Here is a 144,179-nt window from a genome sequence, read left to right as displayed (position 1 = left end):
TATATATATATATATATATATATATATATATATTAAACACACACATATATATATATATATATATATATATATATATATATATATATTAAACACACATACATATATATATACACACATATATGTATCTCTGTTTGTGTGTATCATATCGTTCAATTTTGAAAAAACTATTTTAAAAAAAACTAAAAACAGTGGAAGTCATTATTTAAATGAAAATCACCTAAATGGTCTTTCACAAACTATATCTAAAGGAAACATGTGAGCCTCAGCTGGTGTTGTGGCAGCTAGATGTCATTTACACTTAAGGGGATGGAAAGTGGATTCTTCTCAATAGAACTGTCTGCTTGGCATGGCTTTTTCAGGTGTCAAGTTATTTGGAGAAGAACTTGAGGAAGTATTCATAAGTCCTTCAAGAATCAAAACTTACTCAGCCCTTCAAGTGCAGGCAGAAGGATTTTGATAAGAGGGAAAATGGTTTTGGCAAGTACAAGAACAAAAGTCCCAATCTGCCTTTTCATAGATGCAGGTTTCAAAGTAGGTCTCAGAGTAATAATTTTGCAATACAATTAAATGGAGTAAAGGGTAATCCCACCCAAGGTTCCTGCCTATGCCGGGAGGCTATGCCCGGTTGGGGGGGGGGGGTGTTGCCCTTTCTTTTTTTCAGAATCATTGGGTTCCCAGAATAGCAAATAGATGGGTTCTGCAGATTGTAGCTCTGGGATGCAAACTAACCCTTTCTACTGTCCCTCTGAGTTTTTGATTTGTTCTTACTCCCCTTCCTATGTGCAGTACAAAGAGGGAGCTATTAATGGACAGTGTTTTGACTTTGGCTTGGAGTTTATGGAGACATGGCAGTGACGGTGTTTATCATCGCCTGGGCTCAATTTCACCTGGGTCAGATGGTCTATCACATCCTTCAGTTTGGTGCCCTTCAGATGACTATGAGATTGCCATTCCTGTCACTCCTCTTATCAGGACTCATCTGAGGAGGTGGATGGAGACATCTGCGCTGGATCAAGAAACCCCCTTTGCTCCCTCAGATTCACTGGTGCTGACCGCGTATTCTAGCAATTGGGGTTGAAGAGCTGTTTTTGGGGCTTTGCCAGCTATGGGCCTTTGTCATGTTCAGGAGACAAGTCAGTCTTGCAACTGGAGGGAGTTGATGCTGTCACAAAGAGCCTTTCATACCTTCTTTCCACACGTCATGGGTTCAGCCTTAGTGATCAGGATAGATAATCTGATTGCAAAAGAGTATACCAATTGGCATGAAATGAAATGTCAATCATTAAAGCAGATAGCCTTAGCCATCATATCTTTAACGGAGGTGAGTCTTTCAAGAGAGGGTCACATTCAGGGATGTCAGATCATTCCTGCATGCAGAATAAGTCAAAATTATACAAGTTCTGAGGATCCTGTTCTTAATATTTGGTCTTTCGGAAACTTTGCAACAATTGGGGGATCCCTGTAAGAGACCTGTCTCTGGATCAGTTAAATACACAGGGTCCTCTGTTCTTCTCCAGATCAATAGGTACTCAGTCTCTGGAAGTAGATCCTTTCCTTCATTCTTTGCCAAAATGTCCCCAGTTTGTCTTTCCCCCATTCCCCTGATTAAGAGGGTCCTGTTCAAAACTTAGAGGGAGAAGGAGGGTGTCATTCTGGTTCTCCCGTTCTGGTTAAGAACTTGGTTTCCCCTACTTCGCTTGATGGTGATCGACAAAGAATGGACTCTCCCCTTCTTTCCTATTCCTCTTAATTCATCCGACCCTGATGTATATGTCCCTGAGCCATATTCGGGTATGGGCAAGCAGGTTCAAATGGAAGGAATTTCAAGTAAGGGTCTTTCCTTGCCAGTTATATTTTTTAATTCAGGCCACCAGAAGAGAGTCCACTAGAAAGTCATACAATCACCAAGTGGGGTTTGTGAAGCGGTTTTCCCTTTTAACTTGTTTACCTGAAAGTATTCTAGATTTTCTTCAGGAAGACTTTGATAAGACTTTATCTGTCTAAACCTTAACACGTCAATGGTCAGCTATTAGAGCTTTTATACTATTACAAACTTTAAAAGAGTTTCTTTATTAGACTAAATAGGCCAAAGGTAAAGAATTTTGTTCTCCTCCTTGGGGTCTTTCTCTGGTTTTATCCTTTTTATATGAGCCTTAATAGGAGCCATTGGAAGAATCTTCTGAAAATGTTGCTAGCTTGAATCCAGTGGCAAAGTGAGCGAGGGAATGTTTCAGCTCTCCGTCCATCATCATTTTGCTCACCCTAAGTTGGCAGGGCCTGCACAAACGTTGGTCCCTTGCTCACTTTGTCACTGGATTCAAGCAAGCGTGGCTGATGAGGGGTGTTACCCCAACACCGGTACCAGGATGCTTGTTTACGGTCCAGGGAAAACCTGGCATGGCAGTTCGGACTGGACCATTCCCAAGAGGAATAGCGTCAAGACTGATTTGCATATGGCTGGGTCTGAACTGGGGTGGCGAAGTGAAAGTGAACTAAAGAACGATGATGGGTTCAACCTAGATCTGTGACTGGGGGTGAGTGTCTGTAAAGTTTCAGTGCTCCGTCCATCATCTCTTTGTGTTTGCTTTGTTCGCCCTAAGTTGGCAGAGTATGCCCAGACATGGGTCCCTTGCTCACTTTGCTATTGGATTCGAGCTTGCCTGGCTGATTAGGGGTGTTACCCTGAAAGCGGTCCCACAATGCTTGTTTCCGGTCCATGGAAGACCTGGTTTGGCAGTTTGAGCTGGATTATTCCCATGGGGAACAGGGTCAAGATTGATGTGCATATGGCTGTGTCTGAACTGGGTTGGCGAAGTGAGCTAAAGAACAATGATGGATTCAACCCAGATCTGTGACTGTGGGTGAGTGTCTGGAAAGTTTCAGCGCTCCGTCCATCATCTCCTTGTGTTTGCTTGGATCTATAAGTAACCTGCCTGGAAGGAGGGCTTGAAGCACTGTGTGAGGAATGCTGCCCCTGCTGTATAAGGGGTGGGACCACCTGCAGTTGCTGCTCCTATCCTCAGGGTGTGGAGAGTGCTTGCCGCTGCCCCCAAGCTTTGCAAAAACAAGAGCACATAGTGAGCACTAGACTGGGCAAAATCCACTGCTTTTTAAAACTAAAGCGTGGTGAGTGATTCCATTCCTGTGTATTTTCCTTGCATCATGATCTAGAAGCTGCCGAGATCCAATGCCAGGAAGAGCCGAGGATCTCTGTGTGCCAACCTGTGGGTGAGGCCCCGCGAAGGAACCTTTTCCCGCTCGTCTCTGCCTGCAACGGCTATAGCCCGTGCAATGGAGGTCACGTTGAAGGCACCACAACACTGTTTAGCTCCCCTAAAGGCAGGGCGGCACTGAGGGCCGTGATAAGAAGCTGTTGAGGGAGCTAAAGGAAGAAGAAAACCCCGGGATGGAGCCCCGCATTGCTAAGCAACATTGATGCCTCCAGTGGGCGGGGCCCAGCCACAGGGGGAGACCAAGGAAAAAGAGCACGGCCCCTGAGGCCCGAAGGTTAGCTTGAACAAGGAAGACTGCACAGAGGGAGGTGAGCAGCAACGCCGCACAGTGGCAGGTAGCTGCCTTTCACTGTTACTGGGAACCGGAGGGGGACCAACCGAATTCTTTTCCCCCACTTCAGCCTGAAGTCACCTGCCACAATGCCGGGCGATCAAGGGCAGCTGCTTTTACCTTGGGGGCATTGATTGAAATTACCACACTACTGGTAGTAGGTGTGCATGTGTTCCTGCTGAAAATTGAGCAATTTATGTGTGAGGCCTCAAACCTAAACTGCTGCATTTTTTTTTATTTCCTGATATATGGATGTGTATTGTTTTTATGGTAAGAGGAATGCAGAAGCTGCTATACCCTGCACCTAGTGCCTAAGTACCGTGTAACGGGAAACATCCTTTACAACGCAACTTTTACCACGCAGTGCTGTTACAATGCAGGTTTTACAACGAAAACCATTACAACGCATTGCACTGGGGGGCGCTATAGGATAGGGAATAGTTTTAATTTACTATCCAACACCTTCCCTAGTGTCCACGGGGACTGGAGTTGGAATAGTAAATTAAACTATTCACTATCCAGCACCCCTAAGCGCTATGCGTTGTAAAGGTTTGCGTTGTAATACTTGCGTTGTAACAGCATGCGTGGTAAAAGCATGCGTTGTAAAGTCATACATCCCTGTGTAACCTATAAGAAGAGCACAGGTGTGTTGATAGTTGATTAATGGAGGTTACCGTTAGACTTATGCCTGATATTATGATTTATGTGTAACCCAAAAAGCCTACATTTTTTTGCCTTGGGACAGTATAATAAGTATTATGTTCAAGAACTGTATGATATGCACAGTAATGGTGTCTTTCATGATGATTCTATGACGTTTGCAACCTTTAAGTAATTACCTTATGGCACTGCATGTACTGGAATGACAATTGCCTAGTTGGCAAAGTAATTTATGTGATTGTGGACTATGTGTTTTATATACAATATATGAGATATTTTTTATATAGCCTGGTGTGGAGTTTCTTTTGTGGTGCATTTGTAGTGTCACTGGTGTGTGCGTGTGTTGCGCAAACGCTTTACACATTGCCTCTGGAATAAGCCTGACTGCTCTGCCAAGCTACCAAAGGGTTAAGCAGGGGTTAACTTTGGAGTGTAACTCCCTTACCCTGACTAGAGTGGTGGGCTCTGCCTGACTTAGGTGCATCGCCTAACCAACCACAAACCACATTTCTAACACTTGTTAACTGCGCTTTTATCTGTGTGGTTTCCAATTTCTAAAAGGATTGCTTGGGGAGTCTCAGGTTGTCTATGAAGCATTCTATACATTGCAACAGTTTGACCCTTAAAACACTCTTTCAAAACTATATATCAGCTATCTGCTTGTTGAGATAGGTTAACTACACTACCCTTCTCTATGAGTTGTATTTTGTAGTATATGACTGTTATTCTCTTGACACATAACTATCACTTGAGGTCTGAGAGAACAAGATGGGCATGTTTTGTTTACTGTTGGCCTCAAAGTGCCCTGGTTGTCCTAATCACAGCATACCAGATGCGAGGTCTCACAAAGGCCTCACTACTTTGCCTCTGGAGAAATGTGTTTACGCAGCCAGCACTCTGCAAACCCATACAACTAGTAATGCAAAATATGCTTTGCTTAAAGTAGAAGTTTGACAAAGATTACTAAAGCTCTGTTTCAAATTAATTAAATGACGTATTTCAGGTTAATACATTTGGAAAATGCTGGGTTTTCAAGATAAGCCCACCACTCAAGTGACTACTATTAAAGTGCTGTGTTTCTTTGGGGAGTGTATTTGGTGGTAGCGATGGGGAGTTTTGATGTCGCCTAGACTATTGTAATGCGCTGCTGTTTGAATCTCCTGCGACACTATTGGACAGACTCCAACGAGTTCAGTCGGCAGCAGCCAAACTGGCCCTTGGCTGGACCAGGAGATCCTCGGCCACTGCAGCACTGGCCGAGCTGCACTGGCTGCCGCTGAAGCAACGCATTGCCTTTAAAGCCCTCTGCCTGGTCTTTAAGGCACTACACGGTGCCGGACCCAGGCCTCTCCAACGTCTGTTCTCGTGGTATACTCCCACCAGAACACTTAGGTCGACAACTGCCTGCCTTGTGAAAGTGCCCAGATGTAAGAAGACCAGGACTGGGGGAAGATCGTTCAGAGTAGCTGCTGCCAAGTTGTGGAACAGTCTGCCTGTCGATATTCGCCAAATCCCCCATCTCCTTCCCTTCAGAAAACGAATTAAAACCTGGCTCTTTCCCCCGTCCCTTTAAATCCCTAACCATTGTTTAACTCCCGTCTAAGAACCTTTAGGAGTAGCCAACAGCGCCAGGATACCTGCCAGGTGACAGTCGCGCTTTATAAATATTTTAAATAAATTAAATAAATAAAATAATAACTTACTAATGACTAATTAGAAATAAATGATAAATTATTAAATATTCACATACAATTATAATATGATTCATAAATATTGTGATTTAATATTGAAATCTTATGAACATGATCAAATTATGTAACGTGCGTGTGAATATAATTCACATTCTGCTCTGACGTGACTTTCATTTATAGGTTGATGCTGACCAGTTTTTCTTCTGCAGGGATGGTCTTTGTCTACTATCCATCATTCATTAACGGGTCTGTGTCAGCCACGGCCGGTGGTAGGTGTAACTGAAGGCCGGTGACGTGGGGAGGGGGAGGGGCAGGGTGGGGGTTGTAATGTATGGATTACGGACTTTAACAGGTAAGTAAACATATAAATAAATAAAACGAATTTCGTTGTGTGCACTGCACCACCAAATGTGATGCAGTGCGCACGACGAAATTCGTTTTATTTATTTATATGTTTACTTACCTGTTAAAGTCCGTAATCCATACATTACAACCCCCACCCTGCCCCTCCCCCTCCCTACATCACCGCCCTTCACTTACACCTACCACCGGCCGTGGCTGGTCTGTGTAATCATGTGCGTAGCTGCACATTTCTCATAAAGTTGCTTCTCATGTAAATTCTTTGTCATGCATTTTTTGTATGTTCTTTGGTCATGATTTGCCTCATTTTCTATTCTGTAACATTAATGATCCCAGGCTCGGCAGCAAAACCGCAAACCTTCAGCAGGGTCAGAGGAGCGAGGACGCCAGCCTCATGCTCGCACGCCAGGCACAATCCACCATTGCTGGGGGCGGGGCTCAGATCACCTGTGGCTATGCGGCGTGGAACTCCGCAGCCATCCCTGATTGGACCGTGCAGTGACCAAGCGGAGCATTCCTTATTCACGCGGCGGTATTTGTTTCCCGTCTGAGACCCATCTGTGCAAGGGCGGCTCTAGGCTCATGGTGGCCCTGGGCAGGGAGTGTAGGTAGGGGGCCCCGTAAGAGGGGGTCCGGGGGGGACGGAGCGCGGAGGCCAGTGAAGAGGGGGGGTCAGGGTGTTTGGAAGTGGAACAGAGCCGGAGGCCGCCAAATCCCTGCCAGGGGCCACCACGCAAATATGTATCCATCCTCAGAGGATTATTATATTAAGGATATATATTGGCGTGGTGGCCCCTGGGGTTTGGTGGCCCTGTGCAGATGCACAGCTTGCACATGCCTAAAGCCGCCCCTGATCTGTGATTCAGAAGCGCTCGATTGACAACAGCATTACGCTTTCCCCACCAGGTGTGGACGGAGCCTGCTGGAGGTAAGGAGAGGGAGGCATGAGAGAGGCATAAGAGGCCTCAGCGGTGGCCGCTTGGAAGTTCGAGTGCTGCTTTCCTTCTAACTGCAGCTGTGTAATGCCGAGGTCTGGGTATAGGCGGTTAACCTTTCTTTACGTCCTGTATGCCCTGCCATAACCGGCAAGAGGTCACAGGATAGATTCTGGCTCTTGTCCCTTTTCCTCGCAAGGTGCTTCCCCCTTCGCACCTTTTCAATTGGCAACACGCTGGCTTCAGGTTGCCTGCAGGGAAAAAAAATATGAGCCCCTGCAAACTGTTAACAGTAATAAACACCTCTGTATTCTGCAAGCCAGTTTAACCAGCAATAGGATCCTCGCAGTCTGCAACTCGCTGGATTCATGCTGGGCTCAACGTCACGCTGCACCCTGGGAGAAGCTGTATGTGGAGGCTTTTTTTTTCTTTCTTTTTTTGGAGCTTCATGCCTCATTGGAAGAAACTGTATAAATAAAAAAGGCGTATTTTATAAGCACGTTCTACACTATCTCGAGGAGTTGTAAAGGAGCGGCAAGGAGTGGCAGAACTGTGGTCAGAATGGGAAAACTGGTCAATGCACGCCTCAAGGTTAAAACTCGCTGAGTCCAGGCTAAGGAGGTGAAAGAGGCAGCCTGGTTGGCCTGTAAAGAAAATCCCCCAAATCTGCTTGACCTTGATTCAACTCTTGAGAGTTCAGAGGAAGAGGAACCATCCTCTGTTGCATGTGAGGTTCAGGCGAGCTCAGTGGATGTGGCTGATAAGAACATAGCTACAGTCATGCCTGGAATAACTCCACAGGAGGTCTCAGGGTCCGAAGGTCTGAAAAAGGCGAAAGTGACAAAAGAAGCAAAACAATTTGCACTATTCTTGAAAAAAGCAACACTGCAGTCCCCCTCTCCTGGCTCTAGCTCTGCCCTCAAGCTTTCTTAGGAATTTTCTGATGTTATATCTCCATCAGCTCTAATTCCATCAGCTCTAATACAAGCAGTAGTAGACTTGACTCCTTCAAGGCTGGTAATCCCGCAAGCAAATCTGGAATCTGGTCTCATTGCAATCACCGAGACATCCCTGGGCCAAACACCCAATCAGGACGTGACAACATCTCTAACATTGCTGACCACTCAGAAAGGGAGACAAGTGGGACATCCAGGAACCTCGGAATCCTTGGAAATTCCTGATGTACCAGGACAGGCCGTTATTACATCCAGTGTCCTCACCACAACATCAATTCCTCAAGATAGGTTACCAACTCAGCTTCAGGCTCAGGCCCGCTTACAAGAGCTTGCTCCCTCAACTTGCCTGATGTCTCCTGCGGGGATTTTGGAAAAGAGCTCTACTTCTGCTGCAGACACTCCCCATGTTATCGCTAGCCCTAATATGGAACCAGTGGACGAATTTCAGATGAGTGTCAAAGACATGCTAAACTTAATTCTGGAGGAAGTCCGTGAGCTGAAAAGAACGCAGCAAGCTGAACTTGCCTCTCTTCATCAACATTTAGAGAAAATCGAAGGCACAATGTCAACCCTTCCAGATAAACTGCAGGAGGCAGAAGCCAGGATCTCAGCCTTAGAGGATCAGATGACCATCGTAATGGGTGAGGCTAAAGCGGCAGTTAAAAGCAAGCATGCCCTTGAGAACAAACTGGAGGAGTTGGAAAACCATTCTCGGAGGGCCAATCTCCGGATAGTGGGAGTTCCGGAAGGAATCATGGGCTCCCAAACCCTGCAGTGGGTCAACTCATTTCAAACAAAAGCTCATCCCAGAGTTTGAAGGCCATCTCACCATCACCAGGGCTCATCGTGTTCCTGCCCGCCCGTTCCTGAATTACACTTTGCCACGTACAATACTGTTAAATTTTGCAGACTATCGCATAAAAGAGAGCATATTGTCTAAGGCCATTCAGCAGAGACAATTGGCAGTGAACGAGACTGTTAAATGTCGCATTTTTTCTGATATGACAGCTGTGTCGGCGCGCAGGAGGAAAGAATTTGTGAAGATCCTCCATCTTTTTAAAGCTATTGGGGCACAAGCATCTATTTCCCAGCAGTCTAAACTGAGGGTCTTGGTTAAGGGCAAACTTTTAATGTTTTCCAATCTGGATGAAGCCCTGGAATCATTAAAATAGATCTCGCAGGGGTCTGGGGCTTAGAGGGAGGTGCTGGTTTTTATTATAACCCCACTGACAGGGAAATTGGGGGGTTAGGTGCGTTAAGCAATGCTTACCTGTTGCTTCTGTCATTGGAAGGCCCAGTCAAGGTCATGTTGTGTGTTTAGTTGCTAATTGATTATAGCAAGGGATGTGTCTTTACTGTGCATGCTCGCTTGTGTTTTTGTTTTGTTAGTAATTTTTAGCTTTGCTGGGGGGCCAGGGTGAGATCACTCGGGTGTATTTACATGACCCCCAGCTTAAAGGGGGGGGGAAATGTGGTTTGTGTGGTCGGGGGGGTTTCCAAATTTTGGGGGGAGGGGTCACAAGGGGTGGGTTGGGAGCATGAGGGGGAAAAAATGAAGTCCTTTTTCTTTTTTTCTTTTCCTTTGAATCCAATCAGGTCTTATACGTCCATTTGTTAGCTTAACTCTGGGTAAGACTCTGGGTAAGATGCCTAAGCGGCCTAAGCCTTGGTTGGGCTTTAACTATGGCTAGTAAAGAAATGCTGAAAGTGGTGTCTTTTAATGTTAACGAAGAAAAACCAAAGGTGGTGATGGACGGAGCGTTGACAATACAAACACTCACCCCCCAGTCAACTGATCTGGGTTTAATCCATCACCGTTCTTTAGCTCACTCCGCCACCCCAGTTCAGACATGGCCATATGCAAATCAGTCTGACCCTGTGCCTCATGGGAACAGTCCAGCCCGAACTGCCAAGCCAAGTCTTCCCTGGACCGGAATCAAGCTTCCCAGGACTGGTTTCTGGCATTACAGCCGTCTTCAGCCGGGCTTGCTTGACTCCAGTGGCAAAGTGAGCAAGGGACTCACGTCTGAGCATACCCGGCAAACTTAGGGCGAACCAGGAGAAACCAAAGGTGGTGATGGACGGAGCGTTGACAATACAAACACTCACCCCCAGTCAACTGATCTGGGTTTAATCCATCACCGTTCTTTAGCTCACTCCGCCACCCCAGTTCAGACATGGCCATATGCAAATCAGTCTGACCCTGTGCCTCATGGGAACAGTCCAGCCCGAACTGCCAAGCCATGTCTTCTCTGTTCGCCCTAAGTTAGCAGGGTTTCCCCGGCCGTGAGTCCCTTGCTCACTTTGCCACTGGAGTCAAGCAAGACGGCTGTAATGCCAGAAACCGGTCCTGGGAAGCTTGATTCCGGTCCAGGTAAGACATGGCTTGGCAGTTCGGGCTGGACTGTTCCCATGAGGCACAGGGTCAGACTGATTTGCATATGGCCATGTCTGAACTGGGGTGGCGAAGTGAGCTAAAGAACGGTGATGGATTAAACCCAGATCAGTTGACGGGGGGTGAGTGTTTGTATTGTCAACGCTCCGTCCATCATCACCTTTGGTTTTTCTTTGTTCGCCCTAAGTTGGCAGGGTATGCTCAGACGTGAGTCCCTTGCTCACTTTGCCACTGGAGTCAAGCAAGCCCGGCTGAAGATGGCTGTAATGCCAGAAACCGGTCCTGGGAAGCTTGATTCCGGTCCAGGGAAGACATGGCTTGGCAGTTCGGACTGGACTGTTCCCATGAGGCACAGGGTCAGACTGATTTGCATATGGCCATGTCTGAACTGGGGTGGCGGAGTGAGCTAAAGAACGGTTCTGGATTAAACCCATATCAGTTGACTGGGGGTGAGTGTTTGTATTGTCAACGCTCCGTCCATCATCACCTTTGGTTTTTCTTTTTAATGTTAACGGTCACAATAATAAAAAGAAAATGCGGGCAATCGAATCATGGATTAAAACAGAAAACCCGGCAGTGATTTTGTTACAAGAGCCCCATATACCAGCTGCAAAGCTGTCCGACTTTTCAATGTTCAGGTCATGGGCAGCTTATAGGGGATTTTCATCGTCTTCCGCTTCCCATAGAGGGACAGCAATATTTTTAAGTAAAAAAACTTCAGGCGTAGGTCGTCAATTTTGATAAAGATCTGCATGGTCATTGGTGCTGGGTTACCTGCTCTCTTAGACAAAGACAGAGACCGATAAATTTTGTCAGTATATATGCCCCGGTTGAGAACAACTTTAAGGTTTATGAGGATCTGTTTCAGTCCCTAATTCAGATACCTGGGGAGCTGATTTTGGGGGCGATTTTAATGCTCTAATGAATCCTAAACTAGATTCGTCAGTTCAGGATAAAAAGCAGTTGAAACCTAAATCCTTAAGAACTTTGCTACACTATGGAGTAACCTTGGATCTACAGGATCCATGGCGTGCGGCCTTTCCAACCAAAATAGCGTATACTTGTTGGTCAGGTAGATTTAGTTCTTCATCACAAATTGATTTCTTTTTGGTTTCACGGAAGTTGAGTTTTAGCCAGCAAAGTTTTCTATATAACTGATTCTCCGATCATGCCTTGTTGGTGCTTGAGTTATTCTTAGCAAACTGCGCTAGGTCCCCTAAACGGTGGTCGCTGAACAGACAATATTTTATTGAAGAGGACTGGGTAGGCTTTATTCAGTTAGGGATTAAGGAGTTTTTATCACGAAATAGTGAGTCTGCACCTCTGAGTGTGGTCTGGGACACACTTAGGACCTTTGTCCAGGGATTAATTATTGGAAAAGACGCTGAAATTGCTAATAAAGTTATTGAAGATGAGAGAATTTTGGAGCAGAAGATCCAAGCGTCTTACTCGGCTTATCTTAGTAACCCCTCTGTGATTAATCAGTATAAACTGGAGCAGGCTAAGCGCGCACTCAGCTTCAATTATTACACTTAGAGTGAAGCATTCTATCAACAATATCGCCAGAAAACATATGAGGAAAGCAACTTTACGGGCAGGTTTTTAGCTTGGAAGGCCAGGGAGCAAGCTGCTGCAAATCAGATCGATGTGTTGAAATGCCCTTCAACTGCCTCACGTATAGAGGACCCAGTTAAAATTGGGCAAATAATGCTACAGCATTATGAGTCCATTCATGGCCAGCATCAGACTCTGGATATGACCTTGCTAGAAGGATTTTTGCAGGACAATAGCCGGTCGATGCTCTCGGAGGTAGAGAAACACTCTATGGCAAGTCCCTTCACTATGGAAGAGCTGGAGGGGGTCATTAAGAATCTGCCAAACGGCAAGGCCTGTGGCCCGGATGGGTTTCCGGCTGAATTTTCTAAAGTCTTTTTCAGTTCAGTGGCAGACTTTTTCCTTCGTTTAGCAAACTCTATGCTCGAGGGCGGGGAAATACCAGAGTCCTTCAGACAAGGTAACATAGTCAGCTTTCTGAAAAAAAGCAAGAACAGTGAGGATTCAAACTCTTATCGCCCGATAACTCTGACTATAAAATCATCACTAAATTGTTGTCATTTCGGTTTAACCATCACGCGGCGCAAGTGATACATTCGGACCAGAACGGTTTTATCGCTGGTAGGCAGCTTGCCTCCAACACTCCTTATTTATCTGAGGCGTTGGTTTATTTTGACACCCAGGGGATACCCGCGTTAAGTCCTTTTTCTAGACCCCGAGAAGGCTTTTGACCTTGTTGTGTGGATAACATTGTTCATGATTTTGGATCACTTTGGCATTTCCTCAAAGATCACGGCCCTGATTTATAATTTATACAAGAACGCTGAAGCCAATGTAATTGTTAACAACTCGGTGGACGGACAGGTCAAAGTAAAAAGGAGCACAAGGCAAGGGTGCCCTTTATCACCGGTCTTGTTTGCTTTTTTTATCGAACCACTGGCGATAGCTTTAAGGAACTGTGCTGATATCTGTCCCCCTATTCCATCAATGGTGAAATTGAAATGATACACGGACGATATCATGCACATTATGAAACCTGAGATGGAGTTTCAGGCTAAGGTCTTCCAGGTCTTTGAGGACTTTGAGGCCCTAGGTGGGTATCGCATTAATAAAAGGAAATGGAAATTTTACAATGCGGTGGGGCAAGCCTGGATCTGCACCCCGATATCCTTGCTTGTGCCAACACCCAACCTAAAAGATATCTTGGGGTATATTTTACTGAAAAAGTTTCGGATGTATATCATCTGAACTTTGTACCGCTCCTTCGAAAAACTCAGGCCTTGTTTTCACGCTGGAACTCTCTTCCGCTATCCATTTTGGGCCGGGCTGCACTGATTAAAATGTCTTTTCTTCCTCTGTTTAATTTTTTGTTTTCAACTACCCCTTGTATCTTATCAGGTTCCTTTGTCACCCAAGTAGAGTCTATGTTCACAGCTTTTCTTTAGGCAAAAAAATCATCACGTATTGCACTTAGCACCTTATATGAAGAACGGATCAAGGAGGTCTAGCCCTTCCGAATCTCAGGGATTATTACTTTGCTTATTTTTAACAGTTTTTGTCTAGAACTCACCTTAAAGTGGGATGCGGTAGGGTTTTGTAAGGTCTCAGATTTTCTGAGGAATGGAAGATTGCTGACTCTGACCGAAATGTCGCATTTGGATGTATGACATTACAACGCATGCTTTTACATCGCATGCCTTTACAACGCGGTTTTTACAATGCATGCCTTTACAACGCATAGTGCTTTGGGGCGCTGGATAGTGAATTGTTTAATTTACTATTCCAACTCCAGTCCCCGTGGATAGTAGGGAAGGGGTTGGATAGTACAATAAACCTATTCCCTGTCCTAGAGCGCCCCCCAGCGCAATGCGTTGTAATGGTTTGCGTTGTAAAAGTTGCGTCGTAAAGGCACTGCATGGTAAAAGTTGCGTTGTAAAAGATGTTCCCCGTCGCATTTGATTGTTAATGATTTTATTCTCCTGGGGTCATACAACATCTTCCAAAAATTCCTGGCTGAGCTAGAAGTTTTCCAAATTAGCGAAGAACATCAGCTAGCCAATGAACTCATAGAAGATGCATCTGGCAGAAAACCTGGGGCTTGGAAAAAGCGCTTAGCCTCAGTTAGGGCCCTAGATCTTGTGCAGAAGGCTATTAAAAAATGGATGGATTGTGAAGACCTAGACATCTCTGCCAACTTGTGGTCAACTATTAATAATCTTAATTTTAGCACGCTGAGAGGTGCAAATTGGCGTAGGATGCTTTTTTTCAGTAAATGGAAACTTTTTCAAACACCACTCTCTCTTTCGAAAATGTATGCCAATCATTCCCCGCACTGCTTTCGCTGTATTAACCATCCTTCAACCAATTGGTCGCATATTATGTTACAATGACCCAGGATTCAGAAGTTCTGGAAGGATATCTTTTGCTATTTGGAAATCGAATGTGGTATTCAATTAGCAGTGAGTGATCTGTTAATTGTTATTGGTTTTGATCCAGACCTTTCCCTTCCTGACTATCTGGTTAAATTTTTATACATTGCGATGGCAGTAGCTAGATCACTTTTATTGCAAAGGTGGCGCACCGATTTGAATCCTTCTGTCATGGAATGAGCCGATAAAATGAAAGCAGTTAGAAGAAGTGAACGCACTTATGCATTACGTGTGGGGGGTCATAGGAAGTTAGGAAAAATATGGGCTACGTATTTTGACTGAGACTATGAGAGGTTAATACCGTATGTATCTGGTTAAAAATCTACCTTCTGTATGTATTGGGTCTATTTGTCCCTGAAAGCTTAGTGCTTTGTGTATTATATATATAAAAAAATTTAAATGTTGTATGCCTAAAGGTAATTCTTTTTATGGATGTATTTGTTTTAATAGATTTAATGTATTGCAATTTTTGGACTTCAATAAAAAAAATTAAAAAAGATAATGATGTGTGGCTATTTCCGATTAAAAGAGGTGTAATACTTTAGTGAGCTAAATTCTCGCTGCGGGCATCTACTGCAATCTGCAGATTGTGACTTCAGATTGCAGCAGATCCTTCCCTCCTACCTAGATCTGTAAACTTAGTAATACTAAATTGTGTAACACTGATCTATAGCATGTAGAAAAAATAGAAATGGAGTATGAAACTCTACATTTGTCACTTCTACTTTGTGTTATATAAATTGTTTGATGGTGTCAGAAGTTAATAGTATTTGATGATGGTGCTTTCGTATTCTACATTTTGTAACTTTTTATGCCACTGATGATAATGTGTATTTAATTTATATTATTGCACAATTACATTATGTGTATTTTGTAACCTGTGGTGACCAAGATGGGGTGTTCTTTGCTGATTTTTCGTTCTACATCTGCAAGTTGAGTTCTGTGATGGATGGATGTGCAATTAATCTATATTGTCCAGGACCCACATAGTTTAGCATCTCTGAAAAGTATGCGAGCAATGTATGTTCTCTATTTTGTGAAATCTTTCTGTTTTGTGAAGACTATGGACCTCATTATAAGATCTCCAGTGCCAACTTCATTAAGTTCACACCTCTCGGAGTTACCAATACGGAAAATACCAGTAAATGTAGGAGGTAAACTTAACTGGGGTTGCAAGCGAAACACTGACATTCCCCTGAAAAATTAGGAATTATCTGCGAATCTGTAATTCAGGATTGGTCCCATGGTATTCCTCAAATTTTAGCACAGTCAGACCCAGATATTCCAACTGCTTTAAGATGCTGGAGTCCTCTGGTGAAACACTTAGAACCTTTTTTACGTCTGATAGGGTGGTAACACTGTTACCCGCTCCATTTAGAATTCAAAGGACTCTGTGTTCAGACGTATAGATTTATTTAAGTCTTCTCAGTACATTGTGTGCTGTAAATTTACTTTGACTCCAGCTTGTGTTGTTTATATTCTTTGACGGTGACAGTACCTGTATTTTTTAGTATTTAATGCCGAAGAAATTGGAGTATCATTTGAGGGGGGTGAGTAACCACCTCAAATAATAATCACAATCCTGAAAGTGTGAACCACAAAAGTTATTAAATAAACCTATGGACACAAAGTGATCAGGCTTAACTTAAAGGCAATGTGTAAAGTATTTATTTAGTACTCGAACAGTAAGAAAGTGAAAACTCAACACAAGAAAAACCCCAAACCAATTTAGAAAAATAGTCAAGAAGAGTAGAGTTTCTAAATTAATGCCACCAGAAGGAAAAACCCAATAAGTAGAACTTGAGACATGAATTTGTAATGTTTGTTTTTAAAAATAGTGCCAAAAAGTACAAAGAGGCAACTGCGGTTATCTGGTCATATTATAAAAGGTCATAGTCAAATGTTAAGGCCGACCGCAAAGGAGTGTGTGCCGGATATAGGAGTCAGGTTCGTGAAAAGTTTACCTTCTGACTTTTATGGAGAAAAACTGGTCATCGGCGAGTTGTCAGTAGGGCACGATGAAAGCTTGATCCAAAGAGGGGCTTGACAACGCCGGGTTTGCTAAAGGTAGGGATCTGGTGTGGTCGTCAAAAAAGGTCTGTAGGTGAAGTCTGACGTCTGTGCCCAGGAAGGCCTCAATGTTGAGCGGTTGCTGCTTGGCGTCGGTCCTGATGAAGCAATCTGCATTTGGATTTAGAAATAATTTGGGAAGTCAGATCTCCTTCAGTGGGTAAAAACAGGAAGCTGAGGTCAACCTGTGAGGATTTGGGTGTATTATATAATATGACTCCTTATTGTGGAATACACTCTCAGAAACTGTCATGGGTTCAGCCAGGCTCTTTTGCAAACCTTAAGCTCAACCCTGGGTAGTGTTGTGTCTCGAGCTTTGCCGTGTGGTGTCTCGAGCCAGTATTATGCTCTTCCTGGCTCGAGCACTACACGGTTATGTTCCTGTACTCGTGAATTGTTGTGAATTGAAATGGGGTTGAACATTCCTTACGAATGTGGGTGGTTGTGGGGAGAATGAGTGGCGAGAGCTGACCGGCGGCTACGTCCGCTATTCTTCTGTCATGAGGGGTTATGTTCGTGAATAAAGGTTTATCTACCATTTGAAGACTACGAGTATTCTTCGTAACAGGTAGCAATGGCGACGATGACTAAATAACCCCGGATGAACCTGCGCAAGAAATAAATTCAATTCGGATTTATGCTTTTGGATTACAATTTAACCTGTTTAAAGGAGGACTTACGTGATATTTTAATGACAGATTTAAAGGAAAGTGGAATACAGCTCTGTTCTCTTACTCAACTGATGTAAGTTACCAAAAGAGTTTGATTTCTTCTTCTTATTTTTATTTTTTTTTTGTTTTGTTGTTGTGAAGGGGTAAGAAGTGTTGTGTCTCGAGCTTTGCCGTGTGGTGTCTCGAGCCAGTATTATGCTCTTCCTGGCTCGAGCACTACACAGTTATGTTCCTTTACTCGTGAATTGTTGTGAATTGAAATGGGGTTGAACATTCATTATGAATGTGGGTGATTGTGGGGAGAATGAGTGGCGAGAGCTGACCGGTGGCTGCGTCCGCTATTCTTCTGTCATGAGGGGTTATGTTCGTGAATAAAGGTTTATCTACCATTTGAAGACTACGAGTATTCTTCGTAACAGGTAGCAATGGCTTCAAGCGACAAGGTTTAACAAAGGAACTTAGTGTAATGCACTCAACAGCACCAAACAATGGAATACGTAAGTCACGCAGCAAGAAAAGAGGAATGACAACAATTTATGAAAATAGAGAATATTTTTATGAATTTTTGTCCTTGATCATCATAAGCCACCGGATGGGTTCCGGAGATATATTAAATATCACTTAATCCAACTGCAAAAAAGCATTGGTCAACAAAAACTTTGGAAACTTTTGGAAAGTTTTAAACAGTTCGGCAGCTCCAGCCCGACTTGGGTGACCAAAACCAACAGGGCAGAGGTCTAGGAGTCTAGTAAGGTTACTTTGGACAGTTACCTAGCCATCCGAGCCTTTTCCAGTCCAGTTCCAGCCTTTACGAAACAATCGCCATAGACGGCAACGGAGTGGTCCTGATGCTGGAGATGCAGGCAGAAAAGATGCTCAATGATGCTCCTGGAGCTATTTGGCCGACGGGGGTGAGGTGCTAGCGATTCCTCGGTCCACGGGTATGGTGGATAAACTTTGACCACTGCACTCAGGTCTCACAACATCCTCTTTGGAACAGTAGAAGACAAGCTGCGGCTGGGCTACTGATCCCGGGACACAGCAGTAAAAGCGAATATCCTTGATCAGGGCCTAGTCCCTCTTGTGCTATGAATCTGGACTTTGATAGCACTCCAGGGTCCAGCAGCCTCTGGTGTAACTTTTGGCTATCTCAGAATTGTCTCTAGGTGAACCTGGCAGCAGTCAGCTGAGATTCCTCAGAAGTGGCTACTGCTTTTTGGGTTTAGACTTCCTCAGCTTTGATGTCCTTAGTGCCGTTCGAAGGGGCCAGCCAATAGACCCTTCAAGTCACTCCTTCGAATTGGGGCTGAGTTTCAAGGGATGTCCTCTTTCGGTCCTCTCTCCAAATCCAATATGCATTTAGGTTCAGGGAGCCAGGGGTGCCCATTATATCCCGGGAAAGTGCCCCGACAGGACAACACAGTCACTAGACAATAGGCTTATAGGTCCCCTTCCTCTTTAATGAGAAACTTCTGGTGAGGTGTGGCATTTGGCCATTCCAGAATTCAATATTCTTTCCACTCTCAAGATGTCTGAACCTTCTTTCAACTTTGAGGAGCTTGGTAGCCCACCTCAGAGGTGTGGCTACGAACCCACCGGAAAACTGCTTTGGGGATGGCTTTTCGATCTCTGTCCCTGTCTCCAGGAACAAAAGGCATCCTGCCCAGGACTGTTGTAACTGATGGTCCTTCAAAGGGGGCTTCCCCTTGATAGCAAGCATTTTGGACTAATAACCAGAGTGGGCTTACTAGGAAAGGAGGTCACACCTCACTCTGTGGCAACTGCCTTTGTTCCTAAGCCTGAGAGTCGTTCACATGTCTCCCAGGCAAGTAGAAAGCTCTCTGTTGACCAGGGCCTGTGCAATGCCACTGAACCAGCTGGGCCAGAGAGTTGCAACTTTCTAAATGCTGCTTAACCATGATTAAATTGATACCTCACAGTATCCAGTTAGATAGTCCCATTCAGGGGTTAGCCAGGCTGGGATGTCAGCTTGTAATCCTGTGTTAGCGAATGGGGCTACTAACGTCTCCTCAGCAAAACAACTGTAATTGGTTTGCTTCTAATACATATATAACTCTATATGTCCAGCATAACAATATACAGTTCCCTGTCATAGGGCTCTACAGGCCTTCTGTTGGACCTGTCATCCTTAGGGTGGTCTTCCCATAACTTCGTGCTTGCATCCCTCCATTTTTTGCTGTGCATTTGCTTCTCTCCTAAACATGTTGACATTAGTGTACATCTCATAGGCATATTTGGTGTACCTGTAAGTCCGTTGTAAAGTGGTATACCATGAACCCACGGCCTATAATCTAAATGCAACTAGTAGTCCTGCAACACTGGTTGTGCCGCCCACACAAATAGTCTTTCAAACCTGTCTCAGGCCTGCTATTGCAGGGCCTGTAGGTGCAGTTTACTGCCACTCACTTCACATTTAAAATGACTTGCCAAGCATAAAGTCTCCTTTTATTACACGTAAATCAATCCTAAGGTATGCCCTAAGTGACTCTAAGGGCAGGGTGCTGTGTAATAAAGAGGCAGGACATGCACTTTTAAGTTTTACATCTCCTGACTGTGACAAACAGCTAAATAGTTTTTTTCACTACAATGAGGCCTACTCCTTCAGTAGGCTAGCATTGGGGATTCCTTACAACACCTTTTAAGCAGTAATTCTCGATTGGAAAGGAGTAGCTACTTCATGTTTAATATCTTCAGAATGGTGGTGATAAATCATCTGTCATGGTAAAGTCGGATTTAACACTACCATTTTAGAAATGTGACTTTTAGAAAGTGGAAATTTCTCTTCTCTTAACTTTGTTCTGTGTGCCTGCAGCCTGTCTCCAAAATACGTCTGGGCTGGATGACAGCTACACTTTGAGCTTTCCCTCTAGACAGCCACAAACACATGATGGGCTGGCTGTGACAGAGGACTCATCTGCATTCTGATAGCCTTCCTTGGCAGGAAGAGGGAAAGGTACTCGAACTTACATCTGAATAGGCTGTGCCCTGTCCTCACACAAAGAATTGATCACTCCCCACAGATAAATTGGCAGACAGAGCTGGGTCAGAAGAAATCTTTGTGCACTTCAGAGAACTCTTTTCAACTCACCCCCTACATCAAATACACTTTTGGGTACAAGTACCAGGGCTCTGGCCCTACCACATCGATACACTACCTGGGAAGAACTTTGATAGAGTAAAGATTGCTGTGAAAGTTGACCTAAAATATTTAAGTCCCACTTCTTTCAGGTTTAGAACAGGAGGAGTAAACCCAATGAGGAGTACAACCAAGGGACCAGGACGTGGGGTCACTACCCGGGGGTTAGGACTCACAGAAGGCAGCAGCTAAGTCCAGGGCAGCTGGGCTATTGCAGGGAGTGAGGCCTCTGAAAACCTGTGCTTGTTGTGTCCCTGTAATGCAAACAAGAGGTCAGCAAAGTGACCCTTGAGTCACTTTTGGGGTCCTGGGTTCATGGCAAGCAGATACAGTCTTCCTTCAGGATTCAGGTAGCAGGGCAGTCTGTCTTTTGATTCTTCACAGGTCCAGGAGTGTTCTGAGGAGAGGTTTGTGGGTCCACTTTTATGCCGAGTGCCACCCTGTGGGTAAAGGATAGGCCTTCGGCAATCCTCTAAACCTGTTATTGACAATTCCTCTACTTTTATTAAGTTTGGTGCCAGCCTGGCTAGAGAGACAAAGGAAAGGAAGGCCTAGGTGTGAGCTTCATCTGCCAGTGACAAGGTATGCATTCTATGAAGCTCAGTTAAAGGTCGACCACAGCCCCTGATGCCATCCTGACATGGGAGGAGTCCCCCAACCCACGCCCAGACCCCTTGGTCAACTGTCTGGCAGCAATACACACCTCACCACAGGAGAGCCATCAAGGTTCAAGTGACAAGTGCACACTGGCAGAAAAGCCTTTTAGTTTTAGGCAGAAAAATGACACTTTTCTAAAACTGTTGCAAAGGCAAATTGTAATAGTAATTTAAAATTCACTTTAAAAATTACTATTGAAATGAGACTTTGAAACATTTTTCCAGTTGCTCCTAAATTGAATTTATCACCTATTAAATGTGATAGTGTAAACCAGTGCTAATCTATGGAGCAGCAACCTTGCCAGTGTGAAAAACGACTTTGGGAGTTTTTCACTGCCAGGATATGTACAATATTGAATATACATGTCCCACTTTTTAAGTACCATGTACCCTGGCATATGGGCATTTAGGTCCTACACTAGGGGTGACATGTAAGCTTTGAAAAGAAAGGTTTAGGCCTGGCAAAACTTTTATTTTGATTTTCGTAGTAAAAAAAATCAGTCTAAACTGTACACCTAGACTGCAGGAACCGGCCTGGAGCCATGTTTATAGTGTTATTTTAGCGGGTGAGTGCTGCAGACTACCACTAATATTTAATTTATGGTACCTTGATACATGTACTACCATAAACTAACATTAAAAGTGCATTAAATGTGCCAGTTAGAAGTATACCAAGTTTAACAGGTTTGAAGAGGAGAGCACAAGTACTTTACAACTGTTTAGCAGGAGTAAAGTGCACAGGGTCCTATGGCTGGCACAAATGTGCTCAGCTAAAGAAGGCAGAAACTCTGGGGAATACCACGCAAAAGATAGTCTTTTCCAACAATGCTGATCTTATGTTTCCTACCTATTTTAAGAAACAATGTGCATGTAATTTATTATATTTAGCGATTACACTTGTTCATAGTTTTTCTTCTATGTCAACAATGGTGTGGTCAACTTTTTGATGTGAGTAGGTTTGTGATGAAGTTAACTTTATGTTGTTTTATTCCTGTTAGTGATGAGTGTAGATCATGTGTAGTGTAGTTTTTCTCTGATTATTTCTGTTCAGTGAATATTATGTAATAATGATGCATGTGTGTTGCATGCACTGCAACTAGGAGTGTGTTTGTATTTTATATTTTGAATGGTGATTTGTATTTTGTTTATTGGGACAGAAGGTGCAGTTTTCATTCCGTGAGGTGTGTCTGTGTGTGCAGTTGTGTAACAATATTTTAGATGGGTTTATGATCTGTCTTTAGGTATGTAAGTGTGCATGGGTGCCTACATCAAGTGTTTTTGAGTGCATAGCCAATAAAAGGGCCAAATCTATTAGCATTGCCAATGTTTGTATGTTTTCTGTATACACTTTTTAAGTATCAGTCGAAATTTTAGACATCATTGGAGTACCGTTTGAGACAGACATTTAGCTGAAAGGCACGATAAACACTACATATGTTGCACTTAAAGGTATACGAATTATACTATAGTTTTACTTTTCTGTTGCACACAGTACCCCTACCGGCTCCCAGGTCGCTGAAATCAAGTTGGCTCTATTCTAAACGATGTCATTGAAAATAAATAAACACATAGTAATTGCCTGCAGTGCGTTTGCTTTACTGAAGTCTCCTGGCTCCAACTAGTTTCCAAGAAGAGTCTCCTTTGAGAACTGGCTTAAAATAGGCAACGCCACTAAACTTAAACAACGTTCAATGTTTCATTTTTAACACTTCAATGTGTAACACGTCCGCAGTTCAATTGTAATTCCTTCTTATTTTATTATCTATGGTGGTTTTCCTTCAAAGTGATGATCTAAAACAGATTTTTGATTGGAAGTTTTACTCAAGAGTTATTCACATTGTTTTACGATATACGTGGAAACTTACAAGTCTCAGCTGCTCTAGAGATACTTAAAGGAAAAGCACGTTACATTAAATATCTTCGATACCAATTTTTTAAAATATATAAAAAGTGGGCTTAGGATCAGCGAGAGGACTATTACTCTTACACCAAAATATGTTGGCATTTTGGTGTCATTCCTGCTCCTATGGAGCGCGTGCATTACAATTTACAATAAAGGAAGGACTATTTTACTGCTGAAGAAGGCACTCAACCATCACAAATGTAATTACCTATGTCAGTGAGTGTATAAAGAATGCAATATTTTCTTAGGTCTGGCTTCAGACAACCTGTCATCAGTTCTTCAAAAAGGTATAAGGAGGAGAGAGAGAGAGAGAGAGATTTTTCATTCACAAAGTAAAGACGAGCACACACATAGGCTGAGGCATGAGACTGAGGCTTCCACAAATACCCCTAACCCTTGAAACATTTACTTTCCTTGTTCCCCTTCCCCCGCCCTTAACAAATCCATTGTTTTTGGCTTTTGCACAGGTATTCAACACGCCCAGTACAGGACTACTAGGTCCCCACACCAGGCTACCTTTAGAATTCTTGGAGCCTGTCATTAGTTGTGCACCACAACCCACATAGGTCTTGAAGAAGTGCCACCCGATTCCTTAGGAACAACTAGGCATGAAACATGTCGACCCCACCTAAGAGACTGCCCGCTAGGAACATTACTTTCCCACAGGGCGTCCATTTCATTTTTACTTAGGCAGGATCTACCTTAACCATTACATTCATTGAGAATAGGACTGACCCTGACCTATTTTAGATCACACCTCATGTGCACATAACCCCTCCACTGACCACTCACCCACACGTACCCAACGGCTTCTTCTAAAAAGATCTCCGAAAAATAGCCCCGGTAGCGGTGACCCCTTCGAGCATTGCAGCGCTGGCCCGACGAGGAGCAAGGCCCAATGATGAAGCATGACACCTCTCGGGGTGTGTGAGGGCAACATGACAAAAGATTTGTCTATTCCCCTTCCCCTTCCACCCCCCATCTAGGAACTGCACTCCACTTGTTTACACACACATATAGGCTTCCATAAGATGCAACAAAAATACTGGACATTTGCCAAGGGTATCTGGGTATGCTGCTTACCCTACTATTATAGAACATTTCACCCAAACAAAAAGCCAGACCTGTTGCCTTTATCAGTTCATCCTCAACTAGACAAAAGTGGTTGCGAGAGATCCAGTGAGCTTCTGGGTCATCTTTCAGGGCTGGCCTGGAGGTCGGAAGAAGCCTTGAAGTTTGCAATAGCTGTTTCATATTGAAACATATTGAAACATATGCAAATCTAGAAGTTACAGGGTTGGATTGCTATCCAGGGCAATCTGGCAGTGCAAGATGGACCTGTCTGACAGGTCAATGCATGGGCCAGTTTTGCAACTGCGTGTGGGCTGGTTTTGTGGTGCAGTGGGCACGTTTTGTGAATGTGTGTGGGCTGGTGTTAACGTCTTTATATAATGAATACGAGGAAGCAGCAGGTAGCCACAGGATGTTGCTCTGGGCGCACAAACAGCACAGGGTGGTATCTCACATAGTATCCAAGAAGCTACATCATGCTGTATCTTGTGTGCCATGGCAGAAAGTGAAGTTCTAAATTAAAAATAAATCACCTGCCACCTCAGCGACCATGCATACTGCACAGATACCTTTCCCAAATTCCCCTCTCTCCAACTATATCTTGACTCAGAGGGAAACAGTCAAAACAACGCAGGCAGAGACAGAAGTTTTCCAACAAAGCAATCGCTACCATGCTTGCCTTAACCATGATTATGCCTTAACCACACATATGCGTGGTTAAGGCAGTGCGCGGTCTAGCTGATGCTGGTCAGAAGTAGGAAGGATCAGGTGAAGATGCAATGAGGTGAGTGGGGCTGGGTCTTGGGGAGTAGTTTGTGTGGGTTTGGGGTAGTTTTCAGGGCTGGGGTTCAGGGTAGTTTTTAGGACTCAGGTAGGGGTCGAGGTATTTTTTAGGGCTTAGGTAAGGGCGGGATACTTTTTAGGGCTCTAGGGGAATCGGGTCATTTTTTTTGTATTAGGTGTTAGATTTTTAGGTATGAGGGCCCTGGAAGGGGTTGGGGTTGTGTTAGGGACAGCGCGGAGGTAGAGGGGTCGGGGGAGTGTGTGTTAAGGGGCAGGGTTTTAGGCCTCAGGGCAGGGGAGGGGGATGGGTAGTTTTTAGGGCTTACGGGAGGGCAGTGTAATTTTTAGGGCTCAGGGAGTCGCGGTAGTTTTTTTTATTAAGGGTTAGGGTTTTGGGCCTGAGGGCAGGGGAAGGGGTTGGGATAGCTTTAGGGACAGCGCAAGGGGTGGGGTGTGTCGGGTAGTGTATGTTAAGGGGTATTCCTAGGAGAAGCCTAGCGGCCGTGTTTTGCTCCATCTGAAGCATACATAAGCTGCTAGCAGTAGACTATTTTTGATACGACTAAGGCGGTGATGACTTTTTTGATATTTGTTAGGATAAAAGGGAGATTATTTTTGATCCTCCTAAGTGCGTAGAAGGAGGAGGAGCCCGCGGCATTACCCTGGCTTCCACAGTTCAGCTTGTTGTCGATTTGAACTCCTAGGTTCTTGGCCTACGACATGGGACTGGGAAGGGGGCTAGTTCTTCCGGCCACCTAGAAGGGAGTCATGCAGGAGAGAGGTTACCAAACAGTAGCGGCTCCATTTTTCTTGAGTTGAGCTTCAGGCAGTGTTTGCTCATCCACAAACTGATTACACGCATACAGTCATGGAAGCAGGTGGAGACTTTAGCATCATTGTTAAAAGCTGACACAACTATCTGCGTTTCGTCAGCATAGGATGCTAGGGAGAATTTCAAAAGTTTTATTCAGGGTAGCCAGTACAGAAACCTATACAATAAATATTGTTGGACTGAGCAATGATTCCTGTGGGACCCTGCATGGGAGGGTGAAAGTATCACAATCTTTTTCGCTGTAGTGAAATGGGAGGTCACGAAGAATACTTCCAACCTCCGGGTCAAGCGGAAAGTCCCAACTGTGTCAAAGCCTATCCTGCCCGCCCCGGAAAAGGGGATGGAAAGGGAAATGAGTTCTAATTCTGTGTTGCCTTGAATTCCCTCTCTCTCCTTCTGTAATCAAACAATTAAGGGCCTAATTACAATGTCGGCCGGAAAGCTTCCGACCAATGATCGGAGGCTTTCCGACCGACATTGTAGGTTTAAAGCCCGACTGCCGTATTATGACGATGGCGGTCGGAGTTTAAACTGGCCGGGGAATCCGACACGGACCCGATGGGCTCAAGGAGCCTGTCAGCCAGTGAGAACGGCCTCATAACCCCTTAAGGATGGCGTTTCTGTCATCGGGATTATAATGTTGGTTTCCGACAGCCAATCCATGTCGGCCTTTCCCCCCTGGCCTTCGACATTTGGCCCTGGTGGTCACCTATGGTGCCCCCTAAACATCCTTGCACCATGTGGCAGGCACCGCCAACCACACAAGCTCCCATAAAAAAATTGATGTTTTCAACCACACTGTGTGCAGTTGCATCCCAATGCATTTGGAACCGCCGACCTGAGGTGAGTCAGTTCCCATTCCGCAACATAATCAAGGCCTTATTGTTTTGAGTTCGGGAGAAATATCGCTTTTACCTACACTCAACTCAAAGTGGGTACATCTAAAGTAAATACCTGGCGATTCCCCCTTCTGTTGGAATGTTGATATAGATAGGCACACGTCTGGGTTGTCCTCGCTCACCTTTGCTTTTGACGGATGCTCACGGACCACTAGCATGTGCATTCAAATAATTCCTCTCTTCCAGGGGCCTGAAGTTTCAGAGGTGGAGAATTCTCCTTTAATTGTATGCCAGTGATATTATATATATTCTGGTTGCAGATGTAAACTTTTTCCCTGTCATTAATGGTATTCACTTTTAAAACTACTCTGGGCTATGAGCAAATGGGAATAAATCTGTGATATTCCCACTGATAGCTGGCACAATTGAGGAATATCTTGGTACTCCCTTTCAGAGGAGTTGCAAAACAGTCTGTTATTTGTGTATTAATATACACCAGGATGGGGCTGCGATCATCAAGGATAATTATGGTACACCGCTCAATTATCTCAATATGTAAACAGGATGCCTATCCCATTTTGCTTCAAGACAGGATAGTATTACTGAAGGTGATGGTACTCCCAAAGTTGTTATAGTTATTCTTTACTATCCTGAAAGTGCTCACTTGGTCATTTTGCAAAACATTGTGGTCCTTCAGGCTTAGATTGCTGTGGGCGGATATACATTTATCTGCAGGTATACATTGATTTTACCCTCCATTAAATGGCACAACTCAGTGTCTGATTTTGAAATCTGTGCCTAAGAAGCTCAGGCTCGGAACCCCACATGCTGGTCTCACCTGGACCCTTGTTTGCCACACTGTTTGGTAGAAAGTGGCATGGCATCTTGCTATGCTGCCGTTGAATACAGTACTTGCCTCTTCATTCCCCAAATATACTACTCAAATTAAGTCTGTCACATGTATTAACTCAACCTAGCACCATCTGGGTTTTCATACTAGAGTAGACTCCTTGTGTTCATCAATATTCCACTTACTTGAGAACCCCCTCATATACTTAACATCTAGGCCGACTGCAAAATCGCAGTTAGGCATACAACAGTTGTGTGACCTCTTCCCAGAAATTACATTTATATCACTGGCTTTTTTCAAGTCCAAAAGTGCGCCACTCTATATTTATTCTTATGAGGAATGGTCAACTTGTGGGAGTCCTCAATCTAACGGAATGCTCACCCACAGGCATTTGAGGGGATCACACAGGTAGTCAGAATCGATGGGAATTAGTATCATATATACAGCGCTTCTCTGAGGTTAATGGAAGGGAAGAGACATAAGGCTAAGCAGAGTAGGATGGTGTTGGAACTGGCACTTTCTGGTTGGCTGATGTGATGCCCTACCCAGGCAAAACCTACCACTCCCATCGGGGTTGGGTCATTACCCTCTCTGTATAACCTGCGCTCATGCTTGAGTAGCGTGGCACTGTGTAAAGCATTGGCACAGTGTTCCCACACAATAAATACCCTGAGCGTCTCAAAAGATATTATTTAACACCACATGAACATCATGTATCGCTGGGAACAAATCACACTTGGAAATATTACTAGCAGGGACAGGCCCAATTGTGTTAAAATGACATCAGTAGTATGCACACTTGGGGAAGATCCGATCTACTTTACCCACCACCGCCCTTATGCAGTTCAAAACGTTGTCAAACCCAGATCCACCCTGGAAATCATTAGGATTCAGTACCACACAGTTATAGGATGCATCCCAGATCACAATGGTATCAGAATTATGTACATACAAAGTATTACAACACTTTTAAGCATCACCATGCCCAGTTGTGCGAAGCACAAGTGAGGGTCATGCAGTCTCTAAACTCTCTTCCGATCGATCTGGGAAGCGTTTCTTCAGCCCAGTCAATCTCTCTCACTAGACAGACATGTTCCGGGCAATACTACCTGGCAACACAATATAGTCGGGCTGGGTGAGGAGAGGTCAGTTGGTCCGCAGCACTGAGGGCCCCAAAGGAACAATCAATGCAGGGGGAATGAAGCAGAGGGGGGCCTCTCAGAAGAGAGAGGCACCCCATTAGGCACATGCCCATCAGAGTCGCACCCAGGAAATCTGTGCATGATGTCCGGTACACAATGATACGAGTCGCACCAGATAATTCCGGTCTCACACAAGGAAGAGTTGCAAATGCCATGGCTCCCTGGAAATGAGGCACAACATCTGGTGCGCTATGATAGAAGTCCAACCAGACAACTCCTGTCACACATAATGAAGAGTTGCAAATACCGTATCTCCCTAGAAATGAGGCACAAGGTCTGGTGTGCGATGATACGAGTGGCACCAGACAATTCCGGTCACATACACAGGCATGAGTTAAGCCATGCCACATGACGTAGAATGAGGGAATCTACGACGGGAACGCCCTCACCTCAGAGGGTCGCATAATCAGACACCTCACAATCGTGAGCATGCAGTCGGCATATTGCACAACAGAGATGTGGCACGATCGACAAAGCGGGCCATGTTTGATCCCACAGCCGGTAAATCCACCAACCTCCAACAGGATGCTTAGGTGTGTTGAGGTACCCACGCTGCAGGGGCACCACTCCTTTGATGCGAGCAGGGGGTCTTTCGTTCCAGTTGCATGCCCAAGGTTTATAGATGTTGCTGGGGAATTTACAGATGTGCTTCCCCAACCTCCAGTGTGGACTGGAGTTAAGCTAAAAGTCACACCAAGAAATTTAGAGCAGAGAAATGCCCACTTTCTAGTGGTAACATTTCTAAGCTCTTAATGACAAAACCATATTTACCACACGAGAGGGTTTGCCATTGTGAATCCAATGATAGAAAACATGATGAGGCTCCTCCACTGCAATCTAATATTGCAGCTTGAAGTAATTTCATTCATTCCCCCCATGTTAACCTTTGTCAGACCTGACATATAAGAGCATCATGGGTGCATGGGTGCACACACCGACCAGCAATGGTAGGTGGACACATATTTAAAACACCATAGGTGCAAGTGAACGCACATCTAGGTCTGTAATGGCAGACCTAACCTATGTTTAAGAACACCATGTCAGCACTGCTTCCTAACATGTACAGGAAGGGCACAAACACTTTCACGCTGCATTTACAGTGGGAATGTTCCCATGGTCTTCGTGCCACAACGAGAGAATCAGCAAAACCAAGGAGGTGTCCCAGGGGAAGAGCCAACCCCTCTAGGTATGGAAAGCCCACATGGGGGTTCTTACCTACCCGGGCATGGAACACCCATGTGTACCTGCCCTGCCTTTCACCTACCAATGGCTCAAGTGATGGTGGAAGGCCCGCTCAGAGTTGGCTAATGAGTTAGCAATGCCAACCTAAGCACAGGTGACAACACAGCCCTACAATGGTAGGCCTTGGTAAATTAGTCTGTATTTGAACTAATGGCTGTGTATCTTGTACCCTTTATGTTCCTGTCTCTTATTCTATAGAGTATGTCACAATGCATTGTCTCATTGAGATGTCACTTTGTTTTTGCTCCTCATAATTGAAAATCTAACTAATAAAGGAATAAAGTGTGTAAAGGATTTTCAACACGTATTGAAGGACAGGAGAAGAGAACTCGTAAATACATAAGTCCGGCTCTCCATCGGCCCTTTGCCTCCCAAGTATGCTGGCATTAGGGACAAGTATCATCAATCCACTGGCCAATAAACATATAAATGCATCTCTGTCATCAGCAACAGTGCCTCACACCTGAAAGCAGGCGAAAATCCAGTCTTTACTGAAAAAACTCCAGGAAAACCTAAGCAATTTATCCACCTATAAACCCATTTAGTTGCTTCCAGCTCTCTCTAGAGTACTAGCGAAGCATTTAACCATCTGTTCCCCCAGTACCCGGAAAGCAATAATCTATTACATCCGAGCCAGTTTGTTTTTTGCCCCAGTTCTAGTACATAGACGACGCTAGTGGAGGTAGCACACTACATCAGGGGTACATTAGATGTTGAGTAGCGTGGTGTTGATTATGTTAGACCTCGCAGCGACCTTCGACACAGTACCCCATAATACACTTTTGGCCTTGCTTCAATCCAGCAGAATTGGGAATCATGTGCTGAGCTGGCTGGCTTCATTCCTTGAGGGTCAAGGTCAAGAAGTTTGGATTTCTCCCTTCTCGTCTGGGTTGTGTGAGTTGCAAAAGGGAGAGCCACAAGGCTCGGTCTTGAGCCCTTCTCAATTCAATATCTATCTTACACCACTTGCTCTACTCACTGAGGCTCTGGGAGAAAAAATTATTTCCTATGCTGATGACACCCAGTTATTGTTTTCCTGAGGTAGGGACGAAATGTTCCTGGGTGAAAAGATCAGAGCCTGCCTGTCAGTAGTGTTTCAGTGGCTAGCAGACCACCAGCTCAAATGCAATGCAGCATGACTGAGCTACCTTTCTTTGGTGTTAAGGCCTTTGAGCCTTGGCAATCCTTTTGGCCGGCTGATGCCCCTCCTCCAGGACACCAAGCTAGCTCAGTAAAGAATCTAGGCATTACATTTGATGACAGTCTTCCTCTCGTACCTCAGGTTAATGCGATGATAGGGACTTGTTTTGGATTACAGTGTGTGCTACGAAAATATCTTCACTTTCTTTCTTTCGAGCCAAGGAAACGGGTAGTCATGCCCTAATAACATCAAAGCTTGACTGCGGCAATGCAGTGTAACTGGGTCTGCCTGAGTACCTCATCAATAAATTGTGGGTGGTCCGAAACTCAGCAGCACGTACCCTGTTGGGCCTGCCACTGAGAACATGTGTCTTTTCATTTGAGGGCATTGCACTGGCTTCCTATTAAGAAGATGATTATTTTTAAGACCCTGGTACTGGTTCAGAAGGCCCTCCATCAGTCTGGTGCAAGGTACCTCAGAGCAAGGATTATTCCGTATGCTCCACCGAGGACTTCGTTCAGCCAAAACTTGTTTGCCCCAAATTCCTCGGATCTAACGCTCCAAAGCTGCAGGGAGGTCCTTATCCTTTTCAGGACCATCAGCATGGAACAAACTACTCCGCTAGTTGCGAGCGATTTCAGCCAATGCCAAGTTTTGGGAGAAATTGAAAACTTGGCTCTTCAATCAGGAGTAATAGTTTGGGTCTTCTCGTCAGTCAACCTCTGGGATGCAGAGCACCAGGAAACTCTTTGGAGTAACAGAACGCTATGCAAGAGCCCTTTACATTACAATACCTGGATTTGTTAACATGAAATCTGGCACACATTTAGAGGATAAATTAAACACCAAAAGCTATACGAATAAATATTCCAAATCGCCCAGCAGCACATTCTGAACCAGTGGTCTATGTTATTGAAGATCGGTGAAGACCTTTGTAATACATAAAAGCCAAAACGGCTCACACTTCGGGGAGTGCAAGGTTCACACAGGAGTGCAGGATAAATAATGATATTTTCCAATCCTTAGCCCTTAAATATTGAAGGAGGGACACTACTTTAAGAAGGTTAGTTAATGTACTTTAGCCAATCAAAGGGAGATAAAACCAATTAGCATTTAAGACTATTAAAGTGACATGTTTAGATCGATATGTAACGCGTTTTCTTAAATGCATGTGAAACACGTAAATCTTCTAGCTCGCAAGTAGCTCCATTACGTGCAACGCATTTTATAACATCACTTTGTATACTGCTTTTTTGGAGCACATACTTGCAGCGTTAAAAGCAGAAATAACTATTATAGGATGCAGGGTACTCTTGACTAAAAAATACAGCACTAGTGGATGTACTCATGTGACCTTAGGGAACTTCGAATCTATTTGGCATTTAACTGCAGCGAGGCTGACCGAGCTTGCTTCAGCAGATCTACATGACCACAGTCCATACTCAGAGGCACAAACAATCCATATCTGTCAGAACAACTTTTACTTACAGAGCATCAGCTTACTCAGGCAAACAAGCAGAGGCAGTCACCTACCAAAGAGCCAGCATACCTGTCCTTGAACAAGGAGCAACGGTCTGGTGTTTCCCAATCCAATAACATGACTAGTCCCTTTACCGTAGCCGAGGTAACCACACTCTCTTACTACTTGCAGAATTTGTCAGCTGTTTGTGATCAAGTGGAGACTAAAAAAAAATATTCTCCTTGCTTTAATTACTTTACAGAGGGCGTTCATTAAAGAAATTATTGTCACCTTAACACGTTAATATCTCTCAAACGTTTTATAGCTTTCTTAATATAATAATACCTAATTTTGTAACAACATGATAACTATTTTTGGGCAAACAATATTATATCATCATACAAAGAGACTGCATTTTATACATATAATGAAAACCAAGAATATTTTACAATATTCTTGCAAGACAGTGGCGCTTTCTTTCTTGTGACTGGCTGCTAACATAATATTTAAGGAAAGACCACTTCGAAGTGACTATGTAAATCACAGGAATACATTCTGAGGGTGATAACCACTTGGATACAAAAGTATCAATGTGCCATGTTGAAACCCAGATGTGAGGCAGCTTGATGTTCTTTTGGGGCATAGCGAGAAAGTAAAACTGATCCAGCAACCACATTTGCCATTGCCAGGTCTCAAACCATTGCAACACGTTCTAAACTAGTGTCCCTAAAACACCTCTATAGCAAAACATACTATGATGAAAGGCTCATGAAGTAAAAGGCCACAATCTCTCTCACACTTCTAGCAGAGGTATTGGGACAAAAAAAGGCATCTCCCAATCCAAATGATATAAATTAAACTATGAATTGGCTCAAGGGGAACCACGTCAAGAAGATAGGAGGAGGCTCTGATGTGCTGTGGGAGGCTGTTCCTTGTTTTAGAAGCAATGTAAGAGAACACCTCCTGATCTGGTTTGGTGTATGCTTTGGATGTTTGTGAATAGCAGTTCTGCAGGGTAGGGTGTTGCTTAAAGAAGTTGGGGGTCCTCTGGGGCGGGGCAATAGCCCTGTTCACACAAGCCCCTGTGTTGGGCTTGGACCAAGTCCCAAGCAGGACATCAATAAAAGCGTAATTGAACAGGAGAACATGTTCAGAAAGGGACACTCCTGGTTGAAGCACTTCTGTTAAGACGTTAGTCTTGACTGCCACCGAGGGCAAGCTAAGATTCAAGACTTGTACCGCCCTCCTCGCCACCATTGCAAATGACAATCACTCCTCCATTGCCACAGTAAGTAAGAAAGCATGCCAGTATCAGGAAAAGTATCCAGTCCACAAGCGTCCACAAAATTCTCACACCAGTCCATATTAGGGTCATAATGCCAGTATTCTTCAGGGCCAAGCAACCCCTCCATCTCCTCCCTGATTCCTGACCAGTAAAATAGGGGTCAGGCTTTGTCTAGAAGGCATGGCTGTATTCTGCGCCGGCAGTCAGTATTAGACAATGCCCATCCAGCTCCATGTTGGAGTCAGGGATCAGAATGGGGATGGCGCTCCCGGTTGGTGCTGCCAGCACCTGGAGCATCAGGATCGGCATCAGGGAAGGTCGAGGTGGTATGACCGGTGCCGGTCCAAATCCATGGGCCCGACTAGTGCAGGAGCCGGAGCCGCAGGAGTGGGGACTCCTCCCAAACACACAGGGACTGAAGGCACACCAGAGGGAACAGGCCATCCAAATATGAGATGCACAGTCTTGTAAAATTCTCTTAATCTTAATTGCATAGGGGTCTCTTTGGCTACCTGAAACTCGGGGAGGCGCAGAGACAGTCCAGGCATTGACTCAACCGCAGAGACATGCTTCAAATTTTGACGCTTTTCCATCTGGTTGGCCGATGGACAAGGAGAAGTGGAAGACCTCTTCGACTTCGGTTTCACACTCAAAGTCGTCAGGACATTCAGGTAAGTCCCTCACCTAAATGACTCAATGGCTTTGAGTGCGACAAAGACATTGGACTCCGCAACCGCTCCCTTCCTCTCGAATGGGACCTGGATCATGGTGGTGTCGCACCTTGAGCGGCCAGGAGCTTCAGGGATTGCTCCCCAAAAGCCTTTGGGTTCATGGGCGTGGCAATCTGATCAGGCCTTCGGATTGTGGTTTTGCTCAAGGCACCAAAGACATAAAAGATGCAGGTCTGTCAACAACATTGAGCGGTGACAGGTACCACAGAGCTTGAAGCCAGACGTTGGAAAGACATCCTTGCCACACCAGGAGGAACAACCTCAAAAGAGTGTGACAAAATGTAAAAAAAAAGTTAGTTAAACATTTACTAAAGGGTAGCTCTCTCGGGATCCGCACTGACTAGTGGGAAAAGAAATGCCAGCGCGTTGGGGTGGCGCCTATATAGGCACCAAGCACATCACTTCTGGAAGGGATGACGCGCAGAGCCAATCAACACAACCTACTGGCGCACAAGGGCGCTGCTCATGAAAAGTTTCCAGATCCAGTCTGACATGTGGGGATAATTCTAAGGTATTCTTACTCATTTTAAAGTGACTTATACTTTTCTGTCATGGAGCAGCAATGAAAAGAGGAATATTGCTGCTTTCCTGGGGTTTATTTAGAGATCGTAATGTTCTGATTCTAGAATGTTTATTGTGACTAATGTGCTTGCTTTAAAATGACTGCCATGGAGTAGCAATAAAGAGATAATGTGCAGTGCAAGCCCCAGGTCTTGACATGAACTCTCCAGATCTCATTGCAAGGCATCAGATCCCATGCTGATAAGCTACCAAAGATTCATTGTAATGAGGAACTATAGGACTGTTAGATAGCCTATGCAAGGGTACCAGTATTTGTAGTAAGACTGTGTTCCAACATAAACATAATTGCACAAGATCCACCAGAATGGGGGTGGCCTCAATAAGTTAGCCTATTGATTGAGATGGCATATGCTTGAAACCTTGATTCTGGGACCTGCATCCACAGCATCAAAGTTATAGTTTGGTGCAAAACCTCAATTTAATATCTCAAAATATCTTCTAAATTAAATTAGATTGAACTAGTTCCATTCCAATAGCATTATGCTGAGACTGGTAAATCTACTGCAGCTTTGAGAATCTGAAGCATGATTTCTTTACTATTCCAGGGCCAAAGCATTTGAGCTTCTCTGGACAATTTCTGACTTTATGACAGTTACATTTTTAAGGTATTACTATATAAATTTACTGTTAATATGTCTTTTATTTAAAAAACTGTCTATTCATTTATTTTTTAGGATACATAAAGCACACCATAGACACAAACTGGGTTTCGTGGCACTAACAGGCAACAGGGACAGATAATTAGAAAGACAACATAGGAGTTTTGCTAGGAAATAACTAGGTTTTCAAAAGTTTCTGAAACTTCAAAAGGTTAGGTTCCACTCACAGGTAGGACAACTGTTTGACAATGAATCTTCGGCCGTTTTTTAATTTTAAGTTTGCCAGTCTAGGATGGCGGTCTGCGGAGAACCAACTGAATCTAGACTGTTGAGGGATGGGGAGTGTAAACCCATTGCACACCAGGCTCACAGGCTTGAAAACAATGCAGGTTTCACTAGCAGTCAATGCAAAGAAGAGGGAGAGGCTAAGCTGTGGTTTCTGGCACAAAAGCCTATCACAGTGCTAGAAGCATGTTTTTAGATTGATTGTAACCTACGAACTTGATACAACGGAAGTTTGAGAAAGGAGTAATACGTTAATCTAAAAAGGTTGATATGAAAGTATTTAGTATCTTTGTAGAGTAAAAAAGTAGAACATGCCCTTCAGAAAATGGAGCCAAAAGAAGCAGAATGTCACTGCCATAGAGATGTGTTCTTAAACAGTTAGTTGTTAATTCTACTACCGAAATTCTATCCTTTCAGCCGAAACAAACGAGGGCATAGGACGTCATTAATTTGGCCAGAAGTGGAGTTCTCAAAAGGGCGAAGGAATAATGAGGCACAACATTTCTGTCTTGTTGACATTTCATTTGAGGTGGTTGGAACGCATTCAAAGATGAAGTTGGTTTGCATTTCATTGAGAACGTGGATATAATTTATGTTATGTTATCTTATGTTAAAAGATGTTTTGGACAGAGTTTCTCTTGGTGCTAGGAGAGTAGAGCTAACAAAATACGGTGTGGCATAGACTACTAAACAAAATGAGACTTTAAAAGTTTTACCTACATGGAAGATGCAGAGGTGTTTTACCGAGCTGAGGAGGAAGAGAGAGTTTCATCGAGTTGGGATGAAGACTGAAAAAGAATAACTTTGTACCCTGGCCTTCTGAGAAATAGGATTCTTAGAAATAGAGAATGCGTAGAGAGTAGAGTTCAAGAGGGAAACTTTCATTTGATAGCAATGTGCTCATATTTTCAGAAACTGACAAAGTTATATGCTGACGAAAATTATCACCAATTATGCTGAGCTCAAGACTCTTATTGCTAATACTGCAATGGTTTTTGTTTCCTTACTGGTTGGTCAATTTTATCATCCGTATATTTGTTACAATAGGACCTGCTACTTTAGGTCTGAGTCTGTGAGATTATTAGTGGTATCTTCGCTGTATAAGTCTCTATGGTCTGTGCACCTCTGCTTTCTAAGGCCCGAGATTTTGAGCTCTGTGTAACTTTTTCCCACCATGTTCCTTCCAATTTTATTATAAAACATAAAGTAGGTTGCCAATGTACTTGAAAAACAAAATGGAAAATGAAAATGCAAAAGCGAAAGATGATGCAATATACATTAAAAATGAATAGGCTAGCTGAAATTACATGGACATATCTTTTGAACGGTCTCAATACCTGTGGTTTTCTGAGCATCTTTTAGTTAATCCAATTATTGCATCCCATTTACTATCAGGTTTATTTCAAGCTGGGTGCAGGTGGCATTATTCATTGTAGTAGTCTGCCATTTGCTGGAGTAAAACCAAGGTGTTAAAGTGTCGAAACAGAGGCAAAAGAGGGAAACGTGTTTTTTACCTAATATTCTTAAATGGTATTTGTGATCTTATGGGGTTGGAGCCAGATGAAAAAGTACAATTGGTCACTAGTAGAAATGGGGTTCTTTCGATGGCAGTGGTATACCAACTACCCAAGTAGGGACCCTTCCCTCCAGTCAGGGTGAGGGGATAACACATCCAAGGTAACCCCTACTCATCCCCTTGGTAGCTTTCCATGAGCAGTCAGACCTATCTCAGAGGAAATGGGTAAAGTATTTGTAGATATCACATACAATAACACAGTGAAACACTACAAATGGACACAACACCACACCAGTTTAGCAAAAGTAAGTATCTTTATCTAAAACAAACGATACTAAAACAACAAAAATCCAACATACAGAATCCAAAATATGACTTTTAAAACGTTTCAAGCAATTCTGTCCATTGAACTCTATGGATGCGGTGATTTTACACAAAGTACCTGAGATGCATCAAAATTCATAAAGAAAAACAGCCGCAGAGGAGGGAATCATCAGAAAATAAAGTGATGCGTCAATTTTTAAATCCCTGGGGAGAAGATGCGTCAGTTCTGCTGCACATAGGAGAATCGTTGCATTGATTTCCGACTGTTAGGGGAAACGATGCATCAAAATCCAAGATGGTTCTGGTCTGTGGGTAATGCGGTGGAAAACATGGCGCACAGGTGTGATGCGTGGAAATTCAGACGTGCTGGAGGTAGATGGGGCGGCGGCAAATAGACACTGCATCGATTTCTTCAGCCACGGTGCCACGATGCGTACATTCTTTCAGCAGCACAGCAGGGGCTGCATCATAGTCAGTGCGAAGGTCTCGTACTTCGGAGACACATTGCGCTTAATTCAGGTTACTCCGGTCTCTTCGGCCGCGGGCAGGCACGCCATCCATTTCTTAGGCCTCATGATGGCGGTGTGTGGAAACGTTCCCTGCATGGTGGTGCTGTGTGGGAAAAACAGGCGCTGGAGGGCCAAATGTCGATTTTAAAGTCTTTTGTAACTTTTTGCAGCAAAAACAACCTCCAGGGACCCAGAACTCGAATTGGCAAACTGGCCCCACTTGGCCGGTCAGAACTCCCAGCAGTGGAGTTCAGGGATGCTGCAGGGGAAGTCTTTGATGGTCCTGAGACTTCTTAACAAGAGACAAGCACACACACGCCCTTAGAAGAACTTCATGACAGGATACACAGCAAAGTTTAGTCCTTTTCATCTCCAAAGCAGAAGCAGCCAGTGCAGGCCAACCCAACAAAGCAACACACAGCAAAGGGGTAGTATTCCTCCTACAGCTCTTCAGCTCTTCTCCTTGGCAGAGTCTCCTCTTGATCCGGAAGTGTTCTAAAAGTCTGGAGTTTTGGGTCCAATACATACACCCCTTTTGGCCTTTGAATTAGGCATTCTGAAAAGCATTGTCTTTGTAGTTCACAAGTTCTTGCTGTGCCTGGTCTTGGTTCCAGACACACTCCAGAGGGTGGAGACAGCATCGTGAGAGGCCAAACCCAGCCCTATGCAGGTGTTATTGACAACTCCTCCCACCACTCTAGCTCAGGAAAGCCCATCAACCTGGTGATGGGCCATCAGGATATGCAGGGCACACCTCAACTCCCTTTGTGTGGTTTAGACTGTCAGTCTAAACAAGACGTTGGTTCCACAGGCAGGCAGAGGCACAGGGTGGTTCAACAAGAAAATGCCTACTTTCTAAAAGTGTTACAGCACTGTACTGGGGTGAATGTATGACATTGTTCTGCCTTCTGTCCATCAGTTGTTCTTTTTGCATTTATCACCATGAGCGGGACGCGCATGCCCAGACATGGGTCCCGTGCTCTCTATGCCACTGGAGTCAAGCTATCCTGGCTGATGAGGGCTGAAAGCCCGAAACCGGTCCTAGGATGCTTGTTTCCAGTCCAGGGAGGACCAGGCCTGGCAGTTTGGGCTGGACTGTTCCCATTGAGTGCAGGGTCAAGACTGATTTGCATATGGCTGGGCTCAAACTGGAATGGCATGGTGAGCAAAATAACAATGGCTTTAGGTGTAGATCACTGTACTGGGGTGAATGTATGACATTGTTCTGCATTCTGTCCATCAATTGTACTTTTTACTTTCTAAAAGTGCCATTTTCAAACACACAATTTAAATACCGCCTTCACTAAAATATGTGTTTTTATATTTTAACCTCAGGGAGCCAAAACTCCAAATCTCTAGGTGTTCCCAATTGGAAGTTACACTTATAAAATGTTACAAGGAACCTCCAATTGATAGCCTATGGGAGAGCTAGTCCTACTAACAGTGAAAAACACAATTGGCAGTATTTCACTATCAGGACATGCAAAAAAACACCAGTATATGTCCTACCCTTCACATATACTGCACCCTGCCCATGGGGGTACCTTGTGCCTACCTTAGGGGTGACTTACATGTAGTAAAAGGGAAGTTTAGGGCCTGGCAAGTGGGTGAACAGGTCCTGAGCACACATAGTGTACTTTACTAGGGTCTTACCAGTAAATCAGATATGCCAATCATGGAGAACCAATCAGAAGTATGATGTGCACAGGGAGCACTTGCACTTTAGCACTGATCAACGGAGGCAAAGTGCCAAGAGTACAAAAAACAGCAAAACCGAAGTCCAAAATGGCATGAAGAATACCAGAGGTAGGGGCAAAAAGACAGGGGAAACCATGTCATGGATGCCAGGTCAAATAGTTGCAAAATACTGGTTGACATTTTCGACCAGCATGGTCATTTGCGAAGTATCCTCCGTACAACTAGGTTGGTTTGTAAATAACTGATTTGTAATATATCACAATTGGACCTGCTTCATGAATATTAAACAAGGTAGGTCACAAACCATGACCCACTAGGAATCACCGCTGTCACAGGGATGGTGGCCTGCTGAGGTCAACAGACACCATGTCTGTGCATGCTTTAAAAAAACAAAAACAAAATTCGTTAAATGCAATTCTATTTCCTTAAAAGAAAACAGGATGCGTTTAAACGAAAAAAATGAAGTGTCATTTTTATTTTTTAATAATAGACAATGGCCCATTTTACCACTGTCTACTCTTAAAAAATAATTTTTGTTAGCATTCACAAATGTAGAGGGGTCCCTTGGGGACCACTTCCCATTTGCGAATGGCTTCCCACCTACTTTGAAGTGATGGTAAATTATTCATGTTTTGCAACCTTAATTCAGTAGCAAAAACTTTAATACATACCCTTCCAATTCGATATTTGAAAGGAACACCCTAAATATGCCTTTTTCCAACTACCAAATAGGTATTTGGTTGCAAATCTAAATTGAGATTCGGTAATGTGTTACAGAATCTCAGTTTGGATTTGATACATCAGAAAAAGCCTTTTTGCGGTCACAAGCGAGTTTGAGACTGTCAAAAGGCTTTGTGCCTATGGACACTACTTCTCAATTTAGCCCATAACCATAAAAGATGCAATTAGTATTAATTGTAACAACATATGGCAATAACAATGGAAGGACCTTGAATTGCTAATTTGGGTTCCTGCTGCAGATAATATTGCTTGTGTGTTCGACTCACTGGATGGTGAATGTAAGGGTTATTTCGATCTTAACGGTTAAATCATACAGAAAAACTCCCTAGCACACAAACATTTGCATCACTTAACATGCAAGCTACCAGAGACAGGTGTATATGATTTTAGCACCCATTTTCTATTCATATTTTCTATTGTCTCCAACAGTGTTCTCTCATTGAGGTCCTAGTAGGGTCTGCTCCTTATGCTAAGGCCAAAGTTATGCTTACAGAAGCTTGCCAATCAGCTTTCCATTTCCCCTCACTGGTCACCAACAGTAAATTCTTCTAATTAGCAGGGTCTGGGAGAGAATCTTGGGATGTTTCTGCCCATATACGCTCACCGTCATGCTCATGTCCTGTTCAGCCTGGCAGCTTGCTGGGTCAACCCTGTGGAAATAGTACCTTCTGGAAGTTCCACTGGGTACGGGGACCCACGTGAAAATGCCAATCCTTAGGATTACCTTCCCTGGTGTAAATAGGCACCCTGTTCGTGTCAAAAGGGGACTAGTTTGAATTTCCAAGCCAAAAAGCTCAGCTTTAAAGAAAATACTTTTTCAATGAGGCATTCATTTTAATACATACTATCACCTCACCATTTATCTGTGATCGCTGTCAATGCTAATTGATTACAGTAGCAGACTAGCTGGGTATTAGAACTGGCGGTCTCTAGTTTGCTGAGGTAGGTACCTTAGTCCTAAGAGCGACCCTTGCTTCTAAGTCAGGGAAAGGAAGGACACCGTCTCAGATAGCCCTGCTCACTCCCTTGGTAGCTTGGCACGAGCAGCCAGGCTTATTTCCAAGGCAAATGTGTAAAGTATTTGCAACCACGCTCTCAGCAACCCAATGATGACACCACAAATGGACTCCACATGAGTTTCATAAAAAACAAGTATATGTTTATATAAAAAGATATACGATGAGACCACACTATAAAGAATCCAACATATGCGTATATGTAATATTTAATCCGGCCGGTTATTAGGCCAACCAGCCCTTGTAGGTTCTTTCAGTATTAATGAGCAATTCTCTATGATCCAATGCAGTTCTGATTGAATGCTTTGCAGTTCATAATGTAAGAATCAGGCACTTGGTAATGTCAAAATAATGCAGTACGTTATGCAACAATCAGGCAGTTCGTAATACCCAAAATAATGTACTCCGGCACCGATCACGGTGTCAGGGACAGTCTCAATGCCACTCCTGCTGACTCGCGGTAAGCTACTGCCAAAATATGCCCACAACACAGGTATGGTATAAAACAAAGTGTAGCTCCACACTCTGGCCCCAGTACTGCCACTCCTCGGCAAGTACCGGCCGCAATATGAGCTTGAGCGGAGGCTCGCGCTGCGAGAATGGGAAAGGTCGAGAGCGTTTCTCTCCAAGCCCGCACCCCGCCCCAGGCGGCGACACACGCACGCTCACTTAGCGTTACCTGGGGGGGTGACCTCGCTCTCCTCTCCTCTCCTCGCGACTTGGGCCTCTGATGCAACTTTGTTGATTTGGGCAGTGGAACTTGGGCCCCCACCCCCTGATGACGGAGATGGTTTGAGGTCCCTCCTTGGCAAAGGCAGGTTGGGCCGGCAGCACAGCTCCTCTGGGGATTCCAGTCCAGGCTGATGGCAATCACGAAGATCTCAGGCTGCAACAGGGCACAAGAACACAGCGTCGTTGGGACTCAACTTGAGCTCTGGGTGTGCATGGTCACGGGGAAATCCTCATGAAAGTCTCAGGCTGCACGCAGCACACGCACCCAGCATCGCTGAGATTCCCTTGAGTTCTGGGTGCACACGATCACAGGGCAATCCTCACAAAGGTCTCAGGGTGCACAAAGCACACAGCATTACTGAGACTCACTTAGACACTGGGTGCACACGATCACAGGACGGTTATCACAGAGGTCTCAGGCTGTCCAAAGCACACGCACACAGCGTCGCTGAGACTCACTTGGACTCCTGATGCCCACGAGCATGGGCAATTTTTACGAGGGTCTCAGGCTACAAAAATCACACGCACACAGCGTCGCTGAGACACACTTGAGTTCCAGGTGCACACGATCACAGGGCAATCCTCACGAAGGTCTTAGGCTGCACCAAGCACACGCACACAGTGTCTCTGAGACTCATTTGGATTCCGGGTGCACACGATCACAGGACGATCCTCACGAAGGTCTCAGGCTGCACAAAGCACACGTACACAGCGTTGCTGAGACTCACTTGGACTCCTGGTGCCCACGATCACAGGGCAAAGTCCCTTTAGCCTCTCCTTGGTTAAATCAGCAAACTGCAGGCCAGCCCCAGAACACACAGCAAGGATCAGTCCTTTTCCTTCAGTCTCTTTGGCTGTTTCTTCCATGGCAGACGTTCCTCTTGACCATGAAGATGTTTCAATCCTTTAGTCTTGAACAGTTCCATTCTATAGTACAGGGGTTTCAGCTCTCATAGTTATACCCCTAAATGTCTTTGAAGTCTTTGTGTTCAGGGGGACACTGCCCACTGTCTAAACCAGTTATGGGTGTCTCCCTGCCAGTGGCACCTTGATAGTGAGGTTCTGGATCCTTAATCACTCAGCAGGAGATGGAGCCATTGTTTATGGCAGCAGCCCAGGCCTCTTCACCTCCAGGGGCTACTCCTCCCCCCCTACACTCCAGATGCAGGTCAGCCTGTTGCTGTCTCACCTACTCCCCTGGGTCAAGACATTCCCCAGAGCCTATCACTTCATATCCAGACAGTCAATCCACAACCAGACAGAGCCACACGGAAATGTTAAAACACAAAAACCCAGCCACTTCTAAAAGAGTGATTTCTAAACACACAAAGCAAAAACCACATTCACAAAAAGATGTATTATTAAACTGTGAGTTCAGGCACACTAAACTCCACCTCTCCATTAAGCCTATGGGAAGGTAGGCTGGAAACATATTAAACCGCCTCCCCCATTCTGTCCTATGGGCCAGATGGCCTTGCAACAGTGATAAATGAAATGGAGAGTATTTCACTGTCAGGACATTGTACACACCTTAGTACATGTCCGTCCCTTCACATACCCTGCACCCTGCCCAGGGGGGTACCTTGGACCTACCATAGGGGTGTCTGATGTGCATAGAAAGGGAAGGGTAAGGCCTGGCAAGTGGGTGCACTTGTCAGGACAACAAGGCAGTTTAATAAACTGTGCACAGGCACTGCAGTGGCAGGCCTGAGGTCTCTCTTTAAGGCTACCAGTGTGGGTGGCACAATTAGTGCTGCAGACCCACTAGTAGCATTTGTGTTAACAGCCCTGGAACACATATTGCACTTTACTAGGGGCTTTACTAGTAAAACAAATATACTAATTATGGACAACCAATTACCATAACACTTTATACAGGGAGCACTTGCACTTTGACACTGATCAGCAGTGGCAAAGTGCCCAATGCATCTAAGCCAGTGAAACTAAATCCATCACAGCATCAAAAATAGAGGAGGTAGAGGCAAAAAGTCAGGGGTAATCATGCCAAGAAATGCCAGGTCTAACACTGGGGGTGGTGAATAATGTTACGCTTGTGTTCCTATTCTGCCTGACAGCCCTGCAAGATCACCTTGTGAAAACAGCACCTGAAGTAGGAGGGCCTTGGGTGCTAGGCCAAAGTGGGGGGGGATATTGGGGATTCCCCTTGACCAAGACAACTCTAGGCTCCAAGATAATCCATAAAATTACATTCTCCTAGGTGCAAAACCACATCCAACAAAAGAGGAATGCCATGGAATCATTGCTGTTATCTTGTGGCATAGGCAAGGGAATCCTTGCGATTCACCATGCTTCAGTGGGTGCTCGTGTGGTCCGCTGAATGTAGCCCTATGAATTATCATTATGCATTGAGTGTCGGTTGATGGAACCTGCTCCCCTGCACCCACCACTTACGGAATTATAGGATACTTTGAGCATCTAAGAGGAGAATGGAAAAGAGACCACCTCCATTCTTCCCCCTCCCAAGACCCTGTAAAAATCAGGCAGCAAATAGCACCACCTGATTCGTACATTGAGACGGTCTGACATGCCTCTGGTGGATGCCAAGTTAGACATAGTAGACACAAGGACATAGTGCTGATTTGTTTGCTACTATTTCCACCTCAGATTTATCACCGAAATACCTGGCACAAGAAATATGATACACTGGGGCTCCTACTATATTCAGGGAACTGACGCCAGAAAAGGAAACCTAAAAAACACAGTGTCCTTCCTGAAAAGCACAGAGACCCTCACTCACTGAAGTGTGACACCCAGTTACACATGGCATGTTCCCCCTTGAGCTATTTAGGGGCAGGCAATTATTTTCTTTTTTTATGCCTTATGTCGAGATGGGGGACCAGCAACAAAATGTGTCCGAGAGTCAAGAAGGATAAGGTCAGTGTTTTAATTAAAACGTTCTTACTATCAGACAGGCGCAGTGCGTCCATTGGGGCGTGGGGGCATAGCCCCCCCGCCCGGCCGCAGCGCTGGCGTCTTTGAACTTAAGTAAACTGAATCAGTTTACTTAAGTTCAAAGACGCCGGCCCAGGGAGAACAAACTGACAATCATGTCAGTCAGCATGACGTCGGACCGCCCACCAGTCCGACGTCATGTTGACTGACATGATGGTCAAACCAGGAGCAACAAGCAGCAGCACAAGTGTGCATGAGTGGGGATGGAGGGTACCCTGCCCACTCATGCGCACTACTGTCTGCTCTGCTGGTGCATGCCCATTAGGCGAGCGAGGGTTGAGCAAAGGCTCAAACCTCGGTCTCCTAATGGGCAGGCGGGCGAGTAGTAACCGTGCCCTTAGCCATTGCCAGAGAGGGGTTGCCACCCAAAAGTGCCGCGGTTGGAATTGTGAAGGCGCAATTGTTGGTTCGGGGTTCCTGCAGCAGGACAGCATGACCGGCCAGGAACAGAGGCGGTGCGGCACTCAGGTAGGTTTTTATTTGTGTTTGTTGTTTTATTCCCCCTCCCTCCCTCGAGCATGCAGGCTGCCACTGGTCTTCAGAAAATGTGTTTTGTTTTTCCTTCAAAGCTTAGTATTTCAGTTTTGTGCAAGTAAACTTCAAAGGCGCTTCTAGCTATGGGAATTAAGATTTGAAGTTTCCCGTGGGATGTGTAGCACAGTATATGCCTAGCAATTTTACATACAATGCCTTCTGGGAAACGTATTCTTTCATGACAGCTACCATTTCCACATTGAACGAGGGGGTGTATTGTATAGTTGAATGAATGTCCTGCACGTGGGGCTTCGGTTCAGGAAGCAGCGACCGCCAGTTTAGTACCGGAGAGGAGACACAGGTGAGGCAGCAGAGCCCGAGGGGTGGGAAGAGTTTCCAGAGAGCAATGTTTATAGATTATTTAATGCAATATAGACACACTCGTGTGATGTACAAACATGTCAATATTCTGATTCGCACACAAGAGGAAGTTCATCAGAAGCCAGGAAATATATATTTTAGGTAATTAATAGGGACCGTAAAGGGGCAGGGGGAAACAGCAGTAGTTATGTTAAAAATATGTTGCTTAAGAAAACAAACTAGGGAGCGCTGGCATCCAGTCATGTTTGAGTTCCTGTCAGTGAAAATTGTAGATAAAATCATACCAAGTGACGTATTTAAAACGTATAAAACATTTGCACTGGTTGAATCTCTTTGCGAGCTAAGTGGAAGAAAAACACGTGTTCACTATAGGTTCCGAGTGTGCATTCTGGGCGCTTACATAAAGGGGCGCTGGAAATATGCTAGGCATTTTGAATAGGATCTGAGAAATACGCTTGCCCTTAAGAAACCTATGTATTTGAATAACATTGCGATCCCTTTTGTGTTATAATAATAATAATAATAATCCACATTTGTAAAGCGCACAATCACCCGTTAGGGTCTCTAGGCGCTGGGGGCCTGTAAAGTTAGACGTGGAGGGCCCTAGGCCCGCATGTTAGGAGCAGAAATGACGGACGCAGACCCCAGATGAGGGTATTGGGAATGGCCTCGAGCACGTGCGCTCGGCCCCTTTTATTGCCAGCGTCATGTGACACCATGACGTCTGTGGTGGGTGGGTGTAAAGTGTAATACAGACACTCTGAACACTAGACCGTGTTCAGGCTAGGACACTACATCCCTCCCATTTTTTAATTGCAAAGACCCACATTCAGAAATCAACCTGTGGGGAAAATAACATGTATCAGGATGCAGTAAAGTGTTCAGCTTCCGCAGTGTCTTTCTATCCGCCGCTGCTTGGAATCACAGAGGATGTTCAATCTGTTGCGGGGAACAGTCAGTTCACAGGGGCACCGGTGTGGGGGTGCTCGATGGAACCAGTCTATTGACGACTCTGCTACAAGATTGTCCTCACAGTCCTTCTTTTGCTCACTTCCATGGCGACGGGTGCAGTTAGAGTTCTTGTGGTTCGCCGGGGAATGATGCACGATTTCCGGTCTTGGCCTTAGCTTTATTTGTAGTCTGTGTCCTACTTGGCAAAAGGCAGATCCGTTGCAAGGCATCCCTCTCACTAGGATGACCCCTCTCGTCGGTGTTCCCCTGCCACGGGATATCCTTGAGGTCCTCTTTCTCGGATTCGCGCTGGGCTGGATGTGTCCACATCAGTTGTTCCTGCGCCGCCGTCAGTGGGGGTATGGAAGAGACGATGTGTCTCACCTCAGATTCCGCAGCCTCGTCCCAAGGTAGCTGTTGGTTTCTGTCTTTGCTTGCGATGTCTTCGCCCTCCCCGGACCTTTCGGATGGGCGTCGGAGGACCGTCTCTCGTCGCGGGGACTGCGTCCCGGAGGCCTCTGCCCCTGGGTCACCACGGCTGGCATGTGTCCAGTGTCCGTGTGACCCCAAAGGTGGATGTCACTAACGGTCTCGCTTGCTCCTCTCCGCAGATCCAGGGTGTGCGGAAACATCGTCTGTCAGCTGGTCTTCTTTGCCACTGGTGTTCTTCCGGCCTCGTGTTCCTCGCACCGTTGTCCTGGCACTTGTCGCCTTACTTCTCTTCGGGAGTGAGTGGTCTTCGTCTTCCTGCACTCCTTTCTCTTTCCTTAGTTGTTTCCCTGTGGGGACGTTGCTTCGCACTGACTTCTCCTTCTACTCTTAATTGTGGCAACAGGCCACATGGATATGCTTCCTTCCTTTTCACGGTGGCAAACGTGCCACTCAGATCTCTCCTTTTCTTCCTTCCTTTTCACGGTGGCAAACGTGCCACTCAGATCTCTCCTTTTCTTCCTTCCTTTTCGCAGTGGCAGACGTGCCACTCAGATCTCTTCTTTTCTTCCTTCTGCATCGCGACATCACTTGGACCGATCTTGTGTCTTCTCTTCTGACCTGGGTCCTCCATGCAGTGCGCGCACCCTGCATGTGTACCCCTGGTCTTGTCCCCGTCGGGGACACTTTCTCCTTCTTCCTCAGCAGCCAGAGTTGGTGTCGCGAACCTTCTTTTCTTGATGGTTTCTTATCTTGATGCTTGTTGGTGACGTTCGGGGGTCCATGTTTGTAGACCTGTTCATGGTTGAACGTCTTGGACCGGTTGGTGGTCCACTTCTGCCGATGCCTGGCAGGTTGCCTTCAGTCGTCCTGTCGGACTTTGTGCTACAACAGTTCCTGGGGGACCCGTTGTGGGTCAGCACTTGATGGGCGATCATTCTGCGGATCGGCTCCTGGGAGGCGCCATGGATCTGTCGCGGGTCGGCACTTGATGGGCGATCGTTCGCGAAGATTGTTCTGCGCGATGGCGCTGCATGCATTCTTCTTTCTGCTTGCGGTGGCTGTGCGTCGCCACGTGGCGCGTTGTTTGCGCACTTACTGTTCAGGGTTCTGGGACGCCTGTTGCAGGACGTTGGGTACTTGCTGCTTTGGCTGTCGTCAGGTGCTTGATGCCTTGGACCGTTGGCGGGAGTAGTTGATGCTGCGGTGAGCGCCTGTGGCCACAAGGCGTCGCTGCTCTCTCCGTCCTTTGATCGCGGCAGTCGTTTCCCTGGACGTTCTTTTAGTGGTTGGCAGTCGTTTCCTCCAGACGTCAGTGCTTGGATGCTTTGTGAGGCATTGGTGCCTTTTTCCCACGTCGCGTTGGAAGTGGCAGCCGCCGACTCCTTGCTGGTGTGTGTGGGTGTCACTTGCGCTGTTGCGCAGTTACTTGCTGCGGGAGTTTAGATGCTTTCGCTGTTACTTGCGCTGTTGAGAACTTACTTGCTGCGTGAGTTTTCTGGCGTTGTGCAATGCTTGTTTTAGTTCTTTTTTTTTTTTTTTGAAATGCAGGTGCGCTTTGACTTTTGGCCACTGGGTGGCAGTGTTCACTGTGTCAGCAGCCTGCCTTGCTTGATACCTTCTTCGCTGATTGAGCACTCTATTGTCTGTGCTCTCTCGGTGCACAGGGGGGCTAGAGCTGCTGGTAGCAGGGAGCTGGGTGAGTCTCTTTTATTTGCATATCTGTGTTTGCTCACAGGGTGGGGGCACATAGGAGTGCCTGTACGTGAGGCACTGCTTCTGCGTGGCACAGTTTATGGTTGGCGGCGCTGGCCGCTCACAGGCACTTCATTTTTTTTTTCTATGGAGCCCACGAGGTGGAGGCTCATCTGATCAGCGGCGGCGCTGGCCGCGTGTATGCGTTTCCTTCTTTCCCCTCCCCGCCCGCTGCAGCCTCGGCAGTCCTCGCGGGGGGGGGGGTTTGATGCTTCCTCAGGCGGGGAGCGCGTCGCTCCGGTCACTCTTCCCTGGGCGGGGCAGGCCGCGGGTAGGCTCCGCCGGCTCTGCCTATTCGAAATGCTGATGAGGCTCCGGTCACTTTTCTCCCAAGGCTGGGGGTGCTCGAGGCAGGCCGCGGGTAGGCTCCGCCGGTTCTGCCCTTTTGAAATGCTGAAGCGGCTCCGGTCTCCCGCCGCAGCAGCTCCACATCGCACACGCTGCGCGGCGGAGACCTGTCACGGACGTCGCAGGCCGCGGGTAGGCTCCGTTGGCTCTGCAGTTCTTCTCCGTCTCGGGGGTGCCGTCGGCAGGCCGCGGGTGGGCTCCGCTGGCGCTGCAGAGTCTTTCTTCGGTGGGGATGCCACCGGCAGGCCGCGGGTGGGCTCCGCTGGCTCTGCTGAGTCTTCCTTCGGGGTGTCGCTACCGGCGGGCCACGGGTGGGCTCCGCTGGCCCGCTAACTGTCCAGGCCACACTGCGAGGGGGTCAGGGGACGGGTAGCTACTCCGCTCCCTCCCCCTCGTTCTTGGCTGCGGGTCCGGTCACCCCTTATCTACGCCGCCTTAAGTCTCTGTGCCCCGCCGCTTCGAAGCACACACGCGGCGGGGGCAGGGGGCGACTCGGGCAGGCCGCGGGTAGGCTCCGCTGGTCCTGCTTATTCAGTGGCACAGTTCATGGCGGGCACTTCGCCCCTGGGGCTCACCTTCGGCCGGCGGGCCAGATGCTTGGTTGCGGTCGTGGCGGGTAGGCTCCGCCCGGCCCGTGCACCTCTCCGGTGGGGGTCTTCAGCCTCGCGGCCGTCGCAGGTGGGCTCTGGGCGGTCCGCTGTTGCTTGGTGGCACTCGGTGGTGGCGGTCGACGCGGGTGGGCTCCGGTCGGCTTGCTGTGGGGCGCCGACGTGCCTACCGGCTTCACGGCGCGTTGCGCCTCACCACAGGGGATGCCCTCTATGCGGGCAGCTCTCTTCCCCTTTTTCCGTCTTGATCAGCCGAGGGTAGTGGCACGCATGGGCTGCACTACCGGCCTCGTCGCCATTGTAAAGTTAGACGTGGAGGGCCCTAGGCCCGCATGTTAGGAGCAGCAATGACGGACGCAGACCCCAGATGAGGGTATTGGGAATGGCCTCGAGCACGTGCGCTCGGCCCCTTTTATTGCCAGCGTCATGTGACACCATGACGTCTGTGGTGGGTGGGTGTAAAGTGTAATACAGACACTCTGAACACTAGACCGTGTTCAGGCTAGGACACTACAGGGCCGTCGGGAAGATTAAGCAAGCTATTGACTAGAGTCACATGGTGCTGGGCTAACCTGCCGCCGGAGCCGGGGATCGAACCGTGATCCCCAGAATCCAGCGTCAGTCACCCTGGCCGCGGCGCCACACCTCTTGTTATGGCAGTGAAATGCTAAAACAGCTGTATTTAGACCACGGAATGTGTTGTACAAGTTGTCTTTTCTTTGCTGCACAGTTTAGTTAATGTGACGCACCCCCCTCCCCAGACTCATAAGCTTTGTGAACACACCTGAATTCGTTCTGAAGTGTGCCTACCTTGCTGCACAGTGTGTCTGGTGTGCACTGATTGCCTTATCTTCTCATTTACCACAGATGACTTGGAACTAGCCTTGCTGAAATCTGCTTGCATTGTCCTGATAAACATTGCAAGCTCCACATTGTGCCTGTATATACATACCTGCTGAAGGTGCTTGGAAAAGCTTCAAATATTATACATTCAATTATTCATAATGAACAACCAACCGTCAGCTGCCCAGTCAACATGACAACTGTGTTTTTTTTGTTTTACTGGCAGGCGTTCTCAAGTAATATTCAGCACAACTGCTGAGGTGTAACATAGCATACATTTGTACTTTTAAAATAAGAAGATGAAGCAGTGCCATGTATGAAGTGCGTTTTTATTATCCTAAAAGTTTGATATGCACCCCACCAGTTTCAAATTCCACCAGCCGCCCATGCTATCAGATGGCTAAAAATCTAAAGCTGGAAGACTGTTGAATTCAGACCTCTAGGTGATGTCATTAACATGTTTCAAAGGAGTCTGGGGTATTCCTCAAGATAAAAAAAACGGTCCTCTCGTTGTCCTTCTCATACAATCAGTCTGTCTCCTAGTCCTTGTTTTTCTTACAATAAGAAGTATCTTATTATTATTTTTTATTTATATTTATTTTTATTGAAAATACAAAAACAGCAAGGTAAAGAATACATTACACAAAGTGTCAATTCATATGGGGAAGGAATAGTCATTACAAATGAAATCAGCAATCCATATACAAAGGGGAGGGGGGGAGGACAAAAGGAAAATCAATACACATATAAACAGGCAGTCAGAATGCGTGGTCAGGGGAAAGGTGGGACATCAGTGTTATTTGCAATGGGCGGTGTACAAATATCTCCACAGTAGGTATTCCAGGGTCCCCATATTTTACACCACTTCTGGGGCCGACCCCGAGCCATATAAACTGTTTTTTTCTCGAAACATGCACCAGTCCATGTTTTCCTTCCATAATGCAACTGTAGGTGGCTTTTGGGATCCCCACAATTGAGCTATATCGCGCTTGGCGATCATGGCCCCCAGGGTCGCCCATTGTGTCTGGGCTACGTTATAATCCGTGGGTTCCCAAACATTCATTAGACATCTCCTAGCCTCTGGTAAGAGGGCAACCCCCGTTACTTCCTTCATCACATCATGTACCCCACTCCAGTAGGCGGCAACCTCACGACATTCCCAGATAATATGAAGAAATGTCCCCATCTGGCCGCATCCTCGCTTGCACAACCCTTCTTCAGAAAAGCCCATGTGTACCAATGGGGGGCCAGTAACATATACCCTGTGAAGAATCTTAAGTTGAACCAGTCTGAGTCGAACTGGTATCGCAACCTCCTTGGGGGAGGAGATCGCAGCTTGACAGTCCTCGTCATCCAGCTCAAGGCCGTCATGGGTCCATAAGTCAAAGAAGATGCAAAAGGAGATCCGACCTATCATTTATCAGTTTTTTATAGACTAAGGAAATAGTGCCATCGGGCACATGACCGTCTAACAATCTATCTTCGAGCGGGGACGACTCCGGAATTACCTCCCCTACTGGAAAAACCGACCTCAAAGCATGTCGAACTTGAACGTAACGGAAGTACTCTGAATCGGCTAGTTCATACTCCTTCTTTAGCAGTTCAAACAATTTAATCTGGCCCTTAACCCAGAGGTCTCCCACCTTACTGATACCGATGAGGTCCCACTTATCAAATCCCTTGGTCTTCCACAGTTTACCCAGTTTATCAGAGCCAAAGAGCAGGGTCGCCCGAGTCAAGCGGTCTTTCCAACCCATCAAACTAGTTGCATCCCGCCACAGACGCACTGCCGACTTGGTAGGTCCTGACAAGTCCTTAATCACTGATCTAGAATACAGTGCCCTGTAGTAGTTACCCCCAGGCAACAGCCATCTATCCATTGCAAAGGCAGGGTTCAATTCGGGACCATATGTAGCATGATTGATGGCTCCCTATTGAGACGCGCAAAAGTACCGTTTTATATCAGGGAGAGCGATCCCCCCATCATACCATGGGAGCATCAGTTTAGCAAGTGCAATACGAGGTCTACCATCCCAAATCAACTTCCTTTGAAGACCCTCGACTGCATGGAAATAGCTGGCCGTAACTACATCAAGAGTGTTTTGGAGTGCATAGAGAAAACGAGGCAGAGACATCATTTTAAAGAGAGCCGCGCGACCCAACTGTGAAAGCGGAAGCTTACGCCAACCTGCGACATCATGCTTCAATCTAGATAAGGGAGGGAGAAGGTTATGCTCATACCGAGTCGTGGGGTCCAATTAAATCTAGATACCGAGGTATTTAAACCCCGGTGGGCTATTTGGATGGGACAATTATTTGGAAGAAGAGGGACATCACCTGAAAGGATGTAAAGATAGGATTTGGTCCAGTTAATGATTAGACCAGAGTTTCTGCCGAATGAATTCAAAACATCGCACAACACTATCAGGGATTTCCGGGGCGAAGTCAAATACAATAAGATATCATCTGCATAAAGCGAGATGCGATCTTCAAACTCCGGGGCCCACCGAATACCCTTCATCGAGGGCTCCCACCGGATCCATATGGCAAGGGGTTCAAGAGCTAGAGCGAACAAGAGCGGCGACAGAGGACAACCCTGACGAGTTCCCCTCTCAAGACCAAACGGAGCCGAGACTCGGCCATTCACAACAATTTGCGGTAGGGGGTCCTCGTAGAGCAGCCACACCCAGCCGATAAAACCAGGTCCAAACCCAAACTTAGTCAACGCGGCCCATAAATACGGCCATTCCACAGTATCGAAAGCCATCGGGGCATCCAACGATGCCAAGACGGCCGGCTCACGCAGCATCGCAGCTCTCGCGAGAACACCGTGTAGTCGCCTAAGATTCAGGGCAGTATTTCGATGCGGGATAAAACCGGATTGATCCGGATGTATCAAATCGCTAATTACCGTGATCACTCAGGTAGCCAATACTTTCGCAAGGATCTTAGGTTCCGCATTTAAAAGGGATATAGGTCGATACGACGCACACTTATCTCTCGGTTTCCCTTCCTTATGAATCACCACAATAGTAGCTAAACGCTGATCACGGGGGAGAAAGCCACATTCCCGAGACTCCAGAAACATATCCCGGAGATAGGGAGCCATCTTGTCAGGACGCAACTTGTAAAATTCGATAGGCAGGCCATTGGGGCCCATTGCTTTCCCCGAACGCAAGGAACGAATCGCAAGCGCCACTTCAGCAGTTGTTATAGCGGCGTCCATTTGGTCTCTATCAATGTCAGAGAGACGCGGTAAAGCAATATCTTGCAATAATAGATGTGTGTCCTCCTCCGGTCTGTCAGACACAGAGGAGTACACAGATTTGAAGTGATCTGCAAAACACTGAACTATCTCCTTAGGGTCAGAGATCCGAACACCAGCATCTGTCTCAATCACGGGCACCACCCGATTAGCTCGATCTTTCTTATCCAGCCACGCAATCAATTTACCAGATTTGTCGCCCACGTCATACAGACGTCCCTGCTGCTCCCTACTCATGGCCTTAGCCGCGTCGGTAACCAATGTCCTGTACTCAAGTTGTTTGAGTCGCAAAACATGGGTCTTAGCACGGGTGACCCCCCGCTCCAGGTCAAGCTCCATGTCAACGATCTCCGTTTCAAGCCGAACCACCTCCTCATATCTCTGTTTCTTAGCACCCGCTATCAACGACAGGGCCTGACCCCTAAGGACGGTCTTGAAAGCCTCCCAAAGCGATACCGCTGATGAAACAGAACCCTCGTTTTCCAAAAACTACAGTTCAAGAGATTTAACCATGGCAGCGCGAGTTGTAGGGTTTCGGAAATACCAAGGATTAATCGGGGCAACCCGTCCCTCGGACCCGGAATCTAAATCCATCCGCAGCCATAGTGGAGAATGATCTGAAATTCCCCAAGCTAAATGCTTGACCTCAGTGACAGAAGGAGCCTGCGCAGCCGGTACCAAAACATAGTCGATTCTGGAGAGGCTACCATGAGCGCCCCAATGAAACGTATACTGCCGTTGAGTAGGATGTAACAACCTCCAACAATCTACTAGACTCAAAGTGTCAAGGAATCCATGGAGCCAGTTCTGTGATCCCTTCAGATCTCTGGGTGGGTGTCGAACGACCACCCCGGAAACTACTGCGTTAAAATCACCACCCAGAAGCAGTGACCTCTCAGGGAGAGCCAGAACGATCCGCCCCAAGTCCGCAAAAGTAATTGATTGCAGGCCAGGGGACACATATACCAAGACCAGAGAAAGGGTGCGGCCCTCCCATCTTTCCGTAAGAGCGACGTAGCGCCCTCTATCATCAAGAACAATGGAGTCAATCTCCAGCGGGAGAGAATTCTTAATGAGGATTCCAACCCCTCTAGAGCCGGAGGAAAACCCAGCATGTGCAACCAGAGGATAACCCCTCCTATTCATAGCATGACAAGTATTACCGATCAAGTGCGTCTCTTGAAGAAGGACCACATCAGGGGAGAGACGTTTTAACAATTGCAACACCACCCCACGTTTTATCCTATCCCCTAGCCCACTCACATTCCAACTCATTAGTTTCAGCCCTCTACCCCCCATCCCGAAGAAGAAAGAAAATCCAACCCCAGTAAGAACTCAACACCTCGATGAAACGATTTAAGGATACAGTGCCTTGCAAGAAAACATACACACACCCCAACAGAACCTCCAATCCCCCCCAACATCCCGTTACAAAGCCCCCCACCCTGCACCCCTGCGTTAAACTAAAAAGCCACCCAAACTTGCAGTGTGCCTGTCGCCCCCACATTTAACTTAACTACAAAAAGACCCTCAGAGGAGGAAAAAGACCCACCAATAGCCCCGCAACCCCACAAATATACATTAAATCACATATCAGGATTATCGAACCACTGTCCAAGGTCCACGAAAATATCCCCAAGAACCAAGCAACCGGCGACTATTCTTGTTCCTCTTGGCCGCCCTCTGCTCCGCCAGATCGCTCCTCCGATGAATGTTGATTAGGTAGAGTGTCCAGCCAGTCGGCCACCACCTTTGGTCGATCAAAACAATAAGTTCGCTCAGCATGTTCAATCCTCAACTTGGCCGGGAACAGCATGGCATATTTGAGTCCCATATCACGCAGTCTTCGTTTCACCCCCAGGAAACCGAGTCGCTGTTTCTGGACAGATTGGGTGAAGTCCGGGTAGAAGCTAATATTTGTGTTTTCAAACTTTGTAGGTCCACCCATCCGTGAGGCCTGCAGGATAGCGTCTCGATCACGAAAATTAAAAATTCTCGCAATAATAGGCCGCGGTGGCGCACCCAGTTTCGGTTTGCCACCCGGAACTCTGTGAGCCCGTTCCACTGTAAAGAACTTACTCAATCCTTTAGGTGCGAGGTGTCCAACAATAAGGTTCTCAACAAAGAGGTCCGCTGCAGGATCCTCCGCCTTCTCCGGGACACCAATAATACGAACATTGTTCCGCCTGGCCCTTACTTCATAATCCTCCAGACGAAGTGTGAGGAGATCACTAGTAGTCTTTAGGTGACGGACCTCCGTCTGTAGGTCAGCGACATCACCCGTCAAACTAGAAGTCTTGATATCCAGTGATTTGACCTTCTCGTTAGTTTTTGCCAGGTCCGTGCGGATCAGGTTGACATCTATCGCCACAGTATTGAGCTTATGGGCGAGAGTCTCCATTTGTTGCCCTAATGAGGATTTATTCCCGTCAATGGCGGCCATGACATCTTGCAGAGTCAGTTCATTGGCTGGAGTAGGTAGTTCTCTAGTGTCCTCCTGCGACCTACCAGATCCGCCGGGAGATCCCCTAGCTTGGGCATATCGATCCATGATGTTAGTCTGGGTATAGCCACCTCGCCGAGGGGTCTTAAGTTTCTGCTTTTCGCCCTCTGGTTTCCCCGTCATTGCGGGAGATAAGCTAACTTAAATAGGAGAGACGAGTCAGGAAGATGTCGGCCCTTGGGCCCCTCGGGCAGAGACAGCCCCAGCCAGGGGGTACAGGCCAAATGTCCTCCGGATTCGGCAAGTCGATAAGAAATCACACTTGTGGGTGTCGCTGGGCGGCCGTCCTCTGGCTCAGGGGTGGGCTCGGTTCCAGTCACAGCTTCCCCTGAAAGCAAAACTGAAAGTGAAAGCAACCGGACCTGACGTCCCAGCCCCCTCAAGCCGATGTTGATCAACTACGACCCGGGCACCATGCCAAATCCACCGCCGGCATCACAGAGATGTAGGCCGCAATCTTCAAATCGCCGTAACTCCGGCTCCCAGGGTTCGATTCAAAATCTGAAAGCAGATTTCACCTCAGTCGTGGTTCGCCTTCAAGAAGACATCAATGAGGGACAGGATAAACGACAGTATAGATGCGGGAGGTTGCGAGGGTCTCGGGAGCCCTAAGCTCACACGGCCATCTTGGTTGCGTGCTAAGCTCCTCCCCCGTATCTTATTATTATTGGTGTTTTTATTATTATGATTAATAATAACACACTTTTGATTTTGATTAAAAAGCCATCATAGTATTTTTAAAACATCAGGACTCGACATACATATTTTAAAACATTCACCTAAGCAACCGCTCTTTGAAATACATGAATGGCTCCAGACACTGCTTTCCAAAATAACTTAACAGATATATAGTCCCAGCATTTTAAAAGCCAATAGGGCTTGCTTTTTCTAACTAAGCAATGGTATTCACATTTCCATGCACTTCAAAAGCTGCGGTTGCCACTTCCCGGTGCAGGCTGCAGGTTCTTAGTCCATTAGTAGAGTATCCTTGAATTAGGCACACATGCTTTCTGTGGTTGTATCTGCCTGCAGTACCTTCAACCCCTGCTGGAGATCGGATAAGTCTCTGTCACAAAAACTTCTACCTCAGGGCAGACCTGGTGTATCAGCACCGCAGAGTTGGAGATAGATTAAGTATGGTAGCTACGGTAAATTAGGCATGCTAAGCTAGGCATGGGAGGTAGGTAGAGCAGGTAGGGAAGTTGTGGTAGGTAAGGTTTTTTTAGGAATTGTGGTCGGTATTTTAGGTATGGTAAATAAGGTTAATGATTGATAACCTAATAATGGATTAGGTAAGTGTCGTAGGTTACATATGGTAGATTAAGTATGGTGGTTAGGTATGATAGTGTACGTATGGGAGGTATGGAAGGTCTGGGAGGCTAGTTATTGTAGGCATGATAAAAAAAGTTTAGTACTGTAGACAGGAGTAGTATGTTAGGTATGGTAGGTATATATGTAGAAAGTTCATGTATGGCACGTTGAAGTTTGTTATGATATGTAGGTATAATAAGTATGTTAGATATTGTTGATAGGTATGGTGGACTAGGTGACCTAGGTACGAATGGTATGGTAGGTGAGATATGATAGACCATAATATTATTTTTGTCTGATATTTAAGAGTGTGCCCTATTAAATGATTTTCTTGATTTCTTGTTTATGAATTGTAACATTAATGAGAAGAACAAGCAGCACTGTTTTAATAAAGCAAGATTTTTTTACGGATGAAAGTTTCAGATGCACGTAGATGTGATTCCTTAATAAAAATCTTGATCATAATCATAATTATGATGATTTAAAAACGGGTCCCTTTGTTGAACAGAATGCATTAACAGTCATGTTGCACTCTTAAATAAGAGTAGTATAGTAGAGAGACCAAAGATGAAGTATGCATTGGTCATATGTGGTGATCTTACACAGCAAAATATTGCACTGTGCATACTTATGACGAAGGGTCAACATGTTTGTTGCTCATTAAAAAGACTAAGGGCCAGATGTAGGTAAATAGCATTTACCGATTCGAAAATACTGAATTTTACAGATTCGGTATTTTCGAATCAGTAAATGCTATGTAGCAAATCATTCGGTAAAAAACACCGAATCATTAAGATTCGGTATTTACCGAATCGGTATTTACCAATTCGGTAATTGCCATTCATTCCTATGGGCCTGGATTCGGTAAAAGGGAGAAAACAATGAAAGGTGGCAGGGTGTCACTTTGACACCCTGTTGCACCCCTCAATTGTGTATGGGTGCACATGTTGCAGACATACATGCTTGTATGTCTGCAACATGGCACTGAAGCAATTTGCATAAAATTGATTTTTGGGGTGTTTTCGTTATTTACCACCAACTTGTAGTTGGTGGTAAATAACGAATCCTAACATGGGATAAGCACTCATTTAAGTGCTCCCTACATTAGGAATTCGGTAATTTACCGAATCAGTTTTTAAGAAATCGGTAATTTACCGATTCCTTAAATTACCGATTTGGAAAATGACTGAATCCTTAATTTTGGCCCCTACATCAGAAATGCCTATTACCGGTGGGTAAAGGCCGAAATTATTTCATTTCGGCCGTTACCGACCGGTAATACCCTTCCTACATCTGGCCCTAAGTGCCTACACACTTTGTCAACAAAAATAGTTGTAAACCCAATAAGTTACCATGACAGATAACTAAAGCAACTGAACAAACAAGGATGAATAGGGAATGGCACTCTGACTTCATTTTATGACCGAGGAATCCAAACAGCAAGCAGCAAACTCATAAATTAACATTTTAAATGGTGTGCTGGCAAAGTGAATGCATCACAGAAAACGGACTGCAGAAAGCTACACATCATGTTGCATTTGCAGTTTAGAGGACTACTTGATGTTGCCATCCTCAAAATGCTATGGCCTTGACGGCAACAGACAACTGAAGCTGCATGCAGCAGGATGTAAAACTGCTTTCATCATTAGAATAATTCATCACAAAAACCATACTCAATCAGTGAAAGTATTTAAAGAGTTCAATACCTTCCTACAGACCCACGAGATTACAGGCTCATCAGTTTCTGTGTATGTTCTGATCAGCCAATAATCTTACATTATCTCTAACTGGTGCAAAGAAAATTGATTATGTAAGTAGGACATTTAACATTTGAGGGTAATGTGAAAAATAATGCATTCCTTCTCTCCGCATACTCTACAGATGCAAACCTTTCTAGTCATAACCAATCCACAACCCAGTGGCCGACCAAGCTGGTATTTGTTTTAGAGGAAAATAGAGGAAAGAAAACAGGGGTGTGCTTATACATGTTCGGTATTCCTAGTTTTTCCAAAATTACTTGGTATCTACAATAACTCTAGTGATTATTTACCACTCATACTGTCCATGTTATTCTTTAAGAAACAGTGATACACTCTAGTTGTAAAAAAAATATTTTCAATACTCATGCAGTCCACTTTGTTTTTTGAAAAACTGGCCACATACTCTTTCACTTTTATTTACGGTTGAATTTTTTTCCCTACCAAGGGAAAATCAGTTAATCAATTAATATTAATGTAACCCCCCAATCCCCACACTGACTCACTAACTTTGCTTTGCCAGCTCATTCCTTCGTGCAAGCTCTGTAACAATGAGATCGAGGATTGCACCTAAATCAGCCTTCAAATTCTCACTAATCTTGGCAACAGCTAATCGTATAGCTGTTTTGTTAGCAGTATGTGGACCACATTTCAGTTTCAGTCATTTTCAGCTTTGAGCAGGAAACTTCTCTTCAGGGGATTAATCCGAACAATCCCTTCAATCTGATTCAACTCACTAGCATCCCACTAAACCAAACAGGCATAGCATAACATATAATCCAGGAGAGCCCTTTATATCTATTCCCAAATGGTATGACTTTTTATTCTTATTGTTTCTACTACATTGTGCTTAATATATTATCCAAGACAATTGTCGCTTGGTTCAAAAGCTTTCCTGAAAGAGTAATTAGAGACAAACAAAAGGACATGCCTTCACCCTAAACAACAGAAACTGCAGTCACCTTACATGTAAAATCTACCAAATGGCAGTCATCTGAAACAGCTAATAAGCACCTCCATGCTAACTAGGTCCTAACTGAGTTTCAAAAGGTAGCCCTGTTTACATCCTCCTCACTCCTCACAGTGTCTGAATTTCTACACTTCATCTTTAGAAATGCAGGAAATATACTTCCACTGTTGGGACAGTTGTCCTCACCCCCTTTATTGTGCCATGTTAAACCAGGGGCATCCTCAGTGGGTCCTACAGGCGCCAGTGTTCAGACAAGTACATACAGAATCCATACATATGAGACTCATTCACTTTACACACATATACATGACATGCAGAAGGGATGTCAGTGCAAGATTCTGGCTGTTCACATAACAGTAGAGCATCACACAAGGAAAGCCAGTAGGCTCACCTCTTCTTGACATACAGCAGGGGTTTTCAAACTAAAGGGTGGGCCCCCCTAAGGGGGCCTCCAGTGGTCCCAGGAAGACGCCAGGCTCTGGCCAAAAGAAGAATTACGGTGACAACATTGCTCTGTTTTCAGCTGGGGGAAAACGAAGACAGTAAAGATGCTCTGTAATGGGCCATCACTAACATCTTTTGCTATTTATATCCTGGCAGGGAGGTGTCGAAAAGGAAGGGGCTTCAAATATTCTTCAAAACCCCCACCCCCATTTCTAATAATCGCACTGTGGATGCCTTTAGACGTTAAAAAGGTCTGCCTGATCACAATAGTATGTTTGGCAATCACGTATTTTCATTTTTAAATGCAACAGAACTTATCTGCAGGTTTAAATAAGTCTAGAAATATTTAAACATTGCCAGTTTATTCAAATAATTGTGGGAGGGCTTCAACTCTTTTTTTTCCACAGGGGTGGGGGGGGGGGCGGCATTAAAAAGTCTGAAGACCACTGACATAGAGAATCGGGAGAAATAGGTCTGGTCATGTTCACTGATTCACAAAACATGGTACGCTGCCACCATTGCTTAATATGATGCACCCTGGGCATATACAACGGTTTAAGTGCCCACTATAAGGGCAGGGAATGGGCAGAGGTACACACCAGTTTACCATGCAGGAGACAGTCCTATCCCAAAAGGATGTGATATATGGGCCCTGGGAATACAAAGGGATGGGGTTTCTGTAGGTTTAGAATCCCTGAGTAAAATGCACACTAGTTACTGATGAGGGTGTGAAACAAAAAAAGGAATAAACTCTGGGGAATCTAAAAAATATTAAGTGATCAAATATTGAGCCATAGCGACCAGCCCAACTCGTACGGGGTTGCACAGTACTGGCTCTTGGAAGCTATTTGGGACCAACAAAGTATGAGTGGGCAGGGGCTTTGCAATACTGATGAATAAGGGTGCACAATTCTGGCTTATGTGTTGCCTGTACTGTACTGGCCGAAGTAGAGTCTACACTGTAAGATAATGCCTCTTTTTGCACGATTACCCTAATTTTTGAGACTGACTCTCTTGGTTTTTAGACTCTGTCCATTAGGACCCTGCTAACCAAGGTCCAGTGCAAGTGCTCTGACCCATAAAAACTTAATGAGTTAGTAAAAATCCTATTTGGCGCAAGTCCCTAATATATGGTATCCAGTGTACCCAGGGCCTGTATGTTAAGTGTCACCAGTGAACTGCAATATCTAATGTGCCACCACTAAAGTTACGATGCAAAACATGTCTCCAGGCCTGCCCTTGCAGCGTGAGTGTGTAGTTTAAAAACTACAATTTCGACCTGACCTGCCAGGTCTAAACCTTCATTTTTAAAGCTTATAAATCACCAGTAAGGTAGGCCCTAAATGCCTACGGGGGATTGTGCATGGCATTTAAAAAGTAGGATATGTGTACTTAAGTTTAACATGTCCTGACAGTAAAACCCCCCCCCACCCCCCCTCCCCCCCAACGTCATTTTCCACTTTGGCAAGGCAAGCTCTCCTGTAGAAAAGCACTAACCTGGATTACAATATTACACCATATTATGCATAACGTCATTTTGGGATTAGCTAAAGAAATAATTCAAGGACTCACATTAATAGTGCTTCAAAATCCTATATAATAGTCAAGTCGTATTTTAAATTACTATTTTGGAAATGCCACTGTTTAAAAGTTGCAAAAGAAACAATTGATGGACGGAATGCTGGACAATGCAAACCTTCACCCCCAGTCACAAGGATCTGGGTTAAATCCATCATTCTTTTGCTCACCACACCACCCCAATTTGGACCCAGCCATATGCTGATCAGTCTTGACCCTGTTCCTTGTTGGATCAGTCCAACCCGAACTGCCAAGCCAGGCCCTCCCTTGACCGGAAACAAGCATCCTGGGACTGGTTTTAGGGCATCATCCTTCATCAGCCAGGCTAGCTTGAATCCAGTGGTGTAGTGAGCACAGGATCAAAGTCTGGGCATACCATTCCCACATAGGGTGACATAGGCAAAAGAAACAATTGATGGATGGAATGCTGGACAATGCAACCATTCAACCCCAGTCACAAGGAGCTGGGTTTAATCCATCATTCTATTGCTCACCACAGCACCCCAGTTTGGACCCAGCCATATGCAAATCAGTCTTGACCCTGTTCCTTGTGGGAACAGTCCAACCCGAATGTCAGATCCAGGTCCTCACTGGACCGGAAACAAGCATCTTGGGACCGGTATCAGTGCATCATCCTTCATCAGCCAGGCTAGCTTGAATCCAGTGATGTAGTGAGCACGGGACCTACGTCTGGGCATACCCTTCCCACTTGGGGCGACAAATGCAAAAGAAACAATTGATGGACGAAATGCTGGACAATGCAAACATTCACCCCCAGTCACAAAGATCTTGGTTTAATCCATCATTATTTTGCCCACCACACCACCCCAGTTTGGACCCAGCCATATGCAAATCAGTCTTGACCCTGTTCCTTGTGGGAACAGTCCAGCCCAAACTGCTAAAGCTAAATCCTCCCTGGACTGGAAACAAGCATCCTGGGACCGGTTTCAAGGCATCACCCTTCATCAGGCAAGCTAGCTTGAATCCAGTGGTGTAGTGAGCACGGGACCCACATCTGGTCATACCCATATAAAACATATAAACGTTTTCCAAACTTTTTGCCAGAAGAACCAAGGGCTACAACTTGACTATTGCCAAGCTGCCAGTTGGACTCAACTTGCTGGTTTGCCCCCGTGATCTTCCAGAAAAGTTTTTAAGTCTGAACGTAGAGGAGCTCACCGGGACCAATGCCAAACAGCAACCAAACAATTGCATTGTCTTCCTGGGCCCTGACTTCAAGCTTTGCATCCTCTGAGTTTTCCCGCCTTCTACATTGGGAGCTACAAACTTCCTGTCAGAGGTGGTGAGGCTCCCACTGAGGTCCTGTGGTTCAGTCAGTTACCGTTGATGAGCCCCTCTGTGGATCCAATCTGCACCTTGACCTGCCAACGACCTTGCTGACAAGGACTTTTCTACAGAAAAACTGCTGGGTCAGAGGGAAAACTTTCCACAGGGATGTACCTGGTCCCTGTGTCTGACTCTAGCTCCATTGCAGTCGGCCTTTACTTTTGACTTCGACCTGGTCTAGCATGACCAGATACCTACAGTTGGTGCTTTGTCCTTTTTGGACTAGAAACATCTAAAACTTTGAAAAAATCATACCTGCAGTTCCCTACATCACATTTTTGTCATTTTGGGGTCTGTTTGTTCAATACATTTTACTCTGTTTTTAAAACTGGAGTAGGTTTTTATTGCGTTGTGTTTTCTACTCTTTAACTGTTTTGGTACTGAAAAATGCTTTACATATTTCTCCAAAGATACGCCTGTTTGCTGCATGCTACAGCTACCAAGGGTTGAGCTTAGCTTTCACCTATCGAGAGCTACCTGTATCAGGGATGGAATTGTAACATTATTACTTGTTGAGGACTCACATCCCCATTAATTAATAGTCTATATTGTCACAGTCAACTTTTTTTCTAATTGTTATAAAATATTTCTTTACAATCAATCAAACAAAATCCGTTTGAGACAGCTACCAGAAGAGTTGCCTGTAAATGGATAAAGATGAGAAATATTATTTTGCCACACCCCACATACAAGACTGGTTTATTGGGGAGCTACACAATAGTAGTTTTGCTGTCAGTAAGTGTGGCACCATGCTGATTGTTGGGGCTGGACGATATCGGTTGTTTGGGGCACTTATACAGTAATGGGGTGTGGGAAGCTACATTTATGGATGAGTACATATTGTAATCGCTGAGGTGGACATCATAGTATTGTTTTTGGGGGCAGGGGTGCATAATACTGGGTGATTTAGTGCCTGCACAATCCTAGCCAATTGGGGGTGTTGAACAATACATCCCAAGAACGGGAGGTGCACAATGTTGCACAAAGCCAAAAGAGTAGGTGATGCACAATACTTGCTGGTTGGAACTGCACAGTAAAGGTAGATGGGGAGAGACACACAATGCTGCCTCATGGGAGGGGGTGCTGTTGAATTATGACTGCCTAGTGGGTCGGCTGCTAAAAGTTGGCAGATGAAGATGTTGCACAACATTGAAGAGGGGAGATGAACAATACTGTATGGTGCAGTTTGGCACAATATTGGCTGAACCGGATATTGCACAATTACTGGCTTTATTAGCTGATTAGGTGTTGTTCCGTGGTAGTTGAGTGAATGCTAATTGATGGGTAAAGCTTTCCAATTTGGCATGAGCCACATTATACTGGCTGATGGAGGAGCTGTAGACTGGTCGGTTGTAGTTATACACAATAGCAGCTCATGGAGAGGTGCCCAATCCTGGTTGATGGAATGATGTGTAATACTGCCAGATAAGGGATAGTGCAAAAATATTGTCTAGCAAGATATGTAACAATACTGACTGATGTGGCTGCAAAACGCAACTTTAACCCTTAGAGAGCTGCACAATACTGACGGAAGTGAGGCTGAAAAATACAAGTTAGTGCGGGCTACACAATACTGACAGTGCATGTGCTGCCCACACTGGCTAGCCTGGATATCTTGCAAAATGGGTAGATGGGATCTTGCACAACATTGGATGACAATACTGGTTGATTATGGATATAGCACAATGCTTCAAAATGGCACATGGACAATACCAGCTGCCGGGGGATGCACAGTACTGGCTAGTTAGAGGCCACAGACAATACAGAATGAGGAAGGCAACAGAATACTAACTGATAGAAGGATAAACAACGCTGGCTATTGGGCACTGCACAATTCTGGAATAGATGCTACACAATATGACTAGAATTTTGTTGCAGAAATCTGAATTACAGAAATTGACATTATTGCCAGGTGGGACTGGAGGATACTGGTCCAGCAGATTACTGGCCCAAGGGCTAATCGTGATACCGACTTGTTTACGGGGTTGGACAACACGATAAACATGGCTAGTGGCGGCTGAACAACACTGGGTGATATATCGGTGGATAAATCATTTGATGCTACCATCTCAATGTGAATTGTGAGTCACACATATGAATACCAGCACTGCTGGCTCAGACCTTCATTCTTCCAAGACTGATACATTGGATGGTATTGAATCAGGTAATAGTAACATCTGCTTGCACCGATCTTTAAAAGGGAAAAACAAGACAGCAAGTGCTTTCCAAAAACTGTGTATTCATATTATTAGAATCAATTAAAATGATTTATCATTAAAGGCTGGTGATAGCAACACACTACTGACTGGTAGGGTATACATTACTTGCATGCAGGAAACTACGGATTGGTCACAGAATAGGACAGATGTACGGAATAAAGCGTTGGGAGTTTTGCAAAAACTGTTTGCTAGTGCCCTGAGATAACACATGCCTGATATGGCGGTCATGGTCCACAGTACTATAACGAACCAATAGAAATGTAATGTATGTGACGTAAATTGTCAACATTTGGGTGCAAATTGCAGTGAGCCTGCTCACTTTCAACAAAGAAATGGCCGTCAGAAGTAAGTTGTCTACAGTAACCTAAAGAAGCACAGCTCACACGAATTTAAAATCCAATGTCCATTTTAAAATCTAATAAATGCTGCACTTTAATGGCCTTCATTGACATGGTAGAGAGACCAGGTGTATTTCGAATCATGGAGGGCAAAGCAACACATATTTCAATGGTCAAAGTACTGCCAAATATGTATGCATTTCAGATATTGTCAAGTCGCCACTAAACTCATAACGTAACATAAGGAGCTGGTTTATGGCCCTGTATGGTCATGAAACGTTTTGTGACATGCTGTTTCTCTGTCATGCCTACTCAAAGATAGTATATTTTACCCCCGAGATTTAATTTGATGAATTCAAGGGGTGAAAAAGGAATTGCTCGGTAGGTTGTGGTTTTGCAGAATGCAGTGATGAAGTGTGGAACATTTCACAAATGGGAAAGGTTATTATAGGACGTAGATAATCTTGAATCATAGTGGAAATGTAATGCTAAAACTAAGCTGAGAAAAAGAGGAATACTCAAAACATGGAACTAGAAAAACAATGTAAGTAAGATAAAATAGCAATTGCATAAACGTATACCCAGAATGTGAATGTTCTCAATTGAAAACGCTCTTTCTTAGTTTCACAAAAAAAATGTGCTTATGCTTCATAAGACTGAGATATGCGTGTGACGCACCCCTACTTGTAATCATAATGCAATAAATGGTTCATGAGGGATTGGGGTCGGCACTGTCTATATGTTTGTGTTGTACAGCAGTCACACTCACCTCTTTTATGAGCTGCATTAGACCTTCTTGTAGGAAGATGCAACCAGACGGTCTTTCTTATTTGCTTAGTCTTTGTATGTCACGCTTCTGCAACTGTGTTCTTTCCCAGAAAAACAGGGACGATAATGCCACCGTACAAATGGGCCCCGCTGGTACGTGCAGCATTTTTTTTTGTTTCGCACAACTAATTGCACTACTCTTGGAATGTATTGTAGTTTGCAGCGACATGGTTTGAAAGTCTTCTGCTTTAACGTTGCCTGTAATAAAGTGCTCGGGTGGGCTGAATCTGTACTAGGTAGATACCAGTATTATGAAACAAAAATAAAAATGCTAGTCCAGCGATCAGGCTATTGTAATTGGATGGGCATAAGTGACTTTGTTGTTTTGCAGAATATTTTCTCGAAACCATTGTACAGAATCTAGACGAACGTGATACAAGGAGATTAATGGCGTTACGCTGTCTCACTCTGGTCGTTAGCAGTGCACAGCCCTATACTTCATTCTCCCTCTTATACGGATGAATAATTCATGTTGCCAACGTTTAGTTTTGCAAATCTCGGTGGATTAGATTTCACTGCTCTGTGCCAGTGGCTTTTCTCTGCTCACACAAATGGGAACCATCTGGAAGGTTACTGTGGCAACTGCCAGGGATGTCATGACAACCTTTTTTGGGTTTCCCGGGAAACTAGAGTTGCTATGGAAACTGCATCACCCAGCTCAGAATTAGTAACTTCCGATGAGAGGGAGGCGTGTGCACCAGTTTAATCTTGGAATATGTGGACAGTCGCTCTGGGTCTGGTGCATTATAAATGAAGAGAATGATCTCAGAGTGTCTCTTCTGTGCTGGATTTGCTTACGGGCGTTTGGCACTTGTGGGTTGCTGTCCTCAGACTCCACATAAATCCATTCAACGGTTAGAATAAACCAAACATGTATTTGCATGAATGGCTAGAACATCGTAAAAACAATTTCCCTGCACCCTTCCCACGCCCAGCGTCGTTTTCACCAACGGGTACCATGACATCCTCCTCTCCAATGACATTTCGATGGAAAGATCCATATTTCCTGACTGAAATTCCGGGTTTTCTTAGGAGCGGAAAACTGTCATTGTTTACTTTCCTAATCCAAATAATTAATGTGGGCTCCAGTTCAATGCTAGGAAGATGGTGACTTACAGAAACGATCGAAGTGCAAATCGAAGTGTGATCACGTAAAATACCCCACAATAAAATAAGGTATGTTTTTCTTTCTAACTAAAGGCGTGTGTGTTCCACTTGTAAAGATACCTCCAAATGCATCTGCCGTTTAACTATATGTCACTGCTGCAGAAGTCTCAAAGTAAAAGTGCCCAAAGCACGTCTACAAAGGGAGGTGCGTTTGCTTCGATTAGACCAGAAGATGTCCTCGGTGTGGTGAGTGGGGTTGATAAGCGCAGATGCTGCTCTTAGAGCAGTGAGTTAGTCCCCCCTAACTCAGGTTTTTCCTTTATTGCAGTGAGATTCACTTGCTCAGAAGTTACTATCAAAGCAGTGATTGGGACCCATAAGTCACGATGTTACCAACAGGGCAGCGAGTTTATTAGTGCAGATGTTTCTTTTTGAGCAGTGAGGATCGCCTACTAGCTCAGATGTTAGCCTAAAACAATTTAATGGGATCCACTAGACCAGAAGTTATCAAAAGTGATTAGGATCTTGCGTCCCAAATATTGCCCTCAAAACTGGGCAGAATTAAATTTGATCCGATTAGCTAAGTTGGCTCGTTGAATCCAGGAAACCTGGGTATTGATCACAGTTTATACTCCTAATCAACCTGTGTTACTCTGTGCCTCGGTTAGAGCACAAGAGTGGGCTTAAAGTATGTATAAGGCATCTTAAAATTAACAGAACATTTACAAAGCAGTGTATGGAACCCACTTGTCCTAACACTGTCATCAACGAAGGCAGTGTGATCCACTAGCATAAATGCCCCATGTAGTAATTGGGTTCTGCTAGTGTGAATTTTTGCTGTCAGAGCAGTACATGTCATCGAGTAGCACAGATGACATTGTCAGCAGCCTTTAGGATTCAATGATCCAGATGAAGTTAACAGGAGTCATTAGCTGTATAGAGCTCCTCAGAGATAACCCAAACGTAGAAAAGTGGCACAAGTTAACCAGGTAGTAGTTAGCAAGAAGTGTGGGTGGGGGGAGTGGGGGCTCCAGCTCAAATACAACTGTCCAAAAAGAAGATGGCCTGCTCCTTTTTGGAGGCATCTACGTAGTTTATGTAAATGGATGTAGAAACCTGAAAGATGGGAGAAGCAGACTGTAGTCATAGGCAGTGTGCAGGTAGACCCAGGTGGAAGTCACTTAATCAGGTTGTAATACTGTAAACACAAGTGGTGCAGGTACTTGACACATGCTGTGGGGTGCCTATGGCGCTTCCAGGCAAGATGTCTAGAGCACTGTCAGATTCAGGAACCCTTGAAACCACCAGTGCTAGAGGCACTGATAGATGCATGGTTTCTAGATGCTTATGTTTCAAATTCTGACCAGATTTTGTATAAATTGCAGTGATGCTGTATCTCCCATGAGCTTGTGCTTAAATTACCAGCTGTGTTTTTCTGAAATATGATACTACTCTAGACTCACTGGTGCGGCTTCTCAGAGAGATGTATATACTCATGCCATTGTCCCGTTAAGACTATGATGCAAATGATGCCAGTGGTACCATCTCTCCAGGAAGATGATATAGATGGTCACGAGGCAGGCTCTAGCAGGAGATGCTGTAAATTCTCTCGGCAAAGACACTCCCAAGCAATTATGGCACAGATGTGGGTGGTGCTGCCTCTCAAGAGATTCCACAGATGCTCATAATGCTGTCACTCGATGGGTGATACTACAGATGCCAGTAGGGATGTCATTTGCGAAATACTGATGATGCTGCCCCTTGCAGCCTGAATAACTGTCACTCTTTCATGTACACCCCATTGTTACACATCAGTGAAGATTTTCTTCACTCCAATGGGGCCAGGATTGCCAACAGCTGTGCAGTTGGCTGCTCTAAAGGGGGTGCTGTGCTTGAAGGCCCCAGGAGGCATGCCTTCCTCAATCACCATGTAATCAGCTTTGCTAAGCAATGAGTTGCTACGCGCCTTTCGGAGGTCTTCAGTGGAGGAGAGGTGCTGGCAACTGCCCACGTGCAGATATTGGGCCTGTTCCTCACCCTCCGTTTCACGGTGGTAGAAGTAGTTGAAGTTGGACACAATAACAGGTACAGGGAGAGCAATGGTTAGGACACCTGCAATGGCGCATAGGGAACCGACAATCTTTCCGCCAATGGTGACTGGGTGCATATCACCATAACCTACTGTGGTCATAGTCACCACTGCCCACCAGAAGGCATCTGGGATGCTGTTGAAGCCAGATTTGGGGTCGTCAGCCTCAGCAAAGTAGACAGCACTGGAGAAGAGAATCACGCCGATGAAGAGGAAAAAGATGAGGAGGCCCAGCTCCCGCATGCTAGCCTTCAGCGTCTGGCCCAAGATCTGCAGTCCTTTGGAGTGGCGTGACAGTTTGAATATGCGGAAGACTCTCACCAGTCTGATGACGCGTAGGATGGCCAGTGACATGGCTTGCTGACCATTGCCCTGCCGCTCTGCAAGCTCAGTTCCTAGGGTGATGAAATAAGGAATGATGGCAACAATGTCAATGATGTTCATGATGTTGCGGGAGAAGGTGGCCTTGCTTGGGCAGGCAAAGAAGCGCACAAGCAGCTCAAAGGAAAACCAGATGATGCAAAGTGTCTCCACCACAAAAAAGGGATCAGTGAAGGAGCTGGTGACTGCTAAGCTTGTGCCATTGCCCATGAAAACTGAGAGCACCGGTGGCCCATTGTATTCCTTGTCATCGCGGAATTCAGGTAATGTCTCAAGACAAAAAATGACAATGGAGATAAGAATGACGAGCACAGACACAATGGCAATACCCCGTGCTGGACCAGAACTTTCGGGATACTCAAAGAGAAGCCAGACCTGGCGCTGGAAGAGACGAGCAGGCAATGGGCGCTCCTCCTCCCGGATGAAGCCCTCATCCTCACGGAACTTCTCCATGGCCTCCTCACCCAGCTGATAGAAGCGTATTTCCTCAGAGAAGATGTCAATAGGTACATTGACAGGCCGTCGAATGCGCCCCCCAGATTGATAGTAGTACAGGATTGCATCAAAACTGGGCCTGTTGCGGTCAAAGAAGTACTCATTTCGCAATGGGTCGAAGTAGCGCATTCGCTTCTTGGGGTCACCAAGCAGAGTGTCTGGGAACTGCGCTAAAGTACGCAGCTGAGTTTCGAAGCGTAGTCCTGAGATGTTGACCACCACCCTCTCACAGCATTCACGCCCCTCTGGTGGCATTGGTGGCCCCGGCGGGGATAGACCCGAGTCCTCCTCCAGCATACCCTCGCAGGCCAGTACTGTCATGAGTGCGTCCTCGGGTTCCGCGCTGTAGCCCGGGTTCACCAGGTTGCTGTCGGCACGGTGATGGGTGGATGAGGGCGGTGGCGAGCGCAGGAGGTGGAGGTGTTCGTCCATACAGGTGAGGTGGCGGGCAGGGAGAGGAGAAGACGCGATGGCGTCCCCTCCTCCTCTTCAGGGCCCGGGCGCCCGCCACCTCCGCCCTCTGCACGCTCCTCTTCCAATGCACGTTCTCCCACCTCACAGCTTGCTGTTTCTTCTCTCCCAAAGTCAAGAACCCCCTCGAGATGTATGGTGAATTGTACTCTTCACTTTTTAAAGTCAAAAAAAAATCGGCATTCTCCCCAATTCCAGGGTCCCTTTTTCCATGCCAGCTTGTCCATGCATTATCTCTGGTAGAGCTACTGATCCCTTGTCCCCTTTTCAAGCTTCTGACCCAGCTGCCGTCAGCTCGAATCTCTTTAAGAAGTAGCCCCCAGCATGAGTCCGAGCTTCGCCGCCATCTCCTGAGCACACGCGAACTCTTCTGTATCCTTCCTAGAGTCCGTCTCTGCTGTCGGTTCTTATCCTCGCGTAGTCTGAGTGACCTGTTCCCCGGACCACACCTGCTCCCGGCATCGCCAGTTTGTTTTCCCCTCGTCTTGGTTCCTTCGGAGTACTCCAGCACTGCCAGTGGGTTATCGTTCCGCCTCGGCTCTAGCAGCAGTTCGACGGCGCGCACAAAATTATATTTATGTATGTCCCCCGCCTTTCTCCTCCCTCCTCGCCTCTCGTCAGTTTTTCCCGCCCACAGCGCGCGGCGGGGATTAAAACGAACGATAGGTGGGTGGGGGCAGAAGGCGCTCAGGGCCCCGCGCGCACTAGATACACTTCCCGCCCAATTTCTCAGAGGCTCGCTCCCGTGCTGCGCCTGCATACCAAGCAACTGGCGGAGCCGCGCGAACAACCACCTGCCGGAGCCGAGCCCAGACTACGCTCACGTCTCAGTGTGATGGGACTGGCAGGCACGCGTGTCCGTGGCCACCCAGAGAGAGGGTTCGTGCAGAGACTAACACATCAGCACAAAGTGTTTCGCCAGACAGTGTAGTGTCTGGCGAAGCGGTAACCTCTGAAATACAGTCACCTGCTGAGAAATATGTAACCTCTTGCATGCAGGCACCTGCTGAGAAATATGTAACCTCTTGCATGCAGGCACCTGCTGAGAAATATGTAACCTCTTGCATGCAGGCACCTGCTGTGCAATATTCGGCAGCGCCTGTCGCTGGTTTTGTTTCGTGTGTGTTTGGTGCCACCTGTTGCTGATGTTTCTTTCGTGCATATGCCCCTCGATAATCCCCGTTTTTCTCTCAAGTAATTGGTCAGCCTAAACACATACCCCCTCAAGGCGTTTTTCTTATAAAATTCCCCTAATTTTCGAATCTGAGATACACCGCTTAATCAGTATTCCTGTCGGAAAATATTCCTCTCATTAGTACTACTCTCGCAGATTTTCCCAATTGTACTCATGAGAGAGACGTTTTGAAAACGCTTTCTTTCGAAAGACATTCGCATCACAAATCGCATCCCAAGATTTGCTGTCGCAGCTGATCAGTTAACCGAAATTCGTGCTGGGTGTCATTTCCTCAACAGACAACCCACACATATTGCTCTCACAGTAAATTCAGTTATAACGATTCGTCTCAAATTTATATCTCTCCTTGGGAATAATCATTCATATAGCCAACGTTTATACTACTCCGTATTCTCGCACTTTTTTAATATGCAACAGTGGCTTAAAGGATGTCCAGAATTTCAAGTACCGTTCGAGAGATCCCAATAGCGCTTGCATTCCACAAACAGATTTTTTTTCTCGCATAACAATTCTTTCTGCAAACCTCCCAGCATAACCAAAAATACCCATCAGCATACAAAGTATGTATAACTGAAACGGTTACTATCGAACTTAAATCACTTTATACAGAAAAGGATGCGTTCCTAATGCATTCAGCGTTCATTATGCATTTACGTACTTTTTTTCCGATTCTTACTTTCCAGAGCGTTCTCAACATATGCCCAACCCTGGAACTTGAAAGGCACAATTTATAATGCTCGCTATTGACAATGAGCACATTGAATTTTTTTTTTCAAATATCTTACTTAATACAAAATTCGTGGTAATCATTGAATCGAGCTCCGCAGAAGACAACTTCTGAAAACGGTTTTACCAAACATATTCTGAATTAAATATATAACTGAGATAAATGGGCAGTGTCTGAGAATGCAAATACACTGTGTGATACTACTAGAGCAAATAAAAACGAAGAGTAACTAAGGTCCTGTGAGTACCAGGGAAGCTGCACATGAGTATTGCATACTCTAGGAGATTCAAAGACCTAATCTAGCAAAGTACACATGGCAGTCACAGATGCAAAATGACAACTATAAACATATGAATATGAAAGTAAATTATGCATTAAAATATACAATGCACTTCCTAAAAGAAAGAATGATACATACAATAACCATGAAATTGCTACTGCTAATTTACACTTTGCAGTACTATTAGGTAATTGGCGAGCGGGCACCTTTTCTTTGCACCTGCCCGGCGGGAGCAGCATTTTCCTACTGCTCTAGGTGGGTGGGAGCAAAGTGGCGTTCCCTCCCCTGGAGAGTGAGAGCAGGGTCTGGGTGGGAAGTCTCCCCAGGAAACTGTTAAATATCTCTCCCCAGGAATGGGGTCCTCAGAATGGATGCCAGTATGAATCAGGAGGTGGGCGCAAGGACCCCTCCCCTTCTTAAATTAATTTGGCCCTGGGGCATGGATCCTGGGGGCCCAAAGTGGCTTGAGGAAGAGGGCTGTGTGCCCCTCACCTTCATTTAAAGAAATCAGCCCTGGGGGATGGGTTACCCAGGGCCCAATTGTGGTTTGGGAAGGGCATGAGCATGCCCCCTGTAGTATGTTAGTTTATAGTTAATTTATTTATTTATATTGCATTAGTATGGTAAGTGTTTCTTTAAGACTTGTACATTCTTTTACTGATGACATGTACCACATTCCAGTCATGAATGTTCTATATTTCACTGTTGGTCAGTTTCCTGTGAGTTGTGGATCTGACCAGACGTGCTTATTTACTGGAGAATAAATTCTAGAAGATATTACCAACTTGCTTCTTTTCATTCATCAAATACTACATTATATTGGCGACGATTGGGATGCTGAGAAGTTTCCTTCAACATAAAATTTTTTGAGAATTTTTCATGTAAGCCGATTTCCTTCAAAAAACGAACCTACGTTTCCACAACTCTACCTTCATTAGGACTAGTGAAGCGGCACTTCCTGAACACCTTCAAAACCGAAAACTGTGAGTGTACGAGTTAATTTCATTTTTGTGCGTTTCCACCCTTTCGCGCACAAAGCGTTTACCTTTGAACGCATTCCGTTGCTCCATGCGCAGACGCTCGCTCCAGCTCTCGAGCTTCACCCTCGAACCTGCCTCTTAGCAACGTCTTCACTCGACAACGCTCCAGTGTTGTTCGTGCGCGTCACCGCGTTTCAGGTCAACCAACGTGACCTGACGTGACGTGTACGTGCCGCCATATTGAAATTCTTCACCGAGCACGTCTGACTTCGGCAATCCTTCAAAATACACTCGGCTAAAGATATTTTTATCTTTTCAGAGCGTTTTTCATTCTGAAGTAAGATATATTTACTTTATATTCAACATTAACGTTTTCTGTGTACTTTGTTCTGCAAATTAATTCAAGACGTTTTTAATTAAACATGACTGATGATTCTACTTCTAGCAATACTGCTTCTACATCATCTTCTTGCATCAACATTAGTATCAGCACACCTAAAGAATTTTTAATTTCTCCAGGTGATCCTATAATAAAGTGGGATGAGTGGAAAAATTATTTTTTGAATTACATCGCCACTTTGGAGGATAATGTTGGTATTTTATCATCTGACAGAAAAATGCGAATGCTACTTCACAGTCTTGGTCCTGAAGGTCTCAGAGTTTATGAACAAATGCAAAAACCTGATAGGTCTGGAGATTATGACAAATTTAAAACAGCTTTATCTGATTTAACTGAGCATTATTCACCTACAGTTTGCATCGGTGTGACAAGACGTGCGTTTTTTAAACGCAAACAACAGCAGAACGAGACTGTTGAAGAATATGTCTCACAACTAAAAATTTTGGCTGCACAGTGCAAATTTGGTGTTTTACACGATGATTTGATCAGAGATCAAGTAGTGGTTTGTACAAAAAACAAGAGTATACAAGACAGGCTTTGAATTGAAGGGGAATCTAGCCTCAAAGATGTTATTACCTTACTAAAAAAAGCTGAATTATCAGATAGAAGTTCCAAAGCTTTATCTAAACAATCGGAATCTGCCTCCACACCTACTGTGAGTAATATATCTGATAACAAGAAGAAAAACCTTTATACAAAAAAGAATACAAGCAAGAAATTCCAGACTAATAAGAATTCTTCTTCTTCATCTAGCAAGAAATCTTTTAATAAGAACAAATCTTTTCAGAGTAGTTCATTTTCATTTGCATGTTACCGTTATGGCGACAAAAATCATAACGCAAGCTCTGAAAATTGCCCTGCTAGATCTGCAAAATGTTCCAATTGTGGTACCGTGGGTCATTATGCCAAAGTGTGCAACAAAAAATCCTATCAACATACCAAAGTAGCATGTATTACTGATACTTCTTCTGATTATGACTCTGACGTAAGCTTGTCATCTCCCAATTCTTCTGCAAATGCACAATGTAATATTGTTTTGGTTGTTGGGGAGGATGATAGAAGCAAACCCTTATGCATTGTGAAATTTGGGGGTATTCCTGTTCAAGTTGCTGCTGACTCAGGATCTCCCTATACCATTGTCAACAAAAAGATTTGGGAGAAGGATTTGGTTAATGAATTGGGTCCTCACTTAGAGCCCAGTGACATTCTTACTGAAAGCTTTACTGGTAACACTATAGAAATGTTAGGTTTTCGCTCCTTGATTTTTGAATTCAAACATCGTACTGCATTTTGTAAATTATACATCGCTGTAGATGGTCCTCCTGTTTTAGGCTGGAGAGATCAAAGATCCTTACACATTGTTCTTGATCCTAACAGTGTTGAACAAGTCCTAGTTACAGGTGTAAGTGAAGATACCAAGAATTGGATTCTTAAAGAGTTTCCGAACGTTTTTTCAGGTAAGATTGGAAAATTCAAAGGTTTTTCTCACCGCATAAGACTGAAGAGTAATGCTGTACCTATGATTCATAAGGTACGAAACATACCACTAATTGTCAGAGATGAGGTTAAAAATGATTTGTTAAAACTACAAGAGAATGGTATCATAGAACCTATTGAATCGTCTGAGTAGATTTCTCCATTGGTGATCGCTAGACGAACTAATGGAAAAATCCGCTTATGTGTTGATTTGAGAAATTTGAATAATAACATAATTGTGGATCAGTTTCCGTTACCCAGGATCGATGAAATGTTGTCTTTAACTCGTGGTGCTAAATTTTTCTCTACGCTGGATTTATCTTCAGCGTATCACCAAATCACTCTACATCATTCCAGCCGTGATCTTACTGCATTTTGTACTCCCTTTGGCTGTTTCCGTTTTCGCCGCATGCCATTTGGTTTGGCCTCTGCGGCTGCAGTTTTTCAGCGCCTCATGTCACAATTATTCGGTGATATGGCTGGGGTCATGTTCTTCCAAGATGATATTCTTATTTTAGGTAAGGATGCTACACAACATGACTCTAGACTGAGAAAGGTTATGAGAGTCCTTGATGAAAGATGTCTAACTGCAGAAATTTCTAAATGTACTTTTTCAGAGGACAAAGTTGTGTATCTAGGACATGAGATTAGTGATCAAGGAATTAGGCCTAAGACTAAACTCATAAGAGCCATTTCAGATGCCCCTGCTCCTAAATCCAAAGATGACTTGAGATCATTTCTGGGTTTAGCGGAGTTTTACTCCAAATTCGTTTCTAATTTTAGTGAGAAAACTTTTCCTATGCGGGTTCTTTTGAAGAACAAAGTTCCTTTTGTTTGGTCACAGGAGTGTCAACAAGCTTTTGAAATTATTAAACAGGCTGTTTGCTGTGCTCCCAACCTGCAAGGTTTTGATCCTACTGCCTCCACATTCGTAACTACTGATGCTAGTTCTAAATGCTTGGGGGCAGTTTTAACTCAATTGTCTGAATCTGATCAGGAAGTGGTAATTGCCTTTGCCTCAAGATCCCTTACGCCTACTGAGGAAAAATACTCAGTAATCGAAAGGGAAACCCTTGCGGTTGTGTGGGGGTTAGAGCATTTTAGAAAATTCATTTGGGGTATGTCATTTTGTGTGAGAACGGATCATAAACCCCTTACCAAATTATTAACCACACAAGGTTTGTATAAAGCTACAGCTAGGATTTCAAGATTGTCCATGCGCTTGCAAGATTTCTTATTTGTTATAAATTATGTTCCAGGTAAAAAAAACATTATTGCGGATTTTTTGAGCAGATTTTCTCTACCGATTTTTGTGGCTGACCGTAATTCGTGGAATGATTTTTCCGTTGCAAATGTTATGTCTATTTGCAACGTTTTTGACAGTTTTTCTAAAGACCAATGGCTCAAAGCTGATTCTGATGATAAACTTCTTACTGAAGTTAAATCCAAAGTTGTAATGGGTTGGAAGGATTTTTGCAAAAAGAATCTTAATGATTCTTTGAGGGGTTTTTGGGAAGTCCGCGATGAACTTTCCATCTCTGATATATTTCTACTTAGGAGTGATAAAATAATTCCACCCATGTCTGTTAGATCTCACATTATGCAGTTGTCCCATGAAGGTCATCCGGGCATCTCTCGGACAAAATCCAGGGTGAGAGACCAGTATTGGTGGCCAAGAATGGATAATGATATAGAAAAACTTGTTAGAGCATGCATAAATTGTGAAGTTTCGGACAAATCAAAGAAAACCTTCAATCCACCTTTGGGAAATGTTATTGCTCCCAAATTTCCTTGGGAAGAGTTAGCCATGGACATCATGGGACCTGTTAATTGGTTTGATAACAATGTTAAGTTTATTATTGTTATTGTGGATTTATTTTCTAAATGGTTTGAACTGAAAGTGGTCGAGAAAGCCAACACAATTGTTATTATTGAATTCTTGGAATGTATATTCATCCAGGAAGGTTCTCCTTCATCTGTCTTAACTGACAATGGGCCTCAATTTAAGTCTAAAGAAATGCAATTGTTTTTCACTTCAAAAGGAATTAACCATAAGTTTACACCTCTATACCACCCTTCTTGTAACGGAGTTGTGGAAAGGCTTAACAGGGTCATTAAAAATACTATTCAGTTATGTTTTAAGTCAAATCTCGTTTGGGAGAGTGAATGTAAGAAAATGTTGTGGGCGTATAGAGTTACTCCACATCCTTCTTCTGGCAAATGTCCCTTTTCTTTAATGCGGTGTAGAGTTCCTTTTTCAAAAACTAATCCAGGTTGGATAAAAAGGAATGATATGGTTTTCTATGATACTGAAGCAATAAACTCTAAATTGTCTTCTTCTCAAACTAAAAATAGATTATACCATGATTGTAAACATAGTGCAAAACCTGTCAAGTTACAAATTGGAGATTTTGTTTGTATTAAAAATGCTAGGAAGGTACCTAAAGGTCAGAGCAAATTTAGTTCTCCTAAAAAAGTTGTGAAAATTCATGAGAATTCTGTAACGTTGGAGAATGGTGAAAAGTGGCATTTAAGTCGCTTAGCTCCATCTCAACACCAGCATGAACATGTTTCTTTGGATACTACAAAGAAATCTCTTGGGCATTTTTGGTGTTTTGACTGTATTCAATCCGACATCTCAGATTCTGTTCAGAATTCTTGTGATTCTAATCCTTTTGTAAATAGTGATTGTTCTCAAGATGAAGTTTTTCCTTCAAGTGTTTGTGATAATGTAGTTTCTCCTTCAAATGCTGGTGATAATGAAGCCTCTGCTTCTAATGTTTGTGATGATTGTATACCTGTTCACCAAGATAGAGAATCTGTCCAGAAATCTTCTTTTGGTAGATCTGTCATTAGACCTTCGAAATTTCAGGAGTTTTTTGTGTATAAATAATTTAATTAAAAAAAAAAAACAAAGAGGGGAAGATATGTAGTATGTTAGTTTATAGTTAATTTATTTATTTATATTGCATTAGTATGGTAAGTGTTTCTTTAAGACTTGTACATTCTTTTACTGATGACATGTACCACATTCCAGTCATGAATGTTCTATATTTCACTGTTGGTCAGTTTCCTGTGAGTTGTGGATCTGACCAGACGTGCTTATTTACTGGAGAATAAATTCTAAAAGATATTACCAACTTGCTTCTTTTCATTCATCAAATACTACACCCCCTCCCCATTATTAGGTAATTGGCCCAAGGGTCCAATAGAAGCACCTCTCCACCTTTATTATGAATTCAGCACAAAGGAGACGGGATCCCCAGGGCAAGAAGTGGTTTGGGCAGCGGTCTAACTGGAGCCCACTCCTCAAATTTTATTTAATAACACTCCTGGGACCTGGCCAACCCCGGGGGTCTTATCACTTATTTTTTTAAACGCTGGACTTTTTTTCTGGTTTTTTTTAAAGCTGCGATCGAACAGCAGTCCTGTGGGATTGCAGCTTTCTAATATATATATATGTTCACTTTATACTAGCATCCTACACACAGATGGTTTGATGGCTGTTAAATATTATCTTGACTCTAGAGGTATACAATCTACAAACACAATGCTATGATACTCAAAATGATCGAGTTATGTTTGTACAACAATCTCTTCCTATTCAATAAGGAGGTGTACCATCAGCTGTGCGGGGTGGCTATTGGGGCATGTTTCTCCCCCAGCTACGCATGTTTACATGTTAGTTGGTGGGCGGAGCATGTCCTCAGACGCACCCATGGGCAGCGGTTTGGGTCCCACATTGTTGAATGGTGGCGATTCATCGATGACATCTGTATAATATGGGATGGTAATTTACGATCTGTCGAGGACTTTGTGAACACCATTAATATTAATGAGTCAAATTTGCAGTTCACTGCCCACATTAGTGACCAGAGGGTGCAATTTTTAGATGTGGAAATTTACATTGAGGATGACAAAATCCACTTGAAATTACATAGAAAGACTACGGCTGGTAACTCAACCTTACATGCCCAAAGTGCTCACCCATATCATCTAATCAAGAGTATTCCATATGGGGAATTCCTTAGGATCAACAGAATATGCAGCATGGAAACAGACAGACAAACTTGCCAGAGGCCTTTGATAGATTTTTTACTTGGTGGCTACAAGAGCAGTGATCTATTGGCAGCACTCACGAAGGCCAATTGTAATGAAAGATTAGGGAGTGCGAACACAATTTCAGAGTCAGATACCACAAGTTTGAACCCAGCTGATTCTAACACTATAAGACTTATAACTACTTATAGTAATCAGCGATAACAAGAAAGGAATATTATCCTTAGGAATTGGCATATTGTCAAAACAGATTTGACTCTTTCTCAGGTATTCCCTGATTCCCCCTCAATCACGTTTAGAAGGGCTCCTTTTATGCGGGACAGTTTGGTGAGAACCAGCCCGGAAGTCATGAAGCCACCAACCACCTGGCTTTCCCTTAAAAATGGTTTCTACAAATGCTGCAGTTGCAGGGCGTGCAAATTTGGTATAAACAAAATTGAGTATACCAATGCATTTGATTCTACACCTATCCAGATTAAGGGTCGCTACTCATGCCGCACTGATTTTGACTTCTTTTACTTTTTCTTGTTTCATTTTGTTATTGCTATTTGATTTCCTTACCTGAACCTTTTGTTAGGTGTTGCACTGATTTTGCGGTATACATACTTGAATGTACCTGTCACCTCAAGTATGTGGGTAGCACTAAGCTGCAGGTGCTCAACCGCATCTTACAACATTTGCGTGCTATAGTGAACACAGACCACAATTATCCAGTGGCCTGTCATTTTAATCTAGTTCACAGCAATAACTTGAACGATCTGTCATATTTTGTTATAGATGCTGTTCCTAAACATCCAAGAGGGGGCAACAGAGAAAAACAGCTATGCCAGCTAGAGTCTGAATACATCTTAACACTAGATACTAAAATGCCAAATTGATTTAATACAGGAGAAGATCTCCACAACTTTCTGTAAACTGTATTTTTGATCACATTTTGTGTCCTATAAAATATAGATTGCATCTATGGGTTCCAGCCATCAGGAATACACTCCCTTTACCTGGTTTCAGGGTGTACAGCTTGGATATAGGTCGGGCGTTTTTTTGCTATGTACATATACAGCTTTTTATGTATTTATTCCAGGGAGTTTTTCCACTATCCCATAATTTTAACCATGTTTTCTATTTTTCTATCTTTTGCAGTTTTTAGCGAACATGTGGGTTTTTAACTGCAGTGAGGATTTTAGAGAACTGGTTTTAAATGGTGTTGTGGATACTCTATACTGGGGATTACATAATAAGAAGATCAATTTTTTACTCCAATTAATGAGACACTATTTTTAGCATAGCATTGGTTTGATATTTTATCCTATTCACTTTAGACAGGATCTTGGGGTTTATTTATATGATTGACATCTTTTTGCTGCTAAACCATGGCACTTTAAAGCTGGCTATATTTTGCACGTTCTGAATAGTATGGATTTATCCATTTATGCTTTCCACACTATGGGGTCAATTAGGATGGCGGACGGATCGCCACCGCCATGCAGGCGGTGGCGATCCGTCCGCCATCCCTGCCCGTCCGCTACCTTTCTTCCCCCGCCATATTACGATGGCGGGGGGGACCGTGGCGGAGGGGAAGACCGTCCGCCGCTTTTCCGCCGCGGTCGCCTTGCTATCGCGGCGGAAAAGCTCTAATATGGTGGTGGTGTCTATCAGACACCGCCAGCCATATTAGGATGTGCTGGGGGATATGCATTTCCGTGGCGGCAATGCCGCCACGAAAAGGTATACGGTCCTTGCATTAGGGGCCCGTTGCGTGCCCCCAGGGTGAAGGGAGTGGTGAGGGGTGCACATGGGGGGTACCTTTGGTACCCCCCTGCAGTTGCATGCACAATGCGGCAGGCACCGCGCGGTGCCTGCCGCTTTGTGCATGGAAATGCACAGCATGCATTTTTAACTTTGCGGCGGGTGCTGCTTAAAGCAGCACCCGCCGCAATGTTAAATATACGGGATGTGACAGCCAGGGTGGCGGTCACATCCTAATTCCAACGGAGGGACCGCCGCTGCCCCTGCGGACTGTCCCTCCACCTCGGGGGTGGCGGACGGACGCAGGTCCGTCCGCCATCATAATCGACCCCATGATGTATATATGATCTCTAGAATCCTCAGACATACTGTGAATTTTCGTAGCATCAATTTAGTAAGTGGTCTCCACTGTGTGGTATCGCTTGCACTGTTTGTATAGTTTAATCATACTGTGATTTCCACTGGGAATCGGAAAGTTGGTTCCAAACTAGGTAATACATCTGACTAGGCTTAGTCATTTGTCAATTGTGGATCCCCCAGTGGAGATTATGTATGAAATTTTGCTGATTTGCACATATAATTTTATGCACATGATGTTTGACCCCCACGGGGCAGCATAGTTGTCTGAACATTATTCTGGTTTCAGTCAATATTTTTGCTTGACTCCCTGACATATTGAAATTATTTTATGTGTCACTTAGTTCACTTTTTTATGCACTTGCACTTTTTTCGCCATTCCTAACTTTTATAGTATTCCATATACAAAGGAAAGTGTATTTTTCGGTACAAGGTTATGTATTCACTTGATTTATATTGATCTTACCCCAATATGGGGCCACTTGGCCACACTATACAGTTGTATTTTACATGAATAGTCTGTTTTAATATTGGGTTGGATTTTAGAGTTATTAATTGTCATTTTTAATTCGCATAACCTTTTGCACTGAATCTTATTTAAAAGTATTTTGTCTATATCTACTTTATCAGTAGGAAAGGCATCATGTTAATCACTATTTAATGACACGCCTGCAACAAGTACGTCATGTGATCAAGACCGGGGCGACCCGGTCAAAACGCGTCATGCTGTGGTGGTCTAATTGAAAATAAACGCACCTTAGTCTACAAGCTGCTGTGGTCCGTACCTGTTCCTTTCCTCGCCCCACGTGGGCTATTGGAGGTTGCCTACAGGATTTGTTAGTATATATATATATATATATATTCACTTAAAAAACCATAGGTTTCAGGCCTTATATAGTTAGGAATTAGCATTTAAAAAACCATTGAAATTGCTCCTATATAGTTAGTTGTACTAACTATATTTCGCGCACCCGCAATCCACTGCTGATGATGTCACATATTACATCATTCATGACATGGTCAGTGACATCACTGATGACATCACTGATGACATCTCAAATGACATCACTGATGACATCACTGATCACATCTCATTTGACATCACTGATGACATCACTGATGACATCGTCCAGTGACTGTGTGTTTCTGTAAAGTTTAAATATGTTTTACATATTGAAGAATGAGTGGATGTATAAGTGTCTGGATGAAGGATTTAGTAGGTGCGTGACTGACTTTATGAGTGAGTGATTAAATGTGTCTTACTAAATGCATGGGTTAGTGACTAAACTGTCTGAATGTGTGCATCAGTATGTCTGTTGTTGTGTAAGCTGCTGCATGTGTTGATCAGTAGCTATATGAGTGGCTATATGGGTTATTGATTGGTTGCCCAAGTATTTGAATGGGAGACTGAGTGTGTGTGTGGGTGGCTGGGAGGTGTGTGACTTTGTGCATAGATGTGCGAGCACTTGATTCACTAGGTGTATGAGTTCAAGAGTGCATGTGGAAACAGCTATATAGGCGGTTGACTGTGTGCATGGGTGTGCTGGTGAGTGAATGGATATCTCAGTGCTACATGTCCAAGTAAGTACATATGTAAAACACAGTGCATGTGAGAGTTGGCATATATAAATGACTATACATGAGAGCCAGTGAATGTGCGAGTGGCTGTATGGATCATTGTGTACTTGTATCAGTGATTGTATAAGAGAGTAAGTATGTGTTAGTATATGTTTGAATAAGTAAGGTGTTGTGTGTATAACTGTATAGTTGAGGAAATGGAAGTGTGATAGATTCTTTGCATGACTGACTAGGTGTGTGAGTAACTCCATGGATGCGTGGCAGTGTGTGAATGTCTGTATAGGTGTATGAGTGCATATGATAGTGTTGTATTGATGAGTGACTGTATGTATGAGTGATTCTATGGATGAATGAGTGAATGTGTGTGTAGACCTAGGAATCAGTGAGTGCGTATGTAGTAACTGGTATTGGTGTGTCAATGGTTTCAAGAATGGTAGTCTGTATTTAACACTGGGTGTATCAAAGGTTACATTAGAGTGTGAGGAGGTGCATCATATTATCACATGAATGATATCATCAGTGATGTGATCAGTGATGTCGAATGAGATGTCATCAGGGATGTCATCAGTGATGTCATTTGAGATGTCATCAGTGATGTCATCAGTGATGTCACTGACCATGTCATGAATGATGTAATATGTGACATCATCAGCAGTGGATTGCGGGTGCGCGAAATATAGTTAGTACAACTAACTATATAGGAGCAATTTCAATGGTTTTTTAACTGCTAATTCCTAACTATATAAGGCTTGAAACCTATGTTTTTTTCAGTGAATTTGCAAGGTTTTTTAAATGCTAATTCCTAACTATATCAGGCGTGAAACCTATATTTTTTTTCAATAAATTTCAAAGGTTTTGAAAATGCTAATTCTATTAGCGGATAACGTTTATATATGTTATTATCCTTCTGGGACCACCTGAGCAGCCATCATGGTTTCTCAGGAGAAGTGAAGCACAAGAGAGCACAAAACAAGAGTGGAAAGCGAAAAAAGGGGGCAGGGTTGAGACCCCCTGACCCCCTAGCCCTTCTCAGGGGGTCCCAGAAGGACCACCAAGTGCAAAATGGGGGACTGCCCCAATTGGTGGCCCTACAAGGTTTCCGGGGATGAGACTACATCGGTATTTCAACCATGGGAGATGTTATGAGGGGCACGACACTCAAGCCCTTCCAGGACCTTCAGAGGGAATTCCATATGCCACAGTCACAATTTTATCCCAGTTTCGCCATGCTCTGACCCCTAGCCTGTAAGGTCTGGCGTCTCTTCCTGAATTTAGTCCACTGGAAGCGAAAGTATTCATGGTGGACTTACAGGAAAAGAAGATTTTCCGGATCTATCAATCCCTGGTTACTCACTGCTCCTCCACACTGCTGAAGCTTCGGGGGGGACTGGGAGGAAGACGTGGGCAATCTGGTGGAGGAAAACTGGACGGAGGCCATGGCAGCTCCGCAGGGTGCGGCCATATGGATGCGACTCCGACTGGTCCAGTTCAAGTATCTCCACAGGGTCTATTTTACTAGAGCACGACTGTGGCGGGTGGGCTGATCGCTTCCCCAGAGGGTCTTCGCTGTGGTCGGGAGGAGGGTACTTTCATACACACTGTCTGGCAGTGTATGTCCTTAGATCGCTTTTGGAGGGGGTCTTTGCCTGCCTTTCGGAGGTCCTGGGGTGGGGGCTCCCTCGTGCACCGCAGTTGGACCTGCTTCACGTCATGGAGGGGATAGGGGGTAATGTCTACAAACGACACCTCATCCTATTAGGCTTCACACTGGCAAAGTGAGACATTGCTAAAGCATGGAAGGCAACGCAGGCCCCCTCGGTGGCTGCATGGAAGAATGGATTGGATTTTTGCATGGGGTTGGAGCAACCTATTTTTGTAGCCTGGGGATGCCCACACAAGCACTATAAAATTTGGAAACGATAGGCGGACTATCGGGGCCTATGGTTGGAGCCGCCAGCTGTAGCGGAGACTCATTCACTGGGGTAGTTTCTTCTTCTGTAAAGGTGCAGAGAGGGCAGTGTAGGGGGACTTCTAGGCTGAGGACAGGACTATGCAGACTCACTGCGATTTCAGGGGGGGCGGGACGAGGGAGGGGGGGAGTTGTGGGGGGATTTCTATATCATTTAGTATGCCCTTGTTATGCATTGTGGTTTTGCTCACAAAAGTCGATTGCTTTCATGGTTTCATATGGTCTGATTCAGCAGATGTCTCTGGTGTGCAGAGCCCTGCGATCTTTGTGCAAATTGACAAATAAAATATGTTTAAAAAATATATATATTCTGTGGGTGGGAGACTTTAATGTCCATAGCTGCGATAATACGACAAAACCAATATGCGGACTTACCAACGTGGAAGACAAAGTAGTCCCTTACTTCACACATAACGTTTATGGCCAAGCACTTAATAGAATACTCATCATAAAGATTCTAAAAATTAACAATCTGGTAGATATTAATACAGTCATGTTATATAAAACATTTGGAGTCAACCCACAGGGCTCTACCATCGACTATCTGATAGTTTCAACAGCACTGAAAGGCTTTTTTTATAGACATAGAAACACACCCCTCATATTTTAGCGATCATGTGGCTTTAGTGTGTAACATGAAATGGAAAAAATCACATTGTACGGGTGCCAATTGTATCCCTAAGCTGATCATAGCTAAAACAAGCATTGGAAATGCAATAGCTGTCGCATTTGTTTGAGTGAGTGCTTTTGGCGCTGCAAATGGCGATGTGTTTTACCTACATGTTGTAGAGGGTATGTATGTGGTGTGTAAAGGAATTATGAGGGTTGTATTGGAATTGTAAGTTGTGGAGCAGCATAAAGCATAAGGAAGGAGCAGAGGAGCATGAGGCACAAGGAAAGAAAATGAAATGAGAAGAGCAGCTTGAAGAACAAGAATGGAGATTGAGAAGAAGAGTAGCGTGAGGCATAAGGGGGAGTGAGGAGAAGAGCAGTATGAGGAACAAGGACGCTGAGTGAGGAGAAGAGTTGCAGGAGGCATGAGGAAGGAGAGTGAGAAGACCACAAAAATTAAAAAACTATTAACGCTAATAAATTTGATAAAAACTTTACAAAAAACGTACCAATTTCATGAGATGTTTATCTCAGGTGATTTCAATAGTAATATAATAAGAGCCATGCAGGACAAAAATAATATCCAAAAGATATGGAACGAACTGGAATCACTAGGACTAACAATCTTAAATGGAAACATGAAGGGAGATCGACCTGCAAAAACCACCTTCTCTAGTGGAAAGAAAAATTCCACACTATATTTCACTCTAATTAGTAATGATCTAATAAAGATGGTTGATCATTTTGAAATAAGAACCCGACCGGAGAGTGATCACTTTCCACAAGAGACCACCCTGAGAATAAACATCGAAGAAAAAACAAAGATAGAATTTCTCGCCGCTATTCCAGAAATACACAAATTGAAGAAACTCAAATGTAAGGGTCCCATAAAAAACGAGATAATGGAAATGGTGCTCGAACACGTAAAAACTATGGAGACCATTGAAAATCTATCACTCGAAATAAAATGGGAGAATTTACATAAACTTTTGCTAGGAAAATTCTCGGTAAAAACATCAGTAAAATATGGACAAGAAACTAAGAAAGAAACATGGTATAACACTAAACTAAGAGATAAAAAAGGGAAATCACAAAAAAACTAAGAACAAAGGCTGCAGACAAGAAGTTGGGAAAAGAAGTAGACAATAACGAAATACTGAAAATGAGAAAAGAATATAAAGAGAAATGCAGAAAAGCAAAAAAATTGCACATGGAGACAATCTGGGAAGATTTGCTAAGGACAAGAAAACTACCGAATAGTGGTGAATTCTGGAATATAATTAATAAATTATCAAAAGGAACTGGTGGGCAATATAACATTGGAATCAGTGAAACAAAATGGGTTCATTATATTGATAGCCTATACAACATTCACAGGAATCATACCCATAAAGAAATAAATAAAGACTTCAAAAAAAGTTTGGATCAGAAAGAAGCAGAAACCGGACAAAGAAAAAATTATCAGCTTGAAAGCACTAACCTAGAAGAACTAACCCTTCTGACAACAGTTAAACAAACAACCACCTTGATAAAAAAACTGATAGCGGAAGGAGCAGCAGGCCCCAATGGGATTCCAAACGCCTTATTCAAATATGATCCGGATTTTTGGGCAAAATACCTGACCCCGCTATTTAATCATGTATATAAAGAAAAAAAGATACCGCAGTCCTGGCAGGGTAATATCTTCCACCCAATATACAAAAATGGGTGTAGAACGGAACCCGAGAATTACAGATTGATAGCACTAATTGATGTAGAGGCAAAGCTCTTCGCATCTTGCATATTGATTCACCTCCGACAATGGATAAAGGAAAATAAAATAGTACCAAAATTCCAAACGGGTTTTATGGAAGGTACGGGTTGCACAACTAATCTTTCAGCACTGGCACTGCTAATCGAAGGAGCGGGAAAAAAGAAGACAGGACTACTAGCCTGCTATATAGATCTGAAATCCGCCTTCGACCGAGTTCCAAGATACCGCTTATGGAAAAAACTTGAAACTTGGGGTCTCCCGCTGGCTCTAATTGACATTGTAATAGGCTTATATAGCGGAACGTGGGCAAAAGTAAAGCTTGGTGATGGGAGACGAATATCCGCAGAACTAAAAATAAGAAACGGCCTCAAAATGGGCTGCGTGCTCTCTCCGAGCCTTTTTAACATATACTTGGCAGATTTGGAAAGTCATCTGCAGAACGCGAACGGACACCCACCAAAATTGGCCAACAAATGCATACAATATGCAGACGACATTGTGGTTTTAAGTCAAACACCGATAGGTCTCCAAAGAATAATATCCAGATTAACGGACTATTTTGACTGTGAAGGTCTGGAATTAAACATCAAAAAAACGAAAGTGGTGAGATTGGCGGGCTCAAGTAGACGATCATTTAAGTGGTATACAAAGGACAATCATATTGAGGAAACAACATCATACAAATATTTGGGGGTTACAATAAGCAAAAATATGTCCTTTTTACATCAAAAAAGAAACATCGTTGCAAAAGCACAGTCACTGAGTTTCGCCTACAGAACACTTCAAAAGAAATTGCAATGCCCGTCACATGACCATCTCCTAAAAGTAATGGCAGCCCAAGTATTACCATCTCTTTCCTATGGGCTAGAAATATGGCACGGGAAAGAAATTGACATTTTAAACACACTCCAGACAAAAATATATAAATCAGTGTTTAACCTGTACAAAGGATCAGCTCCAGCACAAATAAGATTGGAATTTGGCTTGCAAAATCAAATATATCAAAGGAAAGCGGTCTTAGCGAAATGGTGCTGGAAACTCAGATCAGCAGAATTAGGATCACTAAATAACCTATGTTGGCTAGAAATCAAAAAACAATATGATCAACATGAACCCAATTCTTGTGGTGGCGATTTGCGCACATCCTTAGAAACCCTCAAAATAGAGGAGATCTGGAACAGCCAACTGGAAGAGGCATCCTTTAAAAAGATTTGCAAACTAAATGCAAAATCTCTATCGCTGATAGAGGATAAAAAGACTCTGGCCAAACGTCGACACGCATGGACTGTATTAAATTTGTATAAACAATTAAAAGCGCAACCTTACCTCGTGGCACACTTTCGGCTATCTTTAAAAATGAAATTTATGGCTTTCAGACTGGGCGACCATTTTTCCAAAGACTTGATTCCATCATGGAAAGATACACACCAGGGACCAAGATGTAGACTATGCGGGTACCATATGGAAACATTGTGTCACCTACTGTGTACGTGCGAGTCAATAAAAGACGAGAGAAGAACTCTGTTGAAACTAGTCTTAAAAATGTTTCAGATCCGCACCTGCAGGCAGGCTGTCATCAGCTGGATGGGAGCTGGTTCGAACATTTTAATATGTCGCGGGGTAAAATTTATGAAAACAGTAGAGACTTTGTTTTTAAATGCTGAAACAATCTAAAAATGGGGTCTGGAAAATAATGTTTTACTTTTTAAAGAATCAGAAAATATACTTTTAAAAAATGAATTTTATCTTTTTCTATTAAATTGTAATTTGTACATGTATACTTTATGGTTGTGATAAACCAAATAAAGTTAATTTTTGACTGACTGACGAGAGTGAGAAGAAGAGCAGGAGGAGGGACAAGGAAGGAGAGCGATGAGAGAAATGTGTCATTATATACAAGAAGCAGAGTACGAGGAGATTAGTATAAGCCCAAAAAAGCACAGTGAACAGACAAAGATAAACAGACCACATACCGGTGTAATTAAGAAGCAGCACTGCGTAAATGATGGTTAAATTTCAAATAAGCGATTGCAATATTAAACAATATTTTATTATCAGTGTATGTGAGGGAATAGACACGTTTTGGGGCATATTCATGGGAGTTTTTTTTGCATCCGTATTTAAAGCTCACTTGGGTGTGTGCATGTCATTGTATTATATAGCGCTTACCAGGCTTAAAAGCGCCTTTTGGCGAGTAGCACACTACACTGTAGCCCAGACGGATTCGTGGTAAATTAGTATAGGGAAATATGAATTTGTTTGAGCAGTGGCCATGTGAGTTTGTTAGTTAGATTGAAAGGAGAATGGAGAAATAAAAGAGGAAAAGACTGTTGAAAGTGTTTGTTGCGAGATTATAGTAGTTGGAAGAGGTTTGGGATGAGTAAAGGAGAGTTAGTGGAGGGTAGAGTGTTTAGACATGGATTAGGGAGATGATAGGACTAAAATGAGGTGTGGGATGAGTGTAAGGAGGGTAAACATGAGGGGAGAATTTAGAAAAGGTTGTTTGGGAAGTCTTCATTAAATGAGGTTTGGGTGATGCAAGGCGGGATAGAGGAGGGAAGAGTCTAGATAGGGTTATTCCGGAGCTTATAGTAAGAGAATGAGGTTTGGGTGAGTCAGAGAGTGAAGTTAGAGGATATATTAACAAAAGTATGTGGAATTGTATTTATTACAAACAGCTAGTGAAAAAGGTGTAAAATGCCACTGTTGTATTTAACTCCACTTCTAAAACTGCACCCTAATTGAAGATTTGTACACATGGGCAGAAATAAAAAATCCATTTAAAAAAGTTAATCATCAGTTGAAGTCATTACTACTAATTAAAAAAAAGTATGTATGCAAAGCCTAAACCTCAAAAAAGCAGAGAGAGAAGGCAGGCAGCCACCTTTTTATCTGAACACCTGTTTAAAGTTCTTCTGAAAATAAAAAATAAACAATCGCCAGTGCGAGACAGCTAAAACAATGGGATAAAAAAACAAGATTTTCATGTTCGATCTGACACCACTGCAGTCTTAAGTAAAATAGGGACAAAATACACAATTTTGGTGTACAATCCAAATACAAAGCGACCAGTGCTTAATTTGAACCAGTGGTTTTTGGTGCTCAGCACCAGCAATTTAATCATCAACTTTGGCGCTTTTCATGACCACAAGTTAGGGACCCATTCATTTGTGGTAGGCCCAGCGAAACTAAGTGATTTTCCCAGAATCATAGGATGTTGAGCCGACTCCTAGACTCAACCTGGTTCCCCAGCTCCAAGGTCGGCAGCTCTGACCATTACGTCACATCCTCTCCCCACTTTTATGGCTAGTAGTTGGTTCTTTTTTAAGCAGCGCTAACAAGAGAAATGGGCTGTTGCAAGCTGCCTTTTAACAAGAGCTCCAGCAATTTCTTTTTACATTATTTCAAAACAGACAACATAAATTATTATTTTTTGTACGGGTTTAGTAGTTAGTAAAAGCAAGGAAACACTACTGTAGTCAGTGGTAAAAGTTGGGCGACAACTAAGGTTAGTGGTAAAGACAGGAAGTATGAGTTTTGGTTAGCAGTGAGAGCAGACAGCAGGGTGAGTATGCTGCAGACGGGTAAAAGCAGGGAAACCAGTGGAAGTAGGTGGTGCTAGCAGAAGTAATCAGCTACAGTTTAGTGGTGAAAGCAGGGGGAGCCAGATGCAGTTAGCGATAACAAAAATGTGACCCAGCTTTAGTTATTGAGGAAAGTAGGGAAATTGAGCTGCAGTCACTGGTAAGAGCAGAATTACTGGACTATTGTCTAGTGGTGAATGCCTAGGGTATTGGCTTTAGTTAGAGGTGACTGCAGAGAGATCCAGATGCAGTTAGTTGGAAAAGTAAGGTGACCCTACAGGTAGTGGGGTTGAAATCAGGTTTACCTGGCTGTAGTTAGGGGTGAAAGGAGAGAGACATGGCTGCAGATAGTGGTGATAGCTAAAATACTCAAACAGTTTATTGGTGAAATCAAGGAGACCCTGATGCAGTTAGTTAGTGGCATTGGTAAAGGCATGGAGCTCCAGCTGTGGTGAGTGATGAAAGCAGAGCAATCCTGCAGCAGTAGGGGGTGAAAGCACGAAGACCCCGGTTGTGGTTAGTGATAAAAGCAGAGATAACCACCTACAGTTAGTGTAAAATATGAATAATTAGCTGAAGTTTGTGTCAGGACGACCCAGCTCCCGTTAGTGCCAGAAGGCTGGAGGAGTGAACATTGTTGAAAGCAGGGATATCCGGCAGCAGTTAGTGGTAGGAGGGAGGCCCGGCAACATGTTAGTGGTAGGAATGAGGCCCTGTAGGAGAATACATTGATATAGTAAAGATTACAAAACACACTAACCTCTCGTAGAGGCAACTAATGTGACAACGCCAGGAGTGTGAAATGCAAGTGCATGTTCCAAATGTGAACCTCCCAGGGGGTCATCTACTATCTGGGAGCTCATTGATTATGACTAGAGCATGTTTTCATATAAAAAAAACACAAGAACAACAGCCAGAGAAGCATGCACTCTGAAACAGGACCTCGGTGGGGGCCAGGAGCACTAAAGCTTAGATGGAAATAAGAAAATAAGCTATTCTCTGATAGGCGCTGGAAGCAGGCGGAACACGGACAGTAAAGTTTGTGTTATAGATACGGCCATCAGTCCTATACAACCTGATCTACATAAACACATTACAACGTTAATTAAATAGGCATGCAAATTTCCCCACCTAATGTGAAAAGACAATTCATCATGAAGACATTTCTCGTGCTTCTCTTCACTTATCTATGGAAAGATTTTCTCTTCTCTAGAGAAAGCTTAATAAACAGATCAGTTTCCCATCTCTTTGACCCGGTGTAACTGCTGAAGTGAAACTGCACAGTTGTTCTAGACTCATCTAATGGGTTAACGTCAGGAAGAGGTGCGTGGCCTCCATGGTATCCAAGTGTGCAATGTTTGCTACGTGCGGTTATGCAGGGCCGGACTGGGAACAACAACCGGCCCTGGCAAAGCGCTCGGCCGCCCCCCCCCCCCGCCTCCCCACTCGGGGGGGTTGGAGGTGCCGCAGAGCTCTTTGCCGGGGCCGGTTTCGGACGATTTTGGTACAGGGCCGATTGTGCAGCTATGCTGCAAAAACGGCCCTGTAACAAAAACGGCCCCCAGTGGCCCAGAACCGGCCCCCACCCGTGCGGCGCACCGGGGGAATGCCCGGTGCCCGCTATGGCCAGTCCGGGCCTGCGGTTATGACGCAAGGACTTTTAAAAGAGAAACCGATAAAGGTTATTGCTAAGCCCCCTTTAGGTGCAATGACTACAAAGAAGGCTTGGCCTGCTCTTTTCTTTTCCCTTATCTACTTTGCATACCAAAGCGCTCAAGTTATAGTGCAAGAACTTAATTTATTATCTATGAGCCCCGCGGCCAGGTACTAAACAAAAGTTAGTGACCTGAATGACAAAGGAACGGCGTCAGTCACTCTAGCAAAATCGGGCCACGTTAACTTTTCCACTGTGGGAGGCGGTAGCATCGGCTTAGTACAGGAGAGGGGGGGCTGCTTTCTTGAGAACACGCTGTACATTTCCAAGGGCATATCTGGCTCGTCGCAGCACTCTCTGGCTCGTCGCAGTGCATAGCATGAGTTTGGGACCCCCTCTATATTTACTTTATGACCAGGGAAAAGAGAGGAAAACAACTACTAAAATATAACAAGATTCCCCCATGGTCTATACATAATTACTCAAAACGCATTACTTGAATATTTCAACAGTAAGATTTCCGATTAACACAGATACACCAGTTTTCCCAATATTTTTGGTTTTTTATTTATTTTATAGTGGTATATCAAAAAATACTTTTTTTTACTTTTTTTCATATGTATTTGTCAATTCATTTATATTGAATATATTCATTTCTGCATTAAAATACAAACAGCAATCCATTTGTCTTAACAAAACAATAAATACAAAATTTGTCCTATTACAATAAGAAACAAGCACCCTGTCTGACCCACACCTGTCAACATACACACCTACTCATACATACAACACTACACATATCTATTTTACAATGCAAACACTATCTAAGGTTGAGGTAGCACAGATGTTAATTGTGAAACTCCACGCCAGGTCTACGCGCGTTTCGGTGGGTTTATACCACCTTCCTCAGGACCAGCAAAGAAAGGGTTTTTTTTCTCCTTAAGGTGTGTGCAGGGTACCTGGAATTACAAATATAGTGTAATGCATCTGTGATAGATTCTAACTGAAGAACAATTATCTTAATCTAGTAAATCTCTTTTACATAGTTCTCTGATCACTGTGAGGCATGCAGATACACCGGAAATAACACAACGCAAGTTTGGTGTGTGGCATTTTTATATCTCATTGTATCATTACATATCAATATGACACTGCCTTTAATACAGACGTTTTTGGTTACCCAGGTTCCTTAAGGTTGTGACACTACCTATAATATAGTTGTTACACTTGTTTTTAATTACAAACGCTCTTAAAGGTGGTCGCATAAGTCTTTGGCCAACTAGTAGTTTAGAGTCAGTCATCTTAAATCTGGATATCTGCCCCTCTGACCTCCCTTTTGTTTTCAGAGTTTCAGCGCCGGGACGCCCCGTTGGGGCCGCTGCGCGCTCTATAAAATTCTCAAAATAAAAAAATAAATGCGGAGACAGGGATCCTACAGATTAAAGGTTATGGGAACATTCTCACCTTAAGTTGGGCGCTGACCAGATATTTAATCTCTATTTCGTCTTTATTCATATATTGGTTTTAGGTCTTTACCATTCGGTCGTCTCTGAGGTCAAAACTGATTTATCTGAAAAGAATTATAACGTTTTTGAGGCCAATTATAAATTTCTAAACATATGGGTAGTTCAAGTTCTGTCAGAAGTGTTTTCCTTACCCACAAATGTGTTTAGCTCAGTTAAACTCAGTAATCTTCATATTAAGGACAGGGAAGAGGTGTTTTTGGATGACGCTTCAGTCATGTTCTGTAAATCAAATTAAACCACATCAATTCTGCACTCATTTATCCAAAGGGCGTGCTCGCTGTTGTAATTGCATTAATAAGATCTATGTGGCTGACCTTTTTATCTTCATGGACTTATTCTCTGTAAATTTGGTTCTTTGATGTTAGCCGACAACACTACGTCAACATATGCTTCACAGGGTAACAGTCCTGATAGTCTATGGAAACAAATTTGATGTTTAGGAGTTTCACTTAGCATTTTTATACTATCTATATTTAGACACTTATTGTCCCATAGTATCTATCTTTTCTATCTCTATCTACCAGTTCTCATTCATGATAACGATATTCAGGCATGAAGTCATGCCGCGATATCTAATCCTATTGTCTGCTTAGCATACATGTTATCTGCATGTGGGTTGCCTGCATGGGTAGTCTTAAGGTTGTACTCGCAGGTTCAATTGCTCTATTGCCTAGGGAACTAAGTTGTACATCTATCTACTATTGGCAACCTTAGTTGGCTTAAGAAATGTCTATTGCCATTTTTACTGGTAATACTTAGCCCTTGTTCTGACAGTGAATCGATAATGACCCATTTTGGTTAGTGTCACTGTTGTTTTACAGTCATTGAGGTGACACTACTCTCTTTAGACTATTGTACATTTCCTTTCCCACATGCGACAAGAATTTCACATAGAACCAGTATGCTCCCTAAAAGAGCCTATCCAATAGCGACAGTACTACATAATTATCCCTGAAACTCAAGCTCTCTTTCATTTATCTGTTGTGTATAGGGAGTGGCTTTCTAAATGCGATCATACCTTTCTCATCGTAGTAACGAGCGTCCATGCATCTGCCCCGTCTCTTCTGACCTGACAACGCCGCAATTGAATGTTCGTTTTACTGAGCTATTTGTACTGATGGAAAACGCGGGAGCCTTACTCCTCGAGTATTGCGACCCGGAAGGGGTATAGTCTAGGAGTCATGTGTCGTGTCTGATGCCGGTTCATGTAGAAAATGACGAGCGCCATCTTGGAATGGGCTACAATGCCATCTATTCTGTGTTATCGTGCTTTTGCTTATCCCCTATGACGGATATAATTCGCTATGATAATGTTCATTTAATTTATTTTAGAATAGGTAAAATTTCGATGACAATTTTATACAGATTATAAAACGTATCCCATATACTTTATGATAACAGTAGTTTGTTTGGTACTAATATTACGACTTAATTCCTCTAAATTATAAATATGCACCGAAAATTATCAAATGTAGGATATTTTCCACAATGATTACACTATCGTTTGTATCTTTTTAGGTATAATAAGAAAAATATCCCTATTCTCATAGCGGAAGACCGTTATTGTTATCACACCATACTAGCTTGGTGTATGATAGTAATGCAATCGGGGGATCTTCTAAGCAATTCAGTTATAGGTTGTATAGTCTGAACCTAATGGACTTTACAAATGGTATGTCACACATTCTTTGTGACATACCAGGCTATGCTTTCGTTGAGTCCTTTCCGAACACTGTCAAACTGGAAAATCCAAAAGCTCTCACGTTTTCTGCGAGACCTAACCATGGGATATCATTTAAATGGGGCAATATCGATAAAGATAATGTGGTTCAGCTGGCCATCACCAGGAGTTACTCTGAGATAATGGTCTGCCTTAGTTTAGATTTGCCCCAAACAAATGTGGTGGCTGCTTTTGAATTAATTATGAAAGAGGTGAGATCTAACCTTGCAAATAATGCCTGTTATTGTAAACCCTTAATACGAGGCTGGTTCGACTCAACCGGTACCAAAACTTTAGCCAACCTTCATAAAGCTCTTATGTCAAACCCTAGGGGCCAGATATTGGTCAGTTTATTTCCATAAACAATATAAAGAGGCCAGAATTAATAGACAGAAAGAACTAAAAGAGGAGGCTTGGGATCGCCTTCACTAGGCCGCACTTCCAAATAATTCAAAAGAATTCTGGGCAGTAATTAATTCTCCCTTTTTGACAAATAACCTGGGCCCTACCCTAGAGACTCATGTGGATGAAGATACCTGGGTTGAACATTTAAAAGTAATTTTGGTCTAATTTCGAATGAATTAGAACCATGTTCAAAAGCCCCCCTAGTAACATCTAATACTTTTTTATTCTTTGAAGAGTACGAGGTCAGATATGCCTTAGAACAGTGTAACAGGAATAAGGCTCCTGGACCCGATGGTTCACCAACCGATTTCTTTTTTAATAAACCAGACCTGTGGGGACTTTTTTACCTAATGTTTTTAATGCAATAGCTAGAGCAGGGCCACCAGACTCTTGGTCCAAATCAATTATAGTTCCAATACACAAGAAAGGCGATAAATCTATGCCAAAAAATTACAGACCTATTTCAGTGATGGACAGCACAGCCAAATTAATGGGAATGGCTTATTAAATAGATTAGAAGAATGGGCTAATCAGAGAAATATTTTGATCCCTGTGCAATATGACTTAAAGAAGGAAAAAAGATAATATGGATCAATGCTTAAATTAAATCTGATTGTTTCTAAATATACCCTAGTCAAAAAGGGAACAATCTACATGGCCTTTATGGATCTGTCTGTGGCCTGTGACTGTGTTTTCCATTCTTAATTATGGCACATCATGGAAGAGATGGTCATTGATAAAGCGATTATTTCCTTTATAAGGCAATTGTATGCACAGGCTACAGGGTGCGTACAATATAGAAATAACGGAGAATGTACCAAATGGTTCAAGATTGAAAGAGGGATCAGAAAGGGATGCATCTTGGCCCCTTTTTTATTTTAACTGTATATCAATGTTGTGGAGAAATCTCCTGCAGGATCTTACCCTAGACATCCCTATGATAAATAAGACTTGTGTTCCCATACTCCTTTATGTGGATGACACAGTGCTGCTTGCTCGGACGGGCATTGTACTGCACAAACTGATAAAGGAGTATGTGAAATTTATGAAAAAGTTGGAGCTACATGTAAATAAGGATAAATCTTTTGTGCTAATGACTGGCCAAAGAGATAAACATTCCTGTCTTTCACATAGATGGACACAAAATTAAACAAATTGATACCTTTTTGAATTTGGGAATATACTGTTTAACAAAACTGCCTCTTGGGGACATATGGTTGCTAATGGAAGTCTCTTTTTTTAAAAAAAAGCAATAATGCAATTTTTACTTTTATTACAAATTTGGGTTCCAAACCCCTGTATGTTATCAAAAATATATATAGAGCCAAAGCAACCTCTGTTGCAACATATGGAGCAGGAGTATGAGGATATGCAAATTCGGAGAAGCTTCAGTTGATAGAAGATACTTTCCTGAAAAAATGAGTAGCCTTCCCTAAATCTTGCTCCACTTTTAATTGTAATCGCGAGTTGGAAGTACCTTATGTATCTGACCAGGTTCGCCTAGCTCCGATCTTGCTGTGGCATTCAATATGGAGAAGGGACACTCTTTACCTAACGCAAGATATTATTAGGATTGTCTTTTCCTTGAAAATGCTCATAAGATCTCATGGATCTTATTTGTGCGACATACTTTTATCACCCTAGGTTTACAACATCTTTTTGAGAAACCATCTGCATGTGTATAACCCTGGACGTAGTTCGCGAAGTAGCGCTATGCGTAGCTACGCGAAGTGCACTTCGCACTATGCGAGCTAGGCGTAGCACTACACAAACTGCATAGTGCGGTAGGAATGCTGATCGCGATGATTGTTCTGTGCCGGATGCTTGTCCGCACTATGCAATAATTGCAAACGACATCTTGCACAGTGCAAGTGGTAGTTTTCTGCCGCTCAAGTAGATTTGTACTCAAGCGGCAGCTTTCTCATTGCGGACCGGTACTTTCTCATCGCGAGCGATCGCGAGCATATGCAACCACTCGCAATGACAAACCTGAGCTCCTCGCGTTGAGAATCTCGCCGGGAGGTTTATTTTCCACGCTCGCGATCGGCAACTTCATGTTGCTGATCGCTAATGAGGAAAAAGTCTCGCCGGGATGTCATTTTGCTCACTCGCGGTCGCCAACTTGACGTTGAGGACTGCGAGCAAGCAAAAAATGACCGCTACGCTACGCGTGTTTGCACTGATCTATGTGCAATTTGCATAGTGGGAAGTAGCGCAAACTTCGCAAACTACGCGAGCGTATCGTAGTACTTTGCCCAGGGTTAGTATCTATCTAAAAAAAAAATAATTAAAAAACTATTTTTATGTAAAATGGAAAGAGAAAGATACAAACATAATCAGAATAAAACCACGGTCTCAACTTATCTGAAAATACTGGCCTTTCACTGAGGGATCAGTTGCCTACTTGACATTTGTAACTAATTCTCAGCATTGATTTGTACTGTTGCAGATTAGATTAAAGCGTATACCTTGTATGCTGGGTCATCCCTCTGGTATCTATTCAAAGCATGCTAAGCCTCTGTGTCCATGTGATGGAGTGTCGATACAAAATGATCTTCACTTTTTCTTTTTCTGTAAATATTACACACTGTATCTGAAAAATGTATTCTCCCAGTTATGCGCAAATATAATTTTAGGCAATGTCGACCAGGTGTATATTTCCTGCAAATGCTCCATGATCACTATGTCTGCTATTCGAAAGCATCCTTTTTATGTCTATTGCTGAAGGCAAGAAGGCTTATTACGTAACTATGACATATAGTCATTTTATGGATATATTTTACTTGATCTATTTATTGTTTTTTTTTAATGTGCAGTAATAAGATGATGAATCTTTGAAAACAGATGTTTTTATATGAAAATTATGTAATTTGTGCTTTTATGATCTATGTGTATTTTAGATCGAATAAAGTATTCTTGACTGACTGACGTACCGCTGTGGGTCTGCAATTGTTACTGGATACGTTTGTCTTCTTCATGGACAGTCTGGACCTTGTCATCAACTTTACAAAATCAAACATTATGATAGCTCGCCTCGGTCAACGAGTTCCAAAACCTTTAAAGTGGGGAGTCATACCCTGACAAAAGTACCAGATTTTTCCTCCTCGGGGTGTTATTGGATGTTAATATGAGTTTTGAACCCCAAGTTGAAGGAAAGAGGTGTGAACTAATCAAGACCCTGGGTGCAGTAGCCAGTTTTGCACAGAGGTTAGGCTCATTGTCATTGGATACCATAGTTAAGCTTTAGCAAGCTAAGTGAGTTTTCAAGGTGCTGTATGGCAGCAAGGTATGGGGTTATACAACAGCTTATGAGATTGAGTTAGCAGAATACACGTTCTTAAGTTAAATCCTGCAGGTCCCGCAAAGTAACCCAGCCTTTTCTTTTCATATGGAGCTTGGCATAATATACTTTGGTGACCTCATTGCTTTTAGGCCCTTACTGTGCTGTATTAAGATTTGGACTGGGGAGGGTTCTCAACCAAATAGACTGATCCTGTCTGATTGTTTTTTCCTACATCACATGCACAAAATCCTCTCGATTGCCTATATGAAGGCAGCTTTAACCAGCATGGGCAGGGCTGTCGTATTTCATAACCATCATTTCCCGCCCCTCTAGCAGCTTAAAAGGGCCTTGTTTTTAAACATGTTATACTGCAACGTGAACAACAAGTTAATGAAGCTCATGGTACAGGCGCATATGTTAGTAAAATCTCTTCAGGGCATGGAGCCTTATCTATCCCTTCTATCTAATGAGAGGGATGGATTTGTGGTGGCCAAATTTAGGTTTAGGTTGCTGCACCATCTTTGGCCTCCCAAGTGGATGGTCTCATCCGTGTGCTTTGGCGCCCTGTGGCAGCAACAATATATCTCCACGGGACATCTCACATTTTGTGCTGCTTTGTAAATATTTTAGTTTGCCCAGGAAGCAGTTCATTTTCCCGATATTAACAGTTCTGAATTTCTCACACGCTCGCCCAACACTTATGTACCTGCATTTCCTGTCAAACAAGCATGTTTTATTTGCTGTTTCATGTAGCTTTCAGATCAAGGCGATCTAGACCCGATTAACCCACTGTGGCATACAAGGGCATTTCGAAATGCAAAGAATTGTCAACCCAATCTCACCTTTTTAACTTCTATGGTGTCATAAGAATTAATGGCCATTTGTTTTTATAGTTGTGTGAAATGTATGTTTATGAATGTTGCTCTTTTATAGTTCTATTTATAACCAAATTAAGATTTATGTGATGATGACGAAGATGATGAAGCCAATATGTATTTTGGTCGATGTGCTGACTCTCAAGCATCTAAGGCAGACTTTTATATTCTAGTGTTCTGACCCTTTTACAAAGCCAGTAGGTGTGTCTTAATTAAAATGATATATTTTTATGTTGTTAGTTTACCTTTAAAAAATTCCCACAAATTCACTGAGAAAGAACATAAGTGGCGTTACAGTTAGGTCTGGTAATAATGAACTACTTTATATTAAAAAAAAATCTGAAATTCGCTGAAACATTTCAGTATGTTTTTAGAGCTTAAAATGTTACATGGTAAGTGCCATTTTTACCTAATTATAACATATTTTAATTTTTGTTTTCTACAGTTCTCACTTGGTAGTTATAGTTAGGTCTGTGTTTCCATAGGAAATGTCTTTTTGGGTTTGCTACCAACTTTGGTGCAGTTTGATGAATCTTCATCAAACTTTTTTTTACAAAGGTACTATTTTTCGCCTACTTTCTTCATGGAAAGTTTCAGGGTGATCCACCAAGCGCAGACCAAGAAAAGAGGGTATCTCAAAACACAAAATCCCAACACATTTTCTATTGACTTTTTAGGAACTTGATATTGCAAAAACTGCTGAATTGAGTGTTTTACACCAAAGTTGGCAGGAAGCTAGATCATAGTCCATAAAGCACACTGTAACGGGTCTTTCCCCACTCCCAGTCCGCTGTACTGGGTCAGTCCAGGGAGGGAGAACTTCGGTTCGTCCTTTTAAAGCTTTTTTCCAAATCTCTCGGTCAGCTTGTGCTGATGATAGTTGTTGTTCTACAACCCACTCAAGTCTCTCTTGCCCTTTCACTAGTTGTTGTACTACTGTTTCCATCTTTTCTATACAGATGGTGTTGGTGCCTGCATTCTCCACCACTGTGACGGGGTCAAGAGGAATCGGCAATAAGCGGGTTTTAGTTTTAACAGGCTTTATTATATTGTACAGGTGATCAGTACACGTTCTCCTTAAGGGTGCATTTCGTCGTGGAGATCTACTTCTATTAGGCCGCCTGTGATGACATTCAGTTGGGTCGGGTCGGTGAAAGCCTTCTGGACTCCGTCGTGGCCTTTCTTCCTCCGGGTCCGTGTTGACTCTCGGAATTAAACAAATAGAAATAATCTCTCGTGAGATGGGTGTTTTACATTTAGTTATAAGTGAGGGGAAAAAGAGTGAGGACACATTAACCCGTGTAACACTCGTTGATACGTAACGGCAAAGGTGCAAGATAGTGCTCGGGAAAAGGTAAACCGGGTCCAGGAGGTATCGAGGTTAATTAGGCGAACCGCCCTTACGTCCCACCCAGTTCCGGATAGTTTCACGTACCTGGGTTAGCGACACACCTCCCCTGGATGTGTGGCAGGGCGACTCGTAAAGCCGTGGGCCTCCTGGCTTCTGGTCCGCTCTTGACACCGCAACTTCACCACTCTCCGAATCTTCCGTTCCTTCTGCTGCCACGTCTGTAGTCACTCGCTCCTCGTCAGTTCCTCTCCGGGTGAACAAGCACACCTGGTTCTGGCGTTCCTTCGTATAAGACGTCTCCGCCTCACCGTACAGCCCCGCCCACTCCTCTGCTGTCTCTTCCTTAAAGGGCCAGTCAATTTCCTCGTTCTCCTGCGAGCTGGCTTGGACACTGATGTTCTGTGAAGGGTAGAAGAGGGGTGTTGAGGGTGGAAAGACGCCCCGTAATGTCACTTGACCATTGACGTGGTTATCCTGTACGGCTACCCCGTTACACACACTTTATGTTATTTGGTGTAAATCTCTTCAGTAGTTTTTGACAAATTACAGATCAAATATAAGTGAATATCTGGACTGTTGGGAAGAGCCCCTTGAACCCAATTTGAGAAAATAGAGCATTTTGATTGGCCCAGGGGGCTTTTTTCCTTAGGCCAACTCGCTTTCACTGGAGTAGGGCTCCTGTGGAAGTGAGAGCTCTGATTGGCTGCCTGCAACATGAGAAAAAGTGTTGCAGGCAACCATTGCAGGACTCCGGGACTTAGTCCCCAGCCTTGAGATCAAACAATAAAAAAGCTACGAGGGGGCAGGGAAGGTATAGACTGCTCCTTTAGCCCTTGTGCAGAGTCCTAGAAGGGCCACCCCTGGGCCCAAAATAAAAAATAAAAGCATTTTAGAAAGCTGCGATCCTACAGGATTGGGGTGCAATCTAGGCATTTAAAAAAAGGGAAAAAAGTCCGGCGTTAAAAAAAAAAGATTATAGGACCCCCGGGGTACACCAGAGCCCAGGGCTCTTCATTTAATAAAATTAGGGGAGAAGGGAGTGAGTCTGGCCTCCTCCCCGAGCCACTCCTGGCCCCTGGTTCCCATCGCCTTGGGGTGGTATTCATATTAAAGGTGGAGGGGTGCCTGCGGTTCCCCCTCCTAATGCCCCTATTGGGTCCTGCGGCCAATCACTTAATTTTGGAAAAAGGGTCACGCGCATGCCCTTCGTGAGCCACAATTGGGCACGGGGGACCCCAGCCCCGATTTCTTTAAAAAAGGTGAGGGGGCGCACATCCCTCCTCTTCAAGACACTTTTGTGCCCCCGGGATCCCATGCCCCAGAGCAAAATAACTTTAAGAAGGGGAGGGATCCTGGCTCCCCATCCATGCTGCTATCCATTCAGGGGACCCCAAAATCCTTTACAGTTATCTGGGGAGACCACCCTCCCAGACCCTGCCAGCACTCCTCCAGGGAGGGAACTCCACTTTGCTCCCCCCTGGCTGGAGCAATACAAAAATGCTGCTCCCGCACAGGCAGGAGCAAAGGAAAAGTTGCCCACTCCACCAACACCAGGTATGGTGCTAGCTGTTAGCAGGCTAGTGCCACAGGGGCAGTAGGACTCTCACTGCTGGCTCCACCCAACTTAGGGGCACATTACGATTGCGGACGGACTTGCGTCCGTCCGCGAGCCCTGAGTAGGAGGGAACGTCCGCATGTGCTGCGGCGTTTCCTCCTGTGCAATTAGGATGTGACCGCCACCCTGGCGGTCACATCCTCTATTTTTAACATTGCGGCGGGTGCGGCTTCAAGCTGCACCCGCCGCAATGTTAGAAACGCATGCATTGTATTTACATGCACAAAGCGGCAGGCACCGCGCGGTGCCTGCCACTTTCTGCATGTAAATGCAGGGGGGTACCATAGGTACCCCCCATGTGCATCCCCCACCTCCCTTCACCCAGGGGGCCCGCAACGGGCCCCCGAAGTGAAGATCCGTATGCTTTTCCACGGCGGAGAACCCGCAGCGGAAAAGCATGTCTGGGAAACCATCCTAATATGTCTGGCGGTGTCTGAGAGACACCGCCACCATATTAAAGCTTTTCCGCCGCGGTTGTAAGCCGACCGCGGCGGAAAAGCGGCGGACTGAAACCGAGACCCACCAGCCATCCTAATGTGGCGGTGGGTCTTTGGTGGGTCCGCACCGGATTTTCCGCATCCTCCGGGCCGGCGGTGGCTTCCGCCAGCCCGGAGGATGAGGAAAATCCGCAATCCTAATCAACCCCATGGTGTTTTGAGGGTGCCACAAGAAGGCAATGGGGGTCCCACCTGAGGCTCCGGGGCCCAGATGGCTCAGGGAGGGGGGTCACGTTCCCTCTTCATTTAAATTAAATTAATTACATTTAAGAAGTCTCTGGGGGAAGGGGTACCTCTGGTCCTTAGTGACTCGGGGAGGGGGGCTACACACCCCTTCCTCTTAATAGATAAATATGGGCCAAGGAAATGGGGTTCTCAGGCCCCGTAGTGAGTCAGGGAAGGGGGCCATATGCCCACCTGCCCTTATTAAAAAAAGTACAGCCCTGGGTGATGGGACTGCAAGGGCTCGGGAGGGGGCGCTGCGCACCTCTCTTCCCTCATTAAAAAAAAGCAGCCATGGAAAATGTGATCCCCATAGGTCTGCAATGGAACAGGGGGCCTCTCACCTCTTTCCTTGTAAAATAAATAAATTTGGCTGTCCCAGATGGGCATCGGGACACCCGAAATAAACTTTAAAAAGGGAATAATTAATGAGCGTCAGGAGCCACTGATTAAATGTTCCCTGCTCCTAAGAAGGAGTGCCACATATACAGAGGGCAATAATTATAGAATTTCTTACACTTACGGTGCACCTAGAAGCTGCATGAGCACTACCAAGCATTTTATTAATGTTGAGGTGGCTACAGGAAGTGAAGCAGCCCCCCCAATATCTTAATAAAAACACTAAGGGGGACATTAGGATGACGGGCACAACCTAGCGGTGAAAGGGACCGCCCGCCATAATGGCGGGGGTCCCGTGGCCAGCATTAGGATGCGCCCACCACAGTGGCGGGCGCATCCAGCATTCCTACCATTGTGGCGGGCGGTGCACTCAGCACCGCCCGCCACAATGGCAGGAAGGCATGCTGTGCACTTCCATTCACAGCATGGCAGGCACCGCGCGGTGCCTGCCATGCTGTGCATGGAACTGTTGGGGGGTACCATAGGTAGCCCCCATATGCACCCCCCACCCCCCGGAGTCCATGGGGGCCTGCATGCCTTTCCGTGGCGGCATTGCCGCCACAGAAAGGCATCTGAAGAAGCCCATACTAATATGGCTGGCGGTGTCTGATAGACACCGCCACTTGCGACCGGGGCGGAAAAGCAGCGGACCTCCCAGCCATGTTAATATGGCGGGGATCTGTGCAGCAAAGATGGTGGGCTGATTGCCCTTGCCAGGCCGGCGGTGGCTACCGCAAGCCTGGCGGGGGCAATCTGGCCGCCATCCTAATGGGTCCCTAAGTCTCCAGTGTCATTAAAACCATGACCTAGTAAAATTACCATATGTTTTAAAAGCATTCCTTGCTGGATCTCAGTGCTCTTCAGCTGAAGTACAAGGCCCTCCTGTGGTTGATATTTATGATTGGCTTTTGTAGGCTGAGCAATGTTGAAAGAGAGACTTACAAAGACAATGGTTTTTTTTGGTTTTTTTAAACAGTCTCTGATACTTTTAAAATTTTCAGCCCACAAAATGCAATAATAAAACTATGTTAAAAGAAAGACTCACAGGCATCTTTTTTATATTGAAACTCCATTGAAATTTTTTAGAATAATCACTATTATTAAACATTGCATTATGTAAATTACTGAAATATACACTAGATAAAAAATATTGGTGATTTTTGGAGAAACATGATAAAAGGCTCACTTTTTATATGTTGGTATTGGGACTCTTTGACAAAGGAGTACACTAGAAATCTTTTTTTACCAAGGGTACAAAGGTGCCAGCTCACCAGCAAAAGCGAGACGAAAACGGAACTTCGCTAAAGGGAATCAGTGGAGCCGGCAGTAGATCAGTCATGTTGGTCCTGCTCTTTGATCCAGCTATTTCTCCCCCTTTTGGAGGATGGAGAGCAAACAGGTATGATGGGAAATATCAATGGTTCTTCGCCTTGGATGACCTGCTCTACAAAGGGGTGGATTAGGAATTACTTACAGAAAGCGGCAAGTGTGCACCCAGATGAAACATCGGAAGGTACAGCAAAGGATTAAACGGCACCAGGCCCTCTCCCAGCCCTGCAATCAGTCTCCATAACATCACTCAAAGCTTAAGTATGAAGACATCAATGGCAGATGGTGGCAATATCTGAATCTCCCAATCATGTCCAAGTCTGACAGCAGAAGGTACCCTGGAAGAAATAACAGACCATTTAGCTATCAGTCACAGTACCCACAGGGAGTACGGGAAGCATGAAGACAGTAATACAATGCCTCCAAATATATTGATTTTTAGCAGAGGCAGTGAAATAACCACAAAACCGAAGACAAGCAAGTTCACTGTAGAAGTTCAAGTTCACTGGATCCCTCCACCATAACACAGGATACTAGTGACAAGCAGTCAACAAAAAATGCTCAAACTAACATCCCAACTATGGCAAGGAGGGAGAGTATAACTGATCAAGAACTGAGCAAACCTTTGGAACACTTCTTAGCCACCATAGAGGCCCAAATAAACAACATTCTTAGCCAAACTCCGATAAAGGGATGGAGGACGATCGACAAAATACCTGCCCTCGATTTGGACATAGCACCCACATCCAAAATGTACACACTGGCACCAATTTGTGCCTCCCAGTATACAATTGCCAGGGTCCTCCTCTGGCAATCGAGCAAAAAGGAATTACAGATTGGCCTGATTCTGTCACTAGCAACACACCTGGCTGAACTAGGGAACACATTAAGCAGACTGTAGTCCAAACTAAGTGCATTAGAAAAGGACAAACCGTGCCCATGTTCCCTTTTAATCAATAAGTTAAGCTCCCTATCCAACGTTTTGGGAGCACTGGTAGGTGCTGCCAAAGACAACGCAGCTAGAGGGGAAGCAATGATTCAGGAAACAAGCTCCTTTTTAAGTGAGCTGTTTAGCTCACTGAATGTGATAACATTTCAATCTTTGCTTTGGATGACGTGACCAAGCAACCGGACGCCCAGGCCCACTTGAATTACAGTGTGACAGATTCTGCAAAGGAACATCAGGAGGTTCCTGACAGAAGAATATTTCTGACTGCAAAAGATCATCCAGACAAAAGAGACCAAGAGGCGGGCACCCAGACTTTTGATAACATCTGACCACCCCTTAACATCCAGCTTATCAAGGAAGTTGAAAAAGATACTAAAGAAGCAATCCAGGAAGCAACGTCTATTGAAAAGAGCAACGTTGATGCATGACTCTCTTAAAATCACTTACCTCTTCCCAATATTTGAGCAATTGAGTAAGCCTAGGACTCAGCGGTCAACGATCAATGAAAAAGCTGATAATGCATACCCCATGGCTCCCCTGCATCTCAAAGAGAGTGAGGAGACAAGTTTGAGTAGGTCAGCCTCGGAACTGGACGGTAGGAGCCCTAATGGTGTAACTTCACATATTGATCAGTCATCAGAAACAGCAGTTGTACCACCTGCCCCACCTACCATCCAGGGACACAGAAGCACAGTCCGGCGCCACAGCAAGGAGAAAGCAGAATGCCTAAGGACAGAAGCACTCAGTCAGAATGGACGTGTTCAGATTTCCTCTAGGTTACAGCCAATGAGGCATACCATGGGGCCCTTCAGTGGGTGTAAATTCACTCGAGCCTCAATGGCTCATTAGTGAACAAGCAATCCCTCTGGTTGTGAATTATGCCTTGCAGCTGGAGACCAACTGCCAAAATGCATTACTCAGGGGAGTGCGAATAGTGGACCTTCTTGTAACAGCAACTCAGAGGAGCCTTTGAGGGCACACAGAGATTGCCCTTCCTCTTATTCTGCGCATTTACAGCCTGTCCCTCAGGCCAAAAGGGAGAGGAGGATCGCGACCACCAAGTGATGGTCTTCATATCCAGGTACTGTCCAGATGGTTCCCAGGATACATTCAATAGAGGGAATCTGCTGAGATTGTTTAGTCATATTGTCACACTAAAACACACCACCTCGGAGGACCTTGAATGTGTGAGATTCAATCCACCCCTCTTAAACTCAAATGATGAAGTTACCACAGCAGTATGGAGGAGTGGAGACCCGAAAGATGCAGTGTGAAGAGAAAAAACACCTTTGCGGAATGGAGGATTGATCTGCATAAACCCATTCCACTGAAATATCCTTACATCCTTTTAAACTCCCCTCCAAGACAGACAGCCTTAAGTGTCCTGAAGGGCACCTCAGAATTAAACAGAGGCTGGGAAGTGGTAGAACCCACAGGATTGCACGTCTTAACGATAGTATGTACCCACGATCAGAGAGAGATACTTACTGATACTCCTAGTTGTACATACATGAAGGAGGGGTTGTAACAGAATCCCATAATCAAGAGACTGGGCCTTCAGTTTTTCCCTAAAAGGAGCCGATGACTAGCATCCTGGAAACCAAACCCCAAATTCTTAATGATAATATGGAACGTGGCCGGCCTTAAAAACATCAGTGCAAGTAGGAAAGCAATGCTTTACCTGGAAGCAAGCAACATTCTCTGCCTTAAGGAGACCTGGGCTCTAGCCCCGACTACATTGCTAGGCTTTCATGAGTCTTCTACATTGGCGGGCCACACAAGTCTTTTCATGCGCCCATAGGTGGCCTATTCATTTTCATCAAGCAAGCAACCAGACTGGAGGCCATGCCATTGGATCTCAACTTCAAGATGATACAAGCAATCCTAATCCAGGGCCTGAAATTTTATTGGAAATACGTGCCTCCGATATTGGTAAACTGGTATCTCAATGCACCAACTAAAGCAATGTTGGAGATGGAAAGCAATTTGCTCAACAGCCTTGAATTCCTTCTCCAGGACGTTCCATGCCATGAAATCATAATTGCAAGATACTTTAATACCAGAGGGCTGGGGGTAGCTCCAGAATGCACCATCCAGTCGAGAGCTGGGTCTAACATGAAGGACTTTGTCCATCCATAAATTGCCGTCGGTGCAAAGGAAGATTGAGGCAAAGGATAAGGAAAGTGTATTTCCTCCAACTTGTAAAGACCTTTTGATCATCAATAACATTTTTTATCCAAGGATGTGGTGGCCCAACTTGAAAACTTTCGTATAATAATCAGAACAGAAAGCGGCCATAATCCACTGAAGTGCATACTGAATCTAACTTTACAACTCTTGGACAAAAGCAATCATGTCGGTACCTCAAGGGGCGGGTAATTGGGGTTGTGGTGGGGAGTCCATGAACCTAGTGTAAAATGACAGCTGGTGTAATATTCACATCCACTCCTTAGGTTCTGGATGATGCACAAAGGGGTCCACCTCCTGACGTCCCCAACTCTGTATAACACAACACAGAGTAGTAAGGCAATCAAGTGAGGGAAAGGTATTAGGGGAGAGGGAGACCTGCAACAAAAGAATACAGGGTTAACACAAGTGATAATTGTCTGCTACTCTCATATAATCTCACTAGGACTAACTGGTACCTGTGAACTGGCAGTGGGAATATCCGTACTTTTGAAGGTCGCAAACATAATCAACTGCTTGAAAACAGACAGGGCCCCAGGCCAAACAGCTTACTAGTGAGCATATTTAAATGTGCGTAAACTAGCAGGGCCAGGTTGCTGACTTGTCTTTTCAATTTTGCCTTTCAAACTGCTACTGTCTCCGATGCCTGGAGAGGATCAACCCTCTGCCCGATAGTTTAAAAGAGAGACCAGATTCTAGCTTTAAATTATCGTCTGGTTGCACTATTGAACGTAGAAACAAAAGTCCATGCTTGAGTCTTATTGGAGCACTTAGAGGCCTAGGTAACACAAGAGGATATACTGTAATTCTTTCAATTAGGCTTTTGGGCCGGGGCATCAACTGTGGATAACATTCTAACATCTTTGTTCAGACATCAAGCCCTTCAAAAGAATGGGTTACCTCTCTTCTGCTGCTTCATAGATTGCAGTGCGGTATTTGACAGGGTGGACCGGGCAACTCTTTGGAAGAACCTAGATGCCTGGGGCATACCACCAAAGCTTCTCAGAGCAGTAATCTCCTTATACATGGAGATATGGGTTCAGGTGAAAACTGGCCCCTGCACAGTTACATGCAAAATTGACACCAATTGCGGACTAAAGCAGGACTGCTTATTTTACCCCTTGCTGTTCAACCTCTACAGGGCCGATTTAGGAAAATCCCTGCATTCTAGTTGCCTGGTACTTTCCAAGTTATGAAACATCAAATTACAATTAATTCAATATGCAGACGATATTGTGATCATGGACCACACAAAATCTGGAATACAGCGGGCACTGGACAACCAGTTTTTATGAGGCCAGTCATCTGCAGGTTAACCAGGAAAAACACAACAATCCTGAACCTATGAAGATAACTGAGCAAGAGGACGGCGATGTGGCACTAGGGCAGCAAGATAATTAGTACATCGAGGAACTACAACTACCTGAGTGTATGGTTTAGTGAAAATGGTACAGCAGCGGCACAGGTAAGAGAACTTAAAAAGAAAGCTGCTGCTGTTACATATGATATCGGCAAATTGAAATGATTACTAAGCAGCGCTTCGGCAGCCCCTATATTAAGAGTTATGAAGTTGACTCTACTCCCAGAATTACAGTGCGTGCACCACACATACACAGGTGCACTGGAATCAACCTTGGAGAAAATTCACTGACCAAGGGCCAGATTATGATCTTTGCAGATTTTCTGTCCACTGTATTACAAGCTTCGTAGGATATAATTGAATTGCAATTTGGTGGATTAAATATCCATCACGCTTGTGACAGAGTGACCCTGTCTGCCAAGATCGTAATCCGGTTCTAAGGCTAGCTCTTGGGCTAACCGCGATCTCGACCCTAAGGATTTAAGAAGCAGCGGTTCACGATGGAGCTACACAATATCCAATTTGTAAAATTACAATCAATAGGCAATTGAAGAATACCTTGTGGGAACAAGGCCTAACAACGGCAGACAACGGCAGATAACTTGTTGCGGTTTCAGCCTCTGAATGACACTTATCTCGTGGGGAAACCACAACCTTATTATATCGAAACCATAAATGCAGAAACACAAAGACACATCTTTTATATAAGATTACTAATGGGCGGGACCCAGAGATAATAGAGTGTGCACGCTATGCAATTACAAACATGCATCATGGCTGCACTTGTTTTGCAGTTGTCCTGCCTTAGATTTTTTGCAAAAGAGATTCCTACTCAAACTGGTCTTTCGGGCCACTAGGGCGGTCACTTGCCAGAATGCATCCTCTGTTTCAAGACTATGGCTCCTTGGGCGCTGGCGAAATGCACAAAAGTTGTCAAAACACTCAGACATCAGCTGTCCCAATCAGTGTCAGCTGCACTCAGTTGCAATCAAGGTGGCCAGAACCTAATAACAAAATATGTGCTTCAAGCTGGAATGGGCACGAAGCTACCAGTGTTACCATTGTGGGCAGCCAATCAAAGTCAAGCACTGTCCTACAATCAGGTGATCGCTATGCCAAATACAGACTAACACAGCAGAAACAGTAATCGTATTTGCACACTTGTCAATTGCTAACTGCACTTTGAATATGTTAGGTGTTCTGTTGGGGGCATCCAATTAAGGTAAAGCACCTCAGCTTGAATGCAAGATTGCCACGTCAAGTTCCACTTAGAACTGCACTGACTGCCTCTAAAACAGCATCGTGAGCACATTGGTTGGTTTATCTGATCCTGCCTATTGTAATGGTTTTAACTTTTTATACCTTTTTATTGCACTTGCAGATTGCACATTAACCATTTTAGCTACTCACTGGATTTTAGCCAGTAGGAAGGCTTTTAGTAACTATTTTATTATAACTCTACATTGGCTATTTGCAAACTTTGAATATTTGATCCTTTTAATCTGGGCTTGCTACCTGTAATGTTTTTTAGTAACTAAACAGCAACGTTTTTGAACTGATCTATACCTGGTGTCCTGAATTTCACTGCTACTACAAAACAATGCCTACACTATTTCATATCATTACTATGGGTTCTCTATATTACAGCACATTTAGTATAATGTACCTAAAACCTACTCTCTTATAGATGGCATCTGAAACTTTAAACGGCAGCATAGTAAGGCATTTCAGACAAAGCCTGCAAAATGGAGATTAATTCGTTTTTTTTAAATATTCGAATTGCAGTAACCCAGGTACTATGAGAGCATTCGCAGTCGCATTTATTGTAGAAATGAGTGCAGTAAAACTCTGTTTGCGAAATCATGCCCATGTCATACCGGTCGTTCCATATCACAGAAGCAACCGTGGAATTGGTTGTTTTACAGCTTTTCATTAGAAAAACATTTCTCTGAGATATGTGTTCTTGCAGCACAACTGCTCTGTATGCATTCCAACTACATTATTAAACAGCTTCAATAGTGCTAATTAAATGTTGAACTGCAAATGTAATATAAAATTATCAGGTTTCCCAAAGCCAAATTGATAGTTAGGGAAACCCAATATGCCTTTGAGAATTTAATGAGTTTACGACAAAAGCAAATGCAATTAGATCAACTCGACGTGCTCCTGGCTGGAGTAAAATATAAAACGTCTCATAGCAATCAAAGAACACACACAGAAAGAAAAATGAATGTAGGCTACCAACGTGGAAATATTGTATAATGAAGCTGAATTTATGAGGCAATAATGGACAATATGAAGCCGAGCAGCACTTACAGCTGGAAATGGCCTTAGTGGGCACAAACATGAGCAGAAGAAATAGGATTGGTGTATCAGAACCAGTGGTGTCCAGTGTAAACCGTTGCTCAAACTCCACCAAGCAATCAAAGACAGGATCACAATTAGTTCAGGAGGGAATTGGGTCCAGGGGAGAGGGGGAGGGTCTCACCACGAGGGAAAAATGGAAATTGCTAAATGGTGCATTGTACATCACAGCTTTCATATAAAATCACTTTAAAACAATAGAATTTATGAGCAATCCTAAAGACTCAGTCGCTGGGTCACCTCGAAGACGCATTCAAAGAAACCGGATCTGATGGTGCAATTTAACATCCTCCTATAGTTCTTAAAAATGGGTACTGCAGCCTTTTTCTTTTCTCCCTCTTTTAATTTTCCCAGTGTGTACCTCCGAAGTAGAGTCTCACTCATAATTGACAATCTATTTAGGATGAAAAATGACAAGAAGCAGATCTCAGTGGTAAGCCGAAGACAGCAGCATAGCCATCTTCAAGATAATGAGGGAGAGTCTACTGTACAGGTTACAGAGAATGTAGAGGTTCAGACAGCTGATATAGTCATTTGGCAGAGTCGCTGGATTTATACGACACTGGAGGGACACATTACATGGTATATTATACACATTAAGACAAATTGTGCAAAACGTTCTCAAAACGTCATTTCAAAACATTCATTCAGGGATTCTTGCGCAAAAAAATCCATAGGCTTTTTAAGAAAGAAAGCTTTACACATTTGGGATATATTATTAATAATTTTATTCACCAGCACTTATTAATTTGATCTTGTATGGAAGAGCAGGAACGCCATTGTCTAAAATAAAGTAGATTGAGCTAAAAATGTACAATGTTTCACTTAGCAGGTACAACGCATACCATACAAGTGCACATTTTTTGCAATAAGGGGTATGACGCATTTATTTTGTGCATTATACATTTGTTCTAAAACTTGTGTTCAGTTTTGGGTTAATTGTGTGTTCATTCTTTAAGGTCTTTTGAAACGCCTTTCTTCATTTCTTTTAAGAAACTGCTCTGCAGAGTAGCGCAGCACATTTCATATTCATTATGTACATATCTCACTATGAGGTACCTTAGGATCCTTAAAAAGAGGTGCAACTTGTTTGGAATTCTTTTAATGTCTGTTAAAATATGCAAGTTATGCAGCAGGTGTCAGAGTATGTGGTGAGTGTGGACATTTCATATTTATGTGGAAGGAGGTGAGGTTGCTCACTCAGGTTTTCTTAATGCCACTGTCGTTTGGTTACAGCAGACTGAAAAGCTAAGATATAGATGGAGCAATACTTCTACAGGAGTCAAGGTATTCCAGCATTTGTATTAAGTGTCGTTTAAAACCCAGTTAATTATTACTCAAATATCAACTTTAAATTCTTTTTTGAAAATTGAGCCATTTTGCCAACAAGCATCAATTTGTGATTTTCTGATACTCACATTTTACTCTCAAGTACATACTTCTTCATTTATGATAAATAAGCTCCATTTCCCTCAAAAATCTTTTTGACGTTTTTAAAAAATAGAGTCATATAGCATTCAAATACTAGTTTTAAATGTTGCGGGGAAAACAACAAACATTCCTCAAAAGTCAGGTTGAGATTTTTGAAAATATGTACCTTTTGCCCTCAGTGCTACTTTTGTATTTTTCATGAATACACTGGCACCCCTGCCATCAACATCTATGACCTGCAAGCTACAGAATTAATTTGGGCCCTGATTGAGAGTTTGATAGACAGGGTATTCCATTGCAAATGTGATGGAATACCCTGTCGCTCCAACTGTCTGTCCTCCCATTTCATTTGGAGGCTATCAATCCCTAAGCTTATTGTGGACTGAGCCCCTTTTGGGTCTGTCGATGGACAGGTTCCTCTGATGGCCCGATGGAGATGTCAACGTAACGGAATGACACAGCCCGCCTTGTCAGAAGAAAAGTGACCCCCACATTCTATAAGAAAATGACCAGGGTGTGAGGGTCATTAGTTTTTTTATTTTTCAGAAAGAAACTCCCACTTTGAGAGTTTGTTCCTGAAAAACAAAAACATTGAACGTTTGTAGAATGGCCATCAAAAGTGATGGTAGCCATCAACCAAACTTTTTATACTTCGATGGTGATGGTGGTTCCTGTCAAGGTGCAGCATTGACTACCAGGCTGGTAGCTCTCTCTAAATTTGCTGGACAGAGTTCCATCGAGATGGCAGAGCTAATGTCTGTCACCATTCTGAGAGACACTACTCTGGCCATCAAAGTTTAAATCAGGCCCTTAGTATCCAGCAGGAATTATTATTCTGGAATATGTCTTACCTACAGAAGCATAATTACATTTACAACCTGGCATGCAGCACGTTCGCCAACATATCCTAGAAATGGATTTGTGTTGTGTAGAAGTTACAGACAAGTGTCTGGATTTTGTTGTCTGTTATGGTGAGAAGTGGTTCCAACATTAGTAGATATGTATAGTCATTACCATCTCAAAGCAATTGTTTTGTATGTAGCAGATAGCATTATTGGACATTATCCAAGTTCAACCCTTTGTTTTGCAATTAGGGAATATCTTTCTTCTTTATATTCTATGTATCATAATACTCACTTCATTTCTTCCTGAATAGCTTGAAAAGTCAACAGTGGATCTACACAACCACTAACCTCCCAACAATTCATCATGCTTACTAAAAAGTTAATTATGTCATTATATCATATTCTGGAGAGTACACATTTGGCAGCATTGGACATGACTCTTCATAGGGGATTTCCCTAAAACAATTTGCTTTTTGTCCTCCTGTTTTTGCTGACTCTCAGTTCATGGTGATAGAGTGGAAGATTTTTATCCTACATGGGGTACCTGTTAGAAGAGCAATGTAATTGCTTGTAGAACACACTCACATATTATCTGATGCTATGAGACAATTCAATGTTAGAAGAAATGTGAATTAACTAACAGGTTACTGTGAGAGTTAATGTAACCTAATTTAAAGTTTGATAATTATAGCTTAGAATGTTTAATTATCATTGTAATCAATGTAACTCGTTGTAGGTCTCATTAGCAAATGTGATTCAGTGATGTGTCAATGACGATAAATGCTTTCTTAGGTTAATGACTTAAATGCAAAGATGTGTATTAATGCAGTTGGCTGATGTATTGGCTAGCCTACATTGTATGGTGGCTTTATTAACTTAACTTTGCTCATAAGCATCGATTTGTAATACACCTGGAATGTCTTAATTTCTGACAGCAATGTTCAAACTCTTATGTTAAATTCGCAGGGTGTATCTGTCTTACATTTTCATTGCAGGTGGACAGCGTTTTACTAGAGAAGAGTAGGGGTATTGTTTCCTTAGGCAAGGTAGCAGAATGAAGGAGTTATAGTTAGCTTGGTCACAGAAGATAAGGTGGAGGGAGGTGCTTTCACACAGGAGATGGGGAGAAGATCAAGGAGGAGCTGTTACAGAGGGGCGTATATGCGGAGAAGGCAGTGAAGAGAGTTGATGTCATGGAAACATTAGTGGCTGAGGCCATTGTGCAGCTATTAGAAGAACCGCATTCTGGGATAGTCTTTGAATACAACTTTATGGATATGATGCTTTGTAGAGAGGGACAGTTACCTCATTCCCCCTTGAACTCCTGACAGAGGGCACCTACGCGATGAAGTGCTTTCTTCCTTTTGATTGTGGCTTCATGCCTCAGACCCAACTTATGACGAAGAGACTTCTTAGGAAGGCTTTGTCTACTGATGCCTTTTTCCTTTCCCCTCTCAATGTCTTTTGCTTGGGCATTCATTTAGGGATGCCACTTTAGAGCTAGAGTAAGAATGGCTAGAATTAAATGCTGCATCTAGAAGAAGTGTTGATGCAAGGAGACTTGAGCTTCTGTTTTCTCATCTCATGATTAATCGTAAATGAGCTTCTGTTCTTTTCATGCTTCATCGAGTAAAGCTTTTCAGGAGGTTTGGCTTACTTTTATTTCCTTTGTATGTTCACACTTTCAGGCTAAGGTTTGTGTATGTCCAACTATTTTTGAATCTCCAAGAAAACTGACTAACTCTAAATTGGTTGTCGATTTGGGTTCTTGTGTAGCCATTCGTGTTATACTGTATTTCGAGTGACTCATGACCTTTTCTTCCCTCTACGCATACATGCTGCTAAAAGAGAACCATCAGAGATCTGACATTGGACTGAATGAAGCATGTGGGCCCAGGCTCCTTAAGTGGCTTTAGGGCTTCTGGCACTATCCCACTGTACTACAGTGGGAAAGTGAGCGTGCCCCTCCTGCACATGCCAGGAAGGGGTGCTTACTTGATTGGGTTAGGTGTTGAACTAGTGAGTGCCCTGTAAAATGACACACTACATACCAGGGTGTGTACTGCACTGGCTAGTAGTGGGCCGCAGCACTGATTGGTACACCCACCAGAATAGCCTGTCATTCATGCATCATGCTCAGGTTGGCCTCTCTCACTTTTTAGCCAACCCTGAGTGGGCCTTTTACTTCACCAGAGCACCCCTAAAGGAAAGTCCTGAGGGGTGAAGCAGGTGGTAGGTGAGCGGCTGGGTAGGTACACATGCGCCTACTCTGCCTGGGTAGTGAAGAACCCCCATGTGGGTTTTCCCTACCCAGGGGATCGGCTTTCCCCAAGGGACTTCTCCCAGGTTTGGCTGATTCTCATGTGTTGCCTTAATGCCTGGAGCACTTTCCCACTGTGAATGCAAAATGAAGGTGCATGCACTCATCGTACCGATTTTAGGAAGTGGTGCTTACCTGTTGTTTGTAAAACAGGGCACCAGGCTGCCAGTGCAAGCCAGTGTGTGCGCTGGCACCTGATGTTCTAAACCATGTATCTAGCCTGACATTGCAGGCCTGTGGGCAAATTTTTGCCTATGATGTTTTAAAATATGTATCCAGCCTGCCATTGGAGGCCGGTCTGAGCACTTGCACTAATGATGTTTCGAAACATGTGTCCAGCCTGCCATTGCAGGTCTGTGGGTGCACAATTGCGCTTCTACTCAGGCTGACCTATCTAAATCACTAGTCATCCTGAGAAGACCTTTCACCACCACTAGAGCACCCTGAGGTTATGTCTTAAGGGGTGAAGCAAGTGATAGGTGAAAGCCAGGTAGGTAGAAATATATGTTCCCAGCCCACGTAGTGAGGAATACCCATGTGTGTTTTCACGACCTATGCGGTTTGCTCTTCCCATAGGCTAACATTAGTGAAGGGTTAAAATTACTTCAGGCTGCAATAGCAGCCTCATAATGTTTCCTATCATTGGATTCGCAATGGCAAACCCTTTCCAGTGGTAAAGGTGGTTTTGTCATTACTAGTGTAGAAATACCACTTCTGGAAAGTGGGAATTTCTACTGTCTAAACCCTCTGTGTGTCTTTGTGCTTGGCTGCAGTCAACAATGGAGGAGCACATCTGGGCATTCCTCAGTAACAGCTATAAAACATTGTGCATACAAATGGAACGACAGCCATCTGTCATTTGAGGGCCTGACTGGATAGATTGGAGGAAGAGGTTTTGACACTTGGCCTCTGGAGTCAGATCATGTCCCTACTAAAGCTTAAGATCTGCATTCCATGGCCTCATGCCAGACAGAACTGAAATTTAGGAGACACATCTGTGGTTCAAAGGGAGACCCTCTGAACCACTCCGACTTCAAAGGCACACTACAGTATAACTACGGGTGCCATACTTCAGCAGTGCAGAGATACAATAGTGAGGATGTGTAACCAGAGAACCTAGAACTGCATGGTGCACACTGCCAGGGCAATCTGTTGTGCACAAGGAGGATTACTGCCATTGAAAGCCCTTCCTCAATAGTGGCTGGCCTGGTCTGACTACCTGCCACTGTGTGGCAACCTAAAGTGTTCTCTCCAAGGGCTTGTTTGTTTGTCCCTTTTTTTCGGAGGTCTCAGGGACATCAAAGATCACCTGCAAAAGGCACCCACACTGTCTACTTGTGACACCTGGAGAGGTGTGCCCTCTTAAGTGCCCACATCATCTGCTGGATCCCAACTGGTACACAGCTTAAGCGTGGAACTAAGATATGTGCCTGGAGACCGGATTGCCTTATGTGGAGCCCCAGAAGTCTTGCCCGTACCTAAGGCGTGTTGCCCCCGCATTGTGGGGTTAATTGCATGCATAAGCATCTTGATGGTGGTGTGCAGGTTCACAGCTGCAGGATCCAGCATGACCCCCTTAGTCAATCATGCTGCATCTCTCGTGCAACATGCTGACTGCATGCTCTTTTGAAAAAAAGGGGTATTTAGTACTACAGCTAGAAATAATACAACACATTGCGATTTATTGAGAAATAAATTAATCTTCCAGGCACATGTAAGACAGTTCATAACGTAAAATTCCCCAATTTGCACAGATATTACTAAAGAAAATCAGCATAAAAAGCCTGGCACAGTACTTCAGCCCCTCAATTTCTTAGCAACAGTATGTTGCTATGGCTCCCCTTCCCAAATTTGCTTTGGGAATATAGTTTTTCCTGGGATTTTACCTGTTTCATCTTGCAAACCCATGAGTCAAAGGACACAGCATCTACCAATCTCCATTTTTGTAGTATCAACGCTTTGGCCACTAGGGATGCAATAAATATGAGCTGCTTCTGACAGACAGATAGATTTAGTGTGACATTAATGCCAAAAAAAGCTGCCAGAGGACCTGGAGCTGGAGAGACCTGGAGTTTAGTGCTAAGTCATTTGAAATTCTCGTCCAAACATCTACAAAGGTTGGGAAGGAAAAGCATACATGCAACCAATCACCTGTATCATTTCTACATCTAAAACATACCTCGGATACAGATGGGGACATTCTATGTAGGCCAGATGGTGTGTAATAAAGCAGCCATTTTGAGAACAAGGCCATTCTTATCAAGTTAGCCCCACTGTTGGCTTTATGGGCTATCGGTTATACAGTTTCCAGATATGTATTTCGGTCTTACACCCAGTGGAGGACTGTATTTTATGGTACAATTTAGGCATGGAGCTGTTGCTGCTCTATACAATACTAATTACCCACTCCCATTACTCCATGCCTGGCTATTCAGTGAGGCTATTTTTCTCTTGAATGTTGGACCTTTTGCCTAAAATGGTAATATTGGAGGTAGGAAAACAATTATGTAATGCGGAAAGCTGAATTACCCAGTTTCACCTGATCCCAAGACTTCATAATTCCATCTGCAGAGAAGTCCTTTAATCAGTGGATCCCTACCTTTCCCCAGTTCTTAATACTCCCCTTGCCAGCCTGGAGATCCAATAAGCTGCACTCTCTTATCTGCATTTTGGGGTGGAATTGGGAATATTTGAATTCTTCCTTCATTTAGGTGTGCCTGAAAAGCACTATATGCCGGAGCTTGTACCTATTGTGCTTTGGGAACTTTGATAAATGGGGAAAGCTGAATATTATTTTCTAGAATCATTTGCTCGAGATAGAAGTAATTGCAGAGATTTGCGGTGCTACTGCACAAACACACCAGTCTAGAAATGCAGCTTGGTAGGACTTCCTAAAGTGAGGCAGGGCAACAACACCCCCATTTCAATCCACTGTTGCAAAGTTTTCAAATTAGTGCAATGCTTCTTTCCACACCACACAAATTGTCACAATATCTGATCAATTTCACTAAAGTATTTTTGGGGTACTTTAATCATTACATTGGAGAATAAAAATGAAAAAGTGGAAGAATCATCATCTTGACTAACGCTATTCGTCCCGTATTTCAAAGGAGGAAGGACTGCCATAGACATAGTAGATTCTGTACTTTAAAAATAGTTGGCAAATAGTTTAGTTGATATAGGTATGAAAAATCATGGGATACATAATTTCCCAGATGTCTGATAGAACCTGTCATCCGAACCTGAGGTAACATATCAATGGGTAGTGCGATATCAGAGCAGTTGAACTAGAGGGCTTGAGACTTCGTATGGTTAATTCTTTTAACACCCCCCTAGACCCGAGAATGTTTTAATTTTGACGAATGTTCTCGCAACATTTCGTTCTTCGCAATCTAGATACAAAATCACATCATCGGCAAACAGCTTAAGTTTAGGTGCCCCCTGAAAAGGTGCCCTAATTTGGGAATCTTGCCGCAAGAATGAGGCCAACTGTTCGATAAAAAGCATGAACCGCACATGGGACAGCCCGATGAGTGCCGCAACTAATTTCCAATGCTCCCGTTGTGTAGGAGTTTATAATGACTTATGCTTCTGCCTTGTGGTATAGATTTTGCAGAAGCCTTACCAGCTTAGAGAAAAAATTAAACCGATGTAAAACGGCAAATGTATTCTCGCATTGAACTAAATCAAAAGTTTTTTCTGCTCAGGATATTAGCCACTTTAACTTTATTGTTCACAAAGTAATCAATAGCTTAAAGGAGGAACTTGGTGTTATTAGCAATTGATCTCCCTGGTAGAAAGCTACACCCGTCACTATGGACAACGTATTGTGCTAAAAGGGTTTTTCTTGAAGCAATGATCTTTGTAAGCAACTTAGAGCCATTGTTCAACAGGCTAATGGGGCGATATGCGCCTGGCTTATTGGACGGTTTGCCTTTTTTTTTAAAACGAACAATTATGACCTCTGTGAAGAAACTAGATACCTGGCAGCCCTTGAGTATTTCATTAAACAGTTTATTTATTTTTGAAATTTATTTTTAAATTTATAAAGCGCAAACAAATGCCCTTGGGCGTCTCGGCACTGTAAGCTCAATGCAGGATTCAAGACTGATTTTACTGATTAAACAGCTATGTTTTTATCATTTTATGGAACTGAAGTAAGGATTGACATGAGCGAATCTGCAACGGCAGGGCGTTCCAAAGCCTATCTGCTGTCACCACGAAGCATCTGTCTCCCCAGGACACAGTTTTTGTACGTGGTACCACTAGCTGGTGAGCCATGGCGGATCTAAGTTGTCTGCTAGGACAGTAGATGGTTAGCTGTTTTATCAGGAAATGGGGGCCTTGTTTGTGTACAGCTTTGAAAGTGAGGCAGAGAGCTTTAAATTTTATATGGTTCTTGATCGCCAGCCAATGGTATTTTCGAATTACCTGTGAAATTGGTTTGAATTTGGGAATCCCTGAGAGCATTCTGGCGGCTGCATTTTGGACCGTTTGCATTTTTTTGATGACCCTAGATTGTGCATTGGCGAACAGTCCATTACAATAGTCCAAAGATGACATTACCAGTGTGCTCACCAATGTTTTTCCTGCGCTTTCAGGTAAGTAGGGAATTATTTTCTTAATTAATTTGACTAAAATATTTCGCAATCTTGGCCATGAAAGTTTTATACAACTCGACGTGCAATCCATTGCTCCCACAACCTTTCCAAATGGGAGAGGTCATAATAGCTCCCTGAACTTCAGTAAGGGTAATAGGAGGCACACTTAAGTCTGCAGTTCTCGACTGAGAATAGGGAGATCAATTGCCCCATGGTATTCGTTAATTATTTCTGGGGAGACAGTGGATGGGGAGGCGTATAGCTTAGTATAGTGCGTCCGGAAATCCCTATCTAAATCCTTAGCCTGGTCAATCATCTGACCCCTGGTCTCATTGTATCTCAATTTAAAGGATGTGATTGCGCCTTTTCATTACTGATCAAGTTAGAAACCTCCCAGCATGCTCGCTCTCTTCAAAATATTGTTGAAATCATGTATTCTGGGTAACTATTGCCTGGGACACATAATGATCTTTTAAACGCTGAGAGGCTTCCCTCAGGTTGGACTCAGTTGTGTGGGAATAGCATGCCAAGTGCACATGTGTTGCTTGATCTAGATCTTGCTGCAGTGCTAATGATTTTTCCTTCCTTAGCTTGGATGTGTTACCTTTATAAGAGATTGCTTCGCCCCTGATGAAGGCTGAACACGCCTCCCAAAAGGAAAATGTAGAAGACAAGCTGTCACGGGGCCACCGCTGAGCTGGGACGGGGTGAGGACTTTAACGTTTATTCATTTCCACCCCGTCCACAGGATGACTACGGGCCCTTTAATTCGGCATGGGCTTCCCCTGAGGCGGAGCCCTTTATCATGACGTCACCCCATGTCGACCAATCAAGCAGTTTGAAGGCGGATAAGGAAGCCTTCCCGGAACCTGTCGGCACGAAAGCCGGTGTTGGAGAGGAGGAGACACTTGGGGAGGCGAGGACGGAGGAGAGCGGAGGACGGGAGGCGAGGACGGAGGAGAGTGGAGGACGGGAGGGGAGGACGGAGGAGAGCGGAGGACGGGAGTCGAGGACGGAGGAGAGCGGAGGACGGGAGGCGGAGTCGAAGGAGAGCGGAGGACGGGAGGCGAGGACGGAGGAGAGCGGAGGAAGGACGGTGCGTGTCGGAATCGGAGGGGACGAAGATACCAAGGAGCCAGGAGGCCAACGAAACCGCGAATCGCCCGGCCACGCTTCAAGGGAAGTGTGGCTAGAAAAGGTACGGGCTCGTATACGGAACGCTTGGTCACGGGGAGGGACGGGGTAAAGCTACAGGGAGGTCAGGGGACTGTGCTGGTGGTGTTTTCTTTCTTTGTGCTTTCTTTTGGCTCGTTTCACCATTGACCCTTTCTGGTCTGCACACCCCCCGGGGTTTTATCGCCCGAGGTCCAGTAACAGTTTCGGTGACTCCTCACACCCGTTCCCTTAAAAGACATTTGGTCCAATACCCATATCCTAAAAGCCTCTTTTTCTTTTACTTTTTGTTGCCGTTTTCCTGTCCGGTTGGAGGGAAGAGGAGAGGAACACCCGAGAAGACAATCGGGATCAAGAGGCCAAGACTGCTGTCTTCATTATTGTAAAGGAGTGTCTCCTTATCCAGCAGCAATACCAATAAATATTCCAAACCAACCGGTGTCTCCCTTCGATACTTCAGTGGCCCCGTGGTGCAGTCTCACAAGTGGCGAGCCAGATAGGAGCCTGGAAAGGCGAACCACCGTCTGATAAAGGATGGAGACTTTGATCCAGCAATTGAAAGATGGCCAGGCAAAACTAGAATGGGCTATAGGACAGACCACCACCCAAGCCGAGGCGGACCGGACAGCGTTTGCTCAAGCTATGCAAGCCCAAGCCGATAACCTGCTCAAGCTAGCGGAGGGACAGATCCAGCTTATGACCACCCTGGGACAGGGAAGACCTACCACTCCACCCCCTGGTACCGTGGTCCCACTCCAGAAATATGCCCCCGGGGATGAACCCCTGTCTTTCTTTCTAAACTTTGAAAGGGCTGCTAGGGCTAGTTCATGGCCAGGCGATAGAGGGCCACTCTATCTTGCGCCCCTTTTAACAGGAGAAGCCCAGGCGGCTTATCAGATGGTAAATAGGGATGGGAACTGCACATATGCCCTGGTGAAACAATATATCCTGGATCGATTAGGAGTGGACGACGAAACACACAGATTGAGGTTCCGTCAGGAAGGAGGGACCCCAGGGGACCTCCCCAAGACACTGTTTTACAAACTGAAAGAGGCGGCCGACCTCTGGCTGAAACCCCATGAGTCCAGTATGGAAGATGTCATGAACAAGGTATATTTAGAACAGTTCCTAGAGGCCCTTCCCTATGGCACCCAGCGCTGGCTAAAGCAGCATGCCGGCTTAACCTTGGAACACGCCATAGAGATGGCTACATCGTATGCTAGAGCCCAGGGTCGGCCCTCTGTGAAAGAACCTGAGAAATTCGCCAAATCTACAACCCCCATGAAAATAGGCAAGAAACCTCAAAAAGGGATGACGGAACCCCCGCGTCTTTGGTATCCACAACCGGATATTCCCACCGCCTCGGGACCCCAATGTTGTGAATGTGGTGAATGGGGCCACATTGCCCGATATTGTCGGAAGAGGAAGGAAAAAGAGGAAGAGCCCATGGACGTGAGCTATGCGCCCGCTCTATTCTGTATGCACAAGAGACTGGGACAGTATTCTATGTGAGTGTGACCATAAATGGGAAAACTGTAAGGGCCTTATTGGATTGCGGTTGTAAGCAATCTGTGGTAAAGCAGGAGCTGGTCTTACCTTCTTCTCTTATACCCGGAAGAACAGTCCACATCCGGTGTGTCCACGGAGATACCAAAGAGTACCCCATGGCTAAGATCACTCTCTATACAGCAGCAGGGACAGAAACCAAGGCAATGGTTGGGGTAATGTCAGATCTCCCGGAACCAGTCATCATAGGGGTCGATAATCCTTGTTTCAACCCCCTAATACTAGAGGTCCTCAAAGAGTCACAGAAGCCTTTAGATTCCCTTCTTCTGTCTGAGCCATGGGCGAGGGACACACACTTCAGGACGGCTCAATTAAATGACGCTAGCCTTACCAACGCCTGGCAAAAAGCACGTGACCACCAGAATCCCCTGACCCGGGTATATCCCGCATTTGTTGGGAAGAACCGTCTGCTTTATAGAATGGCGAAAGCCGATGCGACCCCCCAGTTGCTGGTTCCCCTCGGGTTTCGAGAGCAGATCCTGTTCTTCGCTCATGCGCATCTACTGGCCGGGCATTCGGGGGCCGAAAAGACAGGAAAGGCTATACTCCAACATTTCTTTTGGCCAGGTGTGTACGCCCAGATACAAAAATATTGCCAAGAAGGTCGGATCTGTCAAAAACGCAACCTTTACATTCCACCCCAGTCCCTTTACATCCCTTGCTCATAATCGGTACTCCCTTTGACAGGTTAGGGATGGACCTCATAGGGCCCTTGCCCAAGTCCGAAAGGGGACACCAATACGCACTGGTGTTAGTAGATTACGCCACTCGCTACCCGGAGGCCTTTCCCCTCCGGGCTGCCACCTTGGCGGCAATCGCACAAAGACTAGTAGAGGTGTTCTCACGTATGGGGTTCCAGAGGGAGATCGTTACCGATCAGGGCACCCCTTTCGTTTCTCGCCTGATGAAACAAGTGTGCGAACAGCTCAGGATTAAGCACATAAAAACTTCTGTTTACCATCCCCAGACAGACGGGTTGGTCGAGCGTTATAACGGTTCCCTAAAGCTCACCCTCAAGAAACTGCTGTCGAAGGATGGTAAAAAACTGGGACCAGTTGCTTCCCCTAGCTCTCTTTGTTCTCCGCAGCCAGACCCAAGCTAGTTTGGGGACTTCACAGTTCGAATTACTGTTCGGACGAAAACCTAGGACATTGCTAGAAATCACGAAGGATAGCTGGGAGAAGGAGGGAGCCCAAGAGGCCGAAGCTCTTTTGGATTATTCTCGCCAACTACAAACCCGACTCCACAAGCTCAGAACCTTAACCCACGAGCATTTATCCCTTGCTCAGACCAAACAGAAAGTGTTCTATGATCGAGGGAAGAAATGGAGAGAACTAAATGTAGGTGATTGGGCCTTGATTCTGTTGCACTCCTCTACCCATAAACTGAAAAAGGAGTGGCAGGGTCCCTTCAAAATCCTCTGGAAGATAGGGCGTACTACTTACCTGCTTCAGTTATCTAGAAACAGAACCCAAATGTACCATATTAATATCCTAAAAAAAATGGCTTGGGACCCCCCCTCAAGCCATTCATACGGTTGGTATTGCCTCAACCCCTCCTCACACTGTCAGGGATACCCCAATCAACCCAGACCTCACCCTAAACCAGAAAGAAGAGGTCCTCTCCCTCCTCCTTCATTATCCCGGTGTGTTTTCAGACCAGCCAGGCAGGACACACCTAGCGGAACATTCCATTCCTACCCCGCCCGGTGTGGTGGTAAAGCATAAACCGTACCGCATCCCTGAGGCCCGTCGGCTAGCCTTTCAGAAAGAAGTGAACAACATGCTGCAATCAGGTGTGATAGTCCCATCCCACAGTAACTGGTGTTCGCCAGTGGTACTCGTGCCAAAACCGGATGGCAGCATCCGGTTTTGCATTGACTTTCGAGCGGTCAATCGAGTCTTGAAGCAAGATGCATATCCTCTCCCTAGGGTGGACGAGCTGTTGGAACGCCTTGGTGAGGCCAGATATATCACCACCATTGACCTCACCAAGGGATACTGGCAGATTCCCCTAGCCCCCGCCGATAGAGAAAAGACGGCTTTCTCCACTCCCTCTGGCCATTTTCATTTTACTGTCCTGCCCTTTGGGCTGCACGACGCCCCAGCCACTTTTCAAAGGGCCATGGACATCTTATTGTCTCCGCATCTAGAGTATGCCTCGGCATACCTAGATGACATCGTCGTCTTTAGCAAGACTTGGGACGACCATCTCACGCATCTTGACAACATTCTCGCAGGCCTTCAACAGGCGGATTTGCACATTAACGCCAAAAAAACCCGCATTGCCTTTAAGAAGGTCAAATATCTGGGCTACGTATTAGGGGTAGGACTAGTAGAACCCCAAACAGAAAAACTTGAGGCCATACAAGCCGTTCCCTATCCCAAAACAAAAAGGGATCTGCGGGCGTTTTTGGGTCTTATCGGATATTATCGGCGATTCATAGCCCAATTTGCGGACCTGGCAGGGCCTCTCACAGATCTACTGCGTAAGTCACACACACCTCTCCCAGACTGCCGGCCCCCATGGAACGAGAAACCACAGCGTTCCAGGTGTTCAAAACGGCCCTCACCTCCTCCCCTGTGCTCATCTCCCCTGACTTCCAAAAGCCATTTATCCTACAGACGGATGGCTCAGGGGTGGGAATAGGGGCCGTTCTCTCACAACAAGACGGGAGGGGCCTAGAGAGACCGTTGCTATATATCAGTAGGAAGTTATTCCCCCGTGAACAAGCCTACTCCACTATCGAAAAGGAATGCCTTGCAGTTAAATGGGGGGTGGAGAAGTTACGTTACTACCTGGACGGGAGACCCTTCGTTCTGTATACTGACCACGCCCCCCTGACTTGGCTGCAGCGTAACCGTGGTCATAATGAGCGTATCCTTTGGTGGTTTTTGGCCTTGCAGCCCTATCAAATTGACGTCCGCCATCGAAAGGGTGCGGATCAGGGGAATGTGGACTTCCTGTCGCGCTTTCCAATTTCCCCCGATCGGGAAAATCCCGGGGGTGGGATGTGTCATGGGGCCACCGCTGAGCTGGGACGGGGTGAGGACTTTAACGTTTATTCATTTCCACCCCGTCCACAGGATGACTACGGGCCCTTTAATTCGGCATGGGCTTCCCCTGAGGCGGAGCCCTACATCATGACGTCACCCCATGTCGACCAATCAAGCAGTTGGAAGGCGGATAAGGAAGCCTTCCCGGAACCTGTCGGCGCGAAAGCCGGTGTTGGAGAGGAGGAGACTCTTGGGGAGGCGAGGACGGAGGAGAGCGGAGGACGGGAAGCGAGGACGGAGGAGAGCGGAGGACGGGAGGCGAGGACGGAGGAGAGCGGAGGACGGGAGTCGAGGATGGAGGAGAGCGGAGGAAGGACGGTGCGTGTCGGAATCGGAGGGGACGAAGATACCAAGGAGCCAGGAGGCCAACGAAACCGCGAATCGCCCGGCCACGCTTCAAGGGAAGTGTGGCTATAAAAGGTACGGGCTCCTATACAGAATGCTTGGTCACGGGGAGGGATGGGGTAAAGCTACGGGGAGGTCACGGGACTGTGCTGGTGGTGTTTTCTTTCTTTGTGCTTTCTTTTGGCTCGTTTCACCATTCACCCTTTCTGGTCTGCACCCCCCCCCGGGGTTTTATCGCCCGAGGTCCAGTAATAGTTTCGGTGACTCCTCACACCCGTTCCCTTAAAAGACATTTGGTCCAATACCCATATCCTAAAAGCCTCTTTTTCTTTTACTTTTTGTTGACGTTTTCCTGTCTGGTTGGAGGGAAGAGGAGAGGAACACCCGAGAAGACAATCGGGATCAAGAGGCCAAGACTGCTGTCTTCATTATTGTAAAGGAGTGTCTCCTTATCCAGCAGCAATACCAATAAATATTCCAAACCAACCATTGTCTCCCTTCGATACTTCAGTGGCCCCGTGGTGCAGTCTCACACAAGCATATATTCCTCTCTAGAAAATCCTCAAGATTTGATCACATTACTGCTACCCCACCCATTATCAGTTCTCAATGCTTTGTCTAACGCCCACCATGGGCGCTCATCCTGTTTATAGTCACACTTAACTCCATCACCGGACGGAGTGATCTGAAAAGGGATTTGGGAATATGTAGGAATTTCCCCTAGCCCATTGGTATGAAATGATTCAAAATCGATCCTTGAGCTGAATAAACCTTTATGAGAAGCTTTTGGATGCTGTCATCTCTAGGGTTCAACCAGGACCAGATCTCTACCCCTTTTGGCTAAGAACCTGGAAGCACTAGGCCTATTTTGCACTTGCGAGATTATTCCAGCCTTAGGTCCTGTAAGATATTAAAATCCCCACTCCATCACCAACAAACCTGGAAGTGGAAGAAGAACATTATATAGCTCTTTGAGAACAGTTATATCATCCTCTAGAGGCCATACAAGCTGACTATATGAAAGGATTGGTTCTCTATTTTCATACTCACTATAATCCACCTTGCTTTGGGGTCCCTAATAAATTGATGTACTTCTCCTGTACAATTCCACGTAATCAGGACTTCCATCCCCCTTCCACCTGCTGCATCGGCAGATGCAAAAAATTCTTGAGAAATGAAACTCGCCATTTTAGGTGGTTCGCATTGCGCCTTAATGTGGGTTTCCTGGAGTAAAATTGTTTGCACTTGAGCTGTCACAAGCCACTGAAGTGTGGATTTAAGCTTAACTTGGGTACTTGCCCTGTAAATATTACACAAAGCTATTCTTATAGATTGCCTATTTGCCCTAATAATTTTTTAGTAATTTGGCCCCATTGATTACCCGGTTTTTAGTACCGTGTCTTCCTACCTCCTATATTGAGATCAGTCTACTTGGGATCTTCATATTTGCGAAGCATTTGGACCTGCGGACCCAAAAATAGCACCCCTTCTGAGCTTTTCTACCTGAATTTTCCCCTAACACCCCTCGTGCCCCACAACCTCCTCCCTACCACTCCTGGAGCCCTACTTGTCAAGGGCTCCTGAGTGAGCGATAGCTTATCTCTCCTTCCTCCCTTCCCCTTGTCCTCCCCCTTGTATGAGTGCCTTCGCATGGCACTCGCTGAATCTGCAACCTGTTGGAGAGCAGCAACAGACACGAATCTGGGACTCAAGAGTTCCCAAATGCATTATGCAAATAGCTCTGGACTAGGAGAAATACATACTAAAGCATTAAAAGCGATCTCATGTCACTGACAGTTCTTAGTACTTCCTTCAAAGGGTATTGCTTCTATTTCCTCCTTTTCCTCCCTCCTCCTTGATTGAGTGCAGGAAGTCTTTACCTGGTCGATGGATTGAAATATAAGTGTCAGCTTGGATTGCTGAATAATAGCAGCTGGAGCTCCTATGTACTTGAAATCATCGATTAACCGAACAAACTTTCTACGCTGATGTGCCAGCAAAATTGACATATCAGAGAATATCCAAAAGTACCAAGCATTGGCTTAGCCAATATGTCTTGCCTTTGGGACCATATACGTGGTTAGCCAGAGCTATTGGCTTTGCCAATGTCTTTAATCTATGTTGTAGAGCACTTATATATAACCAAGAAGACATTATGTACAACTGAACAAGCCTATTAATACAAAGAATTAACATACAAAATAACTTCTGTGGTACTGTTCTAGGTTTCTTGTCCTTGCAATGCTGGCAGCTTCTTCCTGCCTGTTCTAATGCTGGTTTGTTATAGTTTTTCTTTTTAATGGGGGGGGCATAAACAAAGGGAGGGTGGAGGTTCTAAAATAGTACCTGCATTACAACACTAGCAGCAGACGGAGACTAGGGGAGAATCAACAGATGCCAGATTGTAAGGGCAGACTGAGGTGGTGCTGAGGGCTACTGAGGTGGTGATGTACTGGTGTGGAGGTGGTGCTGAGTGATGTTTATGTGGTGGTGTGCTGGTGTGGAGGTGATGTTGAGTGATGCTGAGTTGGTGGTGTGCTGGTGCGGAGGTGATTCTGAGTGATGCTGAGGTGGTGGTGTGCTGGTGAGGAGGTGATGCGGAGTGATGCTGAGGTGGTGGTGTGCTGGTGCGGAGGTGGTGCTGAGTGTTACTGAGGTGCTGCTTAGGTGGATTCTGAGTTATGCTGTGATGCTGAGGTGAGCTGGTGCGCAGGAGGTGCTCAGTGATGCTGAGGTTGTGCTACCCTGATGCTGAAATGGTGCTGCATAGGTGCTGAACTCCTGCTCAGTTGGGTCTGTGCTGGTGCTGAGTGGGACTGCCATAGGTGACTCTGCGTATCCAAACCGCCCATGGTTGTTGAGCCCAATACGGAATCCCACTACCCCAGGCGAACAGCGATATAATGAGGCACATGGCAAGACACGTCGGGTGGTGGAGCGCACATTTGGGCTGCTGAAGTCAAGGTTCCGCTGCCTGGACAAGACCGGAGGGGCCCTGCCTTACTCACCCGCAAAGGTCTGCAAAATCGTGGTCGCCTGCTGCATGCTCCACAACCTGGCCCTGCGCAAGGAGATCCCCCTGATCCTGGACCCTGCAGACCAACAAGTGGCTCCGCATGCTATCCCGCCCGTGTCCAGTGATGATGATAGTGGAGAGGAGGAATGTGTGGACAGAGACGTCAGCTCATTGAGCGCTACTTCCCTTGAAGGTGGGTGTCAACGTACGGTGTTCATATGGTATGCGGGAGGGGTGGTTGGTGATGATGTCTGGATTTGGGATGTGAGTGCTGCTTGTAGTTGGCTCCGTGCTGGATGCCAATGTGTGTGGGACATGGTAGTCATGCACGGCTCAAGAATGGGTATGTTGTGACTAGTGCAAATTGTGGAGTGGGTGGATAGCACAGCCGTGAAGTTCGGTGTGATGTGATGGCTGTGATGCAGTCTCCTGACATGTGTATGTTGTTCTCTAGTTCTCCCTAGGTTGCTTCATATTCACCATGAGTACAGACAGGCATTGCTTCTTGGACATGGTAACGTTTACATCATTGTACACCCTGTGATAAAAACATGGAGTACACACAGACATGAGGGTTTCAAGGGTGTTTATTTACAAGGGTGGCAGTGTTGGGGGAGTGCATATTTACAAGATGGGGGGGTGGGGATCAGCAAGTTGAAAGTCATGACGGATGAGAACATCGTGTAGAACCCACATTGTTGTAGGAAGCCAGTACAACAGATATATGCCATGGCCTGGCGGTGTGGGGGAGGATAGTCAGCAGAGTGAATCACAGGCTCAGGGTATGGTGAAGTCATCGCTGGCTCCTCATCTGGCGGCTGGTTGGTGCTTTGCCACTGGTTTCACCTGGCTGTTTCCTCGGACGTCCCCTCGGTATTTTGGCCGGAGGGGGGCTGCTGTGGGGGCAGCTTGCTCGGGGGACACATCCCTCTCTGTGGCCTCAGGGGATGTTTGTGGAATGACATCCTGCAGGCCACTGGGGGGAGGGGGAGGTAGTATATGGCCTTCAGGCTGGTCCCTCCGAGCCGCTGCTTGCTGCCCCATGAGGTCCACCAGTTGTGCCATCCTGTTGTCGATGGACTCAACAGCTGCGGTGCTGCAGTGTGTCTTGGCGTGCCTGTGCACGCTCATATACCTCCACAACCTTGTTGATGGCATCCAGGGCCTCGGCACCACGATTGGGTGGGTCTTGCTGGTCACCTACCCTTGCACCTGCCCTCCTGTCCAGGACCTGTTGCCTCACCTGGATCCTAGCCCGGACACTATCCCTGCTCTCCTGGGATGTTGAGGGGGTTTCATTGTCAAATGGGTCTGGGAGAGTGGCACAGGGAAGACTTGTTGCAGTGGTGGTGGTAGTGGCAGTACAGATCCTGACGGCAGGGGCCACTGTCAGTGTGGTGGTCAAGGTGGTGGTGACAACAATGTCCTGAAACCGTGAAGGCACTGGCAACACTGGTGTACCGGCTTCGTCCACAGCATCCGAGGCGTCAAGGTCATCTGCACCGGAGAGTCCATGGTCTGAGGGGGGTGCCTAGTGTTGCAGGTTGCTGACATTTCCTGCCAGTTCACGATCACCTGTTGTACAAAGGATAGAGAGTCATTGATGTGAACTGCACAGATTGGTTGTTGTGATGATTGGGATGTCATGCAGCACAAGATTGACGAAATCATCACATTGTTGTGGTACACAGTACTGGGCATCATGAGGGGGTAGGGTGGCATACGCCACTTGGCTAGGTGTCATACTGTGGTGCTTTACTATGAGACACCTAGGTATTGTTTGATTACGTGGTCATGTCCTCATTGTTAATGTGACAATACAATGTGAACATGGCCATGTGTACAAACGGTTTGGAATACCCTGGCTTACTTGTTGGATTCCACGAGCACTGCAGGAACGAAGCATGCACCAGTCCCCTTCTCCTGCCCACTAGCCACTCACAGGATAACCTCTATGAGTGAGCCAATGAACCTGAAAAGAGGGTAGTATTGTAAGACCCACCAGGTCTTCCACCCTTATAGGACACAGCTCCCTCCTCCACGCTTCTGCATCTATGTAAAACAAGAAAACAACACACCCCACATAAGTAGGAACTCCACCCTGCACTGTCCCAACTCCAGTGACCATGTCATGCCATAACATACATCAGATCTCTTACCAGTGGGTAGCGCAGGCTTTGCTTCGTGAAGGTACTGGCCACAAGAAAAATAATGAATAAGCAGTAGGTAGACCAAGACAGCAACTCTTGAATCATCAGGCCATACAGGAGCTCATTATGGATGTGTCCTTCGTTTCATAACGTTTTTCGTTATCTTCGTGCAAGGGGAAAAAGGGCTAGGACAGTTACCAAAAAACCCCTTTGTGTTCTAAAACAGGGAACAGGAATCAATTGCCGGCGCTAGAACGCACCCGGGAATCCCAGCGTTCAAAGAAGCCCTTCGCGGAATGACCCAAAGCGTCACTTCCGCCCTAACGATGTGGAACACTGTCTAAGCGAACTCGCGCTAAAGACAGCAAACACGCCAGGAACCCCTAGCGTACTACACCGAAATCAGGGCTAAAAAGAACACATAAACCTGGCGAAGGGGAGCCCCCGAACCCCAAAAAACGAACACTGGGAAAATAAGCGGGAGGGAAGTGAAACGCTAATAAATAGTAGGGAAACCTATCTAACTACACAAGGAAATGGGAACTGGGCAAGGGAAGGGAAGAACACGGGCAAAAAACGCTCTTCTCACGAGCCCGTGAGAAGAGCAGGATCAGGATCTCCAAAGCAGCAAGGAATACTTTCAGCCAGCAACAACGATCAGGAAGCAGGATACCAGAATCCATCAATGGCAATAACAAGCAAAGAGACAAAGGTAGGACAAACCTTTATACACTGCCCACAGGTCATGTGATGTCATTACATGGTCAGAAAGAGAGGACTAGCCCCGAATCCTAACAGTACCCCCCCAAAAATCCTCCCTACCGGGCGGGGCTTCAAGGGATGTTGCCTGTGAAACAAACGAACAAGGCGAGGTGCATGCATTCCTCCCGCCGGCTCCCAAGACCGGTCCTCCCTAGAGTATCCCTTCCAATCCACCAGATAGAAAAGACGACCCCGGACCCGCTTGGAATCTAGGATAGCCTGGATCTCAAATTCCTCCTGACCATCCACCATGACAGGAGGAGGGGGGGGCAACACCTGAACTGAGGGGAAATAGGGTTTCAGCAATGAAGTATGAAACACGGGATGCACCCCGTACTCTTGGGGTAACCTAAGCTTCATGGCCACCGGATTTATGACCTGGGTTACTGGAAAGGGACCCACAAACCGCGGTTGCAATTTGCGTGACCCCTGCAATCTCAAATTACGAGACGCCAACCACACTAGATCCCCCACTTTATATAAGGGAGCCGGGACCCGATGTTTATCCGCCTGTTCTTTCATTGCAGCCTTGGCCTCATTCAAACTGTCCCTGGCCAGACCCCAAATGACCCCCATACGCCCGCACACCTCGTCTATGGCTGGTACGCGACCCGTGGGTTGTATAGCCACTGCCCTAGGGTGATATCCAAGCGACCAATAGAACGGAGACATACCCAGAGCGGAATGCACACTGTTGTTATAGGCAAATTCCGCTATGGGTAGAGCAGTCAACCAATCACAGGATAATGAAGAGACCAAACACCTCAGATACTGCTCCATTGTCTGATTAGTTCGCTCAGTCTGACCGTCAGACTGAGGATGGTAAGCCGAAGATAATCGTATTTCTGTCTTAAGTACCAGACACAGCTCAGTCCAAAAATGCGACACGAACTGTGCCCCCTGTCAGATACTATAGCAGACGGCAACCCATGTAACCGAACGACTGAGGACAGAAAAGCCACGCCATCTGCTTTGCCGTAGGAAGTTTAGGAAACGGGATGAAATGTGCCATCTTGGTGAATAAATCCACCACTACAAGTATGGTAGTGTAACCGGAAGCAGATGGTAAATCGGTCACAAAATCCATACTTATAGTGTGCCAAGGAGAAGGAGGTACCTCCAAGGGATGCAGAAGCCCCGAGGGCCTACTATGCGAAGGCTTGCTGATGGCACAAATAGGACAAGCCCGCACATACTCCTGAATGTCCTTGGTCATGGACTCCCACCAAAACCACCTCATACACAAATCCTTTGTCTTATGCATCCCTGGATGCACCACCAAAGCGGAGGAATGACACCACTCCAACACCGTGTCCCTCAAGACAGGGGGAATAAACAATTCAGTCTCGTGGTACAATAACCCCTCTTTTGCTGTCACCTGGGGTAACGCCAGCCAGGGAGCTAAATCCAAATGGTTCAGCTGCTCTTTCACCAGTGTGGGGAAGTCATCCATAGTCAAAGCCCCCACAGTCTTTTCCCCCTCTATCATAGCCCTGCCTTCACTCAAAGCTCCTTCTTCCTTAGGATCAACATGGATTCAAGAAAGAGCGTCAGATTTGATCTGCTGAGCTGCAGGCCTATAAGTGATGACGAAGTCAAACTCACTGAAAAATAAGACCCATCGCATCTGTCGAGGCATCAACGCTCTAGCAGAACGGAAAAATTCTAGATTTTTGTGGTTGGTGTAGATGGTGATGACATGCCTCGCGCCCCACAAATAGTGACGCCACTCCTCGATAGCCAGTTTTACAGCCAGCAGTTCCCGTTCAGCCACAGTGTAATTACGTTCCGCCGGCAACAAGGTTTTAGAGAAAAAGGCGATGGGATGCATGTGACCGGTGGCTTCATCACGTTGGGATAACACCCCACCCACAGCACACATGGAAGCGTCTGTCTCGACAAAGAACGGCAGAGCAGGATCAGGATGCACCAACACCGAGGCTGTAGTAAACTGTTTCAGCAGTAGTCTAAACGCACCCTGAGTCTCACTGGTCCAAACAAAGGGAACGCCCTTCCTTAGAAGGCGGGTCATTGGTGCCACGATATCGGAGAAATGGAATATAAACCGCCGATAAAAATTGGTGAAACCCAGGAACACCTGAATCTGCTTCACAGTGGTAGGCACAGGCTAGGTCTCAATGGCCTGGATCTTCTTTGGGTCCATTCGAATCCCCCCTGCCGAGAAGACAAACCCTAAGAATTCCACCTCAGGGGTACTGAACTGACATTTCTCCAGTTTAGCGTACAGGTGATATTCCTGTAATGTCTGTAATACCTGTGTCACGTGTTCGGTATGTTCCGCCGTGAACTCAGAATACACAAGAATATCGTCTAAGTAGACGATAACTGTCCGGTCTAAATATCTGCTGAGGACCTCATTGATAAAGAACTGAAACGCCGCTGGCGCATTGCATAAGCCAAACGGCATTACAGTGTACTCGAACAGGCCATACTTGGTTTTAAATGCCGTCTTCCACTCATCTCCGGGTCGAACCCGAATAAGATGGTACGCGCCCCGCAAATCTAACTTGGTGAATATTCGTTGCTTTGCGGAGCTGGTCCAATAACACGGAGATGAGTGGAAGAGGGTACCTGTTCTTTACAGTATCCGTATTCAGGGTTCTATAGTCAACACAAGCCCTCAACGACCCCATCTTCTTTGGAATAAAAAAGATGGCCGATGACACCGGTGAGGAGGAGGGACGTATGTAACCCAACCGCAACATCTCATCAATGTATTCTTTTAGATGCATCTCCTCCGGTTCAGACAGTGCGTAAACACGGCTACATGGCAGCGGAATCCCTGGCACCAGATCGATCCTACAGTCGTAAGACCGATGCGGTGGAAGACCCTGAGCACAACCCTTATCAAAGACATCCTCAAAGGCCGTATACTGTGGCGGGACAGTACTCACATCAGCCACGGCACAAGACAAAGGAGTAATCTGATCCCCAGCCACCCTATAACAATCCTTCAAGCAGTACACCGAATCCAAAGTCACTAGTCTCTGGACCCAGTCAATCCTAGGGTTGTGTTTCTGCAGCCACGGAACTCCCAATACCAAGCCAAACGAGGGGGCGTCAATCAGATCGAAAATCACCTGTTCAGAGTGCCCATTCTCACACAATAAACAAAGGGGAGCGGTCTGACGAGTGATACAGCCAGAAGTAAGCTCGGTACCGTCAATAGCCCTCACAGGCTCTGGTTGATCTTTCAACTGACAAGGAATCTCCAGTGTTTCTGCCATGGAGATATCCATAAAGTTTCCTGTGGCACCGGAATCCAGCAACACCGACACAGGTACATGTTTCTGTCCTGAAAGCAACAAATGGGCATGGATCACAAAATGCCTAGGGACTTGATCAATGGCTCCAACCACCTCATACTGTCTACTCCGTTCTTGGCTATCCACCTGTATGCAAGCCACTTTCTTTCCAAACCCAACACCTGAGGGTTTTACGGGACATTCCCGTGCAAAATGTCCTCCTTGTCCACAGTATAGACATAAGTTTTTCTCTCTCCTTCTCAGTTTCTCCTCCGAGGTCAAGGGTCCCCTCACCCCTCCTATTTCCATGGTCTCGGGTGCTGTCTTGTTCTCCCCAGCAGGCTTTACCTCCCCTTTCACATACCCACCCCGGGAAGCCTGATACCTGTTGCGTTCTCCACGTCGCTCGGACACCCGATGATTTAACTTGACCACAAGGTCAATAAACTCCGCACAGTCCTCAGGCGGATTCACCACTTGTGAAACTATGTCTTTCAGTTCCTCACACAAACCCTGGTAAAACAGGGACGTTCTTTTTTCTGTGGGCCAGTGAGTCTCGGATATTAATCGATTGAAAGAGGCTATATAGGACAATAAATCCTGCCTGCCCTGCCCTAGCTTCAAGAGCTCTGCATCGCTTGCCTGCATAAATGCATGCTTGGCAAACAAACCCCGCATTAATTCCTTGAATGCTGTATAATTATACAGCACTCCGTCATCGCTTTCCACCAAAGGTATGGACCACTGGGCAGCGCTACCAGCCAAATACGAGATCGTGAAAGCAACTTTCGCAGAGTCGTCAGGGAAGGCACTCGGTCTGCACATAAAATGTAACTGACACTGGTTCATAAACATTCCGAACTTGTCACTATCCCCGGTGAACCTCTCAGGGGGAGCCAATGGTGCTGCCACTGGAGATGTCACTGTTACTGCTATAGGAGCGCTACCACCAGCCGCACTTTGACCCGCCCCACTACCATACTGAAAAGTGGCGGGCTGTGTAACCGGACCCGCTCCCCTTTGTTGCAGTTGCTCTCTGGCCCTTACCGCCACTAACTCCTGCTTTAAACCCACGTTCTCTTGTTGTAGAGCCTGTAACTGTGCCTGTAACGTCTGTACGGCCCCCATTATGTCCTGCATAGAGGGACCCCCCACTGCATTCCCGTCCTCATCCATGCTTGTCCGGGCAGTGCTAATTAACGTGGGCTTGTTATTCTGTTGGATTCCACCCAGCCCGAGCACTGCAGGAACGAAGCATGCACCAGTCCCCTTCTCCTGCCCACTAGCCACTCACAGGATAACCTCTAATGAACCTGAAAAGAGGGTGGTATTGTAAGACCCACCAGGTCTTCCACCCTTATAGGACACAGCTCCCTCCTCCACGCTTCTGCACCTATGTAAAACAAGAAAACAACACACCCCACATAAGTAGGAACTCCACCCTGCACTGTCCCAACTCCAGTGACCATGTCATGCCATAACATACATCAGATCTCTTACCAGTGGGTAGCGCAGGCTTTGCTTCGTGAAGGTACTGGCCACAAGAAAAATAATGAATAAGCAGTAGGTAGACCAAGACAGCAACTCTTGAATCATCAGGCCATACAGGAGCTCATTATGGATGTGTCCTTCGTTTCATAACGTTTTTCGTTATCTTCATGCAAGGGGAAAAAGGACTAGGACAGTTACCAAAAAACCCCTTTGTGTTCTAAAACAGGGAACAGGAATCAATTGCCGGCGCTAGAACGCACCCGGGAATCCCAGCGTTCAAAGAAGCCCTTCGCGGAATGACCCAAAGCGTCACTTCCGCCCTAACGATGTGGAACACTGTCTAAGCGAACTCGCGCTAAAGACAGCAAACACGCCAGGAACCCCTAGCGTACTACACCGAAATCAGGGCTAAAAAGAACACATAAACCTGGCGAACGGGAGCCCCCGAACCCCAAAAAACGAACACTGGGAAAATAAGCGGGAGGGAAGTGAAACGCTAATAAATATTAGGGAAACCTATCTAACTACACAAGGAAATGGGAACTGGGCAAGGGAAGGGAAGAACACGGGCAAAAAACGCTCTTCTCACGAGCCCGTGAGAAGAGCAGGATCAGGATCTCCAAAGCAGCAAGGAATACTTTCAGCCAGCAACAACGATCAGGAAGCAGGATACCAGAATCCATCAATGGCAATAACAAGCAAAGAGACAAAGGTAGGACAAACCTTTATACACTGCCCACAGGTCATGTGATGTCATTACATGGTCAGAAAGAGAGGACTAGCCCCGAATCCTAACATTACTGTTGTACATGGGGGTGTCGTTGTCATCTGATGCATGTCTGACTTATTTCATGTTGTAGGCCTCCATAGAGTTATGTGCCATGCTTCAACGGCGCATACTGGGTCCCGGTATCCGTGCACACATGGCCATTGATAGGGGCTGTATGTCCTGTTGGACATGGTGCACTGACCTCCTACTACATGTGTTCTGTGTGCTGCCACTATTTCCCAGATGGTATTTCCATGTACTCGGATGTGTGAGGTAACATGGCTAGTGGATGTGTCCCACATTCAAATTGTGGTGGCTCCTTATGTGGTCCAATGGTTCTTGGTTGTACACAGACATTTGCGGTCTGCAGGGACTGTGTACGTACCTGTTTAAGGGTTGTTTTTTGGTTTTGATCCTGACACTTCGAGGATGGTGTGTGGTACTTCTTGCTACAGTGTTGCAGCTCAAGGGGGCATGTTGGGAGTTGTAGTGCTGGCCCCTCAACCAGGTACACCCCTCCCTGTGCAGATGGCTACCTACCTGTAAGTTTGCAAGGGGGGTTGCATTGCTGGCACATGGTGGAGGGACTCCATCTTGCTCTGCTGTGGGTCAAGGGGGCCTGTTGGGAGTTGTAGTGCTGGCCCCTCACCAGGTACACCCCTCCCTGTGCAGATGGCTACCTACCTGTAAGTTTGGTTAGGGGGGTTGCATTGCAAGCACATGGTGGAGGGACTCCATCTTGTTCTGCTGTGGTCAAGGGGGCCTGTTGGGAGTTGTGGTGCTGGCCCCTCAATCAGGTACACCCCTCCCGGTGCAGATGGCTACCTACCTGTAAGTTTGGTGAGGGGGTTGCATTGCTAGCACATGGTGGAGGGACTCCAGCTTTCTCTGCTGTGGGTCAAGGGGGCCTGTTTGGAGTTGAGTGTTGGCTGCTTAGCCACATGTGAACCTGGAAATGGTGGTTGCTCCATTTGTGGGTGATCATGGTGGATGCATTTTAGCCCTGGCATTCACACATTTGGATGACTGTGTGCTCCACATGCATGGTGTGGGGCCTAGGTGGAGTATCTTAGCAGTTATGCAAGGCAGTACTTGGCATTGTGATTGTGGTCATTAGGTTGTACTTACCAGCCTCCAATCCCTCAGCTATTCCTTCCAGACTCTCCGGGTGCAGTATTGCAAGCACCTTCTCCTTCCATTCACTGTAGGGTATTGGCTGAATGGGAGTGCCGGCGCCAGTACGCTCGGCCCGCTCGCGGTTCTTGGCTCTGATTGACTTCACCTCTGCCTTGAGGTCGTGCCACCGCCTCTGGATGTCTTTTTTGGTGCGTGGTGCGGTCCCTGATGCGTTCACTCTGGTGACTATCCTTTCCCACATTCTCGTTTTGTTGGCCAGTGTGGTCTGTTGTACAAGGGTTCCAAACTGGTTGGGTTCTACACGTATAATCTCAATAGCACCGCCGGTTTCCCCACAGTGCGGTCGGACGGTCATTTCCCGAGAGACTGGCGGTCCGGACGCTTTCCGTCCGCCATCCTAATCGGCCCCTATATTAGGTATTTATTATTTACATAAATTATCTTTTCAGCTATCATGTTTTAATGAACACTATCTCAAGAACTGGATTTTGTCCTTCCCTTTTGGATTTCTTAAGTAGGTTATTTCCATTAATCTTAAGTAATGTTTACGTGACTTATGTGGCCTCTTATATTTTGTACTCTGATGCCACATAAACAGTAAATAAATAGCAATGACAGGAAGCCATTTCTATTATCTTTTATTTTATTCGCTTTTTCTCTTTTCTGAATTTGATTACTTTTAATTTGTAGTTATTCTGAATTTTCCATTTCACATATTCATCTGTTTTTCATCTTTATAAACTAAGTCTATAATCATAGCTCAAATAGAGCACAGCTATGCCATAGAGAAATACCAATAGACTGATAGTGTGGTACTAATTACTAGAAGAGCTTTTCTTCTCATTTTTTCTGCAAATTGTTTTTGAATAATAGATCTAATTGACACAAATCAATCTACATTTTTCATCCAGATTGACATTGTTAAATGATAATACCTAAATTACATGTTTTGAATATAACTGTTGCATCAATCTGTATTCTTTAGACATCTGTAACCGTAAGAAAGCAGCGACATATATAAATAACTATATAGCAAAAGCAATGATTTGCAAGAATGAGTTCTAAATATTGTTCCATTTGATTTTAGATTGTTTTGTTCTGATGGTAATTTCCTGACGAAGACACCTCCAGTGTCGAAACGTGCGTCGAAGCAACCATCGCTATCCATACTTAATTGTTGATTTTTTGTAATGAATTTTAAATGTATTAATGAAAGTCATTGACTGCTGTTTTTAAATATAAACACCAATTGTTGAAATAATTAAAATGTATGGTTTTTTATAATTCTTTTTTGGACTGCTTTTTCCACATATTGCCTGGGATTGTTGTTTTCCTTTGATTGTCTAAACATGTGTCCAGCCTGCCATTGCAGGTCTGTGGGTGCACAATTGCGCTTCTACTCAGGCTAAATCACTAGTCATCCTGAGAAGACTTTTCACCACCACTCGAGCACCCTGAGGTTATGTCGTAAGCGGTGAAGCAAGTGATAGGTGAAA

At 44.8% G+C, this 144,179-nt stretch overlaps 1 protein-coding gene across 1 annotated transcript; it reads right to left on the bottom strand.

The window, feature by feature from the left end:
• Positions 1-70,671: 70,671 nt before the first annotated feature.
• Positions 70,672-72,340, bottom strand: LOC144753591 (potassium voltage-gated channel subfamily A member 3-like). The gene has a single exon (XM_078641232.1). The coding sequence runs from the start codon at positions 72,262-72,264 to the stop codon at positions 70,672-70,674; it is 1,593 nt and encodes a 530-aa protein (XP_078497358.1). The 5' UTR covers positions 72,265-72,340.
• Between the last annotated feature and the right edge of the window lie 71,839 nt (positions 72,341-144,179).

Source organism: Lissotriton helveticus, chromosome 5_1 (assembly GCF_964261635.1).
Source record: "Lissotriton helveticus chromosome 5_1, aLisHel1.1, whole genome shotgun sequence".
Lineage (NCBI taxonomy): Eukaryota > Metazoa > Chordata > Amphibia > Caudata > Salamandridae > Lissotriton > Lissotriton helveticus.
Note: the sequence above shows the minus strand (reverse complement) of the source record. Positions and strands in the feature narration are given on the sequence as shown.

Coding starts and splice junctions, on each gene's coding strand:
- LOC144753591 (XM_078641232.1), bottom strand. CDS start 72,264: ATGGACGAACACCTCCACCTCCTGCGCTCGCCACCGCCCTCATCCACC.